General features: G+C 43.9%; 1 protein-coding gene, 1 long non-coding RNA gene and 5 pseudogenes across 2 annotated transcripts; 3 read left to right on the forward strand and 4 right to left on the reverse strand.

Annotated features, from left to right (window-relative positions):
• Positions 1-832: 832 nt before the first annotated feature.
• Positions 833-28,510, forward strand: LOC126035526 (uncharacterized). The gene is made up of 2 exons (XR_007504969.1): positions 833-1,124; positions 26,293-28,510. It is a non-coding gene; the product is annotated as an uncharacterized LOC126035526 (long non-coding RNA).
• Positions 28,511-30,495: 1,985 nt separating this feature from the next.
• On the forward strand, positions 30,496-33,629 carry LOC126035586 (NADH-ubiquinone oxidoreductase chain 2-like; annotated as a pseudogene).
• A 1,049-nt stretch (positions 33,630-34,678) lies between these two features.
• Positions 34,679-36,082, forward strand: LOC126035488 (uncharacterized; annotated as a pseudogene).
• Positions 36,083-45,370: 9,288 nt separating this feature from the next.
• Positions 45,371-46,425, reverse strand: LOC126035508 (cytochrome b-like; annotated as a pseudogene).
• Positions 46,426-50,105: 3,680 nt separating this feature from the next.
• Positions 50,106-51,577, reverse strand: LOC126035468 (cytochrome c oxidase subunit 3-like; annotated as a pseudogene).
• An 875-nt stretch (positions 51,578-52,452) lies between these two features.
• On the reverse strand, positions 52,453-55,586 carry LOC126035587 (NADH-ubiquinone oxidoreductase chain 2-like; annotated as a pseudogene).
• A 30,287-nt stretch (positions 55,587-85,873) lies between these two features.
• LOC126035588 (neuronal regeneration-related protein-like) lies at positions 85,874-117,302 on the reverse strand. The gene is made up of 3 exons (XM_049794232.1): positions 114,128-117,302; positions 89,330-89,407; positions 85,874-86,002 (listed from the first exon to the last, which is right to left on the reverse strand). The coding sequence occupies exons 1-3, from the start codon at positions 114,128-114,130 to the stop codon at positions 85,874-85,876; spliced, it is 210 nt and encodes a 69-aa protein (XP_049650189.1). The 5' UTR covers positions 114,131-117,302.
• Between the last annotated feature and the right edge of the window lie 26,877 nt (positions 117,303-144,179).

Consider the following 144,179-nt stretch of genomic DNA (forward strand, 5'->3'; position numbering starts at 1 on the left):
AGTATTTGGGATGGCACATAGATGCTAGCAATGTTAAACCTCAGAAGGTTCAAATAACATGAGAAATTTCAACGGTGCATGATGTCCAAAAGCTTCTGGGAGATATCCAGTGGGTGCAGAATCTTTGCGGTATCACTAATGACGATATGGCCCCTTTGGTAGAACTCTAGGGTTTGAGCGCATGTGCAGATGAGAAACGGGAAATGACAGGAGAACAGCAAAAAGCCTCAGAATATATATCAAAGAAAATTGCATCTAGCTTTGTATCCAGATGCAATGAGGATTCACCGATCATGTTGATGATCATTAATACAGGGGACTCTCAGAGACAACACCCTTATGCGGTAATTTGTCAGTGGGACACAAAGCGCTCAGATCCCTTGAGAATTCTCGAATGGGTCTTCTTGGCCATACGGCCAGACAAATCTATTGTAACCCGATTGCAATTATTTGCACAACTGATCATTAGGGGAAGAACGAGGATTGTAAAGATTGCAGGGATGGAACCAGAAATGATACTGATACCTCTGGTAAAATGGTATTTGGAATGGGGAATTCGACATTCTGTAGCACTACAAGTGGCATTAGTGGGGTTTGGAGGTACAGCCAGTAATCAATATCCAAAGCATAAGTTGTGGTCACTATTGGAACAGCAAACCTTTGAGCAAAAACCATGGAGGTCGGAAATACCTGTACATGGTGTAACAGTGTTTACTGATGCTGAGAAAAAGACAGGTACGGCCGCCTGTATGTGGAAAGATGCTAATTATCAGTGGTGTGACCATGTTTAAAAAGGAGAGCCTGGGGATTCTTTACAAATGCTAGAATTAAAAGCTGTGATTTGGGCACTGCAGCATTGGGCAAAGGAGCCGCTGAATTGTTTTTGTCATTACTACGCTGCTTGAACTCTCGGAGTGTAGAGTATTTTATAACGCATATAAGAAGTCATCAAAAGCTACCAGGTTTGTCAGAGGGAAATGACAGAGCTGACCAATTGGTTGCAGCGCCATGGGAGCCTCCTCCAGGGAATCGTTTTCAACAAGCACAGCAATCACATGCGTTCTTGCACCAACCCGCTAGGATGTTAGCAAAGCAATTTGACTTACCACTTACTGATGCCCAAGGTATTGTTAAAGCATGACCTGACTGTCAAAAGGAAGGGCTGGTCTTGGGCTGTGGGGTTAACCCACGAGGTCTTTTGCCATTGCAGTTGTGGCAAATGGATGTCACCCATGTCACGTGGTTTGGTGCAAAGCGTTCTGTGCATGTGTGTATTGATACCTATCCTGCCCCCATGTGGGCCACGGCACAAACTGCAGAAAAGGCCTTACATGTTGAATGACATCTTCACGCTTCTTTTGCAGTGCTGGGTGTGCCTAAAGAAATTAAGATGGATAATGGCCCAGCCTATGGTTCTACACGATTTGCTCGATTTTGTAATTTGTGGGGAATTCACCATGGTACCGGTATTCCACATCTTCCCACAGGACAGGCTATTGTCGAACGGGCCAACCAGACCCTAAAGAACAAGCTGCAAAAACAAAAGGGGGGAACTCAGGGCTTACTCCCAGAGGAACGATTGGCCAAAGCCTTATTTGTGCTAAATTATCTTAGATTGACAGGTGATCACAAAGACCCACCAATGGTAGTGCATCATGTTCTTTTACAGGCAGAAAGGACGCAACAAAGTACGGGAATCATGGTAATGTATAAGGACCCAGAATCTGGGAAATGGTGCGGATCAGGAGAAGTAAAACTTACTGGGAGATCCCGGCTAAGTGGGTCAAGCCATGGCTTCGCACTGATGCTGGACCCGGAGTTGTCCCAATGGCAAGTGGCACGGCACCGGCGGGTGCTGGAGCCACTGATCTGACAGATTCTGACTAATAGAGTATTACACTTTAGAGGACTAGTGGACATTGAGTCCTTCAGAGAGGTTTTTAGAACAGCGTGCCTTATTGTATATAGAACTTGCTTTATGTAAAAAGTGTGTTAAGCATAATTTGATTAAACATAGTGTGATTACGGGAAGACAATGTGGGGTAAACATAAAAGTTAGCTAAAGCCAAAATTAGGGGTAAGGACTATTTCCATTAATAACCTGGGAACGAGGTTATGATTGTGTTTCCACAGATACAGGCCCATGATGGACTCCTGTTTGATTTGCACGACCATCATCACCTGGAGCATCATAGATGATGTGGGAAAATGAATACCACCTCAGCCAAAAACTAACATGTAGGTCACCTTGGCTAACATAACAGGTCAAGATTCTCCGTGCATTGCAACCGCATCATAAAGCCCATGAACCAATAGACAAGATGGCTATGACTCATGCAGCCTGCCTGGCCAGCGAGCGCATGCGTCATAGGTTGCAACCGAGGCGGACTTTTGGCACCTGCTGGCCACGTGTGCTAAAACCCGTTCCTCTGCAAATGTATAAATACCTGGATTTTCTGAAGAGCATCGGGCTGGTGTACGGTGAGGCCATCGTTGCCTCTGTGGGAACGCCCATGGAAAGCTGTGTCCTGGTTTCAGCTGGGATAGAGTTAACTGTCTTCCTAGTAGCTGGTACAGTGCTATGTTTTGAGTTCAGTATGCAAAGAATGTTGATAACACTGATGTTTTCAGTTGTTGCTCAGTATTGCTTAGACTATAGTGAAGGATTTTTCAGCTTCTCATGCCCAGCCAGGGCACAAGAAGTTGGCACAGGACACAACCAGGGCACCTGACCCAAACTGGCCAACGGTGTGTTCCATACCATGGGACGTCCCATCTAGTATAGGAACTGGGAAGTGGGTGCAGGGAATCGCCGCTCGGGGACTGGCGGGGTGTCGGTCAGCGGGTGGTGAGCAATTGCCCTGCGCATCATTTGTACATTCCAATCCTTTTATTACTACTGTTGTCATTTTATTATCGTTATCATTATCATTATTAGTTTCTTATTTTCTGTTCTGTTAAACCATTCTTATCTCAACCCACGAGTTTTACTTCTTTTTCCCGATTTTCTCCCCCATCCCACTGGATGGGGGTAGTGAGTGAGCGGCTGCGTGGTGCTTAGTTGCTGCCTGGGTTTAAACCACGACAAGCTGGCACCTACCGATTGCTGGGCTGAGTTCACAGAGCAAGATGACACAAGAATGTATGGATGGTTCATCTTCCTCATAGTCCTCATGCTTCGGGTCATTAGGGGTAACGGGTTGGCTTAAAGAGTTATGGGCATTGTTATAGTTATTGTGATTTCAGCTATTGTAATAATTTTACCTTGTTTAGCTTTTTAAGAAAAAATGGCATCCCAAGTTATTACGCAAGCCTGGATTGCTCAAAAACAAAAAGGGGGAATTGTTGAGGATTTCTTGGCTGGGCGAGGGCATGTGAGCAACCCAGCTGTTAGGTGGGAACTAAGCATAAGTTTACAAAGTGCTAGAGTGCACAAGGACGCTGTGTCCTTGTACGCTGGGAAAAAGGAAGATAAGAAGAGCCTGACAAGCAACTCCTGGATGCCGAAGAATGAGATAAGTAACTGCTGGACACCTCATGAAGAAGCTTGCACAGCCAATAGAGGATAAAATAGTGTTGCGTGAACCGGGGTATTGGACCAATTAGAGTATTGTATAAGGCGCGTGCAGAAGTGCATAAGGTATATAACTGTGTTAAAAGTTGTAGTAAATGGACTTCACTTGATCACATTGGTCTGTGTGTGATGTCCCCTGTGGATCCTCCACAACAATTAGCCAGAAGCAGAAAAGGAATGTGAACGAATGGGGGGAAATATCCCCCCCCGACTTCCCCATGGATTGAGTGGGATTACCAATAAATTCCAATAGAAGGAGCCCGAAGTATGGAAATGATATCACTGCTGCATACAGATACCAGCTTAATCTCGTGAGCAGTGATGGATTCATTTCATAAATCGACATTGCCCAGTACAGAAAAATGATAATCCCAATCCCTCTCCCAGAGGCGATAAACATAACCGCAGGGAATACATAGAGCATATAAGAATTTACACAACGCCACCATGTAAACAAATGAACCAACATTGTGACTAGCATCTATTTAACTAATATAAGAAATGCGTATAACAAATTTGTTTCAACACGCTCTGGCCATATCTGTCATTATCTCAACCCTTCGTGCTCCACGTTGTGCGCCAAGAAGGACTGTTGTGGTTTCAACCCAGCTGGTAACAAAGGACCATGCAGCTGCTCACTCACTCCTCCCGCCCCCCTCCGGTGGGATGGAGAGGGGAATCAGAAAGGAGAAAAGAAAAAAACCCCAGAACCTCGAGGGTTGAGATAAGGACAATTTACTGGGATAACACAGAAAGAGAAGTTACAACAACAACAACGGTACTAATAAAAGAATATACAAAACGAGTGATGCACAGTGCAACTGCTCACCACCCAGAACCCGACACTCCACCACTTCCCCCATCAAAAGCCGAGAACACCTCCCAGCCCTCTCCCCATTTATATACTGAGCATGATGCCGCATGGTATGGAATAGCTCCTTGGCTAGTTTAGGTCAGCTGTCCTGGCTGTGCCTCCTCCCAGGTTCCTGTGAAAATTAACTCTATCCCAGCTGAACCCAGGACAACTTGCTAGGACAGCACTTTGAAACATCTGAAAGAAACAATGGGAGTCCTTAAAAGATATCTTTCAAGCAATTTCTCTGCGGGATCAAGTCCCAGATGAATACAACAAACTAGCTGAAAATAGTTCTTCTCAATTTCCTACTATTTTAACAGTATTTTACAGTCAAATTTTACATGCTCACTAAAAATTCATTTCCTCCTCCATCTTTTTCTGGATTGCAATTCTAACTGAAATATTACTTATAGAGATGATATAGTCTGTGTAAAAAATCAGTCATACACAGGGTTCAACAACAGAGTTTTTTTAAGATATTACTTATTTTACAGAAAAATTCTTAAACAAGCAAAATTTAGTCATTACAATTTTAATTATGATGTTCTGTAGCTTGTACTTAATTATAAAAATGTTACATTGCCTGGGTCAGAGAGAGGGAGGGAGATGGTGCAGGGTTTTTTTCTGGACCTCAGTAAGAAAGGTCTGACAACAAAAGGCTTAGGAATATAGATAGCAAGTAAATCTTATGTCCCTTCAAATGCTGGGAACCCTGCATTTGTGCATCATCGGACAGACCCTAGATGGATTTATCTCACTGTATGCTGTATAGATCCTATCTGTGGAAGGGTTAACCAATTTTGGTCATTTGAGCTTTTATAGGATTTTCTTACAAGAAAACAACTCTATTCATAATTTCTATTGTCAAACAGAATGGATGTTCGCATTAGAAATTCTTGTTGTGCTTTTAAAGGCAAGGCCATGCAGGTGGTGTAATCGCTGGTACCAAGTGGGAGCTGCTTGCAGGATCCTCTGTTACAATCAACCAGCTAAGTTTATCCTGTGGCCAAGGAATATGAACAATACAACACAGGTCTGGAGGACAACCTGTATGTTCAGCATAGTGCAGCATGGCAGAAGGTTAGGCCTACTCACAATGAATGTTATGTGGATCACTGACTCCTTGAGGTACAATGGTCTCCTGGTCAAGTTAACTACACTCCTACACTATCTAATACATTCTCTTTAACCACCAACCCCCTTTCTGTCCTTTGACATATACACAAATATCATTCCCTTAGTCTATGGGCCACCCCCATCAATTATCTATCAAATGTCCATAAAAGTCCATTGAGTTCATTTAGTCCATGACTTGGGTTTCTTCCATTATGGTGGCTGCTCAGGACATGAGAGGCAGCATGTTGTATTGAGTTATTGGGCACCAAAGCCAGCTCAGGTTCAATCACTGCTGCTCTTGCCTGGTTTCTTGTGAGTCTCCTCCTCTATTGGTTCTGGTGGTTCCTGCTATAGTACTTCCTATAACATACAATTCATATCATCAGTTAGAAAAGTTTAAACATATACCCATTACAACTGCTACCCCTTGTCTCCTTAGACCAGACTATAGAGTTTAACACTGCAATAAACTCCACTCCTTGCCCCTGCTCCAGCAGGGGTCTTCCACAGGCTACAGTCCCTTTGGGGTTGTCCCTGCTCCATTGTGGGCATATCCATAGGCCATTGTCCCATTGGGGAATTACCTCTTCCAGCATGGGCTTATGCAGAGTCTCCAGTCCCTTCAACTCCAATTCATATTTGAGTTCTATCATATTTGGTATGGCAGCACAGGAACATCAGCCATATGCCAGCCTAGCTGCAAGGCCATTGTTATCAAAATCATAGAATCATAGAATTGTTTTGGTTGGAAAAGACCTTTAAGATCATCGAGTCCAATCGTTAACCTAACACTACCAAGTCCATGACTAAACCATGTCCTAAAGTGCCACATGTACATGTCTTCAAAATACTTCCAGGGATGGTGACTCAACCACTTCCCTGAGCAGCATGTTCCAATGCTTGACAGCCCTTTTGGTGAAGAAATTTTTCCTAATATCCAATCTAAACCTCCCCTGGCGCACCTTGAGGCTGTTTCCTCTCATCCTATCCCATTACTTGGGAAAAGAGACCGACATCTATCTCCCTACAACCCCCTTTCAGGTAGTTGTAGAGAGCGATAAGGTCTCCCCTGAGCCTCCTTTTCTCCAGACTAAACAACCCCAGTTCCCTCAGCTGCTCCTTATAAGACTTGTTCTTCAGACCATTCACCAGCTTCATTACCCTTCTTTGGATGCGCTCCAGCACCTCAATGTCTTTCTTGTAGTGAGGGGTCCCAAAATGAACACAGTATTTGAGGTATGGCCTCACCAGTGCCAAGTACAGGGGGATGATAACATCCTTAATCCTGCTGGCCACACAGTTTCTGATACAAGCCAGGATGCTATTGGCCTTCTTAGCCACCTGGGCACACTGCCAGCTCATATTTAGATGTCTGTCAACCAACACACCCAGGTCCTTTTCTGCCAGGCTGCTTTCCAGCCACTCTTTCCCAAGCCTGTAGCATTGCCTGGGATTGTGTGGTGGGTTGACCATGGCTGGACACCAGGTGCCCACCAAAGCCACTCTATCACTCCCCCTCCTCAGCTGGACAGGGGAGAGAAAATATGACAAAGGGCTCGTGGGTTGAGATAAGGACAGGGAGACACCACTCAACCAAATACCATCATGGGCAAGACAGACTTGACTTAGGGAAAATTAAGTTAATTTATTGCCAATCAAAATAGAGTAGGGTAATGAAAAATAAAACCAAATTTTAAAACACCTTCCCCCCACCCCTCCCTTCTTCCTGGGCACAGCTTCACTCCCAAATTCTCTACCTCCTCCCCCACAGTGGCACAGGGGGACAGTAATGGGGGTTGTAGTCAGTTCATCACACGTTGTCTTGATACCGGTCAAAGAAACTCTCTAAGACTCGTTTTGGAGTTTTAGAAAGCAGGCATTCTTTATTGCAGTGCTGGATGCATGGGGGATAATTCCACCAAGTGTGCATGACACAGCTTTAGCACAAACAGGTTCTATAGAATAACTAATTACATATTAATCAGATTAGTATACATATACATAAAAATGATTATAACTGATTATCATAGCACTGCCTTGTATTGGTTTTGTGTGGCAAGGTATTGGTAGTGGGGGGGGTTTACAGGGGTGGCTTCTGTAAGAAGCTGCTGGAAGCTTCCCCTGTGTTCAAGAAAGCCCATACAGCCGACTCTAAGATGGACCCGCCGCAGGCCAAGGCTGAGCCAATCAAAGGTAGTGGTAATGCCTCAGTGATAACATTTTTAAGAAGGAAAAAAGTTGAGACAGAGAGAGAAACAGCCACTGGAGAGAGGAATGAGAACATGTAAGAGAAACAACCCTGCAGACACCAAGGTCAGTGAAGAAGGGGGAGGAAGAGATGCTCCAGGCGCCAGAGCAGAGATTCCCCTGCAGCCCATGGTGAAGACCATGGTGAGGCAGGCTGTCCCCCTGCAGTCCATGGACGTCCACGGTGGAGCAGATATCCACCTGCAGCCCGTGGAGGACCCCACGCTGGAGCAGGTGGGTTCCCGAAGGAGGTTGTGACCCCGTGGGAACCCCGCGCTGGAGCAGGGTCCTGTCAGGACCTGCGGATCTGTGGAGAGAGGAGCCCACGCTAGAGCAGGTTTTCTGGCAGGACTTGTGACCCCTTGGGGGACCCACACTGGAGCAGTGTGCTCCTGAAGGACTGCACGCTGTGTAAGGGACCCACACTGGAGCAGTTTGTGAAGAACTGTATAGCCTGTGGGAAGGACCCATGGTTGGAGAAGTTCGTGGAGGACTGTCTCCCGTGGGTGGGACCCCACGCTGGAGCAGGGGAAGAGTGTGATGAGCCCTGCCCCTGAGGAGGATGAAGCGACAGAAAATAACGTGTGATGACCGTAAACCCCATCCCTGTCCCCCTGTGCCGCTGGGGGGGGTAGGTAGAGAAATCCGGGAGTGAAGTTGTGCCCGGGAAGAAGGGAGGGGTGGAGGGAAGGTGTTTTGAGATTTGTTTTTATTTCTCATTACCTTACTCTGGTTGATTTGTAATAAATTGAGTTAATTTTCCCCAAACTGAGTCTGTTTTGCCCGTGACAGTAACTGGAGAATGATCTCTCCTGTCCTTATTTCAACCCACAAGCTCTTTGTTATAATTTTCTCTCCCCTGTCCAGCTGAGGAGGGGGAGTGATAGAATGGCTTTGGTGGGCACCTGGCATCCAGCCAGGGTCAACCCATCACATGCCTACATCCGATCATGCGCAATGAAGGATCCATTTGAGTCGAAGGGCTGCTTTTATGACCACCAACTCATTTGAAGTTCTTGTTGGCTGTCCTTGAAGTCTTTGTTCTTGTTCTAGTTCTTTGATCTTGAAGCTTAATGCAGTTTCAATCACATGCGGTCAGTTTTAACATTGTTCTCATCTAGCGTACAGGAACATCTAGTCATAAGAGCAAAGAACTGCAAAACTTATGAATAATTACTAGTTAATCACTTGACTACACTTTTGTAATTACCTGCCCAGCTACCCATTGTGTATTGTCTCAACCATAATGTTAATATATGATCATATATCAAATCTCACTTGCACAGTTATATAGCAGCAAACCAGTTTTTATAGAAGGTACAAAATATTAAAATCATAAAAATTTGAGCAAACCACATGAAACGTATGGACATATGCTATTAGTCTCTGCCACTCCTTCCTCCTCAGTGGGAGGAGTCATCACACTCTTCACCTTCTCCAGTGTGGGCTCTCTCCCACAGGAGAGAGTTCTCCATGAACTTCTTCAATGTGAGTCCTTCCCATGGGCTGCAGTTCTTCACGAACTGCTCCAGCATGGGTCCCTTCCACAGAGTGAAGTCCTTCAGGAGCACACTGCTCCAGTGTGGGCCCCCTGTGGGGTCACAAGTCCTGCCAGAAAACCTGCTCCAACGTAGGCTCCTCTCTCCATTGGTCCACAAGTCCTGCCAGGAACCTGCTCCAGCGTGGGGTCCTCCACGGGCTGCAGGTGGATATCTGCTCCACTGTGGACCTCCACAGTGGCGTGTGGAAAACAGACTCCACAATCAGTGAGATTGTAAAGTAGATATGTTCATTCAGCGCTGGGCGGCACAGGGGGTAGTCCCACCAAAGTCGTGCGCGCCCGACTCGGCAGTTCGCCTCAAGTTTATACAGTCAGGTATTACATATTCACAATACGCCTATACATATGCATGACCTATCCCCGCTTCATATTAAAATTAGCTTCGAGAGGTCATTTCCATAGTCTTCTCCCAACTGTGCCTGTGCAGTGCCTCTTTATGGTGGTTGTCTGGTGGTCACAGAGATGAAGATAGATGACTCCTCTTCGTCACCGCTAGTAACCTCTTTCCTTGCGTAGGCTCAGTGATTTCTTGGTATTCACCCAAGCCGCAAGACCAGTCTTAGCTGGCTCTTGGGGCCTGCTCCTGCTTCTTATCAAGGACTGTCTTTTCCTCATTGGCTGGTTCTTGGCACCAGCTCTTCTTATCAAGGACTGCCTCTACCTCAGCTAATTTCAACAATGTAAGCGCTAAACATCATCTTTTACCCCCCCTTTATTATGTCTACTGAGATTTTTTTGACTCCCCTTGTCTCAGTAGGCTGCAGGGGGACAGCCTGCTCACCATGGTCTTCCCCACGGGCTTCAGGGGAATCTCTGCTCTGGTGCCTGGAGCATCTCCTCCCCCTCCTTCTTCACTGACCTTGGAGTCTGCAGGGTTGTTTCTCTTACATTTTCTCACTCCTCTCTCCAGCTGCAATTGCTGTTGTGCAGCAACTTTTTTTTCCTTCTTAAATATGTTATCACAGAGGTGCTACCACTGTCCCTGATTGGCTTGGCCTTGGCCAGCAGCAGGTCCGTCTTGGATATGGGGGGCATTGGCTCTGTCGGACATGGGGAAGCTTCCAGCAGCATCCAACTGAAGCCACCCCTGTAACCCCCTCCCTATCAAAATCTTGCCACACGAATCCAATACAGGTTGTTGTGACTCAAGTGCAGGACATGGCACTTTAGCCTTGTTGAACCTCGATACAATTGGCCTCAGCCCATCGATCCAGCCTGTCCAGATCCCTCTGCAGAACCTGTTCCCAGGCACAGCAAATTAAGTTGATTAGCAGTAGAACAAACAGCAGAAGACGAAAGCAGCCATTAACCATCCCTAGACTGATATACATCTGTGAGAGACCGAATTGTTATCTCAAGCTATTTGTCTCAAAGGTTGTTTGTTGTGAGAAACTGGACTATCTTCTCAAGCCATTCCTCTCAAGGATTGTTTGCTGTTAGACGAAACCTGCAGTGTGTGAACAGTGCATGAACAGTACGTATGTGCATGCATCATCGAACTATGCACTATAAAAAACCGTGGAGACAAGCTGTGGTGTGCACCCACCACCGAAGAATTGAAGACTGAGGACCAACAGGACACCACTGGATCCATGGTGGTGACTATCTTTGCAATGTATTCCGACTGCTTGCTTGATTTCTACCTTTTCTTCCATTCTATCCTATCGCTACTATTTTCTACTTTTGATACTTTTGATAATAAAAGCTCTTTTGGGTATATGGCATTTGACCTCGTTTGTGTCTTAATCTTGCTCTTGGGACCATATGGAAACCTTCCCCGACATTGAATCAGGACAACAGCAAAGTAAAAAAGTGCTGTGGCAAGCACAGGAACCTTCCAATTAACAGCTAAACAGCTATAAAAGCTACAAATTCCGTCTAGCACAGTCTGATCAAATCTGCTTTTATCTCAAACCCCTTGAGTCCCTGTTTGGGCACCAAAAAGGACTGTGGTGCATTTACCCCAGCCAGCAGCCAAGCACCCACACAGCTGCTTGCTCAGTTCCCTCTCCCACAGGACAGGGAGAAAATAGAAGGAAGGCGCATAAACTTGTGGATTGAGATAATTACAGTTTAATAGGTAAAGCAAAAGCTGTATGCGCAAGCAAAGCAAAAAGAACAATTTATTCACTACTTCCCATTGGCAGGTAGATGTTTAGGTACTTCCTGAAAGCAGGGCCTCAGCATGCGTAATGGTTATTTGGGAAGACAAAGACCATAATGTCACAAATGGTGTGATGCACTTTACTGTCAAGAGCGAAGCAACAATATATTTTATTGATATGAGACAATGAGTTAAGAAAGTTCAATGGTAAATGCGACAGTTGTTTAATGAGTTTTGATGGCATGGTATGCTTGAGTATTTACTGCATAGAGGACAGGGTCAGACAAAACTGTCAGGGAGACCCTCCCGTTGAGTCATGAGGTTCAGAAAGGACCCCCGAGCATTCTAAACTCCTTTTCTGAGGGGAGCTTAGGTGTATGTGGATCCAGACTTAGTCCCAGACTTGGTCAATGGTTTATGTCTAAAGGATTATATATGCACAATCAGTCCTTTATATCACTTAGCTAAGATTTCAAAGTTTCAGTGCTCTTATTCCCAATTCACTTAGCAAGTATCTGAGGCAACAAGGATTCTCTCAAGCTTGAGGAGTAATTTTGAGCAGCATCCCTACTGAAGGGGAGATCCTGGTGTGCAGCCCACTGCCATGCAGGAGAGCTCAATGGGCCCTGGGCTGTTGACTATTTATGGAGTAAGATGATTGACTCATAGTCATATTTGCATACCAGCCATATTTTGGTTGGCGCATGTTCAACTAGCCCTTGGCTACTGTGTTGGTATCTGTCTTCCCTGAATCCACTTTGAGCCAGATGCAGCAGCCATCATGACCAGACGCATCCATTATGACTGCCACTGGTGGTTATCACCTCAGCAGGGAAATAAAGGTCAGGTTGCGGGGAGGGAGCACATCATCACATATAACCACAACTGCCACTGCATCCTCCCCCTTTCCTTTAACTTTTATTGCTGAGCACATCATATGGTATGGAATATCCATTTGGCCAATTTGGGTCAGCTATCCTGGCTATGTCCCCTCCCAGCTTCTTGCTCACCCCCAGCCTACTCTTGGGGGCAGGAGAGTGAGAAACAGAGGCAGCCTTGACGCTGTGCAAGCACTGTTCAGCAATAACTAAACCACTGTTGTGTTATCAACACCGTTTTGGTCACAAATCTAAAACACAGCACCATATGGGTTGCTATGAAGAGAATTAACTCCATTCTAGCTAGACCCAGCACAACAGGCCATGCCACGTCTTTGTCCACATAAAATCATGCATCAGGAGTGGCAGATTCTACCTCATGAAGATAAACTGGGCCAGGGCTAACAGACTTTCTAGTAGTGACTCCTGAGTCTGAATCTGTTGCTTGGCAATACATTTGCTTGTTATTAGATCATTTAGTAGAGTCCCAGGAAATCCTAGATGAAGGTCAAATGAAGATTCCATTTGCTTAGCAGGATTAGAGTTATAATAATAGCTTTCTAAGTACTAACAACTGCAAAATGTAGAGCTCGTGAACAGATGATAAGGTGTTCATCCTCATAGTGCACATTGTTCTCAGAAGCTGTAATTGGTGTAAAGTACTATCATTTTTATATATATTTTTACTATGCTGTGATGATGTCCTAGAGGACAATCTTCTCTCCATTCTTCATCCATATTCATCCATATTATTCATCCATCATATTCATCCATATTCCTCATACAATTCTTCATCCACATCTTAGGGAACATGTAGACTGCCATGAATTACTGCCCTTTAAAAATATTTCCATTGCAGGATTACAGCACAAGGAGTAACTGACAAGCATGGAAAACCCCTTCTGGAGCACATCACACCTTGTAGATTCAGGTGGTCAGCTGTCGTGGTTTAACCCCAGCCAGCAACTAAGCACCACGCAGCTCCTTGCTTGCTCCCACCCAGTGGGATGGGGGAGACAATCGGGGGAAAAAAAGTAAAACTTGTGGGTTGAGATAAGAACGGTTTAATAGGACAGAAAGGAAGATAATAATAATAATAACAATGATAAAATGACAATAATAAAAATAATAAAATTGGAATATACAAATGATGCACAATGCAATTGCTCACCCCTCACCAGCTGATGCCCAGTTAGTTCCCAGGCAGTGATCCACCTCCCAAGCCAACTGTCCCCAGTTTATATACTAGACATGACATCACATGGTATGGATATCCCTTTGGCCACTTTGGGTCAGCTGCTCTGGCTGTGTCTCCTCCCAACTTCTTGTGCCCCTCCAGCCTTCTTGCTGGCTGGGCATGAGAAGCTGAAAAATCCTTGACTTAGTAGAAATGTGTCCTGGTTTCAGCTGGGATAGAGTTAATTGTCTTCCTAGTAGCTGGTACAGTGCTATGTTTTTGAGTTCAGTATGAGAAGAATGTTGATAACACTGATGTTTTCAGTTGTTGCTAAGTAATGTTTAGTCTAAAGTCAAAGATTTTTCAGCTTCTCATGCCCAGCCAGTGAGAAAGCTGGAGGGGCACAAGAAGTTGGGAGGGGACACAGCCAGGGCAGCTGACCCAAACTGGCCATCAGGGTATTCCGTATCATGTGACGTCACATCTAGTATATAAACTGGGGGGACTGGGGGTGGGGGGATCGCCCCTCGGGGACTAATTGGGCGTCAATCAGTGGGTGGTAAGCAATTGCACTGTGCGTCACTTGCATATTCTAATCCTTTTATTATTACTATTGTCATTTTATTAGTGTTGCCATTATTATTAGTTTCTTCTTTTCTGTTCTATTAAACCGTTCTTATCTCAACCCACGAGTTTTACTTCTTTTCCCAATTTTCTCCCAAATCCCACTGGGTGGGGGGAGTGAGTGAGCGGCTGCGTGGTGCTTAGTTGCTGGCTGGGGTTAAACCACGACAAAATGCTACTTAGCAACAACTGAAAACATCAGTGTGCTATCAACATTCTTCTCATACTAAATCCAAAATATAACACTATACCAGCTACTAGAACACACACACACACACACACACCCCCATCCCAGCCATAACCAGGACATCAGCTGAGAAGTTTCAGGATGGACAGGAGTTCAGGATGTTGGGCACATATTGGGGAAAGTTATGCTGTGACCAGATGGAGAAGCAGAAAGAGTGGAGGCTTGGTGACAAATCAAAAAATGGTCAAATCTCCCTCACCTTTGAGATGCTGGTGCTGTTGCTCTCTTGGTAGAAAGAAGCTTCTCCTTACCTGCCCCAGTTGTATTATGACAGCAGTGATTTATGTTTTAGATTCATCAACATGCTACACTCAGACATTTGTACTGTTGCTCTCCTCAGAAGCAAAAAGGCTGACAGCCTCCTTTATGCAGTTCTGGGTTAAATTTCTGTTTACCATTTTCCCTGGACTAGATGGAGAGAATGAGATGGGAGCGGGGTACTGCAGAGACATGGGGAGGAAGATTTTTTTTTCCCAGGGTATTTGGACCATGAGCCTACAATCATCTCTGACCTTTGAATAAATAGAGGATTCCACTTTGAAGTGCTTGCACAGTCCTTCAGTGTTCACAAGCATAAATAAGATTAATTTTAAAAAAGGGAAATCCCTGTGTAAGGATAATTAAACAGTGACTAGTAACCCCACCATAACAAAGCTCCTCAATGCAAAATGAACTTTGCCACCTTTGTGTCTGTGTGTGTATGGCTGTGGATAAATATTAATCATAAAACACATTGACAAATTTACTCTTTATTCACCTTTGTTAATTTTAATCTTTCACAGTAAGGTAGTACAATTGTGTCCTGGGTTCAGCTGGGATAGAGTTAATTTTTACAGGAACCTGGGAGGTGGGGGCATAGCCGGGGCAGCTGACCTGAACTAGCCAAGGAGCTATTCCATACCATGTGACATCCTGCCCAGTATATAAATGGGGAGCGGGCCGGGGGGTGCTCTCTGTTTTCGGTGGGGGAAGTGGCGGAGCGTCGGGTCCCAGGTGGTGAGCAGTTGCACTGTGCATCACTCTTTTTGTATACTTTTTTTTCATTAGTGCCGTTGTTGTTGTTGTAATCTCTTTGTGTTTGTCCCAGTAAACTGCCTTTATCTCAACCCTCGAGGTTCCAGTTTCTTTTTCCTTTTCTCTCCTCCGTCTCCTCCCCATCCCACCGGAGGGGGGCGGAGGAGTGAGCGAGCGGCTGCGTGGTCCTTTGTTACCGGCCGGGCTGAAACCACGACAAATTGTCTTCCTGAAACTCAATATCCCTCTCTTCCACCCCTTTTTTTTCCCTAGAAGGTAATTTTAAAATCTCTTCTGACACTTCTGATTGATCTTATAAATCATCTAATACACACATGCGCACACAGAGCAGCTAATCAGGACGTTGCTGGCTCATTTAGCCCTCCTGCTTTGATATGGGGCTACATCTGACTGGCGACCAGTCACCAGCGGTATTCCTCAGGGCTCAATCCTAGGGCCAGTTCTGCTCAATATTTTTATCAATGATCTGGATGCAGGTGTTGAATGCACCATTAGCAAGTTTGCTGAGGATACCAAACTGGGAGGTGCTGTTGACTCTCTTGAGGGACAAGAGGCCTTGCAGAGGAATCTAGATAGATTGGAGGATTGGGCAGTCATCAGTGGCATGAAATTCAGCAAGAACAAGTGCTGGATTCTGCACCTGGGACAAAGTAACGCCAGGCACAAGTATAGATTGAGAGAGGAGTGGCTGGAGAGTAGCCCTGCAGAAAGAGACCTGGGGGTGCTGGTTGACAGCAGGCTCAGTAGGACTCAGCAGTGTGCCCTGGCAGCCAAGAGGGCAAACCACATCCTGGGGTGCATCAAACAAAGCATAACCAGCCAATCAAAAGAGGTGATCATCCCTCTGTATTTAGTGCTGGTGCAGCCTCACCTTGAGTACTGCGTGCAGTTCTGGGCCCCACAATTTAAGAAAGATGTGAAGTTTATTGAATGCGTCCAGAGGAGGGCAACAAAGCTGGTGAAAGGGCTGGAAGGAATGTCCTATGAGGAGTGGCTAAGGACTTTGGGTTTGTCTAGTTTAGAGAAAAGGAGGCTGAGGGGCAACCTCATTGCTCCCTACAGCTTTCTGAGGAGGGGAATTGGAGAGGGAGGTGCTGATCTCTTCTCCCTGGTATCCAGTGATAGGATATGTGGGAATGGTTCAAAGCTGCACCAGGGGAGGTTTAGACTGGACATTAGGAAGCATTTCTTTACCTAGAGGGTGGTCAAACACTGGAACAGGCTTCCTAGAGAGGTGGTCAGTGCCCCATGCTTGTCAATGTTTAAGAGGCATTTGGACAATGCCCCTAATAACATGCTTTAACTTTAGGTCAGCCCCAAATTGGTCAGACAGTTGGACTTGATGATCTTTGTAGGTCCCTTCTAACTATTCTATTCCATAACTGGATAGAATTTTATCGTACTCTGTTGGAGCAGCAGAGGAATGCACATAAGTCCACCCAATATGAGTGATAGAAGTGATTCAACTTTATTTGCACAGATAGCTCATATTTATACAGTTTGCGATAATTATGCCTACTAGTCCTAATATGATTGGTACATTGCTAATGTTTATTCATTACTAAAACACACCCACTTGTGATTTGCAGCTATGCGTGTTCAGTAACTTTCTCATGGGAACTTCTTCAAAAGTTGCTTATGAAACTATGCCAAGGTCACACCGTCCCTGTCTTTCTCCTGATATCAGCGAGACCAGCTGTTGTTTTTCTCCTGATATCAGCAAGGCCAGCAGTCTTCGGCCAAGGCCTAGTCTTGCTGCCCACGCTGACATTCCTTCACACACAACTCTGCTCGCACAACTTTTCTATAGACCCATGTCCTTTTTCATCAAGCCAATTCCCAACAATAGTCTGTGACTTTAAATATGTCTGCTCTCATTCACATCCTGAGAAGGCTAGAGGGCCATTACATCTTAATTGGTTAATTTTGAATCTCTGTAGGCTGGATTGCTGCTTCTGCAGCAGCCTGGGACAGGGTGTAGATCTCATGTATTGTGTGGTTGCAGAAAATTCTTGCAATATGTCTCCCACTCATTTCTGGCATTTTGATTTTAAGGGCATCAAAAGGCTCTAATTGGCGTTTTTGGAATATACAACGTGGAAGTGGGGAGAGCAGTCTGGAAACCTGTGACATTCATATTTAGATAGAAAAGGCCTGCAACTGGGCCTTGAGGGCTGAGGTATTTGGGTGGACTGAGCAGTCTAGGTGGGGAAATTCATGGAGAATGCAAACCTGCCAGTGAAAGACAGTTTGAGTTTATCTTCACATTTTCTGATTACTAGACCTTAAAAAGACATTGAGCTTGGCTTTCTGTAGTGGAAGGAGGTCAGCAGTTATTGACCTACATGCCTCTAAAACAGTTATATTGCCTTTGGAGATATACATAAAAGAAAATTATCTGGGTATTTATATATATGTATATGTGTACATGCCCATATATGCATATACTTTCACATATATATTTTTCTTTTCTTTTCTTTTTGGCTGCATTTAACAAATGTTTACCCAGAAAAGAATAGAGGAAGCCAAAGATTTATCACAGTTGCTATGTCTCAGGTCACTTTTGCAGAAATTGTTTTGGTGACATTTCCATGCTGAACATGGGCTATGTAAAATAATTTTTTACTGTAAGTATGATCAAGAAATGGCAGGATGGTTAGTGACGAAATACATAATATGGCTTCTTTAATTCATACACTTCCAGATTAAATCTATGCCAGGTTACCAGTGTTGTCCTAAAAGTGGATTCGTTACCTGGTGTGCAATAGACCAATCTCACATACTCAGGAGACATATTGCTTTTTATTCAGGCCTGGGTGCTCGGTGGACTTTCCACAAATCAAGCACACCAGATTCATCAGGTGTGTCTCTTTTATACAGTAACAATTGCATATAATTTATTAAACTACTCCTACATAGTACATATTCAAACTATCTAATGCATATGCATAGGATTATATAACCATGACACAACAAATGTCTTCTCCACATGCGCGGGGGTTTTGTGTGGTCTTTGTTGGTCGTTTGAGGATGTATCCCCTCCTCACTTTGACCACTAAGTCGGTCTGTGTCAGGTCAATGGTTTGTTTTCCTGCCAAGAGGGACGTATCATCAATCAGGAAGAACAGAAAGGGTCAGAATGATCTTGGCTACTTCTCTAGGTATTATTAAAATTGTTTGAAGTTGAAAATTATTAACTAACTTAATTTTAAACAGGATTTTCTAATCTACAACAGGATTTTCTATATCTGACATCAATTTTTTCCCCCTCTGAGACTTATGATGGTATTTAATATCCATCCTCAGTCTCACACCATTCCTTTGTAAATTCCTGGTCTACATAATGGCATGCACTGTATCATACAACAAGTTATCAAAATCAGAGCTACAAACAACACGATAAACACAAACAATTGTCTTAACTAACTCATATTTGGGAGCCATGAAGTCAACCACAAAAAGTCCAGTCCTTCTCATTCTGAAAAATCAGAGGCTAATTCTTTCAGTTGCTGTATCTTTTTCTCCACCAATTTTGAATTATCAGAAAGATTAAAACAGCACATTCCCTTAAATTCCTCACAACCATGATTATGTCTTAATAATAGATAATCTATAGCTGCCTGGTTCTCTAGGGTCGCCTCTCTAATCTGGGTCATTTCTGTTCCAAGAGCTGTCAGAGCTTGTGATGTATAATTAATGTTTTTGACCAAAGCACAAACAATTCTTTTTAAGGTATGATAATTCATGGCAACTCCTACTCCGGGTGTTAATATTGCTGCAGCTGTTATTTCACTTGTGCTATAAAGAGTAACTTGGGAGTCACAATCTTCAGGCAATTGATGAATTGTTCCTTTTTGCCTTTCTTCAGTTCTTAAATCCTCCCTGTTTAGGAGCAATGGGGCTAATCTCCCAATTGAGCAAGGGCCTCCACTGATGTTGGCTGGGACATAAGTATAAGCTAATTGCCTGCAAAGTAAAAACCATTCCAGAGGTAGTTGAGTGTGGGTCCAAGCATAACTTACATTTTCTGTTTCATTACATGCTAAAAGGGGTTACAACTGTGTTAGATTGTCACACTTTGAGGATCAATTCACAAAAGTAGTGCAATGTTTTGCAGGTAGAGTTCCTCGTACTTTTACTCTCAGCATTCTCCTTTCTTTAATTTTAGTAGTTTTCCCATATTGTACAAATTACTATATGTCATTTTGAATGCAAATGCTCTTAACATAGTATCATTTTTCAATATTTCTAATGGGGTTGGAATCCCGATTAGGCAAGAACCATACATTTCCCCAACTGAATTTTCTGATCCCAAACGGAAGGTGGACATAGAATCATAGAATCATTTAGGTTGGAAAAGACCTTCAAGATCATCAAGTCTAACCATCATCCATGCCCACTAAACCATATTATGGAGTACCTCGTCTACGTGCTTTTTGAATACCTCCAGGGATGGTGACTCAACCACTTCCCTGGGCAGCCTATTCCAATGTCTGACAACCCTCTCAGTAAAGAAATTTTTCCTAATATCCAACCTAAACCTTCCTTGCCACAACTTGAGGCCATGTCTTCTTGTCCTATCTCCAGCCACCTGACAGAAGAGACCAGCACCCACCTCACTACAACCCCCCTTCAGGTAGTTGTAGAGTGTGATAAGGTCTCCCCTCAGCCTCCTTTTCTCCAGACTAAACAGCCCCAGCTCCCTCAGCCACTCCTCATAAGACTTATGCTCCAGGCCCCTCACCAACTTGGTTGCCCTTCTAGACATGTTGGTGACTTCTCTGGCGAAGAGTTCCAAAATATTGCGATTTCTACCCCACTGTGGCAACAGAAATTGAGGATTATTATTCACCCAAATTATTAAAATATTTACAACTAGCAACTTCATTATTATTTCTGCAAGAATACTATACTGTAACTTAATATTGGGTTTTCTTTAGTTTTAATTTCAAAGGTCCCTTTGGTGTGGAAGTCAATAAGGGGATGGTATCTTCTTTATTCTAGTATAGTGAATCCAGGATTCAACTCCCTGGAGCTTCGCTACAGTGTTTGTAGTCAGTAGCACTTGATAGGGTCCTCTCCACTTCTCTGCGAGTGGTTCGTCTTTCCATGTCTGCAGATATACTGAGTCTCCCAGCTTGAAGGGGTGTACTGGCGTGTCGTGGTTTAACCCCAGCCAGCAACTAAGCACCACACAGCCGCTCACTGACTCCTCCCGATCCAGTGGGATGGGGGAGAAAATCGGGAAAAAATAAGTAAAACTCCTGGGTTGAGATAAGAACGGTTTAATAGAACAGAAAAGAAGAAACTAATAATGATAATGATAACACTAATAAAATGACAACAGTAGTAATAAAAGGATTGGAATGTACAAATGATGCGCAGGGCAATTGCTCACCACCCGCTGACCGACACCCAGCTAGTCCTCGAGTGGCAATTCCCTGCCCCCCACCTCCCAGTTCCTATACTAGATGGGATGTCACATGGTATGGAATACACCGTTGGCCAGTTTGGGTCAGGTGCCCTGGTTGTGTCCTGTGCCAACTTCTTGTGCCCTGGATGGGCATGAGAAGCTGAAAAATCCTTGACTATAGTCTAAACACTACTGAGCAACAACTGAAAACATCAGTGTTATCAACATTCTTCTCATCCCTAACTCAAAAACATAGCACTGTACCAGCTACTAGGAAGACAGTTAACTCTATCCCAGCTGAAACCAGGACATGGCGAATCCAAAGGCACAGGAGCTTTAACCTGGATATATCTATGAAGAGAGTTAATTACTCTGCCCAAAGATATTAAATAATGCCCCAAGAGTTGTTCTCCTTTCAGGTGCATCTGACTATCTTTTCCTGTCAAATTTGTAACATAAGGCCTTCCATGCAATATTTCAAATGGACTAATCTTGTCTTTTGTCCTAGGTGTTATTCTGATTCTAAGTAATGCCAGAGGCAAGACTGCAATCCATTTCATCTGAGTTTCCTGACATAATTTCCTAATTTGTTGTTTAATTGTTTGATTCATTCTTTCCACTTTCCCACTAGACTGTGGTCTCCATGGAGTGTTTAAATCCCATTTTATCTGTAAGAATTTAGAAATTTCCTGTATGATTTCTGCTACAAAATGGGGTCCCCTATCTGAAGAAAATCCTTTGGGAACTCCAAACCTAGGTATTATTTCTTTCAAAAGCACTTTTACCACCTCTCTGGCTTTGTTGGTGCTACACGGCAAAGCTGGCCAACCTGAGAAGGTATCAACAATTACTAATAAATATTTATATGCTTTACACTTTCATAATTCAGAGAAATCAATTTGCCAGTAATTCCCAGGTATAAAACCTCTTCTTATCTCTCGTTGTAAGGGTCCTTTTTTGAATTTTGGAATTATTCTTGAAACAGATTTCACAATCTTGTGTTATACCTTTAGCAATTTTCAGCATGTTAATGCCTATTGCATGTGTTCTCACCATTTCTACCAGGGCCTCAGCTCCCATATGCGTGGTACCATGTGTTCCTTTCATAAGTTCCCTCATTATTTGAGGGGTAACTATACATTGTCCATCTGGAGTTTTCCACCATCCTTCAGAAGTTTTAATACATTTTAGAAACTCAGGCAATTTATCTTCTTTCTCTGTATATTCAGGGACATTAACATTAAAAGCACTTTCAGGAACTAAGGCTGCAATTTTTGTAAATGAAACAGCTTTTTTGCGGTCTCATTGGCCTTTCGATTTCCTTTGATTATATCAGTCTGTCCAGATTGGTGTGCTCTGCAATGTATTACTGTTGCTTCCTTTGGTTTATTGACTACTTTGAGTAATCTCAAAATTTCTTTGCTGTATTTTATAGGATTTCCTTGTGGTAATAATAATCCTCTCTCCTTCCAAATTGCACCATGTGCATGTATTATTACAAAGGCATACCTTGAGTCAGTGTAGATGTTGGCCCGCTTTCCTTCTGAAATCTCTAAAGCTCAGGTCAATGCAATTAGTTTGGCCTTCTGAGCAGAAGTGTTCACTGGCAGCGACGTTGTGTCTCTCTTCTTCCAGCAGCTGTGTCTGCCCCCATCAGTATGTTGTCTACATAATGTAACATGTTGAGGATTTCTTGGCTGGGCGAGGGCATGTGAGCAATCCAGCCATTAGGTGGGAACGAAGCATAAGTTTACAAAGTGCTGGAGCAGACAAGGATGCTGTGTCCTTGTACGCTGGGAAAAAGGAAGATAAGAAGAGCCTGACAAGCAACTCCTGGGTGCCGAAGAATGAGATAAGTAACTGCTGGACACCTCGTGAAGAAGCTTGCACAGCCAACAGAGGATAAGATAGTGTTGCATGAACCGGGGTATTGGACCAATTAGAGTATTGTATAAGGCACGTGCACAAGCACATAAGGTATATAACTGTGTTAAACGTTGTAGTAAATGGACTTCACTTGATCACATTGGTCTGTGCGTGATTTCCCCTGTGGATCCTGTGCAACATTTGGCGCCTGAACAGGGACCCTCATATCAGCACTTTATCATCTCTATGGGAATTTCTGGTGCAGCTGAACCGACGAGGAAGCGGAGGAGCCGGCCGAGAGTGTTCCTGCTGCCCCAGCAGGACGGCAAAAGCTTCAGCCAAGCTGGGAAGCACGACATGAGCTTCAGCTGAGCTGGGACACGCGTAAGTTTGAATCTCGCCCTGAGCTGGGAAAACGAGGAGACACGCGGAAGCTTGAATCTCGCCCTGATTAGGTGAGCGGTCGGAGAAGGAGATGGAGTTGGACAAAAGGCAGGAAGCAGTCCTAAAGCTCCTTCATAATTTTCTCTCTGAGAGAGGACTTAAATTCGATAATTCTGTGTTAAAGGGGTTACTTTTATGGGCCTGGGAGAAAGAACTTGTCCCGAATGTAAATGTTGCATTTGAAGAAGCAACCTGGGATAATATAGGCAAGGCGCTGTGGGACGCTGCTAACTGCAAGGGGGGTAAGGTGAAGGAGATGAAAAAATACGCAGCACTCGGGAAAGTAATTCGAGACATGCTGGAGGCAATGAGGGCGGACCGGGAGGTAGCCGCCGCTGCCCGCGCAGCCGTTACCTCCTCTGCTGCCTCCACGGCTGCCGCGTCAGCCTACCCTGCTGGAGTTGGGGGGACATTCTCTACACAACTATCTCCACCCCCCCGACATCCATTTCCGTTAACGCTGAGATGCCTGCACAGACGCAGCCTTTGCCTATACCCAGCCAGGCCGTTGGTGCCAAAAAAATTCCCCCCTCTGTTACTCCACAAGAAAGAGGGGAATTAGGGGGGGCCGATTGTTGCCCGACAGATCCGGAGCCGACAGATTCGGGGGTGACTAATGCAGATAAACAGATTGTGGGGGTGAGGGAAACATCTCCATCGGGTAGTGCGATGGAAGAGCTGAGGGAGGTGGTGCACCAATTACAAAAAATGACAGTACGGTCGGGAGAGCCAGAAGTGAGGGAGAAAAGGATCCTCCCGAAAGGACAAACTGAGAAGGCAAGAGAATGAAGATTCAGGCGGTATACCAGTCCCGCTCCCTCTTCCCCCCTTCTCGCCACCCCCTCCGCCCCCTCCCCTCCCGCCCCTCCCCTCTACGCCCCGCCCCCCGTTTGCAGCGGCGTGTGTCAGCCGGACATGGAGTGGCGGCCGCCCGCCGCGGCCGGCCCCCGGGCAGAACCGTCCGCACCCCCGCTAACGCCGCCCGTTCATCCATCCCGCCTCTCGGGGGCACAGATGGTGACACCAAACGCGCCCGCGATAGACGCGGAGCCGCTTGTAATAGCCGCTGCAGAAGAAAGGTAGAGACATTGGAGGGGAGTAATAAAAGATGCCATTATAGAAGGGACTATGCTCCAAGCATTCCCAGTTATTGCATCAAATGGACAGAAAAAATGGGAGGCGTTTGACTGGAAGGTCATTGAGAGATTAAGGAATGCTGTGAGTCAGTATGGAATCAAATCTGCGTCAACTCACCAAATACTGCAATTCATTTTTTCTGCTGATACGCTGATACCTCAAGATATTAAACAGCTAGCACAGTTGATTTTGACACCCGCCCAAATGTTAGTGGTTTTCCGGCAGTGGGAGACCTTCTGTGATAGGGAACAAGCAACACCACGACAACAAACAGATCCCTTATGGGGAGTAACCACGCAGATGCTGATGGGTACTGGACCCTTCGCATCAGGGAACGCTCAGTTACAGTGTGTCACTGAGGTTCATCATCTATCACAGATCTTGGCGTATCAAGCTTTTCTTACCATACCAGACAACATGCGCAGCCATGCTTTTACCCAGGTGAAACGAGCCTAACGAACCTTTTGCACAGCTTATTAATAGACTGCATAGGGAAATCTATGACCACCCTGACATGAACGAGGGCATGAAAGAAAACATGTTCAAAATACTCGCTTTTGAAAATGCTACTGAAAAGACACGCAAAGCATTGTGTCATTTGCCGAAAAATGCAGATGTCGTTGATATGATAGAATACATGGATCGATCAGTGGACTCACAGAAAGTAGCCTATGCTGCCACAGTTCTACAAGGAGCTACAAAGAAGCACAAGGCCAGTAAGACACCCTTGGTCAAGTGTTTTAACTGTGGCAAACGTGGACACATTAGGAGCAAATGCACAGTTACTGCTAACAGTAAGTGCTGCAAGAAGTGTAAGAAAGATAACCATACCACCAACAATACAGGAAGCAGGGAAAATTCACACCGACCGCGAAGGCCCCTCACGCAACGACACGAATGCAAGGGGCTTGGGCTGCCAGCCCTCAGGCAGCCTCGCAACCACCAGATCCGCCACCGCAGGAAGCTCCGGAGTGGATGTGGAAACCGCAGTACACATCCAACATAAAGGGACCGTTGGGGTTTGGGCTTAGTGCATTTTTAATGGGGCGATCTTCAACAGCTCTAGAAGGAATTCTGGTAGTCCCAGGGCTTATTGATGCAGATTATTGTGGGACTGTGAAAAATTATGATTCATGTTTTAATCCCTCCTGTTTCTATTCCTAAAGGTACCAGAATAGCACAATTAGTTCCATTCAGGTCGTGTGTTCCGAACCCAGGTGAAGTACAACATGGAGATGGTGAATTCGGCTCCACAGGGAAACCGCAGGTATACTTCGCCATGGACACAACAAGAGGTAAACCAGAAAAGGTAGTGCAATTGGAAGGGCCTGATGGAGTTGTCGTCAAGAAACCGATGACAAATTAATACAGGAGCTGATGTTACATTTGGCCTCCATCATGGCCATTGATCAATTCAAATTTTGGTATTGCAGGGATAGGGGGCACACAAGCCACCTTAGTAAGTCAGCTACTGATTACATTTGTGTTTCCCGATGGTGAACACATTACGATGTGTTTGTATGTCATGACTACCCCAACTGAATTGTTTGGCCTCATAGGCCGTGATTTATTGAGCCAAATGAAGGCAATGTTAGTGACCCATCCTTTTTAGGAGCAGTCACTGAGGGGCAGCCAATTCTGAAAATTAACTGGAAAACAGATGAGCCAGTTTGGATTGATCAGTAGCTGCTAAATTCTGAAAGGCTGCTACAAATACAAGGGTTAGTTAAGGACCAATTGAGAGCGGGACATGTTGTTCCTTCTACTAGTCCATGGAATACATCAATATTTACCATTCCCAAGAAAAGTGGGAAATGGAGACTGTTATATGATCTCAGAACTGCGAATGCGGTGATACAAAGTATAGGAGCCCTGCAGCCAGGTTTGCCGTCTCCAGTTATGCTTCCAGAAGAATGGGATTTGTTAATTATAGATCTCAATCATATGCGTTCTTGCACCAACCCGCTAGGATGTTATCAAAGCAATTTGACTTACCACTTAGTGATGCCCAAGGTATCGTTAAAGCATGCCCCGATTGTCAAAAGGAAGGGCTGGGCTTGCGCTGTGGGGTTAACCCACGAGGTCTCTTGCCATTGCAGTTGTGGCAAATGGATGTCACCCATGTCATGTGGTTTGGTGCAAAGCGTTCTGTGCGTGTGTGTATTGATACCTATCCTGCTGCCATGTGGGCCACGGCACGAACTGCAGAAAAGGCCTTACATATTGAATGACATCTTCATGCTTCTTTTGCAGTGCTGGGTGTGCCTAAAGAAATTAAGATGGACAACGGCCCAGCCTATGGTTCTACACGATTTGCTCGATTTTGTAATTTGTGGGGAATTCACCATGGTACCGGTATTCCACATCTTCCCACAGGACAGGCTATTGTCGAATGGGCCAACCAAACCCTAAAAGAACATGCTGCAAAAACAAAAGGGGGGAACCCTGGGCTTACTCCCAGAGGAACGATTGGCCAAAGCCTTATTTGTGCTAAATTATCTTAGATTGACAGGTGATCACAAAGACCCACCAATGGTAGTGCATCATGTTCTTTTACAGGCAGAAAGGACGCAACAAAGTACGGGAATCATGGTAATGTATAAGGACCCAGAATCCGGGAAATGGTGCGGATCACCTGAAGTAAAACTTACTGGGAGATCCCGGCTAAGTGGGTCAAGCCATGGCTTCGCACTGATGCTGGACCCGGAATTGTCCCAATGGCGACTGGCATGGCACCGGTGGGTGCTGGAGCCACTGATCCAACAGATTCTAACTAATAGAGTGTTACTAGTGGACACCGAGTCCTTCAGACAGGTTTTTAGAACAGCATGCCTTATTGTATATAGAACTTGCTTTAGGTAAAAAGTGTGTTAAGCATAATTTGATTAAACATAGTGTGATTACGGGAAGACAGTGTGGGGTAAATGTAAAAGTTAGTTAAAGCCAAAATTAGGGGTAAGGTCTATTTCCATTAATAACCTGGGAACGAGGTTGATTGTGTTTCCACAGATACAGGCCCACAACGGACTCCTGTTCGATTTACACGACCATCATCACCTGGAGCATCATAGATGATGTGGGAAAATGAATACCACCTCAGCCAAAAACTAATGTATAGGTCACCTTGGCTAACATAACAGGTCAAGATTCTCTGCGCATCGCAACTGTATCGTAAAGCCCACGAACCAATAGACAAGATGGCTATGACTCGTGCAGCGCGCCTGGCCAGCGAGCACATGCGTCATAGGTTGCAACCGAGGCGGACTTTTGGCACCTGCTGGCCACGTGTGCTAAAACCCGTTCCTCTGCAAATGTATAAATACCGGGATTTTCCGAAGAGCATTGGGCTGGTGTATGGTGAGGCCATCGTTGCCTCTGTGGGGACGCCCACGGAAAGCTGGCACCTACCGATTGCTGGGCTGAGTTCGTGGAGCAAGATGGCACAAGAATGTATGGATGGTTCATTTTCCTCATAGTCTTCATGGTCTGGGTATTTTCTATTGCTGGCACAAGGACATGGGTGTAAAGATGTTGATGGGATGTGTTGCTTTAATTTAAGTGATCATTCTCAAACTATATACAAACAAATAGATTGGCTGAAGAAACATGCACAAAGATCCAGCAAGAAACTAGTTGGTTTGATGGAGTGTTACAGTCAGTATTCGGCGGGATAACACCATGGCTAATGTCATTGATTAAGGAAGCCTTACGATGGTTAGGTATATTGATATTAATCTGTGTAATAGTTAGGATTGCGTATGGGTACATGATGAGAGGAGTCTCAAAGCTGACCCACCAAGCTCTACTCGCACAAAAAGAAAAAGGGGGAATTGTTGGGAATTGGCTTGATGAGAAAGGACATGGGTCTATGGAAAAGTTGTGCGAGCAGAGTTGTGTGTGAAGGAATGTCAGCGTGGACAGCAAGACTAGGCCTTGGCTGAAGACTGCTGGCCTTGCTGATATCAGGAGAAAAACAACAGCTGGTCTCGCTGATATCAGGAGAAAGACAGGGACGGTGTGACCTTGGCATAGTTTCATAAGCAACTTTTGAAGAAGTTCCCATGAGAAAGTTACGGAACACGCATAGCTGCAAATCACAAGTGGGTGTGTCTTAGTAATGAATAAACATTAGCAATGTACCAATCATATTAGGACTAGTAGGCGTAATTATCGCAAACTGTATAAATATGAGCTATCCGTGCAAATAAAGTTGAATCACTTCTATCACTCATATTGGGTCGACTTATGTGCATTCCTCCGCCACTCCAACATCATAAGACACCCAATTGATCTCATCGAGATAGTTTTTAACAACTATCAGGATTATTAACAGATCAGCACAAGTATGACATCATTAACCAATAATTCTTCAAACTGTATATTTATAAGATCCCTGATGCTAACTTCTTAACCTCGGAATTACCTCCAATAGAGTGATTCAGAGGCAGATGATCTGATGAAGGAAGCTACATTTTTAAAAGTGCTGTCAGAGATAATATATGCAGTCTTGACCTGATTCAATTAGAGCTTTACCTTTATGTTACCCATGGGCATATTATCCAGCATTTATAAAGATATTGGCTTGGATAAATGAAAGAGAAAAAAGCACTATTGTTTACTCAGCAGGAGACAGTCTTTGGAAATGGTTAGATTACTCTCTCATACTGACACACAACCTTATATACACACACACACACACAGAGACACATACATGCATAAAACCCATACAAAATCTCCTCAAAGTCCTGCCTGTTACCATAACGACATATTTTAAATACAAGAAATAAAGTTGGGCAATTTTGATTGTGGGTTTGTTTTTTTAATGCAAATAACTGGTGCCATTTTCAGTGGTCATATACATGTAATTAGCAGTTTAATTCCTCCGAGGTAAATTAGCCCAATGCTTTTATTTAATAAAAAGCAAAATTTACTCCCATCACTTAGGCTACAGTCAGCCTTAGCTCTGTACTGCTCTCTGCTGTCTCCTGAACCATCACTGTCCATTTCAACCTTAAGAACCACAATTGCAAACTATAATCTGGCTACAGAGAAACTGTCTGAAAGAAGGGGTGAGGGAACATTATCTACCTTAAAAACATACTTAAGGAGTATTTTTCCTCTCCCTTTTTTATCCTCCAGCCACCAAAAATGCAAGAAATATTCCTATACCATTTTTCCAACAAACTCCTAGATTATACTCATTACCATATTAGCCTTGTAACAAAACCTTTCACATGTGTCCTGGTTTCGGCTGGCATAGAGTTAATTTTCTTCCTAGTAGCTGGTACGGTGTTATGTTTTGGATTTAGTATGAGAAGAATGTTGATAACACACTGATGTTTTCAGGTGTTGCTAAGTAGTGTTTAGACTAAGTCAAGGTTTTTTCAGCTTCTCGTGCCCAGCCAGCAAGAAGGCTGGAGGGGCACAGGAAGTTGGGAGGGGACACAGCCAGGGCAGCTGACCCAAACTGGCCAAAGGGGTATTCCATACCATGTGACATCATGCCTAGTATATAAACTGGGGGGAGTGGGGCAGGGAGGGATTGCTGCTCAGGAACTAACTGGGCGTCGGTTGTCAGGTGGTGAGCATTTGCATTGTGCATCACTTGTTTTGTATATTCCAATCCTTTTGTTATTTTTATTGTCATTTTATTATTATTATCATTATTAGTTTCTTCCTTTCTCTTCTATTAAACTGTTCTTATCTCAACCCACAAGTCTACTTTTTTTCCCCCCCGATTCTTTCCCCCATCCCACTGGGTGGGGGGGAAGTGAGTGAGTGGCTGCGTGGTGCTTAATTACCGGCTGGGGTTAAACCACGACAACACGGTTTAGTTCAATTATAGATTACATTGTGTTCTTGTACACAGCATGTGAAGCTGAAGAAAATAATGTTGAATGAAGCAGTATCCATTATGTCTGAAGCAATACGATTACTCATGGTGTGCCTCACTCTTGTAAAATCTAATTCAGGCATTATATCATATTTTACTTTAAAATATCTTTTAATAGAGGGAAACAGATGCATCTATTGCAAGGGAGGTATATCTTCTCTTGGGACATACCGTACTGACCACCAGATCTTGTCAGAGAAGCTAATTTGTCAAAAGATTAATTTAAAAGGCTCACTCTTCTAGATATTTCAGACATCCACCTCCAGAAGTATCTTTTGTATCTGATGACATTTAGAAAAGACCTTTCATCTAAGCAGTACAAAATGTGGGGTAGATCTTATAAACTGATTATACATAGACGATAAAAGCCTGGGTCTACTACCATCAATGTCAAAACTCAAAATGTTTTCAAAAACACTACAGGTCCCCACAGAATACAGAAAACTGTTGCTGAAATGCAGCCACTTCTGGTGTGGAAGGTAACACACACAGCACAGTACAAGGAGGATAAAAAAACCCAAATAATTTTATCCAGTATAATTGCAGAAGGAATTTAAAAAGGCAGAAGGTAATGAGCCTACTGGAATTTAGCTAGAAATAATAGCCCTTTGTTTTTGATATACTTAAGGAACTACAGCCTCCACACTCCTCCTATTCTCAAGCATAACAAACGCATGATCTACAGGTCAGTGAGATATCACCCAACTAACCCACCCCACCTCATCCATACTGCTAACAGTAGCAATTGCAATAAAACTCGGACTAGTACCCTTCCACTTCTGATTCCCAGAAGTATTACAAGGCTCACCTCTAATCACCGCCCTACTCCTCTCCACAATAATAAAATTCCCCCCAACTACCCTACTCCTCATAACCTCCCATTCACTTGACCCAACACTACTAACCATCCTAGCCATTGCCTCCGTAGCCCTCGGAGGATGAATGGGCCTAAACCAAACACAACTCCGAAAAGTCTTAGCTTTCTCATCCATCGCACACCTAGGATGAATAGCCATAGTAATCATTTACAACCCCAAACTCGCCCTACTAACCTTTTACCTATACACCCTAATAACCACTGCCGTATTTCTCACCCTCAACTCAACTAAAGCCCTAAAAATAACAACACTAATGACATCATGAACAAAATCCCCCACACTAAACGCAACCCTCATGCTAGCCCTACTCTCCCTAGCAGGACTCCCTCCACTTACAGGCTTCCTACCCAAATGACTAATCATTCAAGAACTAACTAAGCAAGAAATAACCACAACAGCTACAATCCTAGCCATCCTCTCCCTCCTAGGACTATTTTTCTACCTCCGCCTCGCATATCACTCAACAATCACACTACCCCCTAATTCCACAAACCACATAAAACACTGGCACTTCACTAAAACAACAAATATTACAACTGCCATCTTCACTACCCTATCCACACTAATCCTGCCACTATCCCCTCTAATCCTAGCCACCACTTAGAAACTTAGGATAACTACCAAACCGAAGGCCTTCAAAGCCTTAAATAAGAGTTAAACCCTCTTAGTTTCTGCTAGGACCCGCAGGACATTACCCTGCATCCCCTGAATGCAACTCAGATGCTTTAACTAAGCTAGAGCCTTACCTAGATAGATGGGCCTTGATCCCATAAAACCCTAGTTAACAGCTAGGTGCCCCAACCAGCGAGCTTCTACCTAATAGACCCTGGCACATCCTTAATGCACATCAATGAGCTTGCAACTCAACATGAACTTCACTACAGGGCCGATAAGAAGAGGAATCAAACCCCTGTAAAAAGGACTACAGCCTAACGCTTAAACACTCAGCCATCTTACCTGTGACATTTATTAATCGATGAATATTCTCAACCAACCACAAAGACATTGGTACCCTATACCTAATCTTCGGCGCTTGAGCTGGCATAGTAGGCACTGCCCTTAGCCTCCTCATCCGCGCAGAACTCGGCCAACCAGGCACACTACTAGGCGATGACCAAATCTACAATGTAATCGTCACCGCACATGCCTTCGTAATAATCTTCTTCATAGTCATACCAATCATAATCGGAGGCTTCGGAAACTGACTCGTCCCACTCATAATCGGCGCCCCCGACATAGCCTTCCCACGCATAAACAACATAAGCTTCTGACTACTCCCCCCATCCTTCCTCCTCCTCCTAGCCTCCTCAACAGTAGAAGCAGGAGCTGGTACTGGATGAACTGTTTACCCCCCATTAGCTGGCAATATAGCCCACGCTGGAGCCTCAGTAGACCGAGCTATCTTCTCCCTACACCTAGCCGGAGTCTCATCCATTCTAGGAGCAATTAACTTCATCACAACCGCCATTAACATAAAACCCCCAGCCCTCTCCCAATACCAAACACCCCTATTCGTATGATCCGTCCTCATCACCGCCGTCCTACTATTGCTCTCACTTCCAGTCCTAGCTGCCGGCATTACTATACTGCTAACAGATCGAAACCTCAGCACAACATTCTTCGACCCTGCCGGTGGAGGTGACCCCATCCTATACCAACATCTCTTCTGATTCTTCGGCCACCCAGAAGTCTACATCCTAATTCTACCAGGCTTTGGAATTATTTCTCATGTAGTAACATATTACGCAGGCAAAAAAGAACCCTTCGGCTATATAGGAATAGTATGAGCTATACTATCAATCGGATTCCTAGGCTTCATCGTATGAGCCCACCATATATTTACAGTAGGAATAGACGTAGACACCCGAGCATACTTCACATCCGCCACTATAATCATTGCTATCCCAACTGGCATTAAAGTTTTCAGCTGACTAGCAACACTCCACGGAGGAACCATTAAATGGGACCCCCCAATACTATGAGCCCTAGGCTTCATCTTCCTATTCACTATTGGAGGCCTAACAGGAATTGTCCTAGCAAACTCCTCACTAGACATTGCCCTACACGACACATACTACGTAGTTGCTCACTTCCACTATGTACTTTCAATAGGAGCCGTCTTTGCCATTCTAGCAGGGTTTACCCACTGATTCCCCCTACTAACAGGATTCACCCTCCACCCCACATGATCCAAGGCACACTTCGGAGTCATGTTTACAGGAGTAAACCTAACCTTCTTCCCACAGCATTTCCTAGGCCTCGCCGGAATACCTCGACGATACTCAGATTACCCAGACGCCTATACCCTATGAAACACTATATCCTCCATCGGCTCATTAATCTCAATAGTAGCCGTAATTATACTAATATTCATCATCTGAGAAGCCTTCGCCTCAAAACGAAAAGTTCTACAACCAGAACTAACCACAACCAATGTTGAATGAGTCCACGGCTGCCCACCCCCATACCACACCTTCGAGCAACCAGCCTTTGTCCAAGTACAAGAAAGGAAGGAATCGAACCCCCGTACACTGGTTTCAAGCCAGCCGCATCTAACCATCTATGCTTCTTTCTCCCATGAGGTGTTAGTAAAACAATTACATAGCCTTGTCAAGACTAAATTACAGGTGAAACCCCCGTACACCTCACCATGGCCAACCACTCACAATTCGGTTTCCAAGACGCCTCATCCCCTATCATAGAAGAACTCGTTGAATTCCATGACCACGCCCTAATAGTCGCACTAGCAATCTGCAGCCTAGTCCTGTATCTCCTAGCACTAATACTAATAGAAAACCTATCCTCAAACACCGTAGATGCCCAAGAAATTGAACTAATTTGAACAATCCTACCAGCAATCGTGCTAATTATACTAGCCCTCCCATCCCTACAAATCCTCTACACAATAGATGAAATCAACGAACCAGACCTCACACTGAAAGCCATTGGCCATCAATGATACTGAACCTACGAGTACACAGACTTCAAAGACCTAACATTCGACTCCTACATAACACCAACAACCGACTTACCACTAGGACACTTCCGACTACTAGAAGTTGACCACCGCGTAGTCATCCCAATAGAATCACCCATCCGCATTATCGTTACCGCTAATGATGTACTCCACGCTTGAGCAGTCCCCGCACTAGGCGTAAAAACTGATGCAATCCCAGGACGACTAAACCAAACATCATTCATTACCACTCGACCTGGGATCTTTTACAGCCAATGCTCAGAAATCTGCGGGGCTAACCACAGCTACATGCCAATCGTAGTAGAGTCAACCCCTCTAACCCACTTCGAACACTGATCCACACTTATATCTTCCTAATCATTAAGAAGCTATGCAACAGCACTAGCCTTTTAAGCTAGAGAAAGAGGACCACTCATCCCTCCTTAATGATATGCCACAACTCAATCCAACTCCATGATTCCCCATTATACTATTATCATGACTAACCTTTACACTAATCATTCAACCTAAAATCCTCCCCTTCATTTCTACTAACACCCCCTCCAACAAACTCACCTCACCTACCCACACCTCTTCCTGAAACTGACCATGAACCTAAGCTTCTTCGACCAATTCACAAGCCCCCAACTCGTAGGCATCCCACTTATCCTAATCGCAATAACATTCCCTACCCTATTATTCCCCTCACCCACCAACCGCTGAATTACCAACCGTCTCTCTACCCTCCAATTATGATTTATCCACCTAACCACAAAACAACTAATATCACCCCTAAATAAAGGAGGACATAAATGAGCCCTAGTCCTAACATCATTAATAATACTACTACTCATAATCAACCTTCTAGGACTACTACCATATACATTTACCCCAACCACCCAACTATCAATAAACATAGGCCTTGCCTTCCCCCTCTGACTAGCTACACTCCTCACAGGCTTACGAAATCAACCCACAATATCCCTAGGCCACCTCCTACCCGAGGGAACCCCAACACCACTAATCCCAGCCCTAATCCTAATCGAAACTGCCAGCCTACTCATTCGTCCCCTAGCCCTAGGAGTCCGCCTCACAGCAAACCTAACAGCAGGACACCTACTAATCCAACTCATCTCCACTGCTACTATTGCACTACTCCCAATCCTCCCAACAGTATCTGCCTTAACCTCATTAATCCTACTATTACTAACTATCCTAGAAATTGCAGTAGCCATAATCCAAGCCTACGTCTTCGTCCTACTCCTAAGCTTATATCTACAAGAAAACATCTAATGGCACACCAAGCACACTCCTACCACATAGTAGACCCTAGCCCCTGGCCCATCTTTGGCACAGCAGCTGCCCTACTCACCACCTCCGGACTTATCATATGATTCCACTACAACTCTTCTCAACTCCTATTCATAGGTATACTCTCCATACTCCTAGTGATACTACAATGATGACGAGATATCGTACGAGAAAGCACATTCCAAGGCCATCACACTCCCACCGTCCAAAAAGGCCTGCGATACGGAATAATCCTATTTATTACATCCGAAGCATTCTTCTTCCTAGGTTTCTTCTGAGCATTCTTCCACTCCAGCCTAGCCCCAACCCCAGAACTAGGCGGGCAATGACCCCCAGCAGGAATTAACCCCCTTAACCCCCTAGAAGTGCCCCTACTAAACACAGCAATCCTCCTTGCCTCAGGCGTTACTGTAACATGAGCACACCACAGCATCATAGAAAGCAACCGAAAACAAGCAATCCATGCACTCACTACAACTATTCTCCTAGGCTTCTATTTTACAGCACTACAAGCAACAGAATACTACGAAGCACCTTTCTCAATTGCTGATGGTGTATACGGTTCAACCTTCTTCGTTGCCACAGGCTTCCACGGACTACACGTAATCATCGGATCCTCCTTTCTATTTGTCTGCCTCCTACGCCTAATTAACTTCCACTTTACATCCAACCACCATTTCGGATTCGAAGCAGCCGCCTGATACTGACACTTCGTAGACGTTATCTGACTATTCCTCTACATAACCATCTACTGATGAGGATCCTGCTCTTCTAGTATACTAATTACAATTGACTTCCAATCTATAAAATCTGGTGCAACCCCAGAGAAGAGCAATTAACACAATCACTTTTATACTCATACTATCCCTCACCCTAAGCATTATCCTAGTCACGTTAAACCTCTGACTCGCCCAAACAAACCCCGACTCAGAAAAACTCTCACCATACGAATGCGGCTTCGACCCCCTAGGATCCGCCCGACTACCATTCTCAATCCGATTCTTCCTCAGTAGCCATCCTATTCCTACTATTTGACCTAGAAATCGCACTCTTATTACCACTACCATGGGCCATCCAACTCCAATCACCCACTACCACCCTAACCTGAGCTTTCATCATAATTTATCTTCTCACACTAGGACTGATCTATGAATGAATTCAAGGAGCCTTAGAATGAGCTGAATAAACCCAGAAAGGTAGTCTAAGACAGTTGATTTCGACTCAACAAACCATAGATCGACCCTATGCCTCTCTCCATGTCACTCCTACACCTAAGTTTCTACTCTGCCTTCACCCTAAGTTGCCTAGGACTAGCCTTTCACCGAACCCACCTAATCTCTGCCCTATTATGCTTAGAAAGCATAATACTCTCCATATACATTGCCCTATCAATCTGACCAGTCGAAACCCAAACACCATCCATCACCCTAGCTCCAGTATTTATACTAGCATTCTCAGCCTGCGAAGCAGGAACCGGCCTAGCCATACTAGTTGCCTCCACACGAACCCACGGATCTGACCACCTCCATAACCTAAACCTCTTACAATGCTAAAAATCCTCCTCCCAACAATTATACTACTCCCCACTGCCATACTATCTCCTCAAAACCTCTTATGAACCAATACCACCGCCCACAGCCTTCTAATCGCTACCATCAGCCTTCACTGACTACTCCCCACACACTATCCCCATAAAAACCTCACCCAATGAACAAGCATCGACCAAATCTCATCCCCCCTACTAGTACTATCTTGCTGATTACTCCCACTCATAATCCTAGCAAGCCAAAACCACTTACAACAAGAACCACCAACCCGCAAACGAGTCTTCATCACAACCCTAATCACAATCCAACCCCTCCTTCTCCTAGCATTCTCAGCCACCGAACTAATACTATTCTACATTACATTCGAAGCAACCTTAATCCCCACCCTAATCCTAATCACACGCTGAGGAAACCAACCAGAACGTCTAAGCGCAGGCATCTACCTGCTATTCTATACCCTCATCAGCTCACTACCCCTACTAGTTACCATTCTATATCTACACACACATATCGGCACTCTACACCTCACAATACTCAAATTATTCCACCCAACACTCACCAACTCATGAACCGACCTCCTACTAAGCCTAGCCCTACTAATAGCATTCATAGTAAAAGCCCCCCTCTATGGCCTCCACCTATGACTACCTAAAGCCCACGTAGAAGCCCCAATCGCAGGATCCATACTACTTGCAGCCCTACTCTTAAAATTAGGAGGCTATGGCATTATACGCCTAACCCTCCTAACTGGCCCCCTCTCCCCACACTTACACTACCCATTCCTAACACTAGCCCTCTGAGGAGCATTAATAACTAGCTCAATCTGCCTACGCCAAACTGACCTAAAATCTCTCATCGCCTACTCCTCCGTAAGCCACATAGGACTAGTCATCGCCGCATGTATCCTCCAAACCCACTGATCATTTTCAGGAGCAATACTCCTAATAATCTCACATGGCCTCACCTCCTCAATACTATTCTGCCTAGCAAACACAACCTATGAGCGCGCTCACAGCCGAATCCTCCTCCTAACACGAGGCCTACAACCCCTCCTACCACTTATAGCCACCTGATGACTTCTAGCAAACCTCACAAACATAGCCCTTCCACAAACTACAAACCTGATAGCAGAACTAACCATCATAACCTCACTATTCAACTGATCTACTCTCACTATCATTCTAACAGGAGCCACAACCCTACTAACCGCCTCCTACACCTTATCCATACTACTAACAACCCAACGAGGCACACTACCAACTCATATCACCTCCATACAAAACTCAAGCACACGAGAGCACCTCCTAATGACCCTTCACATTACCCCCCTCCTACTCCTAATCCTCAAACCAGAAATAATCTCAGGAATACCCTTATGCAAGTATAGTTTTAACCCAAACATTAGACTGTGATTCTAAAAATAGAAGTTAGACTCTTCTTACCTGCCGAGGGGAAGTTCAACCAGCAAGAACTGCTAATTCGATAAACGGGATGATGGCAAGGGTGTTAAGTTCTAGTCCAGCTCAGGCTATTATTCAATGAGTACTTGAGATTGTGATAGTCGTTCCTAGAATTAGGCTTAGGGAGGAGATTAGTTTTGTGTGGGGGTTCATTAGCAGAGGAAGGAGTTAAACCATCATTTTCGGGGTATGGGCCCAATAGTTTTGTTAGCTGACCCTGCTAGAAAATAATATAGAGGAAGTATGGAGGGGTTTCATCTCTTCTGTGTAGGTTCGATTCCTACTTTTCTAAGGTTTGGTGGAGATGTTAGGAAATGAGAGGGTTAGTGTACCTCTATGTTCACTTTATCATAGTGACCCTTTACATTCAGGCACATTTCCTTAAGCAGGGGGGTACTCCTGCGTAAGAGATTGGTATGCTAATGTGCCAGAGGCATAATGATAGTGTTAGGGGTAGGAAGCTTTTTCAGAGGAGGTGTATGAGCTGGTCATAGCAGAAGCGTGGGTAGGAGGCGCGGATTCATAAAAATCTGGAGGATAAGAGTAGGATTTTTGTTGCGAGGGTTATTGTCAATAGTTGTGGGGGTAGGTTTAGTGAGCTAGGGTTTAGGAATAGGATTGCGGTTAGTGTATTTATTAATATAATGTTTGCATACTCAGCTAGGAAGAATAGGGCAAATGGTCCTGCAGCATATTCTACGTTAAAGCCTGAGACTAGTTCGGATTCTCCTTCTGTGAGGTCGAAGGGGGCTCGGTTTGTTTCAGATAGGGTAGAAATATATCATATTATTGTAAGGGGTCAGGAAGAGAAGATGAGGTAGAGAGGTTCTTGGGCAATGGTAAGTGTGTGTAGGGTGTAGTTGCCACTTAGGAGGATTACAGATAAGAGAATAATAGCTAGTGTGACCTCGTATGAGATAGTTTGTGCTACTGCTCGGAGGGCTCCAGTTAGTGCATATTTTGAGTTTGAGGCTCATCCAGACCATAGGATTGAGTATACTGCCAGGCTTGACATGGCTAGGAGGAAAAGTAAGCCGAGGTTTAGGTCGGCAAGGGAAAATGGGAGGGGGAGGGGGATTCAAATAGTCAGTGCTAGGAGGAGGGCTAGTATGGGTGTTATAGTGAAGAGGAGGGGGGAGGAGGTAGATGGGCAGATAGGTTCTTTGATAAATAATTTTACACCGTCAGCTACGGGTTGTAATAGCCCGAAGGGTCCTACGATATTTGGACCTTTTCGAGCTTGTATGTAGCTTAAGATTTTTCGTTCTACTAGTGTGAGGAAGGCCACAGCGATTAGGATTGGGATTACATAGGACAGGGTTATGGTAAGGTAAGTTAAGGCATGGAGTTGGATCATCGATTGTGGGGCTAGGGAGAGGACTTGAACCTCTGGGTAAAGGGCTTAAGCCTTTTGCATTTGCCGGACTCTGCCACGCTAGCGGCCCTTCTCTGGGGCTTGGGGTTATGTGGGGGTTCCTTTTATAATTTAGTTGGAGTCACTATTTAGGGAGAAGGCGTGCTTGTAGTATCAGCCTTACTTTTCCGGTCCTTTCGTACTAGGAAAAGTGTAGCATAGATAGAAACCGACCTGGATTGCTCCGGTCTGAACTCAGATCATGTAGGACTGTTAATCGTTGAACAAACGAACCCTTAATAGTGGCTGCACCATTAGGATGTCCTGATCCAACATCGAGGTCGTAAACCTCTCTGTCGATAGGGGCTCTTAGGAGAGATTGCGCTGTTATCCCTGGGGTAGCTTGGTCCATTGATCAATTTTTATTGGGTCTGGTCACTGTTAGTACTTTGAGAGGTTGCTCTTAGTTAAGAGGTGTGGTCTTGTTTTTGGAGTTTTTTTTCTTCTCCAAGGTCGCCCCAACCAAAAAATGTGAGCCAGTACTTGGATTTGTAATTGTAGACCTGGTAGGTGGGTGTTTATGCATGGTGGCTGCTGGTTTTTAAGTTCCACAGGGTCTTCTCGTCTTATGTGCTTATTCCTGCTTTTGCACAGGGAGATCAATTTCACTATCTGTGAGAGACAGTTAAGGCCTCGTTTAGCCATTCATACAAGTCCCGATTTATGGGACAATTGATTGTGCTACCTTCGCACGGTTAGGATACTGTGGCCGTTGAACCGAAGTCACTGGGCAGGCATCACCTTCAATACTAGGTTTGCTGAAGGCTATGTTTTTGGTAAACAGTCGGGTCTTAGGTTTGCCTAGTTCCTTTTACAGATTTTAGTCTTTCTAGTGGGCGCTTCTGGGTTGGGTTAACAGGGTGGTTTTAATGTGTAGGCTTGTTGGGGTTGTAGTATTAATTAGGTGCTGTTAATAATGTAATGATGTAAGTTTGCGCTTTAGAGGAGATACTCCTAGTTACTCATTCTAGCATTGGTTCTCCTATTGTAATAGGTTGGCCCGTTAGTGTAGAGGGAGTCATGTTGTTTTTATATTTTTGGGGAGAGAGCTTTGACGCACTCTTTGCTGGTGGCTGCTTAAGGGCCTACAAGTTAGGGGGATGGAGTATATATCCGCTGCAGGAGATTGTACTCTCTTTCAAAGGGGCTGTACCTCCTTTGAATTACTCTTAATTCGTTACGTGGGGGTTGGTTGATAATCCTTGGAGAAGAATTAAGGATGAACTTAAATTCATTTCACAGGCAACCAGCTATCACCCAGCTCGATTGGCTTTTCACCTCTACTGGTAGGTCATCCCACTCTTTTGCAACAGAGACGGGTTCGCTCGGATGTAGCTGCCTACAAGTAGCTCGCTTGGGTTTCGGGAGGGCAAGCTTTAATTCGTTTTGCTTGGTTGTTCTTGCTAGATCATGATGCAAGAGGTACAAGGGTTTATCTTTGCTGTATGTTGCTTAAGTTTTCATTATTATTTCATCTTTCCCTTACGGTACGAATCTCTAATGCGCCAGGAGGAAACTTTTCTATCGCCTATACTAAGTTAGGAGAATGTTTTAGTTTGTGGGTAAAGGTAGGTTCTGGCTGTTATTTGATGACGTGGTTGGGCTAGAGTTTAGCTTCAGGATGACCTAAGAGGTAGTAGGTATCTTTCAGGTGTAAGCTGAATGCTTTGCGTTATAGCTACGTCCTGGTATGCTAAGTGCACCTTCTGGTACACTTACCTTGTTACGACTTACCTCATCTTTGGCAGTATAGGCTATTAGTTATGGGGATTATGGTCTACGAGGAGGGTCACGGGCGGTATGTACGTGCCTCAGGGCCAGCTTAAATAGGGCTTTATTATCCCATTTTACTGCTAAATCCGCCTTCCGGAGGCTGGTTTCATGCCCCCTTCCGTATGGTCTTCTACTTTAGAAAATGTAGCCCATTTCTTCCACTCCGTGGGCTATACCTTGACCTGTCTTTTTAGCGGGTGAGGCTATTGGGCCCACTGTTGAGCTCTCAGAGGAGGTAGGCTGGCAACGGCGGTATGTAGGCTGCTTGGGCGAGGGGTGGTTGGGTGTAGTGTGGATTATCGATTATAGAACAGGCTCCTCTAGGTGGGTTTGGGGCACTGCCAAGTCCTTAGAGTTTTAAGCGTTTGTGCTCGTAGTTCTCAGGCGGATACTTTTGTAAAGTAAGTATCAAGATTTAGGGCCAGGCATAGTGGGGTATCTAATCCCAGTTTGAGCCCTGGCTTTCGCGGGGTTTAATTGATCGCGGGTGTTGGGATCATTTTGAGGGTGGTTTTAGGCGCATCTTAGGCGTATGACAGCTTAGTTGCGATTTAATCCTAACTATCTGGATAGGTAAGGACCCGCTCTTTACGCCGTGTGCTGTTAGCTTGGGTCTCTTGTATGACCGCGGTGGCTGGCACAAGATTTACTAACCCTGGGTGGGTGCTATAACTAAGTCAAGTTTACACTTATTGCTTAATGTTAATTACTGCTGAGTACCCGTGGGGGTGTGGCTAAGCAAGGCGTCTTGGGCTACATTGAATGGGTGTGCCTGATGCCTGCTCCTGTCATCTTAGTAAGAAATTAAGGGCATTTACACTGGAGCGGGGATACTTGCATGTATATGTTTAGCACTAGTTAACAGCAAGGTTAGGACTAAGTCTTTTGTCCATGGGCTATGTGTAGTGGCCATCTTGGCATCTTCAGTGCCATGCTTTGTTATAAGCTACTGGGACCTGTGGGAGAGAAGTCGTGATATGTGAATTATTTATTTTTTGGTTTTGATATAAGGCTGTCGTGAATGTGAATTATTTATTTTTTGGTTTTGATATAAGGCTGTTGTAGGTTTGTGTTGGTGGTTGTTTGTTTGTGCGGTTGATTGTAGTTGGTGAGGGAATGACGGATGAGATGTTTGATGTGTTTGAGCAAGGGAGTTTCTTTAATACTTATGTGTAGATAATATAATGTTGTTTGGGGTTATTAATGGAATTCCAGTGCTTTTGTTATGTGGTAATGTGGGAAGGTGTAAGTAGGATGTGGGAAGACATGGTTTGTGTTGTTGGTTATAGAGAAATTGATGTTGTTTGGGGTGGAGGAAGGGTAGTGGGGTAGGCTCGGGTATATGTTGGATATTGTTTGTAGGTAGGGTTTAGGAGGTATTTGGTGGTTGGGGGTTGTGTGGTTGTTTTTGTGGGATGGCAGTTTTAGTTGTGGTAGTTATTGTTGTAGTGGTATTTGGGTTGGATGGGGATTATTAGGTTTGTAGTTTAGGTTAATGTTACAGGGAAATGGTGGGGTGGGTTGAGTTGTTGTTTTAGGCGGGGGTTGGGGGAAGGTTTAGGGGTAGGTAGTTTGTTGTGGGCGTAGTGTATGTTGGATGGGTTGTGTGGTATATGGTTGTTTGGGTTGAGGGAGGAGGGGGAAGTCTGGCTGGGTTTCTGTAGTTGAAGTTTACAACGGCGATTTTTCAGGTCGTAGGTTTTGGAGAAAGGCCAAGCAGAAATTATAATGGCATATTTTGTTCTTCTTTTGGGGGTAGGGTTTGTTTTAGGGGGGTTGGCAGTGGCGTCTAATCCCTCACCTTATTATGGGGTGGTTGGATTAGTGTTGGGGTCTGTTGTAGGGTGTGGGTGATTGGTAAGTTTGGGGGTGCCGTTTGTGGCTTTGGTGTTGTTTATGGTGTATTTGGGTGGGATGTTAGTGGTTTTTGTTTATTCGGTATGTATGGCAGAAGATCCTTTTCCTGAGTCTTGGGGGGACTGGCGGGTTCTGGGGTATGGGGCGGGGATAGTTTTGGTGCTGGTTGTGGGGGTGATTGTTGGTGGGGTTGAATGTTGGAAGACGGGGGTAGTTACTGTTGATGGTGGTGGTATTTTTGTAGGGCGTTTGGATTTTAGTGGTGTTGCTATGTTTTATTCGTGTGGCGCAGGTATGTTCTTGGCAGCAGGGTGGGGGTTATTGTTGACATTATTTGTTGTGTTGGAACTTGTGCGAGGGTTATCTTGTGGGGCGATTCGGGTGGTTTGGGGGGGGGGGGGTCAGAGAATAGTTTAATGAAAAATACCAGCTTTGGGAGTTGGTGATAGAGGTTTAAGTCCTTTTTTTCTGAGGTTTATATTGGTGGGGGGAAGGAATATAGTTTTGGGGGTTGGTTTGTGGGGACAAAGTTGATGGGTGGAGGTGAGGTGGTGAGTGGGGAAGTTTGATTGTTGGTGTGGTTTTAGTGCTTTTAGGGTCTAGAGTGGATGTGGGGGTAATAAATGGTGGGTGGTGGGTTCAGTTATTTAATGAAATTCCAGTGCTTTTGACATCTGAATGATGTGAAAAAAGTAATAAATAATGGATGATAAAGTTCCGTTATTAATGAAATTCCAGTGCTTTTGACATCTGAATGATGTGGAAAAAAAGTGATAAATAATGGATGATAAAATTCTGTTATTTGATGGAATTTCAGTGCTTTTGACATTTGAATGATGTGAAAAGTTTGTATGATAACATGATGTATGTTTTGGTTGTTAAATGGTTAGTGTTGTTTAAAAAAAGGGAAAAAATGATAATATAATATGTCCAGCAAGCATTCACTAAATAACACCTATAATAGGGTTTGTGGATATCCCATAACCAAGTGCTCGTGACCAGTGCATCAATGCTAGACAACAGCTCCATAGTGCTCCAACCATCTCACCGGACATTTCCTGAGGTCAAGGAATAGCGCGGGGGCCAGATGCTCCTGACCAGTGCATCAGTGCCAGATAACAATCTCGATCGCACGCCGACCATATCATTAAGTAGCGCTTGAAGTACCCTGAAATAGACCGAGGACCATTAAGCCCACGTCTTAGACCAATCTCTCCTGAACACATATGTGAGGGCCACCTGTGAGGTTACCCAAAAAGAGAGGGAACCAATAGAGAAAACCCACTTGAGTGATACAATTCAAGCGGCCAAGTAGTACCTGAAATAGCTTAGCATCACTGAAAGGCAATACTAAGGGATTAATCAAGTTACGGCCCTGAGGTAAGAACCAGAGGCTCCAAAGAGCAAGTAGTGCTAGGGGTTTAGGGGGAAAGAATGATCCTGAAGCTGGGAATGTAAAGTCTCTACGTGCACCGGGTTGATGATCTCTCTGGGACAGAACGATTAATAGATAACCTAGCCGCTCTTGGTTAGCTAACGAGAGAGGTAATGGAGAGGCATGGATATTGGCAGAGATCATGCATGGCTTATGACTTATAATCACCGCAGTCTCACTGTTACGTAATGAGTATTCGTATGGAAGATCAAGTTATGTATAATAAGTTCACCTTCGGCATGGGCTTAGTCTTGTTGGAGTGGTATTAGTCCGAGAGTGCATGAAGTGATAACCTATCCTTGAAGGTAGGATGTGGAAGATAATTATATGTTTACATAGTATGATATATGTACATAATACATACATTATATATGTCCTTCATGAAGTGAATATAATGTAATAGTATATTGGATATATAACTCAATGTACAATAATACATAGTGGGGGGGGGGGGGGGGGTTTGGTAGGGGACTTCGTAGTTAAAATTTGGCAATAATGACCCTTTCGGGTCAGGAACTCTAAGAAGGGGGTAGTCTTCAGTCTTTGGTTTACAAGACCAATGTTTTTTATAAACTATTAGAGTATTTAGTGGTTGAGGAGTTTGTTTTCTAGGGCTTCAGTTAGTGGGAAAAGGGCTAAGAGGATGAGGAAGTATGTAACAGAGGCTAGTTGGCCAATAATAATGAAGGGGTGTTCTACTGGTTGGCTGCCGATTCATGTGAGGATTAGGAGATTAGCAATTAGGGTTCAGAATAGAATTTGAGAGAAGGGTCGGAAGGTTATTGTGCGCTGTTTGGATTTGTGTAGGAAGGGGATTAGGAATAGGATTAATACGGAGGCAGCTAGGGCCAGTACCCCTCCTAGTTTATTTGGGATTGAGTGTAGGATAGCGTATGCGAATAGGAAGTATCATTCTGGCTTGATATGTGGGGGTGTAGTTAGGGGGTTTGCTGGGGTGAAGTTTTCTGGGTCTCCTAGCAGGTTGGGGGAGAATAGTGCTAGGGTTGCTAGCGGGAGTAGTATTAATAGGAAGCCTAGGATGTCTTTTAAGGAGAAGTAAGGGTGGAAGGGGATTTTGTCGCAGTTTGAGATGATGCCTAGAGGGTTGTTTGAGCCGGATTCGTGGAGGAAGGTAAGGTGAGGCTTGCGATTAGGAATGGGAGTAAAAAGTGTAGGGCGAAGAATCGGGTGAGGGTAGGGTTGTCTACAGAGAATCCTCCTCAGGCTCATTCTACGATGGTCTGTCCAATGTATGGGATGGCAGAGAATAGATTGGTGATAACTGTAGCCCCTCAGAAGGATATTTGGCCTCATGGGAGAACATAGCCTACGAAGGCAGTTGCTATGAGGGTTAGTAGAAGAATGATACCTGTGTTTCAGGTTTCTTTGTACAGGTATGAACCGTAGTAGAGTCCTCGGCCAATATGGAGGTAGATGCAAATAAAGAAGAAGGATGCTCCATTGGCATGTAGGTTGCAGATTAGTCAACCGTATTGTACGTTCCGGCATGTGTGAGCTACGGATGAGAAGGCTAGGCTGGTGTCTGCGGTGTAGTGTGTTGCCAGTAGTAGGCCGGTTAGGATTTGTGTTAGTAGGCAGATTCCTAGTAGGGATCCGAAGTTTCATCAAATGGAGATGTTTGGTGGGGTAGGTAGGTCGATTAGGGAGTTGTTGATTATTTTGAGTAATGGGTGGGATTTGGGGAGGTTAGTGTGTTGACAGGAGAATGATGAGGGTAGATAGGGCGAAGGTTCCTAGGTAGGCTTTAAGTAGTCCGGTGTGTAGGGGGGTTGAGGTTTTGACTGCTGTAAATTGGAGGTTAGCAAGCCCTTCAGGGCCTATTTTTTTGTATCAGGATAGGTCGATTAGGTGGGAGGCAATTTTTTGTCCGCTGTTTAGAAGGGTTAGGGAGCTAAGGCGATGTGTTAGGGGATTAAAGTATCCTAGTATGGAAGAGAAGTTTAGGTATGGGGTTTGTTTTGGTTGAGTTAGGGTGTGTGTGATGGTTGATAGTTCTAGGGCTAGGATGATGCCTAGGACTGTAACGATAATTGCAGCGGTTTTTGTGAGGGTTGGTATGGTTAGTGGGAGGGTTTTTGTGGGGGTGATGTAGGATGTGGTGAGTAGACCTGCTGTGATGCTTCCTAGGGCGAGGCGGGTGATTGGGTTGATGAGTGTAGGGGTGTTTTCATTTATGGGTGTGATTGTGGGTGTTCGTGGGGACCCTGTTTGGACTAGTAGGGTCATGCATAGGCTATATGCTGCGGTGAATGATGTTGCTAGGAGTGTTAGAAGTAAAGCTCAGGCATTTAAGTAGGATGTGTTTAGGCTTTCGATGATTGGGTTTTTTGAGTAAAATCCTGCTAGGAATGGTGTTCCTATTAGGGCGAGGTTTCCGATAGTTAGACAGGTGGTGGTTGTTGGAAGTATTTTTTGTAGGCCTCCTATTTTTCGGATGTCTTGTCCTCCATTGAGGGCGTGAATGATTGATCCTGAGCAGAGAAATAGTATAGCTTTGAAGAAGGCGTGGGTTGAGATGTGTAGGAAGGCTAGTTGGGGGAGGTTTAGTCCGATGGTAACTATTATTAGTCCGAGTTGGCTGGATGTGGAAAAGGCGATGATTTTTTTGATGTCATTTTGTGTCAGGGCATAGGTGGCGGCGAATAGTGTTGATAGTGCTCCTAAGCAGAGGCATAGGGTAAGGGCGGTTTGATTAGTAGAGAGTAAGGGGTGGGTGCGGATTAGTAGGAAAATTCCAGCTACTACTATAGTGCTGGAGTGGAGTAGGGTGGAGACTGGGGTTGGGCCTTCTATGGCAGCGGGTAATCATGGGTGGAGGCCAAATTGAGCAGATTTTCCTGTGGCTGCTAGGATGAGGCCTAGTAATGGGAGGGTTGGGATTTGGTTAGGGGAGAGGGCTTGTTGGATTTCTCAGGTGTTTATTGTTGAGGCTAGGTATGCTATGCTTAGGATAAGACCAATGTCTCCGATTTGGTTGTAGAGAACGGCTTGGAGGGCAGCAGTGTTGGCTTCTGCGCGGCCCTGTCATCAGCCGATTAGTAGGAAAGATATGATCCCGACTCCTTCTCAGCCGATGAATAGGAGGAATAAGTTATTGGCGATTGTTAGGGTTAGTATGGCGATTAGGAATGTTAGGAGGAAGGAGAAGAATTTTGTGGTGTATGATTCTGATGCTATGTACCATGAGGTGAATTGGAGAATAGATCATGTCACAAATAGTGCAATGGGGAAAAATGTTATGGAGTATTGGTCGATTTTGAAGCTGAGGGGGGTTTTAAAGTTTGTGATGAATTTTCATTCTCAGTGGGAGATGATGCTTTCTGATCCTGAGTATATGAATAGTGATATTGGGATGAGGCTGGTTAGGAAAGCAATTTTAATGGTGCATGTGATGGTGGTTGGGGAGGGTAGGAAGGGGGTTGGGAGGAGGGGAAGGAGGATTGGTAGGAGGGGTTGTAGGCCTCGTGTTAGGAGGAGGATTCGGCTGTGAGCGCGCTCATAGGTTGTGTTTGCTAGGCAGAATAGTATTGAGGAGGTGAGGCCATGTGAGATTATTAGGAGTATTGCTCCTGAAAATGATCAGTGGGTTTGGAGGATACATGCGGCGATGACTAGTCCTATGTGGCTTACGGAGGAGTAGGCGATGAGAGATTTTAGGTCAGTTTGGCGTAGGCAGATTGAGCTAGTTATTAATGCTCCTCAGAGGGCTAGTGTTAGGAATGGGTAGTGTAAGTGTGGGGAGAGGGGGCCAGTTAGGAGGGTTAGGCGTATAATGCCATAGCCTCCTAATTTTAAGAGTAGGGCTGCAAGTAGTATGGATCCTGCGATTGGGGCTTCTACGTGGGCTTTAGGTAGTCATAGGTGGAGGCCATAGAGGGGGGCTTTTACTATGAATGCTATTAGTAGGGCTAGGCTTAGTAGGAGGTCGGTTCATGAGTTGGTGAGTGTTGGGTGGAATAATTTGAGTATTGTGAGGTGTAGAGTGCCGATATGTGTGTGTAGATATAGAATGGTAACTAGTAGGGGTAGTGAGATGATGAGGGTATAGAATAGCAGGTAGATGCCTGCGCTTAGACGTTCTGGTTGGTTTCCTCAGCGTGTGATTAGGATTAGGGTGGGGATTAAGGTTGCTTCGAATGTAATGTAGAATAGTATTAGTTCGGTGGCTGAGAATGCTAGGAGAAGGAGGGGTTGGATTGTGATTAGGGTTGTGATGAAGACTCGTTTGCGGGTTGGTGGTTCTTGTTGTAAGTGGTTTTGGCTTGCTAGGATTATGAGTGGGAGTAATCAGCAAGATAGTACTAGTAGGGGGGATGAGATTTGGTCGATGCTTGTTCATTGGGTGAGGTTTTTATGGGGATAGTGTGTGGGGAGTAGTCAGTGAAGGCTGATGGTAGCGATTAGAAGGCTGTGGGCGGTGGTATTGGTTCATAAGAGGTTTTGAGGAGATAGTATGGCAGTGGGGAGTAGTATAATTGTTGGGAGGAGGATTTTTAGCATTGTAAGAGGTTTAGGTTATGGAGGTGGTCAGATCCGTGGGTTCGTGTGGAGGCAACTAGTATGGCTAGGCCGGTTCCTGCTTCGCAGGCTGAGAATGCTAGTATAAATACTGGAGCTAGGGTGATGGATGGTGTTTGGGTTTCGACTGGTCAGATTGATAGGGCAATGTATATGGAGAGTATTATGCTTTCTAAGCATAATAGGGCAGAGATTAGGTGGGTTCGGTGAAAGGCTAGTCCTAGGCAACTTAGGGTGAAGGCAGAGTAGAAACTTAGGTGTAGGAGTGACATGGAGAGAGGCATAGGGTCGATCTATGGTTTGTTGAGTCGAAATCAACTGTCTTAGACTACCTTTCTGGGTTTATTCAGCTCATTCTAAGGCTCCTTGAATTCATTCATAGATCAGTCCTAGTGTGAGAAGATAAATTATGATGAAAGCTCAGGTTAGGGTGGTAGTGGGTGATTGGAGTTGGATGGCCCATGGTAGTGGTAATAAGAGTGCGATTTCTAGGTCAAATAGTAGGAATAGGATGGCTACTGAGGAAGAATCGGATTGAGAATGGTAGTCGGGCGGATCCTAGGGGGTCGAAGCCGCATTCGTATGGTGAGAGTTTTTCTGAGTCGGGGTTTGTTTGGGCGAGTCAGAGGTTTAACGTGACTAGGATAATGCTTAGGGTGAGGGATAGTATGAGTATAAAAGTGATTGTGTTAATTGCTCTTCTCTGGGGTTGCACCAGATTTTATAGATTGGAAGTCAATTGTAATTAGTATACTAGAAGAGCAGGATCCTCATCAGTAGATGGTTATGTAGAGGAATAGTCAGATAACGTCTACGAAGTGTCAGTATCAGGCGGCTGCTTCGAATCCGAAATGGTGGTTGGATGTAAAGTGGAAGTTAATTAGGCGTAGGAGGCAGACAAATAGAAAGGAGGATCCGATGATTACGTGTAGTCCGTGGAAGCCTGTGGCAACGAAGAAGGTTGAACCGTATACACCATCAGCAATTGAGAAAGGTGCTTCGTAGTATTCTGTTGCTTGTAGTGCTGTAAAATAGAAGCCTAGGAGAATAGTTGTAGTGAGTGCAGGTTAAGGGGGTTAATTCCTGCTGGGGGTCATTGCCCGCCTAGTTCTGGGGTTGGGGCTAGGCTGGAGTGGAAGAATGCTCAGAAGAAACCTAGGAAGAAGAATGCTTCGGATGTAATAAATAGGATTATTCCGTATCGCAGGCCTTTTTGGACGGTGGGAGTGTGATGGCCTTGGAATGTGCTTTCTCGTACGATATCTCGTCATCATTGTAGTATCACTAGGAGTATGGAGAGTATACCTATGAATAGGAGTTGAGAAGAGTTGTAGTGGAATCATATGATAAGTCCGGAGGTGGTGAGTAGGGCAGCTGCTGTGCCAAAGATGGGCCAGGGGCTAGGGTCTACTATGTGGTAGGAGTGTGCTTGGTGTGCCATTAGATGTTTTCTTGTAGATATAAGCTTAGGAGTAGGACGAAGACGTAGGCTTGGATTATGGCTACTGCAATTTCTAGGATAGTTAGTAATAGTAGGATTAATGAGGTTAAGGCAGATACTGTTGGGAGGATTGGGAGTAGTGCAATAGTAGCAGTGGAGATGAGTTGGATTAGTAGGTGTCCTGCTGTTAGGTTTGCTGTGAGGCGGACTCCTAGGGCTAGGGGACGAATGAGTAGGCTGGCAGTTTCGATTAGGATTAGGGCTGGGATTAGTGGTGTTGGGGTTCCCTCGGGTAGGAGGTGGCCTAGGGATATTGTGGGTTGATTTCGTAAGCCTGTGAGGAGTGTAGCTAGTCAGAGGGGGAAGGCAAGGCCTATGTTTATTGATAGTTGGGTGGTTGGGGTAAATGTATATGGTAGTAGTCCTAGAAGGTTGATTATGAGTAGTAGTATTATTAATGATGTTAGGACTAGGGCTCATTTATGTCCTCCTTTATTTAGGGGTGATATTAGTTGTTTTGTGGTTAGGTGGATAAATCATAATTGGAGGGTAGAGAGACGGTTGGTAATTCAGCGGTTGGTGGGTGAGGGGAATAATAGGGTAGGGAATGTTATTGCGATTAGGATAAGTGGGATGCCTAGGAGTTGGGGGCTTGTGAATTGGTCGAAGAAGCTTAGGTTCATGGTCAGTTTCAGGAAGAGGTGTGGGTAGGTGAGGTGAGTTTGTTGGAGGGGGTGTTAGTAGAAATGAAGGGGAGGATTTTAGGTTGAATGATTAGTGTAAAGGTTAGTCATGATAATAGTATAATGGGGAATCATGGAGTTGGATTGAGTTGTGGCATATCATTAAGGAGGGATGAGTGGTCCTCTTTCTCTAGCTTAAAAGGCTAGTGCTGTTGCATAGCTTCTTAATGATTAGGAAGATATAAGTGTGGATCAGTGTTCGAAGTGGGTTAGAGGGGTTGACTCTACTACGATTGGCATGTAGCTGTGGTTAGCCCCGCAGATTTCTGAGCATTGGCTGTAAAAGATCCCAGGTCGAGTGGTAATGAATGATGTTTGGTTTAGTCGTCCTGGGATTGCATCAGTTTTTACGCCTAGTGCGGGGACTGCTCAAGCGTGGAGTACATCATTAGCGGTAACGATAATGCGGATGGGTGATTCTATTGGGATGACTACGCGGTGGTCAACTTCTAGTAGTCGGAAGTGTCCTAGTGGTAAGTCGGTTGTTGGTGTTATGTAGGAGTCGAATGTTAGGTCTTTGAAGTCTGTGTACTCGTAGGTTCAGTATCATTGATGGCCAATGGCTTTCAGTGTGAGGTCTGGTTCGTTGATTTCATCTATTGTGTAGAGGATTTGTAGGGATGGGAGGGCTAGTATAATTAGCACGATTGCTGGTAGGATTGTTCAAATTAGTTCAATTTCTTGGGCATCTACGGTGTTTGAGGATAGGTTTTCTATTAGTATTAGTGCTAGGAGATACAGGACTAGGCTGCAGATTGCTAGTGCGACTATTAGGGCGTGGTCATGGAATTCAACGAGTTCTTCTATGATAGGGGATGAGGCGTCTTGGAAACCGAATTGTGAGTGGTTGGCCATGGTGAGGTGTACGGGGGTTTCACCTGTAATTTAGTCTTGACAAGGCTATGTAATTGTTTTACTAACACCTCATGGGAGAAAGAAGCATAGATGGTTAGATGCGGCTGGCTTGAAACCAGTGTACGGGGGTTCGATTCCTTCCTTTCTTGTACTTGGACAAAGGCTGGTTGCTCGAAGGTGTGGTATGGGGGTGGGCAGCCGTGGACTCATTCAACATTGGTTGTGGTTAGTTCTGGTTGTAGAACTTTTCGTTTTGAGGCGAAGGCTTCTCAGATGATGAATATTAGTATAATTACGGCTACTATTGAGATTAATGAGCCGATGGAGGATATAGTGTTTCATAGGGTATAGGCGTCTGGGTAATCTGAGTATCGTCGAGGTATTCCGGCGAGGCCTAGGAAATGCTGTGGGAAGAAGGTTAGGTTTACTCCTGTAAACATGACTCCGAAGTGTGCCTTGGATCATGTGGGGTGGAGGGTGAATCCTGTTAGTAGGGGGAATCAGTGGGTAAACCCTGCTAGAATGGCAAAGACGGCTCCTATTGAAAGTACATAGTGGAAGTGAGCAACTACGTAGTATGTGTCGTGTAGGGCAATGTCTAGTGAGGAGTTTGCTAGGACAATTCCTGTTAGGCCTCCAATAGTGAATAGGAAGATGAAGCCTAGGGCTCATAGTATTGGGGGGTCCCATTTAATGGTTCCTCCGTGGAGTGTTGCTAGTCAGCTGAAAACTTTAATGCCAGTTGGGATAGCAATGATTATAGTGGCGGATGTGAAGTATGCTCGGGTGTCTACGTCTATTCCTACTGTAAATATATGGTGGGCTCATACGATGAAGCCTAGGAATCCGATTGATAGTATAGCTCATACTATTCCTATATAGCCGAAGGGTTCTTTTTTGCCTGCGTAATATGTTACTACATGAGAAATAATTCCAAAGCCTGGTAGAATTAGGATGTAGACTTCTGGGTGGCCGAAGAATCAGAAGAGATGTTGGTATAGGATGGGGTCACCTCCACCGGCAGGGTCGAAGAATGTTGTGCTGAGGTTTCGATCTGTTAGCAGTATAGTAATGCCGGCAGCTAGGACTGGAAGTGAGAGCAATAGTAGGACGGCGGTGATGAGGACGGATCATACGAATAGGGGTGTTTGGTATTGGGAGAGGGCTGGGGGTTTTATGTTAATGGCGGTTGTGATGAAGTTAATTGCTCCTAGAATGGATGAGACTCCGGCTAGGTGTAGGGAGAAGATAGCTCGGTCTACTGAGGCTCCAGCGTGGGCTATATTGCCAGCTAATGGGGGGTAAACAGTTCATCCAGTACCAGCTCCTGCTTCTACTGTTGAGGAGGCTAGGAGGAGGAGGAAGGATGGGGGGAGTAGTCAGAAGCTTATGTTGTTTATGCGTGGGAAGGCTATGTCGGGGGCGCCGATTATGAGTGGGACGAGTCAGTTTCCGAAGCCTCCGATTATGATTGGTATGACTATGAAGAAGATTATTACGAAGGCATGTGCGGTGACGATTACATTGTAGATTTGGTCATCGCCTAGTAGTGTGCCTGGTTGGCCGAGTTCTGCGCGGATGAGGAGGCTAAGGGCAGTGCCTACTATGCCAGCTCAAGCGCCGAAGATTAGGTATAGGGTACCAATGTCTTTGTGGTTGGTTGAGAATATTCATCGATTAATAAATGTCACAGGTAAGATGGCTGAGTGTTTAAGCGTTAGGCTGTAGTCCTTTTTACAGGGGTTTGATTCCTCTTCTTATCGGCCCTGTAGTGAAGTTCATGTTGAGTTGCAAGCTCATTGATGTGCATTAAGGATGTGCCAGGGTCTATTAGGTAGAAGCTCGCTGGTTGGGGCACCTAGCTGTTAACTAGGGTTTTATGGGATCAAGGCCCATCTATCTAGGTAAGGCTCTAGCTTAGTTAAAGCATCTGAGTTGCATTCAGGGGATGCAGGGTAATGTCCTGCGGGTCCTAGCAGAAACTAAGAGGGTTTAACTCTTATTTAAGGCTTTGAAGGCCTTCGGTTTGGTAGTTATCCTAAGTTTCTAAGTGGTGGCTAGGATTAGAGGGGATAGTGGCAGGATTAGTGTGGATAGGGTAGTGAAGATGGCAGTTGTAATATTTGTTGTTTTAGTGAAGTGCCAGTGTTTTATGTGGTTTGTGGAATTAGGGGGTAGTGTGATTGTTGAGTGATATGCGAGGCGGAGGTAGAAAAATAGTCCTAGGAGGGAGAGGATGGCTAGGATTGTAGCTGTTGTGGTTATTTCTTGCTTAGTTAGTTCTTGAATGATTAGTCATTTGGGTAGGAAGCCTGTAAGTGGAGGGAGTCCTGCTAGGGAGAGTAGGGCTAGCATGAGGGTTGCGTTTAGTGTGGGGGATTTTGTTCATGATGTCATTAGTGTTGTTATTTTTAGGGCTTTAGTTGAGTTGAGGGTGAGAAATACGGCAGTGGTTATTAGGGTGTATAGGTAAAAGGTTAGTAGGGCGAGTTTGGGGTTGTAAATGATTACTATGGCTATTCATCCTAGGTGTGCGATGGATGAGAAAGCTAAGACTTTTCGGAGTTGTGTTTGGTTTAGGCCCATTCATCCTCCGAGGGCTACGGAGGCAATGGCTAGGATGGTTAGTAGTGTTGGGTCAAGTGAATGGGAGGTTATGAGGAGTAGGGTAGTTGGGGGGAATTTTATTATTGTGGAGAGGAGTAGGGCGGTGATTAGAGGTGAGCCTTGTAATACTTCTGGGAATCAGAAGTGGAAGGGTACTAGTCCGAGTTTTATTGCAATTGCTACTGTTAGCAGTATGGATGAGGTGGGGTGGGTTAGTTGGGTGATATCTCACTGACCTGTAGATCATGCGTTTGTTATGCTTGAGAATAGGAGGAGTGTGGAGGCTGTAGTTCCTTAAGTATATCAAAAACAAAGGGCTATTATTTCTAGCTAAATTCCAGTAGGCTCATTACCTTCTGCCTTTTTAAATTCCTTCTGCAATTATACTGGATAAAATTATTTGGGTTTTTTTATCCTCCTTGTACTGTGCTGTGTGTGTTACCTTCCACACCAGAAGTGGCTGCATTTCAGCAACAGTTTTCTGTATTCTGTGGGGACCTGTAGTGTTTTTGAAAACATTTTGAGTTTTGACATTGATGGTAGTAGACCCAGGCTTTTATCGTCTATGTATAATCAGTTTATAAGATCTACCCCACATTTTGTACTGCTTAGATGAAAGGTCTTTTCTAAATGTCATCAGATACAAAAGATACTTCTGGAGGTGGATGTCTGAAATATCTAGAAGAGTGAGCCTTTTAAATTAATCTTTTGACAAATTAGCTTCTCTGACAAGATCTGGTGGTCAGTACGGTATGTCCCAAGAGAAGATATACCTCCCTTGCAATAGATGCATCTGTTTCCCTCTATTAAAAGATATTTTAAAGTAAAATATGATATAATGCCTGAATTAGATTTTACAAGAGTGAGGCACACCATGAGTAATCGTATTGCTTCAGACATAATGGATACTGCTTCATTCAACATTATTTTCTTCAGCTTCACATGCTGTGTACAAGAACACAATGTAATCTATAATTGAACTAAACCGTGTTGTCGTGGTTTAACCCCAGCCGGTAATTAAGCACCACGCAGCCACTCACTCACTTCCCCCCCACCCAGTGGGATGGGGGAAAGAATCGGGGGGGAAAAAAAGTAGACTTGTGGGTTGAGATAAGAACAGTTTAATAGAAGAGAAAGGAAGAAACTAATAATGATAATAATAATAAAATGACAATAAAAATAACAAAAGGATTGGAATATACAAAACAAGTGATGCACAATGCAAATGCTCACCACCTGACAACCGACGCCCAGTTAGTTCCTGAGCAGCAATCCCTCCCTGCCCCACTCCCCCCAGTTTATATACTAGGCATGATGTCACATGGTATGGAATACCCCTTTGGCCAGTTTGGGTCAGCTGCCCTGGCTGTGTCCCCTCCCAACTTCCTGTGCCCCTCCAGCCTTCTTGCTGGCTGGGCACGAGAAGCTGAAAAAACCTTGACTTAGTCTAAACACTACTTAGCAACACCTGAAAACATCAGTGTGTTATCAACATTCTTCTCATACTAAATCCAAAACATAACACCGTACCAGCTACTAGGAAGAAAATTAACTCTATGCCAGCCGAAACCAGGACACATGTGAAAGGTTTTGTTACAAGGCTAATATGGTAATGAGTATAATCTAGGAGTTTGTTGGAAAAATGGTATAGGAATATTTCTTGCATTTTTGGTGGCTGGAGGATAAAAAAGGGAGAGGAAAAATACTCCTTAAGTATGTTTTTAAGGTAGATAATGTTCCCTCACCCCTTCTTTCAGACAGTTTCTCTGTAGCCAGATTATAGTTTGCAATTGTGGTTCTTAAGGTTGAAATGGACAGTGATGGTTCAGGAGACAGCAGAGAGCAGTACAGAGCTAAGGCTGACTGTAGCCTAAGTGATGGGAGTAAATTTTGCTTTTTATTAAATAAAAGCATTGGGCTAATTTACCTCGGAGGAATTAAACTGCTAATTACATGTATATGACCACTGAAAATGGCACCAGTTATTTGCATTAAAAAAACAAACCCACAATCAAAATTGCCCAACTTTATTTCTTGTATTTAAAATATGTCGTTATGGTAACAGGCAGGACTTTGAGGAGATTTTGTATGGGTTTTATGCATGTATGTGTCTCTGTGTGTGTGTGTGTGTATATAAGGTTGTGTGTCAGTATGAGAGAGTAATCTAACCATTTCCAAAGACTGTCTCCTGCTGAGTAAACAATAGTGCTTTTTTCTCTTTCATTTATCCAAGCCAATATCTTTATAAATGCTGGATAATATGCCCATGGGTAACATAAAGGTAAAGCTCTAATTGAATCAGGTCAAGACTGCATATATTATCTCTGACAGCACTTTTAAAAATGTAGCTTCCTTCATCAGATCATCTGCCTCTGAATCACTCTATTGGAGGTAATTCCGAGGTTAAGAAGTTAGCATCAGGGATCTTATAAATATACAGTTTGAAGAATTATTGGTTAATGATGTCATACTTGTGCTGATCTGTTAATAATCCTGATAGTTGTTAAAAACTATCTCGATGAGATCAATTGGGTGTCTTATGATGTTGGAGTGGCGGAGGAATGCACATAAGTCGACCCAATATGAGTGATAGAAGTGATTCAACTTTATTTGCACGGATAGCTCATATTTATACAGTTTGCGATAATTACGCCTACTAGTCCTAATATGATTGGTACATTGCTAATGTTTATTCATTACTAAGACACACCCACTTGTGATTTGCAGCTATGCGTGTTCCGTAACTTTCTCATGGGAACTTCTTCAAAAGTTGCTTATGAAACTATGCCAAGGTCACACCGTCCCTGTCTTTCTCCTGATATCAGCGAGACCAGCTGTTGTTTTTCTCCTGATATCAGCAAGGCCAGCAGTCTTCAGCCAAGGCCTAGTCTTGCTGTCCACGCTGACATTCCTTCACACACAACTCTGCTCGCACAACTTTTCCATAGACCCATGTCCTTTCTCATCAAGCCAATTCCCAACAATTCCCCCTTTTTCTTTTTGTGCGAGTAGAGCTTGGTGGGTCAGCTTTGAGACTCCTCTCATCATGTACCCATACGCAATCCTAACTATTACACAGATTAATATCAATATACCTAACCATCGTAAGGCTTCCTTAATCAATGACATTAGCCATGGTGTTATCCCGCCGAATACTGACTGTAACACTCCATCAAACCAACTAGTTTCTTGCTGGATCTTTGTGCATGTTTCTTCAGCCAATCTATTTGTTTGTATATAGTTTGAGAATGATCACTTAAATTAAAGCAACACATCCCATCAACATCTTTACACCCATGTCCTTGTGCCAGCAATAGAAAATACCCAGACCATGAAGACTATGAGGAAAATGAACCATCCATACATTCTTGTGCCATCTTGCTCCACGAACTCAGCCCAGCAATCGGTAGGTGCCAGCTTTCCGTGGGCGTCCCCACAGAGGCAACGATGGCCTCACCGTACACCAGCCCAATGCTCTTCGGAAAATCCCGGTATTTATACATTTGCAGAGGAACGGGTTTTAGCACACGTGGCCAGCAGGTGCCAAAAGTCCGCCTCGGTTGCAACCTATGACGCATGTGCTCGCTGGCCAGGCGCGCTGCACGAGTCATAGCCATCTTGTCTATTGGTTCGTGGGCTTTACGATACAGTTGCGATGCGCAGAGAATCTTGACCTGTTATGTTAGCCAAGGTGACCTATACATTAGTTTTTGGCTGAGGTGGTATTCATTTTCCCACATCATCTATGATGCTCCAGGTGATGATGGTCGTGTAAATCGAACAGGAGTCCGTTGTGGGCCTGTATCTGTGGAAACACAATCAACCTCGTTCCCAGGTTATTAATGGAAATAGACCTTACCCCTAATTTTGGCTTTAACTAACTTTTACATTTACCCCACACTGTCTTCCCGTAATCACACTATGTTTAATCAAATTATGCTTAACACACTTTTTACCTAAAGCAAGTTCTATATACAATAAGGCATGCTGTTCTAAAAACCTGTCTGAAGGACTCGGTGTCCACTAGTAACACTCTATTAGTTAGAATCTGTTGGATCAGTGGCTCCAGCACCCACCGGTGCCATGCCAGTCGCCATTGGGACAATTCCGGGTCCAGCATCAGTGCGAAGCCATGGCTTGACCCACTTAGCCGGGATCTCCCAGTAAGTTTTACTTCAGGTGATCCGCACCATTTCCCGGATTCTGGGTCCTTATACATTACCATGATTCCCGTACTTTGTTGCGTCCTTTCTGCCTGTAAAAGAACATGATGCACTACCATTGGTGGGTCTTTGTGATCACCTGTCAATCTAAGATAATTTAGCACAAATAAGGCTTTGGCCAATCGTTCCTCTGGGAGTAAGCCCAGGGTTCCCCCCTTTTGTTTTTGCAGCATGTTCTTTTAGGGTTTGGTTGGCCCATTCGACAATAGCCTGTCCTGTGGGAAGATGTGGAATACCGGTACCATGGTGAATTCCCCACAAATTACAAAATCGAGCAAATCGTGTAGAACCATAGGCTGGGCCGTTGTCCATCTTAATTTCTTTAGGCACACCCAGCACTGCAAAAGAAGCATGAAGATGTCATTCAATATGTAAGGCCTTTTCTGCAGTTCGTGCCGTGGCCCACATGGCAGCAGGATAGGTATCAATACACACACGCACAGAACGCTTTGCACCAAACCACATGACATGGGTGACATCCATTTGCCACAACTGCAATGGCAAGAGACCTCGTGGGTTAACCCCACAGCGCAAGCCCAGCCCTTCCTTTTGACAATCGGGGCATGCTTTAACGATACCTTGGGCATCACTAAGTGGTAAGTCAAATTGCTTTGATAACATCCTAGCGGGTTGGTGCAAGAACGCATATGATTGAGATCTATAATTAACAAATCCCATTCTTCTGGAAGCATAACTGGAGACGGCAAACCTGGCTGCAGGGCTCCTATACTTTGTATCACCGCATTCGCAGTTCTGAGATCATATAACAGTCTCCATTTCCCACTTTTCTTGGGAATGGTAAATATTGATGTATTCCATGGACTAGTAGAAGGAACAACATGTCCCGCTCTCAATTGGTCCTTAACTAACCCTTGTATTTGTAGCAGCCTTTCAGAATTTAGCAGCTACTGATCAATCCAAACTGGCTCATCTGTTTTCCAGTTAATTTTCAGAATTGGCTGCCCCTCAGTGACTGCTCCTAAAAAGGATGGGTCACTAACATTGCCTTCATTTGGCTAATAAATCACGGCCTATGAGGCCAAACAATTCAGTTGGGGTAGTCATGACATACAAACACATCGTAATGTGTTCACCATCGGGAAACACAAATGTAATCAGTAGCTGACTTACTAAGGTGGCTTGTGTGCCCCCTATCCCTGCAATACCAAAATTTGAATTGATCAATGGCCATGATGGAGGCCAAATGTAACATCAGCTCCTGTATTAATTTGTCATCGGTTTCTTGACGACAACTCCATCAGGCCCTTCCAATTGCACTACCTTTTCTGGTTTACCTCTTGTTGTGTCCATGGCGAAGTATACCTGCGGTTTCCCTGTGGAGCCGAATTCACCATCTCCATGTTGTACTTCACCTGGGTTCGGAACACACGACCTGAATGGAACTAATTGTGCTATTCTGGTACCTTTAGGAATAGAAACAGGAGGGATTAAAACATGAATCATAATTTTTCACAGTCCCACAATAATCTGCATCAATAAGCCCTGGGACTACCAGAATTCCTTCTAGAGCTGTTGAAGATCGCCCCATTAAAAATGCACTAAGCCCAAACCCCAACGGTCCCTTTATGTTGGATGTGTACTGCGGTTTCCACATCCACTCCGGAGCTTCCTGCGGTGGCGGATCTGGTGGTTGCGAGGCTGCCTGAGGGCTGGCAGCCCAAGCCCCTTGCATTCGTGTCGTTGCGTGAGGGGCCTTCGCGGTCGGTGTGAATTTTCCCTGCTTCCTGTATTGTTGGTGGTATGGTTATCTTTCTTACACTTCTTGCAGCACTTACTGTTAGCAGTAACTGTGCATTTGCTCCTAATGTGTCCACGTTTGCCACAGTTAAAACACTTGACCAAGGGTGTCTTACTGGCCTTGTGCTTCTTTGTAGCTCCTTGTAGAACTGTGGCAGCATAGGCTACTTTCTGTGAGTCCACTGATCGATCCATGTATTCTATCATATCAACGACATCTGCATTTTTCGGCAAATGACACAATGCTTTGCGTGTCTTTTCAGTAGCATTTTCAAAAGCGAGTATTTTGAACATGTTTTCTTTCATGCTCTCGTTCATGTCAGGGTGGTCATAGATTTCCCTATGCAGTCTATTAATAAGCTGTGCAAAAGGTTCGTTAGGCTCGTTTCACCTGGGTAAAAGCATGGCTGCGCATGTTGTCTGGTATGGTAAGAAAAGCTTGATACGCCAAGATCTGTGATAGATGATGAACCTCAGTGACACACTGTAACTGAGCGTTCCCTGATGCGAAGGGTCCAGTACCCATCAGCATCTGCGTGGTTACTCCCCATAAGGGATCTGTTTGTTGTCGTGGTGTTGCTTGTTCCCTATCACAGAAGGTCTCCCACTGCCGGAAAACCACTAACATTTGGGCGGGTGTCAAAATCAACTGTGCTAGCTGTTTAATATCTTGAGGTATCAGCGTATCAGCAGAAAAAATGAATTGCAGTATTTGGTGAGTTGACGCAGATTTGATTCCGTACTGACTCACAGCATTCCTTAATCTCTCAATGACCTTCCAGTCAAACGCCTCCCATTTTTTCTGTCCATTTGATGCAATAACTGGGAATGCTTGGAGCATAGTCCCTTCTATAATGGCATCTTTTATTACTCCCCTCCAATGTCTCTACCTTTCTTCTGCAGCGGCTATTACAAGCGGCTCCGCGTCTATCGCGGGCGCGGTTGGTTTCCCCGTCTCTTTTTCGCATTTCCTTTAACAATTCTAACATTGTCTCTTTTTGTTCTATTATTAGAGTAGCCAAGTCCTTGTTTGCAGTATTTGAATCAGGGTATATGCTAGGTATAATTTGTTCATGTTGAAACGTGGTATCTGGGGGCTGTTTTTTCGTAGGCAGATTTTTACTCACTCCCTGATTCTGTAGGGTTTCCTTTAATCGTACGGATAGGGAGGCTTGGGAACTGTCAGATGGTTGATTAATATTGGCAGTCCCAGGGAGTGGAGCAGAAGTCAAGGGCACAAGAGCAGACGAACAAGCTCCAAAAAGTCTCTCTCGCTGCATTATGTTTTTCTCCCCGCCTTTCCCTTTTGCTTGCGGTTGGAGAGAGAGAGCAGCAAAAGCAGACGCAGACGCTTTACGATCTGCTTTCATTTCTTACGGAGTTGTCTTAATCAATTTCCATAAAGTTGCAAGACCTTTAACTTCTTTAGACCCGTCACTAATTTCATCCCATAGGGACGTTCCGATAGCTTCCCAGGTACTAAGATCAAAAGCTGTACCCACACTAATTGAGAGGTTTCTGTCCTTGCTTCATTAGTTTTTTAGCTGATTTATCATAGTCAATTACCATATCCCATAATACGTCTTCTAATCTACGCCATTCACTCTCCTCAAATAATAGATCCGCTTTTTAAAGCATCCCTTAACACGACCTAAAGCAACTAATCCCGAAACTTGCTTAACGCAATTTACCCCCCGCTTTTCTAAAAAGCACTGTAATAATTTTAGGGCTACCTCTTGATCCATTGCCGGCCGGCTTCTTTATGCTCCTTGATGCTCCTTGATTAAGGCACCTCGATTAAAAAGTCTTTGCAGCCTTTTTCCAGTAGCCCTCACTGACGGCGAACCCCTTTTGGACTGTCCAGGCACGAGAGTTAACACACCAACCAAGACGGTCAGCGTTCGGTTAATCTTTTGCCCCCCGGTCGCTGCTACCGGTGCTTCTCAGTGTCCGTCGCTCCTATTCCCCTTTCTTCGGTCCCTGTTCGGGAGCCATTTGTTGGAGCGGCGGAGGAATGCACATAAGTCGACCCAATATGAGTGATAGAAGTGATTCAACTTTATTTGCACGGATAGCTCATATTTATACAGTTTGCGATAATTATGCCTACTAGTCCTAATATGATTGGTACATTGCTAATGTTTATTCATTACTAAAACACACCCACTTGTGATTTGCAGCTATGCGTGTTCCGTAACTTTCTCATGGGAACTTCTTCAAAAGTCGCTTATGAAACTATGCCAAGGTCACACCGTCCCTGTCTTTCTCCTGATATCAGCGAGACCAGCTGTTGTTTTTCTCCTGATATCAGCAAGGCCAGCAGTCTTCGGCCAAGGCCTAGTCTTGCTGCCCATGCTGACATTCCTTCACACACAACTCTGCTCGCACAACTTTTCCATAGACCCATGTCCTTTCTCATCAAGCCAATTCCCAACATTATGACTTATAAATGTGTCTAAGCCATAAAGAATAAATATGTAGTGGTTTAGATCAATGGAATGATCTAAAAGTCCTTAGTACCGTGAAATGACTATTCCTTTCATATGTCTGTTTCTTTAAGGTAATTGAAAACTGATCCCAAACCACCACCCAAAGGACCAAAACAGATAATGTTGTTATTGTGGCCCACAGATTTAGCAGCCTGCATGTCTAAAAGGTTTGGCATTAAAACACAAGTGGGTGCTTGCCCTCATATCGATATTGCAAAACTTTGATGATCTGTTTGGAATCACCTGCTTCGAAACAAAATGACTGAGGGCATCCTTCTGTCTTTACAGCAGCAGAGGATTTCTGGCACTGATGTTCTTGTTTTCCTATATGTCACCATTAATGCCTCTTAACAGTTCCATGTCTGGAAAGATCTGCAGTTTGTGTCTACAAGCAGAACTGGAGAGTCACACTAAAAATGTTGAAATGTGTGGAAATACATCAGGTTTTGGTAGACTAACCAAGGTATTCCTCTGAGTCAGTCAGCAGTGCAGTCAAGCTAGTAGCAAGAGACAAAAAGAAGAGTAGCAAGAGCACCAAAAGAATGTCAGGGTTATTTCTTAGATTAAAAGATTAGCATTTAAGAATGTTTTGATCTCAGGTTGAGAAATTCTATCATCTGAAAAAACCAAAAATTTGATATATGTTTAGACCAAATTCTGAAGGTACATCTCTCATATATTTCCCAGTTTATTCTACTAAATCTTTTAAAGGTTTTTTGAACAGATAATAATGATCTGTTTTACTTATTTGTCAAGAGCTTTGAACTGAAGGCTTCTTTCTTGAGTACATAGTTAGAACAGCCAATCAGAGTAATGAGTCTCCACTGCTTGGGAAAGCAAGAGTAATCTAAATCAAATACTTTCCAGTATGGCAAATTTAACTAATTCCCTCATGAAGGCCAATATAAACCTCCTGGTAGGGCTAGACAGATAATAACTTTTAAGCTTGTTATTTTCTTATCCTGCTGGTTTCTACAACTTACTCAAAGACTGAGTACTTCTCAACCTGTCATTACAGAGGAAAGCAACTTTCAGTATGGAGATGGAAAGGGCAATGCTGTGATTTATATACCATAGCTTGCATTATGACACTGCAATGACTGCTGTTGTCTGGACTGATGTAATTAATGCCCTTCTTAGTTTTCCCAATACATTTACAATATTTAGACAGAAATAATCAGAGAGAAAATTCTCTCAGAAATAAAGGTTTATTTATTTATTCATCATTCAGTCAAAGGTTTCTCTTGAAATTCTTTAGGCTTAAGATGGGGAGAGCACTTCACAAAGGGGCCTATAGGCACACCTGGTCTGCAGAGTAACAAGTGATTTATGGGATGAAGATGGAAGTGTTACCTTGCAAGCTGAGGTAGCTTAGTTGCAGCTCCTTCTAAGTTTTGCTGGAAGAGTAATTGCTGTGACAAAAATTGCATTGTTTTCACAATTGTAGTATTTTATCAGTTCTATGTACCAAAGACTCAGCAATCGTACAACAGCAAAAGTGGAGCTATAGTGATTTACATCAGCTGAAATGTAAATCACATCAATATTTCCCTCTTAGGGTCCTCTAATCAGTGTTAAATACTCATATAAAACCCCCTATATTATTAATGCATTGAAAAGTCCTTGCAAATCTGAACATTATGAATGGAGGCACAGGAGAGAAGAAAAGTTAAAAAAATATATTTGGAATCATGTAGCCAGCAAAATTAAGAGCATATCTTTGATCTCCTGATTCTCCCTATTCCAGAAAAATTAAATCAGGATGCCTGTCCAAAAGAGAAGCAGCACAGAGGATCTGACAAACACCAAAGGTGCTGCTTTCCCCCAGGTAGAAATTTCTCACATCCTCTTTATGATTTGCAGTTGCTTCTTTGGTTTGCCTCCAGTCCCACCGCAACAGAGCCGCTCCCTGGTGGCCATGACTCGCTGATGCTACCAATGGGTCCCTCCTACTAATAAAAGCTGCTGGGGCAATATATAAAAGCCACCAAAAAAGTGCACAAATGCTGGCTTACATTTTATTTCTTATTGCTTTGGGTTTAAAAGGGAAAATATGCTTAGATGAGAACTGAAATACTTTCTCCTATTAGCAAACAATGATGTTAGCCCCAGGTTTTCTAATTATGTTTCTATGACACAAAAGCAATTCGAGTAGAGCTTTATGGAATTTTTGTTGGTTTTCTTACTGTTTTTGTTAGAGACAATGTCTTGTGCTCTAAAAGAAACTTCTGTGCTAAAAGAAAAGGTATTAAGCACCTAGCAATTTATCATGGTAAACTCTCAACTACTGGATATTGTATTAGTGTTTTGCAGAAGAGAAGATTTAGCAATGAAATTTTGAGAGATTTTTTTTTTTTTGTCTCTATCAACCAGCCTGATGCTTGCAAAGGTGTAAAATAAATAGCTCGTTGATTCTTGGAGGATATCACTAGACAATATATACAGTGGGATAATTTTAAAATTTTAACCTACTGATATATATATATATTCCAACACTATTAAGAATTCATACTTTTTCCCTTCTTACTGAGTGTATTGGGTCTGGCTGAGATGGAGTTAATTTTCTCCATAGCAGCCCTCATAGTGCTGTGATTTGTATTGGTAGCTAGAAAGGTGTTGATAACACACCAGTGTTTTGGCTACTGCTGAGCAGTGCTCACACAGCATCAAGGCTGTGTCTCCAACATTCCCCCCCCTCACAGGCAGGCTAGGAGTAGGCAAGATCTTGGGAGGGGACGTAGCCAGGACAACTGACTCAAATTGAACAAACAGATATTCCATACCATGTGATAGCTGCTCAGCAATAAAAGCTAACAGAAAGTAGGAGGAGGGGGGACATTTGTTATTACAACATTTGTCTTTTGGAGCAACCGTGATGTATAGTGAAACCCTACTTCCTGGGAAGTGGCTGGACATTGCCTGCTGATGGGAAGGAGAGAATAAATCTTTTGTTTTCCTTTGCTTCCTCACTTGGCTTTGCTTTTCTTTATTAAACTGCCTTTATCTTGAACCATGAGGGTTTTTTCCATGTTATTTTCTCCCTTCTCTGTCCTGGTGAGGAGGGGGAGTGATAGAGCAGCTTGGTGGGCACCTGGCGTCCAGCCAAGGTTAACCCACCACAGTCCTTTTTGGTGCCCAATGTGGGGCTCGAGACAAGGGCAATTTTGTATTAAGCATGCTATAGCTATAGTAGTTATTAAGTGGCAAGCTCCTGTGCAGGTCACGGACCTTGTTGGCTGCACTACTTATCTCTTTATTTTGCTGAGCTTGAGAACATGTTAAAACAAATAATGGCTATATGCTTTGCCCTGGCATTGATGGCCTTGCTGTGCTGGGGGAGCTATCTTGTGGAGGAGATAAGGGAATACATCTCCGTCTCCCTACCTGAGATTAGTGTGGATGGTTTTATTATGCAGGATCCCCAGGTCCTTGTTCACCCTTATGTGAGCTGTTTAATACTACTAATTAATATTGGTGGCATATTATGGGTTTTGTGGAATCTGGTCTCATCCTGGTGTAAGAGAAGACAACTTTTGTGTGAAGCAATATTGAAATGTGCCCTCAAGCGACCGTTCCCTGGGTGGCAGCGTGTATGGAAGGATTTGGGCAGATTCCTAGGATGGTTATCACCTCCCATAACCTGGGACGTTACACCTTAACAAGTAAGCGACCCTGGCAAAGTAACACACCATCTGATAGAGGGGTGCCTTGCCTTTCCCAATGAAAACCAGCAGCTTCTCACACTGTACTGGGGCCTGGCCTATGCCTACCGAACCACAGTACAGTACTCTCAGAGGACTGTGGGTGAGGCAGGGACCCAAACTACATCTGAGGACACCATGCTTGAGATAGGGACCCAAACAACAACAACTACAGTAATTGACCCAGTAGTGAAAAAGAAAGAATGGACAAGATCAATGGGTCCATATCATCAATTAGTAAGGGAAGAATAAGAAGAGGAAAGGCTTGATCAAGAAGCTAGTCCTTCAACAAAGAAATTGGAGGAAGGAGTGAGGGAAATTAGACAGGAAGTGGAAACTACCCAGTCCCTGACCTCCTCGGAACTTCAGGACATGTGGACAGACTACAGCCACCAGCCAGGTGAGCAGATTGCTGCCTGGCTGCTCCAATGCTGGGATAATGGGGCTGACGCTGAGCAACTGGAAGGCAAGGAAGCCCAACAGCTGCGATCCCTTGCTAGAAACCGGGGAATTGAAAGAGGAATTGCAAAAGAGGCAGCAGTTTGCAGTCTCTGGAGACAGCTCCTCTCAAGTGTGAGGGCAAGATATCCATTCAAGGAAGATCTTGTCAGTTCCTCAGGAAACTGGACTTGCACAGATGAAGGCATCCAGTACCCGAGAGAATTAGCAGTGCTGGAAGTCATCTACAGTGATCTAGCTGATGAGGAGGTCTCCAAAGATCCAGAGGATGTCCTGTGCACATGGGCCATGTGGAGGAAGGTAATTTAAAGTGCCCCAGCGACATATTCTAACAGCTTGGCAGCGATGTATTGCCCAGATATGGAAACACCAACTGTGGAGAAAGTGTCGTTTTAGCTCCAAAACTTTGAGGAAAAACTCTGTGTCTCCTCATCCCTACAGGACAGTGCCTTGGTTGTTAGGGACGCTCCAAGAAATCAGTCCTCTCCTGCCCCAGTCAGAGGGAAAGGGAGCCCAAGGCGTATGCTGTGTGGTACACTCTGGTTCTTCCTGCGTGACCAAGGGGAGGACATGAGGATGTGGGATGGTGAACCCACCTTTAAGCTGGAAGCCCGCGTACGTGAACTGAGAGGGAAGACAGCTGTTAAGAAGGGGTCACCCAAGAAGAAGGCTGTCAGCGTAGTTGCTGTAGAGGCCCAAGAAAGCAATCAGCGATCCTCCAGGCATAGAAGACCTGAAACCACCTCCCTTGATTCTGGTGAGGGGACTTTTGGTCTGGCACTGCAAGGGTCATACAGTGAATACTGTGATGAGGAACAGCAATAGAGGGTCCCTGCCTTTGGCCAGGAGGAGGAAAGGGATGACCAGATATACTGGACTGTGTGGATTCAATGGCCTGGCACATCAGACCCACAGAAGTATAAGGCTTTGGTAGACACTGGTGCCATCAGGGTACAGGGGCACAGAACCCATCTGGATCTCTGGAGTGACAGAGTGTTATGGATTTGTGTGGCGTGGGTTTTTTTGGTAGTGGGGGAGGGCCTGCAGAGGTGGCTCCTGTGAGAAGCTGCTAGAAGCTCCCCTGGCTCCAAGTCAGACCCGCCTCTGGCCCAGGCCGACCCAATCAGTGACAGTGGTAGTGCCTCTGGGATAACATATTTAAGAATGGGAAGAGGTAGAGAGTAGGGGGATTGGAACATGAAAGGAACACCTATGCAGATACCAAGGTCAGGGAAGAAGGAGGGGGAGGAGGGGCACCTGAGGAGGTTGATGCCCCTGCAGCCTGTGGTGAGACGGCAGGCTGTCCCCCTGCAGCCCATGGAGGTGAACAGTGGAGTAGAGGCCCCTGAAGATGGCCGTGACTCCATGGGAAAGCCCGCGCTGGAGCAGTGTGTGAATGAAGATCGGCCCGCGGAAAGGACCCACGCCAGGGAAGTTTGTGAGGAACTGCATCCTGTGGAAAGGACTCATGTTGGAGAAGTTCCTGAAGGATTGTCTCCTGTGTGAGTGACCCCGTGGTGGAGCAGGGGACAAGTGAGGAGTCCTCCCCCTGAGGAGGAAGGAGAGGCAGAGACAATGTGTGGTGACCTGACCCCAACCCCCATCCCCTGTTCCCCTGTGCTGCAGGAGGGAGGAGGTAGAGAGAACCGGGAATGCAGTTGAGTGGGGAAGGAAGGACGGGTGTGGGGAGAGTGTTCTAAGGTTTGGTTTTACTTCCTAATATCCTTGTTTTGTGTTGATTTGTAGTAAATTAAATTGATTTTGTTTCTTCCCCAAGTTGAGTCTGTCTTTTTGCCCGTGACCATAAGTGGTGAGTGATCCCTCCCAGTCCTTATCTTGACTGACGAGCCTGCCTTTATATTTTCTCCTCATCCCACCATGGCTGGGGGGGCATGGGGGGGAGTGAGCGAGTGGCTGCATGGTGCTTTGTTACCGGCTGGGCTTAAACCACGACACAGAGGGATGCCAAGAATTGTCTGTATTGGAGGCTGAGGTGAGCTTGACAGGGGACAAGTGGAAAAAGCACCCCATTGTGACCGGCCCAGAGGCCCCTTGCGTCCTTGACATAGACTACCTCAGGAGAGGGTACTTCAAGGACCCAAAGCTTTACTGATGGGCTTTTGTTGTAGCCACTGTAAATGCAGAGAAGATCAAACAGCTATCTACCCTGCCTGGCCTCTCAGAAGATCCCTTCATTGTGGGATTGCTGCAAGTTGAAGAACAGCAGGTGCCATTCGCTACCAGGACAGTGCACCGGCAGCAATTTCACACAAACCGAGACTCCCAGGCTCCCATCCATGAGCTGATTCATCACCTAGAGAGCCAAGGAGTCATCAGCAAGACTCATTCACCTTTTAATAGTCCTATATGGCCAGTGCAAAAGTCTGATGGAGGGTGGAGGTTAACAGTAGACTATCGTGGCCTGAACCAAGTGACACCACCAATGAGTGCTGCTGTACCAGACACGTTAGAGCTCCAATATGAACTGGCATCAGAGGCAGCCACATGGTATGCTACAACTGACATTGCCAATGCGTTTTTCTCCATTCCTTTGGCAGCAGAGTGCAGGCCACAGTTTGCTTACATGTGGAGAGGTGTCCAATACACCTGGAATCAACTGCCCCAGGGATGGAAGCACAGCCCTACCATTTGTCATGGACTAATCCAAATGGCACTGGAACAGGGCGATGCCCCTGAACATTTACAATACATTGATGACATCATCGTGTGGGGCAACAAGGCAGAAGAAGTGTTTGAGAAGGGAAAAAGAATAATTCAGATTCTTCTGAAAGCTGGTTTCGCCATAAAGAAAAGCAAGGTCAAGGAACCTGCACAGGAGATTCAGTTCCTGCGAATAAAATGGCAGTATGGACACCGTCATGTCCCTATGGATGTGGTTAACGAGATAGCAACTATGTCTCCACCAGCTTACAAGAAAGAAACACAAGCTTTCCTAGGCCTTGTGGGGTTCTGGAGAATGCATATTCCAGGTTATAGTCAGCTTGTGAGCCCTCTCTATCGAGTAACGCAGAAAAAGAACTATTTTGAATGGGGCCCTGAACAACAACAAGCTTTTGAGCATATCAGACAGGAAATAGCTCAGGCAGTACCACTTGGGCCTGTCTGGACAGGACCAGATGTACAAAATGTACTCTACACTGCAGCTGGGGAGCATGGTCTCACCTGGAGCCTGTGTCAGAAAACAGCAGGAGAAACCCGAGGTTGACCATTAGGGTTTTGGAGCCAGGGGTACCGAGGATCAGAAGCCCACTACACCCTGACTGAAAAAGAGATACTAGCAGCATATGAGGGGGTTCAAGCCGCTTCAGAAGTTGTTGGTACAGAAACATATCTCCTCTTGGCACCACGATTGCCCGTGCTGCACTGGATGTTCAAAGGAAAAATCCCCTCTACACATCATGCAACCAGCGCTATATGGAGTAAGTGGATTGTATTGATCACGCAACAGGCTTGACTGGGGAAATCTAACCACCCAGGAATTGTGGAAGAGATCATGGACTGGCTGGAAGGCAGAGATTTTGGAGCATCGCCTGAGGAGGTGGCTCGTGCCCAAGAGGCACCACCATATAATGAGTTATCAGAAGACAAAAGGCGTTATGCTTTGTTTACTGATGGATCCTGTTGTGTGGTAGGGAACCATCGGAAGTGGAAAGCTGCTGTGTGGAGTCCCACACGACAAGTCATTGAGGCCACTGAAGGAGAAGGCGAGTCAAGTCAGTTTGCAGAAGTGAAAGCCATCCAGCTAGCCCTAGACATTGCTGAACGAGAAAAGTGGCCAGTACTCTACCTCTATAACGATTCCTGGATGGTGGCTAATGCCCTAGCGGGGTGGCTACAGCAGTGGAAGAAGACCAATTGGCAACACAGGGGTAAACCCATCTGGGCAGCAGCATTGTGGCAGGACATTGCTGCCCGTGTAGAACACATGACTCTAAAGGTACGTCCTGTAGATGCTCACATGCCCAAAAGCCGTGCCACTGAAGAACATCGAAATAATGAACAGGTACACAAGGCTGCCAAAATAAAAGTAGCTCAGATGGACCTGGACTGGGAGCATAAGGGTGAGCTATTTGTAGCTCGATGGGCCCATGAGACATCGGGACATCTAGGGAGAGATGCAACATATAGGTGGGCTCGTGATCGAGGGGTGGACTTGACCATGGAGGCCATCACACAGGTCACTCATGAATGTGAAACATGTGCTGCAATCAAACAAGCCACCAGAGTAAAGTCTCCCTGGAACAGAGGGTGGTGGCTGGGCTTTCGATATGGCGAGGCCTGGCAAATTGACTACATTGGACCACTGCCACGAACAGGCCAAGGCAAGCGCTACGTACTCACGATGGTGGAAGCAACTACTGGTTGTCTAGAGACATATCCTGTAAACAATGCTACTGCCCAAAACACCATCTTAGGCCTCGAAAGGCAAATTTTATGGCTACACGGTACCCCAGAAAGAATTGAATCAGACAATGGGACTCATTTCTGAAATAACCTCATAAGCTCCTGGGCAAAGAAACATGGCATTGAGTGGGTGTACCACATCCCCTATCACCCGCAAGCATCTGGAAAAATTGAGAGATATAATGGACTGTTGAAGACTATGTTGAGAGCGCTAGCCAATGGGACATGGAAGCATTGGGATACAAATTTAGCAGAAGCCACTTGGCTAGTTAACACCAGAGGATCTGCTAACTGTCCTGGCCCTGCCCAAACAAAGCCCCTACATACTGTGGGAGGAGATAAGGCCCCCGTAGTGCACATGGGGAAGTGGCTGGGGAAGGCAGTGTGGATTTCTCCTCCCATGGGAAAAGGCAAACCCATTTGTGGGATTGTCTTTGCTCAAGGACCTAGGTGTATTTGGTGGATAATGCAGAAGGATCGGGAGACCTTGGGGGAAAAATAATGTGTGATGTGAGTTGTATGTTGTAGGAAGTAATGTAGCAGGAATGACCTGAACCGCAAAAGAATGAACTTTGCAAGGAACCAGAGAAGTGCATCGGTAACCCAAACCAAGCCGGTGTTGGTGCCCAACAATCGAACATACTGCTTCTCCTGTCCTGACCACTCATCTTGATGGATGGGGCCCAAGTCAGAACCTGTTTGTGAACATCTGGAGGAGTGGAAGAAGCCCATGGAATATCTATCTCTTAAAGGACAGGGTATAGTAGTTAATAAGAATGTATAAATCTGTTTGTTGGGTATAAAGCTTGTTTAAGTATGTAGTTTCAGTTGTAAGTGTTGGTAAGAAGGGATTTCAGTAATGAGAATGAAATACAGTGGCATGGTTAGAAGATATGTGTATTAAATTATGTGGGACCTGAGCAGGACGCAAATGGTATGGAATAAGGGGTGGAAATTATATTGGGTCTGGCTGAGATGGAGTTAATACTCCCCATAGCAGCCCTCATAGCGCTGTGCTCTACATAAGTAACTAGAAAGGTGTTGACAGCACACCAGTGTTTTGGCTACTGCTGAGCAGTGCTGGCACAGCATCAAAGCTGTCTCTCCAATGTTTTTGCCCTCCCCTCAATGGCAGGCTGGGGCAGGGCAAGATCTTGGGAGGGCACATAGCCAGGACAGCTGACCCAAAGTAACCAAACAGATATTCCATACCATATGACGTCATCTCAGCTATAAAAGCTAAGTAAAGGGAGATGGAAGGGGGGGGCATTTTTTTTGTCTTCCAGAGCAACCACTATGCATACTGAAGCCCTGCTTCCCAGGAAGTGGCCAGACATCGCCTGATGATGGGAAGTAGAGAGTAACATCATTTGTTTTTCTTGGCTGTCGCGCGCGACCTTTGCTATCACTTTATTAAACTGTCCTTATCTTGACCCATGAGTCTTTTGTTATATTTTCTCCCCCCTGTCCAGCTGAGAAGGGAGAGTGATAGAGCGGCTTTGGTGGGCACCAAAGTATCAGAGACTTTTTCTTCAGGAGGATGCAAACTACAGTATGTCTGTTCTAGAAGTAAAGGCACAGTGTCATACAGTGGCTGGCCATTGTGTGAATGTTGCCAGCCAGGTACATCTGTGGCCACAGGCAAAGACAGCATCATGAGGCCCAATCTGGTGTAAGCAAGCACAGCTAAGGCAAGGTGTGCCCTTCCTCTTTCACACACAGTTAGTGAAAAGTCTCATGCTACACCTTCTGCCGGTGGGACTGCAGTACTCCTGGTTACCTCCCCTCCTGCAGCTTCCTGCTCCCCAGGAGAAAACCTATCAGTGACTGTCCTCTAAGGTCAAATTTGCTTTCTGGGTGTTTTCAGCAAGGTATTTCAAAGATCAGTGTCCAAAAAGGAAAACATCTATTGCAAATTGCAGGGTAATACACTTTGGCTGTGTTTCTGTCTCTACAAACCTTCCCTCTCTTGAGCTCTAGCTCAGACAGGCACAATGTCTTGTGAATTCCCTATTTCCCCTTGTTTCCTACATTCTTTTCTCTTTCTTTTTTTTCCTCCTGGTCTTTCCTTTCTCTCAACTGGAGTGTAAGTTCCATGTTGTTTCATAGCTGTAGCAGCAAAGCCCATCTAAGTTTCTATATTGCTTTCTTTTACTTCACCAAAACTTGAATGAATCTTAGAAAATAAGGATGTGAGGGAATATCAGAAGGGGTCTAGTGCTTTAGCACGTAACTCGCAGCCCACCTAGACTCAGTCTATGGAATTTGCCAAAGATGAGTGGGGAAAGTAAGTCTTGTGTGGATGAGCTTAGGTATGTATGGGGCCACACATAAGGATAATTTTTAGGAAGCCATAAAAAGGCAGACATTCCTACTTCTAGTCTATTATTACTTCGTGATAGGATGTTAATACTTCAAGACATGGCTCTGAGTAAAAGGTAATACAAATAACATATATTTGCTAATCTGTTCTGAAAGATCTCAAAAGATCAACATGCCACAGTCTCTCCCTTAGCAATCCTTTTCCCTTAGAAAGTGTTTCCCAAATTTCTAAGTATTACCTAAATCACTTTCCTGATGCTGTAGTCTACTTTATCTTGTTCTACCTCCATAAAGAGCAGCTCATTTTCTTCACTGAACAACCTCAATTCCTTCAGTCATTCCCTACCAAACATTTTTTCTACAGTCATCATTTGCATCACACTTGTTACGTTCTCCTGGATCCTCGCCACTGGGCATGTATCTTTTTTGAACTGGGATACCCAAATAGAATGTCTTACACCAGCCTTGCCAATTCTGAGTATCACTAAACTATGCTTCCTGGCAATACTCCAGATTATTATGATATCATGTTTACCCCCCCCACCCCAGAACATCATGCTGTTGAGATAGATATGGGCTCATCTTCATTCTATTTAAATTAGCTTTTTGAGTTTGAACTTCTGATCTGGAGTATTGATTTTTTTTCTTTTTGTTGCCATTGACCAATTTGATAACTTTCTATGGTTAAATGACTGGCTTGGTAGATGAGGGGAGACCAGTGGCTATTGTCTACCTAGAGTTCAGTAAGGATGTTGACACTGTCTCCCATAAGATCCTCATAGAGAAGCTGTTGAAGTACGGGCTGGATGAGCAGACAGCGAGGAGAACTGAAAACTGGCTGAACAGCCAGGCCCAAAGGCTGGTGATCAGTAGCATGAAGTCTAGTTGCAGGCCAGTAACTAGCAGTGTACCCCAGGGGTCAATACCGGGTCCAATCCTGTTCAGCATCTTCATTAATGGTCTGGATAATGGGGCAGAGTGTATCTTCAGCAAGTTTGCTGATGACACAAAATGGGGAAGAGTGACTGAAATGCCAGAAGGTCATGCTGCCATCCAGGGGACCTCGATGGGCTGGAGAAATGAGCTGACAGGAACCTTATGCAGTTCAACAAGGGGGAGTGCAAAACCCTGCACATCTGGGGAGGAACAACCCCATGCACCAATATATTCTGGGGGCTGACTGGCTGTGTACTGGTTTAGGCTGGGATAGAGTTAATTTTCTTCAGAGTAGCTTGTATGGTGCTATATTTTGGATTTATGATTAAAACAGTGTTGATAACACACTGATATTTTAGTTACTGCTGAACAGTGCTTACACAGCATCAAGGCCTTCTTTGCTTCTCAGACCGCCCTACAAATGAATAGGCTGGGGGTGCATGAGAAGTTGGGATGCTAACAATAAATAGTTCCTAATTAGTGATTTTATCTGCCTAGTGCCCTCTAGGGTTAGTGACTCCTAGGGTTGGGGTCTTAGGGTTAGTCTCTGAGGTCTTTAAGTTTAGGGGTGTAGGAAGTGTGTAGAAGGGCACTTCCAGTGTCACTGTGGGAGTTCTGGTATGGAGATAGAAAATTCTGGTTGGCAGAAGAATACTTCTGGTGTCAGACAGCAACTTCTGGTGTCAGGGAGGTCACTTCTGGTGGTCAGGGAGCAACTTCCAGTCATGTAATCTTTGATCTTTTAAATTTGCTTTGATGAGGGACAAAGACTGATTTGCCAGATCCTACATGAGATGTTATTAGAAGGTTTGTGAGATAGAGCCAAGGTTTCCTGAACTAATCTACTTGATAATAATGCCTTAAAAATACTCTCGCTAGTCTTTCTATTGCACAAATAATTATTTAACAAGGGGGTTAACAGGGGAGTTTGTCATGCTGTACTGCATCAACTAACTGAGACACATTCACTGCTTTTTTTTCAGTTGTTTTCATCAGTTTTCCACCCACAGGAAGCCTCCTTGACAATCAGAGGAGCACTAATCTGCTCTGTTCCCCTCCCTTGCCCTACCACCACCTCCCTAGATCAACTTTTATACTGTTGATTCTCAGATCCAGCTCAAGGTCTCTTTTTGGCATATGGAAAAATAAATGTTACTATCCAAAGGATGAGAATATAACTTCTTTTGCCCTCATTCTTGATGCCACAGAGTTCAGTTGTGCTGTAGCTGCATTGGGCATACAGCTGGGAGAGATCAGTGGCATTTTGGGTTGGGGGAGGGGGGAGATGACTGGGGAAGGCTTTTAGGAAAGCTGTGAGAGTTTTGCATATGGAGATCTTCCTTCTTCACTAAACCTCCAAGCCCCGAACCCATCTGATTTTATTCAACAGTAAGGGCCTGTCCCTTGGGACTTCATTTGCAATGGCTGCAAAGAAGGTGCCATTGGCCCAGGCCCCATGTCAGAGCACAGACTACATGCCCCCTGCAAAAAAGGGCAGCTAGGACTTCAGGATGATTTTGAGCCCAGAGTCAGTTTTGTACAACAGACAGGAGCAAACATGATTCATGTAGATAATATCCCAGACAGTCCAAACTGGACAGTTTCTTTGCAACCATGTCTAATAATTATTTCATAGATCATTACAAGGAAGAAAACATATATGAAATCCTACGTGCATTCCTTTAAATAACCATACTGTAGGGGATTTTTAAAGGTATGGTCACTCTGTAAGCCTTTCCCCCCTCCCCCCCCCCCCAAATCTTACAAAGCTGATGGTTCATACATGGTACAGTCACTATTGGTGATGCAGTAGTATAGGTGACCTTTGAATGGTTAGGAAGCCTCTATCAATCATAATCAATCATCCTTGGCAAATTTCAGTCTCTATAATTGTTGTGGTTTAACCCCAGCCAGCAACTAAGCACCACACAGCTGCTCGCTCGCTTCCCCCATGGTGGGATGAGGAAGAGAATCAGAAGGGTAAAAGTGAGAAAACTCATGGGTTGTGATAAAGAAAGATTAATAGGTAAAGCAAAAGCCACGCATGCAAGCAAAGCAAAACAAGGAATTCATTCACTACTTCCCATTGGCAGGCAGGTGTTTAGAGCCATCTCCAGAAAAGCAGGGCTCCATCACGTGTAACGGTTACATGGGAAGACAAATGCCATCACTCTGAACGTCCCCCCTTCCTTCTTCTTCCCCCAGCATTTATATGCTGAGCATGATATCATATGGTCTGTAATATCCCCTTGGTCAGTTGGGGTCAGCTGTCCCAGCTGTGTCCCCTCCCAACTTCTTGTGCACCCCCAGCCTCCTCGCTGGTGGGGTGGGGTGAGAAGCAGAAAAGGCCTTGACTCTGTGTAAGCACTGTTCAGCAATAACTAAAACATCCCTGTATTATCAACACTATTTTCAGCACAAATCCAAAACACAGCCCCATACCAGCTACTATGAAGAAATGTATCTCTATCCCAGCCAAAACCAGCACAATAATGTTGTAAAAGGGTAAAAGTGAGAAAACTTGTGGGTTGATATAAACACAGCTTAATAATTTTAAAAAGAGAAAAAAACAAAGTAAAAAATCGAGGGGGGGGGAAAACAAAACCAAGAAAAATATAAGTGATGCAAAAACCCCCACCGCAATACCTCAAATCAATGCCCAGCCAGTCCCCAAGCAACAGCAGTCCCTACCAACCTCCATTCCCCCAGTTTTATTTCCTGAGCATGATGTCATATGGTATGGAATATCCCTTTGGTCATTTGGGGTCAGCTGTCCCAGCTGTGTCCTCTCCCAACTTCTTGTGCACCCCCAGCCTACTCGCTGGTGGGGCAGTCTGAGAAACAAAAGGCCTTGACACTGTGTAAGCACTGTTCAGCAGTAACTAAAACACCAGTGTATTATCAACACAATTTTCATCACAAATCCAAAATATAGCACGATACAAGGTACTATGAAGAAATTTAACTCTATCCCAGCCAAAACCAGTACAGACTCAAAGTCATCAATCTGAACTCAATCCCCGTGTAAATTCACTTAGTGAGATAAACACTCATGGCATATGTAATTGCATTCATTTGGTCTCATGACTGGAAAACTTCAGGGGGAGACCTGCATCTGCTGTTAATTGGTAGATCTCTGCTTGTGTTTTAAAAAAATGCTGCTAAATTTGTGTTCTATGTTAAATGAAACCAATAAACATTCTAAACCAAATGCAGATATTACTGATAAAACTGGTTTTGCATATATCAATGTTCTCTAAAACTAACTTATATATAATAGAAAAAAGGCCTTTTAATTCAGTTTTGTTTATCAGGGATGGAAAATGAAATGTATTGTACTTACCATGCATACAACCCCACAGTCTCTTCCTAGGATTACTAAAAATGGCATCAACTATCACATCTGACCCAGCTACTAACAATTCTTAAAAAAGATAGCTCTGGCAGCTATCATTTCCCAGATCCAGATCTGGTATTTAGGTTATCTTAATAGCTATTGTTTAGCAGACAACAATTCAAAAGGAATTACCTTTTACATTACCATATATTTATGAAATAAACTCAGAAGTCATGTAAAGAACAGGTGCAAAGATATAGTAAAGGAGCCCTCCCTTTACAGTAAGAAAACAGAGACATCATGGCTACCTTTAGAGCTTGCATATTTATTGAACAAATCCTACTAAAATAGCTAAATTACATTGGGTACTTGTAGTGCATTATTAAAGACTACGTTGTTACAAAAGCCTGCATTTTCAGCAGTACACAACTGCAACTATACATAAATGGTACAAAAAATGAATATTGTTTCTTGTTCTATTGTCCTGGGTTCAGCTGGGATAGAGTTAATTTTTACAGGAACGTGGGAGGTGGGGGCATAGCCGGGGCAGCTGACCCGGACTAGCCAAGGAGCTATTCCATACCATGTGACATCATGCTCAGTATATAAATGGGGAGCAGGCCGAGGGGTGCTCTCTGTTTTCGGTGGGGGAAGTGGCGGAGCGTCGGGTCCCGGGTGGTGAGCAGTTGCACTGTGCATCACTCTTTTTGTATACTTTTTTTCATTACTGCCGTTGTTGTTGTTGTTGTAATCTCTGTGTTTGTCCCAGTAAACTGCCTTTATCTCAACCCTCGAGGTTCCAGTTTCTTTTTCTTTTCTCTCCTCCGTCTCCTCCCCATCCCACCGGAGGGGGGCGGAGGAGTGAGCGAGCGGCTGCGTGGTCCTTTGTTACCGGCTGGGCTGAAACCACGACAGTCCTTTTTGGCACCCAACGTGGGGCAGAAGGGTTGAGATAACGACAGAGCTGGCCAGAGCGTGTTGAAACAAATTTGCCAAACGCATTTCTTAGATAAATAGATGTTAGTCACAATGTTGTTTCATTTGTTTACATGGTGGCATTTTGTAAGCTCTTATATGCTCTATGTATTGCCTGTAGTTGCGTATCTCATCTCTGGGAGAGTGATTGGGATTATCATTTTGCTGTACTGGGCGATGTCGACTTGTGAAATGATTACATCACTGGTCATGAGGTTAGGCTGGTATCTGTATGAGGCAGTGATAACATTTCCATACTTTGGGCGCCTTCTGTCGGATTTTATTGGTAATTACACCCAATCCATGGGGAAATTGGGGGGGGGGGGGGATACCTCCGCCCGTCCGTTCACCTCCCTTTTCTCCTTCCAACTAATTACAACAGCTTTCGAGAATTTTGAATATCCTTGGGATGCACAAGCCAGTGTGCTGTTAGTGCTATGCCTCCTGAATATGTTTCAGGTCTTCTTTAGGGCTACAAAAAGGCTCTTTAAGAGTACCACTCAGAGATCTGCCCCAAAGCTGGATACTCACGGGTGGCACGGCATGTGGGAGGATATGGGCAGGTATCTAGAGAACTTCTCACCTCGAGTGACTTGGAAATTCACTCCCGAACAACTACAGAACCCTCATGAAGTGACAGAATATTTGAAAGAAAAATGCTGTGGCTATCCCAGAGACACACAACTCACTACATTGTGCTGGGCCCTGGCCAGTATCTACCAAACACTGCTTGATACTAGGCAGCACCCTCAGGGAGAAAAGATGGAAAACAGGACAACAGGCACTGTGGCTACCCCAACCCTGACAACAGGCACTGTGGCTGCCCCTACCTTGGTGACAGACACTTCATCTAAACCAGAGAACCAGCCTGTGCCAGTATCAGTCGCCCCTGTACAGAAAAAGAAACACACAAAGAAATCAGTTCGCTTAGTGAGAGATGAAGATGAACCAGGGTCAACGCGAGAACAGGAGGTAGAGGCAGAACCTGAAATAATTACCCGATCTCTATCCATGAGTGAGTTGCGTGACATGCGAAAAGATTTTAGCCGCCACCCAGGTGAGCACATTGTTACCTGGCTGCTCCGATGCTGGGATAGCGGGGCTAGTAGTGTGGAATTAGAGGGTAAGGAAGCCAAGCAGTTGGGATCTCTGTCTAGGGAAGGGGGCATCGACAAGGCGATTGGGAGAAAAACACAAGTCCTCAGGCTCTGGAGGCGACTTCTGTTAGGTGTGAAGGAAAGATACCCCTTCAGGGATGAAGTTACATGTCACCAAGGCAAGTGGACCACCATGGAGAGAGGTATCCAGTACCTGAGAGAATTAGCCGTGCTGGAGGTGATTTATAATGATCCAGAAAATGCGCAGTCACCCACAGATCCAGATGAAGTCCAATGCACACAACCCATGTGGCGGAAGTTTCTACGAAGTGCACCACCAACCTATGCCAACTCATTGGCAGTAATGTCCTGGAGAGAAGGCAATGGACAAATGGTGGATGAATTGGCTGTCCAACTCCGGCAATACGAAGGAAGTCTCTCTTCCTCCCTACGGGCCTGTGTCTCAGCTGTAGAGGAGTTGTCCCGAGAGTTCCAGCAATTCAAAGTGGATCTGTCCTCCTCCCCACCTGTACAGGCCCGTATCGCAGTTATTGGGAGTAAGCGTTCCTCTGCCCAAGAGAGAGGAGAGAGAAAGTACACTCGACGGGCTAACCTGTGGTTTTACCTGCGTGACCATGGAGAGGACATGAGGAAGTGGGATGGAAAACCTACCTCAGTCTTGGATGCACGGGTACAGGAGTTGCGAGAAAAAGCAACCAGAAAAGAGAATTCTTCTTGGAAAACTGCTGCTCCAGTTTCCCGTGAGCAGTCCCCCAGATGCAGTAGATGGGCTGATCTCATTTCTGATCCCCTTGAAGGGACTTCTGATTCACGTGTGCAGAAAGTGAGTAACGGATATTCTAACCAGGATTAGAGGGGCCATGCCTCCAGCCAGGTGGAGGAGAGGGACAACTGAGTCTACTGGACAGTGTGGATTCGATGGCCTGGCACATCAGACCCACAGGAATATAGGGCTCTAGTGGACACTGGTGCACAATGTACCCTAATGCCATCAAGTTATAAAGGGGCAGAACTCATCTGTATCTCTGGTGTGACAGGGGGATCCCAAGAGCTAACCGTATTGGAAGCTGAAATGCGTCTAACCGGGAATGAGTGGCATAAACACCCCATTGCGACTGGCCCAGAGGCCCCGTGCATCCTTGGTATAGATTATCACAGGAGGGGGTATTTCAAGGACCCAAAGGGGTACCGGTGGGCCTTTGGTGTAGCTGCATTGGAGACGGAGGAGATTGAACAGCTGTCTACCCTGCCTGGTCTCTCTAAAGACCCTTCGGTTGTGGGGTTGCTGAAGGTTGAAGAACAACAGGTGCCAATTGCTACCACAACGGTGCACCGGCGACAATATCGCACCAACCGAGACTCTCTGATTCCCATCCACAAGTTGATTCGCCAACTGGAGAGCCAAGGAGTGATCAGCAAAACTCGCTCACCCTTTAATAGTCCCATATGGCCAGTGCGGAAGTCTAATGGGGAATGGAGATTAACAGTTGACTATCACTGAATGAAGTTATGCCACCGCTGAGTGCTGCCGTTCCAGATATGCTAGAACTTCAATACAAACTAGAGTCAAAGGCAGCCAAGTGGTATGCCACCATTGACATTGCTAATGCGTTTTTCTCAATCCCTCTGGCAGCAGAGTGTCGTCCACGATTTGCCTTTACTTGGAGGGGTGTTCAGTACAGTTGGAATCAATTGCCCCAGGGGTGGAAACACAGCCCCACCATTTGCCATGGACTAATCCAGACTGCACTGGAAAAAGGTGAAGCTCCGGAGCACCTGCAATACATTGATGACATCATCGTATGGGGCAACATGGCAGAAGAAGTCTGTGAGAAAGGGAAGAAAATAATCCAAATCCTTCTGAAAGCTGGTTTTACCATAAAAGAAAGTAAGCTCAAGGGACATGCACAGGACATCCAGTTTTTAGGAATAAACTGGCAAGATGGATGTCGTCAGATCCCAATGGACGTGATCAACAAAATAGCAGCTATGTCTCCACCGACTAATAAAAAGGAAACACAGGCCTTCTTAGTTGTCGTGGGGTTTTGCAGAATGCATATTCCAAATTACAGTTTGATTGTAAGCCCTCTCTATCAAGTGACCAGGAAGAAGAATGATTTTAAATGGGGCCCTGAGCAACGACAAGCCTTTGAACAGATTAAGCAGGAGATTGTTCACGCAGTAGCTCTTGGGCCAGTCCAGACAGGAGAAGATATTAAAAATATGCTCTACACTACAGCTGGGGAGAATGGCCCTACCTGGAGCCTTTGGCAGAAAGCACCTGGGGAGACCCGTGGCCGACCTCTGGGGTTTTGGAGTCGGGGATATCGAGGATCCGAGGCTTGCTATACTCCAACTGAAAAAGAGATCTTGGCAGCATATGAAGGAGTTCGAGCCGCCTCAGAAGTGGTTGGTACTGAAACACAGCTCTTCTTAGCACCCCGACTGCCAGTGCTGGGCTGGATGTTCAAAGGGGAAGTTTCCTCTACGCATCACGCGACTGACGCCACGTGGAGTAAGTGGATCGCACTGATCACACAGTGAGCTCGCATAGGAAACCCCAGTCGCCCAGGAATGTTAGAAGTGATCACGGACTGGCCAGAAGGCAAAGATTTTGGAATGTCACCAGAGGAAGAGGTGACACGGGCTGAAGAAACCCCTTTGTATAATAAACTGCCAGAAAATGAGAGGCAATATGCCCTGTTCACTGATGGGTCCTGTCGCATTGTGGGGAAATATCGAAGGTGGAAGGCTGCTGTATGGAGTCCTACACGACTAGTTGCAGAAACTGCTGAAGGAGAAGGTGAATCGAGTCAGTTTGCAGAGGTGAAAGCCATCCAGCTAGCGTTAGACATTGCTGAAAAAGTGGCCAGTGCTCTATCTCTATACTGACTCATGGATGGTGGCAAATGCCCTATGGGGGTGGCTACAGCAATGGAAGAAGGGCACTTGGCAGCACAGAGGTAAACCCATCTGGGCTGCCACACTGTGGCAAGATATCGCTGTTCGGATAGAGAAGCTAGTGGTAAAAGTACGTCACGTAGATGCTCATGTACCCAGGAGTCGAGCCACTGAAGAACATCAAAACAACCAGCAGGCGGATCAGGCTGCCAAGATTGAAGTGTCTCAGGTGGACTTGGACTGGTAACGTAGGGGTGAGCTATTTATGGCTCAGTGGGCTCACGATACCTCAGGCCATCAGGGAAGAGATGCAACATATAGATGGGCTCGAGATCGGGGGGTGGAGTCCATATACTTATATATAAGACAAGGAAAGTAGTAGTGGTTGATTGGGAAAAAATGTAAGATCTGGGCATGATGTAGATGGTATAGAATAAGGGGTGGATAATGTCCTGGGTTCAGCTGGGATAGAGTTAATTTTTACAGGAACGTGGGAGGTGGGGGCATAGCCGGGGCAGCTGACCTGGACTAGCCAAGGAGCTATTCCATACCATGTGACATCCTGCCCAGTATATAAATGGGGAGCAGGCCGAGGGGTGCTCTCTGTTTTTGGTGGGGGAAGTGGCGGAGCGTCAGGTCCCGGGTGGTGAGCAGTTGCACTGTGCATCACTCTTTTTGTATACTTTTTCATTAGTACCGTTGTTGTTGTTGTAATTTTTTTTTCTTTGTGTTTGTCCCAGTAAAATGCCTTTATCCCAACCCTCGAGGTTCCAGTTTCTTTTTCTTTTCTCTCCTCCGTCTCCTCCCCATCCCACCGGAGGGGGGCGGAGGAGTGAGCGAGCGGCTGCATGGTCCTTTGTTACCGGCTGGGCTGAAACCACGACATCTATATACAGCACAGTAGATGTATCTAAACTATTGGAAAATAAAACATAGAAGAAGAGGGATATAGAAAGTGGGGAAAGGAAAGAAATCTACGAAGTGCAGTGCATGCATTGGTATTTAACAGTCAGAAGCGAAACCAGAAAAAGCTTGCCCTTTAAAAGGAAGAGATAAAAGACAAGAGTTATCTAAAAAATTAAGGTGGGCTTTCAGACTGTGTCTAGCACAACAACATTCCATGAGTAGATGATACTATTTAGCTTTGTGTTTTGTATTGTTAGGTCTCTGGGAGCAAGAACAAAAAAGTAAAATCCACATGCTGACAGTACTTTGGAAATGTACCCTTTCCCCCTATTATCCTCTATTTTATGGATTTGAAGAAGACATTAAGACTTGTCCTTTCTTTCAAAAAGGCTTTAAAAAAAGACAAAAAAACCTAAAAGAAATTTTGAAAGTGATGAAAAATTATTGCTTGTCTTTCTCCAAGTTAGGTGGCTAGGAATCAGAAAGGAAATTTTAAGTAAATTACAGTTTTGTGATTGCTCCCACTATAACTGCATGTTTGAGTGTACCCTGATAGGGAATCAGTTCCTTGCTTGTACACTTTAAGTAGTTACTCAGCTACAGCACTGAATAAGAAAGCCGCACTGAATAAGAAAGCCACACTGAATACACAAGTAAATAAATCAGTGCAGTCTAAAGAACAACATTCAGAAAAACAAAGTACCAACACCTTCTCAGAACAAGGAAATAAAAACCCAATACCATCAGAGCTACCTTGCCAAGGAGCATATTTAAAGTCCAAAATAGCACCATTCATCAGTGTCTCAAATCCTGTGGCAGCATCACAATCACTTACCACAAGGAAACCATGAGTTTCATGCTACTTCTATGCATCAAAAGAGTACATGGATAAAATATAGAGATATACAGACAATTGATGAAAATAAACTACTACGATTGTTGCATCTAAATGAAAAAAAAAAGGGGGGGGGGACTCAGCCTCTGCAAGAAGCAATTAGGGATGGTGGAAACAGAGAGGGTGAGCAGTTTACCAGTTGCATGTGAGCTGTGGAGTTTGAGTAGTGGAAGACTTTGCTGTGGCAGAACCAGGCCTGAAGGCCCACTTGTAATGTTTGTAAACATGGATTCACAGTGTGAAATTCTGAGAGCTTTCACTTGAGTCAGAATGTTAAAAACTAATTTTATGATATACTTTTTTTCCACTATTATTCTCTAAAGCAAGGCTCAGAGTCCCATAGTTTCTTCTTACACTTGATTTACACAGAAACAATTCCTGATACATGACACCATGACCTCATCAAACCCATAGAACAATATGTAATACAAATGGAAGAGTTATGACTGAAAAGAGTAGGGATAATTGATTTTGATGAAATCATGTCCATAGCCATTTACTGGAGTCAGGAATGCCACTTCAGCCTCACTTTTCTTGCGATTTACTTCCTTTGAGATAGGAAGATATCCCTGCAGAGAGGAAAAACGATATCAGCTGTGCTTCTACAAAAACTGTCTGATGGGATCTTCCTTTTTCACATCCTAAGGTTTTTATAGTCCTCTAAGTGTAGTTTAGAAGTAAACACATACTAAACATAGCTTTATCAACTGTAAATATTAGCAGCACAGGGAGGAAAAGATTGTTTAAAAAATAGGCAAGCCTTGGAACATCTGAGGAAATGTCTTGTCTTTGAACTGAACAAGTGTGCCCTGGCAGCTGAAATACAAAAGACTTAAGACAACAAGCCCCCTCCTCAGATGAGCTGGGGAATTTGGCCATTTGTTGCAGCTGGGGAAGACCCCAACAATCCTATCAAAGCTACAGGGGAAGAAGCTATGGAGTGACAACCCTTTCCACAGCTCAACATCAGTTGTACATGCTATACTATTCCTCAAAATTATATTTCTTGCTACCACCAAATCAAGCAATTTCTGTGCCCTTCACAAGAGCTAGAACAGCTCAGGCCTAAAACTGCACCTGCACATGTTGCATGTGCAGTTATTTAGGCATACAAATATGGATGTTAACTAGCAATTATCCATTTTCCACACATGAAGCACAAAACACAGTCACAGTGTCTCAATATCATAAATGCAAAACTCATGGCCACAAATCTACAGATGGCATTGAGCCCTTTAAAAATATAACTCAGTACTAATGTGAATAACCAAAAAATTAATGTTAATGGTATTATCTACCAATGAATTACATTGCTTAATTGCTTTTTTTATATCCCAAGGTCCATTTTATGACTCCACTTGGCCTCCAACATGGAAAGTGTGTCTTAGTTGTGAAAGATTGCCTCATTAAGAGAACCTTTCAGAGCTTAGACCTCTCATCTTTTAAACGCTTTACATCTTAAGCAGCTAGCATACACTAATAAGTGACTTTCCTATAATGCTTCATTGAAAAGAGCATTTATTCTTTTCTTATTGGCACTCTAAAGGTACTGCAGTGTATTATCATGGTCTCTGGACAAGTAAAGAAATGGTGCCATGTTAGTTAGCTATCTCAGTTTTTTGTTAACCATACTTAAACATTCTGCCCCACTGGCTCAAGTCTATGCTTATTTAGCAAAGCACTTAAATATACATTTCAGTTTAAGCATTAGTAGGAGGACTAAAGGCTGTGTGATTAAAATACTTTGCTGATGATATGTCACAATGGGACCCTAAAAAAATTGTGTTTAACTAGTAATATATTGTAAGTTATTGAAAAATTTTTAGTGACTGCACAAAGCATGTTTCCTCAGAACTTTAGAAAATTCCATCCTTGTGATAATATTTTTTGCTTTTTTGTTGACTAAATTTGCTACTTGTGTACCATTACAGAATATGAGAAAAAAACTAGAAACTTACACATGCAAACAGGAACACCACACAGACCAAAGATCTGGGCAAATTTCCATAAGCAGTGTTGGGCAGTTCATTTTCAGCTGTGAAAACAATCTCAGTCCTGAAATTCTGCCATACAATCATAAGATAAAAAGTCCTATATGACCCTTCTAGGTCTGGAAATAAGTTGTCTTTAATAAATATATCATTTTATACTTGTTGATTGCATCTTTTATATGAAATTAAGAGTTTTTAAAAATCTATTCTTTTATTTTATTCTTTCAGTAGTTCAACCTGTTTAGATTAACAATGAGTACATAAAACCGTCAAACTGAAGGACTGGGTACTTTCTGAAGTCTTCTTCAGCAGTTTACCCCGATTAATTTTATAAGCTTGGTGAAAAAACAGACACTCAGTTTCTGTTAAAGCTGGAAGCTGGATTGTATGCAACTAGTATTCAAGTTGCTTTTGAAACTCAATTATGAAAGAAAATTTGGAGCTAGTTCTAAAGAACAGTCATCCTAAGCATATGCCAAATATCTTTTGAAAACTTACATAAAACCTAGAACAAATGCATGGAATTTAAAAAGCAGGAATCCAATCACTTTAAAGAAAAATGTATAATATTTTTCTGACTAGTTCAGAAACCATTATCTCTTTTGATATACTTTTTCAAACCTATGTACAACACTAAAAACATGGCTATTCATAAATCCAGTATAATGCAGTATTGTTACTAACTATGCTGCACATAGTTCATAGCTTTATAGGAATAAATGTTTCAGGAGCAACTGTGTATAATGATGAATGACAACTCAGGAAAAACTGCTAACTTAAAAAGCGTGAATGAAAATCAACTAGTTAACACACAGCTGATTATGAAATCCATTAATATAAGTGTGACTGTATATAGCACATTCATCTTAATCTAGCATTGCTATCAGCCTATTTAGCTGAACTTCTGAAATATTTTAAATGTTAAGAATGACAGTACTGTCATATATGTTAATTTAAAACAAAGCATGCTCACACAAGTCTGCAGATCTGATACACACAAATGTAGCCTAGCTATGAATTTTAGGACTTTGTTTATAAAGAAAAAGTGTGGAAATTATAGTGTTATCCAGATTGAATAGCAAAATTTTGTTAACAGGGATCTGCAGTCTAGATAGCAAATGGAATTTAATCAAAACAATTTTCCAGGTACTCTTTCCTTTGCTTACCTGCCATTTTTTTTGCCAGATTTTGAGTCATTAATCAACAAGAATATGAGAATAAAACACACATGTTCTGTGGTTCTGAGTAATGGTTTTATTTTCCTATTCAAATTTCATGTCCAATTTGGGGTTTATGAAACCAGTTATGGTAACAGAACAAAACCTTATCAGTCTTATATAATATGCCACATCTGCATTTATGTTAACAGGGTACTTACTCCTTGTCAAACTCAAATGAAGACTGACATCTTTGTATGCTTGCTACTCAAGCAGAAACAAAAAACTTAACAAATGAAAAAGAAAATAAAGAACAAATCACCCCTCCACTCCTCCTGCATTATCATTTACTTTTTCCTCTATATTGCTACGTGAGAATTACTAAAATCAGGCATTCAAAACTCAGATGTCAAGCTGTTTAAAATCACGAGACAGGCTTAAGAAACATGAGCTTTTGAAAATTAGTATGTTTTCTTTGTGGTATGTAAGCCAGAAAGAGTCCATGTTTTATGCAAGACTGAAGGCTAAAAACATAATTTTAAAATAAAAGCTGAAATCCTCACTTAACTGTCAAGGCCTTAAGAAACAATATAATATCATGAAAGTCATGATGAAATCATGAGAGCTGGCTACTCTCTTGAAGCAGTTATAAAATAAAATCTAATGAACTTTCACAGTGGTTTTTTTTTAGAGAAAACTTTAGTCTTAATAAGCTCTTAGATGAAAGAAATTACATAAATAACTTTACCTTTGGAAATTCCCCATTCCCTGGGCTGGTTGGAAAGAGTTTCTGGCTAACCCAAATCGTTAACCTTGGTTGATAAACCTGTAGTGACATAAATACATATAATTTCTTACTAACAAAAAGATATCTATTAAATGCAATCAAATGGTGTTCATGTGACAGATCACATTACTAGAACCGAAAGTCTAATGTCCGTTGAGTTTGGCCCAGAGACCTAGAGCTGCGTTTTATGCTCAGTATACATTTTTTGAGTAGCCATGACAAGAAGATCTGTCCCTAGAGTATTTTAACTATCTTGTATATGGCAATCTGCATTCAACGGGCTTCTTTTAAAGAGTAAAGGATGTATCTTTTTGTAATATGGCTTTTAGAATCTCTTTAAGAAAATCTGTAATATGGCAGGATTTACACATATAAAAGGATGTCTGTTACTACTAAGCTTATTTAGGATTTTGTGAGACCACATAGATGTCTACTCTTTTTTGCCTCCAACTCCTATTATATGATATCCTTGGTAAAGGACATTACAGACTACTTTCTTATTGAGGGTCTGGAGGAAGAAAAACCAGGATGAACAACTTCCACAATACACTCCTGAATTACAGCTGTGCATAGCACCACTAGCAGCCATAATTCACTGGCAAGACTAATGAAGATTATTAACTTTGCTGAAGACTGCAGGAGAGAAGGGGAACATGCCTTTAATAATCCTTTCACGGTGAAGTACGAACTGGAACTTACTACTTTTTGAGGTCATTGGACATAGTTATAATCCTGTGTTAGTACCTTATTTTTTTAAACATTAAAGGAATTCCAAAACATTATAAAGGACATGATAAAATAGCTGACAGCAGGATTTAATGGTTATGGTACTGGCCTACAACTGCTCTGTGACAAAATGTACTATGCAACCACAGGACAGATGATCTGGGCTGATACATTCTACCTGAGACACTAAGGAAAGAGTCCACTTTCCCTAGGTCTGCTCTGCAATCAAGAGACACTCACCCATCAGAAAAATGGGAAAGATCCGAAGCAGGCCACTGACTACAGTGAGAACCTAGAGTGAATAAAAGCCAATTATGATGAATTTGAGCTGCAGACCTCCTGTGCTTCAGTTTCTCAGCTTCAGGATGGGGACTGGAGCATTTCTCCATCTCGCTCTCATTAAACACTGAAGTGCTCAGGTATAAGTTGCATATGACACCGAAGATTTTAAATTTGTTTTCCTGATGGGTCTGCCTACTGGGGCTTTGGTTTGTGAATTAAACTCTTTCTGTGCAGTGGCTGAATGCCAAACCGTTTCAAGCTGAACTACTTTATAAGTTACACCCTTCAAACTTGTTTGTACTTTGGGACTCAAAATTTACCTCGTCACTTAAATTCCTGGTGAACTGGCTTTTATTCACCTGCTTGCCATTGTATCTACATTTAAACCAGAGAAATGTTTCCATTTTTGTGGAGTTGCATGTTGACAATTACTATTCACAACTGGACTAGATACATCTTGGAGAAATTATTAGAGGATTATGCAAATCATCTTTCCAAAGAAAATTCTGAACTCTACTGTAAAGTGGGAAAGAGAGTAGAGAAATTTAAAACACAGAGCCTAAGGTAGTGCCTATTCTGATAAACTCTCCTATGGTTTTCCACAGTCCAAAATGCAGCACTGTCTACTGATTAAAGCATCAAATTTTATTTTATATTTTAGCTTACTATATGATCTCAGGGAAGTCAGTTAAGCTCTCTGGGTATGGCTGACATAGGGATAACTACTACACAGCACAGGGTACTCTGTGAATTCATCAGTTAATGTTCACATTGAATCTTTGAGACACTCAAATGAAAGATACCAAGTAACTCCTAAGCTCTTCTGTTATTTATAATCACTGATTACCCATCCTGCAATTATGCCTTGATTTTGTTGCTTAGTCATACCCTTTGTATGAAAATGCATTATATGGATCAGCAATAATGGTTCAGCTCTACCACAGGACATGCTCAAACCTGCAAGTATACAAAAATGCATATTTTCCTATAGAAGGAATGAATTAGCAACAGAATACAGTATTACTCATTATAATGAATAGGAGCTTCTATATTTTCTGTGAAGTCTGAGATGGATTCAAGTTAACCTATAGACGTTGTTACCCCTATTAATAATTCAGTAGGAATAAAATACACACCTGCAGTTAAATGACAAAAAGGACCATCTAGACTTGAATTCATAAGAACTCAGAGGGACTACAGTCTGAGAATGGGGTTTTGGGGTAGGGTAAGGAAAAGGCGTAAACTGTAAGATATACTAACAACTATGCTCCAGGGTTAAACAAAACAAACAAAAGAAAAAAACCCAAATTATCTTTCACATTAATTTCCTCTATGGACAAAATATTCAGTTCATGTCCTACTTTTTTAATACCTTCTTCAAAAACATCTACTGTGGCCACCATTGGGAGATAATAATCATGTGGACCTACTCCATGTGTAGTAACTGCTGTGCTATAACTGTATCAAAGTCCTTAACTGGGAAGCCAAAGGACTGTAATTACCTGCCTTTTGTACAACACTGAAAGGCTGGGTAATCATAGCTTGGATTTTGGCTAAATGAAGGAAGATTCTGGAATGGAAAAAAGATGCCAGTGTAGAAAAGTCCACTCAGGACTTACTACAGTCCACAAGGAAAAATAAAAAAAAGACACATCTTGCCATGCTACATCCTCTTTAAAATGCAGAAACTACTTAAATGTTCAGATATGGTGGTTACTAGGGTGTTATAAAGACAGAGTGAGAACTTTCAGTCAATTACAGCAGCTCAAAACAACTGATATTAATGTTTCAAGATGAGCCATATGGAGCAAAAAATTGCAAAGCAATGTTCCATTACAGAGTAGGATGTAAGTTTTAAAATATTCCAGCTGTTAGTATGAAGCAAACACTTCTAGATAAATACTTTCATTTCTTAGAACGTCCTGTATGATTACTATGAGTGTACAGGCTTGGAAAATAACAATTAACAAAAATAACAATATTGGAAAATAACAATAAATAACAAAAATAATCAGGATTCAAAAAAGAATTGGACAGATGGACTGAAAACTAAAGTACCTGCAAGTCTAGATAATGTATAAGAGCAGTATGTTGACTCAAACAGCCTCAATGTTTGATAATCATTAGTAAAAAAACAAGTTAGTAAACTTCATCCATAAGCTATTGGAGTGGATCACTCCTAAACATCTGACTAATAACATTATATGCCTTGAAAGCATTATTTTCTGGCAGAATATGTGATACACAAAAACATTCACTCCCATTTTAATGTCAGGGGAAAAGAAACCCACTGATCTGGTAAGTGCTCTGTGAGACTGTTCTGCAACAACAAAGTAGTTCTGCCTGAGAAATTGAGGCCAACTTCAAATAGGGAAGATGGTTTTAACTTTTTTAGCCTCTGTTTTCTTAAAAGTCCAAAAATAAAATCAAAATTAAGAAAAAAAATCAGAAAAAGCAAAGGTAGAGGAAAATAAAAGCTTAATTGTGATAGGTTAACCCTGGCTAGATGCCAGGTGCCCACCAAAGCTGTTCTATCACTCCCCCTCCTCAGCTGGACAGGAGAGAGAAAAATATAACAAAGAGCTTGCGGGTCGAGATAAGGACAGGAGACATCACTCACCAATTACCATCATGGGCAAAACAGACTCAGTTTGGGGAAAATTAACTCAATTTATTACAAATCGACCAGAGTAGGGTAATGAGAAATAAAACCAAATCTCAGAACACCGTCCCTCCACCCCTCCCTTCTTCCCGGGCACAACTTCACTCCCAGATTCTCTACGAAACACCCCCAGCAGCACAGGGGGACCTGGATGGGGTTTACGGTCATCACACGTTATTTTCTGCCGCTTCATCCTCCTCAGGGGGAGGGCTCATCACACTCTTCCCCTGCTCCAGCGTGGGGTCCCACCCACGGGAGACAGTCCTCCATGAACTTCTCCAACATGGGTCCTTCCCACGGGATGCAGTTCTTCACGAACTGCTCCAGCATGGGTCCATTCCACGGTGTGCAGTCCTTCAGGAGCACACTGCTCCAGTGTGGGTCCCCCACAGGGTCACAAGTCCTGCCAGAAAACCTGCTCCGTGGGCTCCTCTCTCCACAGATCCGCAGGTCCTGCCAGGAGCCTGCTCCAGTGCAGGGTTCCCACGGGGTGACAGCCTCCTTTGGGCACCCACCTGCTCCAGCGTGGGGTCCTCCACAGGCTGCAGGTGGATATCTGCTCCACCGTGGACGTCCATGGACTGCAGGGGGACAGCCTACCTCACCATGGTCTTCACCACGGGCTGCAGGGGAATCTCTGCTCCAGCACCTGGAGCATGTCCTCCCCCTCCTTCTTCACTGACCTTGGGGTCTGCAGGGTTGTTTCTCTTACATGTTCTCACTCCTCTCTCCAGCTGCCGTTTCCATCTGTCCTAACTTTTTTCCTTCTTAAAAATGTTATCACAGAGGCGTTACCACTATTGCTGATTGTCTCAGCCTTGGCTGGTGGCGGGTCTGTCTTAGAGCCGGCTGGTATGGGCTCTCTCTCGAACACAGTCTGTTTATGTTCAGACTGAAGCTCCTGTATTTCAGTTTGTGCCCATTGCCTCTTGTTCTGTCAGCAGACACCGCTGAAAAGAGCTTGGCTCCGTCATCTTTGTACCCTCCTTTCAGGTATTTATATACATTGATGAGATGCCCCCGAGCATTCTCTTCTCTAGGCTAAACAGTCCCAGCTCTCTCAGCCTTTCCTCATAGGAGAGATGCTCCAGTCCCTTAATCATTTTCGTGGTCCTTTATTGGTCTCTCTCCAGTATGTCCCTGTATTTCTTGTACTGGGGAGCCCAGAACTGGACAAAGTACTCCCTTTGACTTCTGTGCATCAGCATGATTTGTTGGTTCTGCCTTTTCATGGGCGAGATATTACTGCTGCTTTTTATTCCTCCCCATCTGATGACCCAAATTCACAACCACATAAACATGAAAAAGCCTAAATGAGACAAGTAAGCTTTTTCTTGCATTCCCCTCTCTGCACTCTAGATGAATTAGCAAGTTTATTCATTAGGGTTTTTTGCAGTCCTTGTTCATCACATCCTCAATTTCTGTCAATTTCACAGAAATGGATGCCATCTGCTTCTTCTCTACATGACATAAGGAAGTAACTTTAGAAGTAATTTTCCTAGGTTTAAAATACAAATTGTTTCATATAAATCCATCTTCTTCCGTGTTTTTGTTTTTTTTTTCTCCCTTCTTAAAGCTTGTATTCTTCAGGTGAAATTGAAGTGTCTGCTTCCATACAGTCACCTACCTTGGCTCATGTACATCAACCTCTTCAAAGTACTCACTTCTGTTTTCATCCATAATATAATTTATACTTTACATATTTTATATATGTATTTACAGCTTCCTATGACATGTATAAGAATGTTATCCGAGTAACTGTACAAAATTGACTAAAAATATGGTTTTAAGACATGCACTTAATGTTGCAGAGCCCCTTGCTGCAGGAAAGGATACTGGTAGAGACTAAGTGCTCAGAGTAGGCATGTTTTTCCACCAAGAGGTGTCTTAAGTGACCACTGGCATCCAAAAGTGAGCAAGTATGGTATTGAGGATGGCAAATACACAACCTAATCTAGCTTGAGTATAGTCAGCACATTCCTGCCAATTCTTCAGCTGGTAAGAACTCCCCAACAGAAACTTCAGCTGTCTTCTGGCATACATGACTGAATGAGGCTAGTTATAGTTAACACTTGGTCGTGGTTTAACCCCAGCCAGCAACTAAGCACCACGCAACTGCTCACTCACTCCCCCCCATTCAGTCGGATGGGGGAGAAAATTGGGAAAAAAAAAAGTAAAACTCGCGGGTTGAGATAAGAACGGTTTAATAGAACAGAGAAGAAGAAACTAATAATGATAATGATAACACTAATAAAATGACAATAATAATAATAATAATAGGATTGGAATATACAAGTGATGCACAATGCAATTGCTCACCATCCACCGATCAACGCCCCATTAGTCCCCGAGCGGCTATCCCCCCCGCACCCACTCTCCCCGGATTATATACTAGATGTGATGTCACATGATATGGAATACCCCGTTGGCCACTTTGGGTCAGCTGCCCTGGCTGTGTCCCCTCCCAACTTCTTGTGCCCCTCCAGCCTTCTTGCTGGCTGGGCAGGAGAAGCTGAAAAATCCTTGACTTTAGACTAAACATTACTTCACAACAACTGAAAACATCAGTGTTATCAACATTCTTCTCATACCTAACTCAAAAACATAGCACTATACCAGCTACTAGGAAGACAATTAACTCTATCCCAGCTGAAACCAGGACAATGGCACTGCAGGTCTATCAAAACAATGAGCAATAGCATTGTGTAAGGAAGACTGGCCAGCACTTAGAGGAGCAGGGTATGGCCCCACAAAAGATCCTTCGAATTTAAAAAAGCAGCTACACTCTGGAAAATTTTGGAAAATGAAAAACCTCAGCAAATGGATTATTGTTATGTATGGGATAATAAAATGACAACAGTAGTAATAAAAGGACTGGAATGTACAAATGATGTGCAGGGCAATTGCTCACCACCCGCCGACTGACACCCCACCAGCCCCCGAGCGGCGATTCCCTGCCCCCCCACTTCCCAGTTCCTACACTAGATGGGACGTCACATGGTATGTGTTGGAGCGGCGGAGGAATGCACATAAGTCGACCCAATATGAGCGATAGAAGTGATTCAACTTTATTTGCACGGATAGCTCATATTTATACAGTTTGCGATAATTATGCCTACTAGTCCTAATATGATTGGTACATTGCTAATGTTTATTCATTACTAAAACACACCCACTTGTGATTTGCAGCTATGCGTGTTCAGTAACTTTCTCATGAGAACTTCTTCAAAAGTTACTTGTGAAGTTATGCCAAGGTCACACCGTCCCTGTCTTTCTCCTGATAACAGCGAGACCAGCTGTTGTTTTTCTCCTGATATCAGTAAAGACAGCTATTTTCAGCCAAGGCCTAGTCTTGTTGCTCAAACTGACATTCTTTCACACAGAACTCTGCTCGCACAACTTTTCCATAGACCCATGTCCTTTCTCATCAAGCCACTTCCCAACAATTCCCCCTTTTTCTTTTTGTGCGAGTAGAGCTTGGTGTGTCAGCTTTGAGACTCCTTTTATCATGCACCCATAAGCAATTTTAACTATTACACAGATTAATATCAATATACCCAACCATCGTAAGGCTTCCTTAATCAATGACATTAGCCATGGTGTTATCCCGCCGAATATTGACTGTAACACCCCATCAAACCAATTAGTTTCTTGCTGGATCTTTGTGTATGTTTCTTCAGCCAATTTATCTGTTTGTGTATAGATTGAGGTAAAATTTTAACACCTGCTGTATTGCCCTTTGCAAAGATCTATGAACACATTTAATTAAGCACAGTAAAAACAACATTATACCTAATAAAATACATAAGCAGACAAAAAGAGGTTTGATTAATAGGTTTAGCTAGTGACACCCAAACATTCTTACTGTCCCATGGCGTTAACCGATGTGGATCAATCACCGGTGTCACTGTCATGCTGCTTACTACAGTCAGTGTGTTCCATATCAATCTCAGCATAAGGTTTCAAATTTATGGGTAAATCAGGAACGTATCTGCCAGACATGGAGGATGTGATTTTTTGTCCAATTGCTGTCAAGGCTTGCCGTCCCGGTGCACTTAGTTGTCTTGTAGAAGTTAAGCTATTGCTGCCCCGCAATAAATCCAGCAGCGGCTGTAAGTCTGTATTTGTAATACTACAACAAGGTCGAATCCACTGTAGGTCTCTGTTTAAATCTTTCTCCCTCTTTTTGTTTTTGAGCAATCCAGGCTTGCTTAATCCAATGTCTCTGCCTTTCTTCTGCAGCGGCTATTACAAGCGGCTCCGCATCTATCACGGGTGCGGTTGGTTTCCCCGTCTCTTTTTCGCATTTCCTTTAACAATTCTAACATTGTCTCTTTTTGTTCTATTATTAGAGTAGCCAAGTCCTTGTTTGCATTATTTGAATCAGGGTGTATGCTAGGTATAATTTGTTCATGTTGAACGGTGGTATCTGGGGGCTGTTTTCTCGTAGGCAGATTTTTACTCACTCCCTGATTCTGTAGGGTTTCCTTTAATCATACCAACATGTATGGAATACACCGTTGGCCAGTTTGGGTCAGGTGCCCTGGTTGTGTCCAACTTCTTGTGCCCTGGCTGGGCATGAGAAGCTGAAAAATCCTTGACTATAGTCTAAATACTACTGAGCAACAACTGAAAACATCAGTGTTATCAACATTCTTCGCATGCTGAACTCAAAACATAGCACTGTACCAGCTACTAGGAAGACAGTTAACTCTATCCCAGCTGAAACCAGGACACACTTCTTCCCTGGAGTTTCTTTCTTTCTGTTCCATTAAGCTGTTCTTATCTCAACCCACGAGTTTTACTTTTTTTTTTCTGATTCTCTCCCCCATCCCACTTTGTTGTTAAACCAAAACACCCGAGTATAATGCAATTTTCTGGCAGAGATCAATTTGCATTTTTCTGTACCAGTCAGGATGAATATAGCTTGTGTGCTACAAGTAGTCTCAAGCTGCTCATTTTCTACATCAAGCATGCAAAAACCATTGCAAAGCATTGTTAATATTTAACATGCATATGAAGAAAAAGAAATCAAGTAGTACATTGTGAACACTGTCATAAATGCTCATCCAACTTCTGACTGAATTAATGAATTTAACAAAAATACCCATTACTAGAATATCACACTCCTTGGAAGGAAAATAATTGCAAATATTTTTCCAAAATAATAAGAAGATAGAAATGTATATTATATGAAAAGTTCCATTAACCAATGAAACAGAATCACAGAATCGCAGAATCGCAGAATCACAGAATAGATGAGGTTGGAAGGGACTTCTTGAAGTCATCTTGACAAACCCCTCTGCTGAAGCAGTGCCACCTAGAGCCACTTGCCCAGGACCATGTCTAGACATTTTTTTAATGTCTCCAAGGAGGGAGACTCCACAATCTCCCTGGGCAACCTGTTCTAGTGCTCAGTCATCTTCACAGTAAAAAAGGGTTTCCTGATGCTAAGATGGAACCTCCTGTGTTTCAGTTTGTGCCTGTTGCCTCTTGTTCTGTCAGCAGACACCACTGAAAAGAGCCTGGCTCCGTCATCTTTGTACCCTCCTTTCAGGTATTTATATACATTGATGAGATGCCCCCTGAGCTTTCTCTTCTCTAGGCTAAACAGTCCCAGCTCTCTCAGCCTTTCCTCATATGTGAGGTGCTCCAGCCCTTAATCATCTTTGTGGCCCTTTGCTGGACTCCCTCCAGTATGTCCATTTGTCTCTTGCACTGAGGAGCCCAGAACTGGACACAGGACTTCAGGTGTGGCCTCACCAGTGCTGAATAAAGGGGAAAGATCACCTCCCTTGACCTGCTGGCAATAATTTGTCTAATGCAGCCAACTGTCTAATGCAAACAACTGTGAACTACTTTTTTCCACCAATAAATTTCAGTGTATGGACTCTGAAAATATAAAACATTACAAAAATCAAAATACAAACAAGCCAAACTCAAAAACCAGTGCAATCCAACACCATTTTGTCTTAATTTTGTTTGCCTGTGTACTACAATAGCAGCTTCTCTTAGTTTACTTAAGATATTAATATACACACACAGAAAAACAATTATAACAGGCCTGAATATTAAAACAATATGTCGCGGTTTAACCCCAGCCAGCAACTAAGCACCACGCAGCCACTCACTCACTCCCCCCCATCCAGTGGGATGGGGGAGAAAATCGGGTGAAAAAAAGTAAAACTTGTGGGTTGAGATAAGAACGGTTTAATAGCACAGAAAAGACGAAACTAATAATGATAATAATAACAACATTAAAATGACAATAATAATAATAAAAGGATTGGTATATACAAGTGATGCACAACGCAATTGCTCAGCACCCGCTGACCGATGCCCAGTTAGTTCCCAAGTGGCAGTCCCCCCAGCCCCACTCCCCTCAATTTATATACTAGATGGGACGTCAAATGGTATGGAATACCCCGTTGGCCACTTTGGGTCAGCTGCCCTGGCTGTGTCCTGTGCCAACTTCTTGTGCCCCTCCAGCTTTCTTGCTGGCTGGGCATCAGAAGCTGAAAACCCCTTGACTTTAGACTAAACATTACTTAGCAACAACTGAAAACATCAGTGTGTTATCAACATTCTTCTCATACTGAACACAAAACATAGCACTATACCAGCTACTATGAAGGCAATTAATTCCATCCCAGCCAAAACAATATTAAGGTTTTCAGTCAATTACTTGTGAGTTCATCATTCACTCTTCAAGCACAATCAGGTAATGAAATGTTTAATTAGTAACTATTTGTATTTACACTTAATGGTAACTGTGGAAGCAGATGCAAAACCAAGTCTCTTGTTACTAAGTTAGGTGAACACAGAGTATAGCACCAAAATTCAGGACCAAAGGCTGCATCCTCAACTTCTTAGGTAGTTTCATACTCAAGACTAGCAAATTACTGGGTGCAACACAGGAGGAAGAAAAAGCACTGTCAGAGTAACCATAGGCTGACCAAAAGTCTATTTAGCTCAGTTTTCTCACTCCATTAAGTTTTGTTCCTAAGGGAAAGAACAGCAAGAACAATGGCCAGTAGTTGAATCCCAAAGAAAGAGTAAGAACAGAGAAAACCCAGACTAACACTTCTCCTGTATGCTCTCCCAATTCCCTACTTCCAATCCTGGGGTATACAAAACATATACAACAAGCCAAATCCCAAAGTATGTTTCATTTTTTTCCTGTTTTATTTCCTATAAATTTCCTAAATTAATAGCCTGAATATTGTAACTTACAGAAGAATTAATACACTGTTTTTGATTAAAACTTTTGTGTTGTTTTTTTTTAAATTTTGTTTAAATTTTTCACACATACCAAAGATGACTAGAAATCCACACTGATGATGTTCTCCAAGTGGCAGCAAGCACACTGCCTCTAATGATTACTTTCCTGCAGAGCCCAGCAGTTAGTCTTACCCCTCATGGGATACCAACCTCTTGCCCAATCAGCATATTTCAGGCAAGTATTAAAGGCCCCAGTGGTGTGGGACAGGATTTGTCTGGTGTCAGTAAAACCCCCAGCACTGCTAAATTGATAGAAGGAGGTGTGCTAGAACTTGTCGGCCATAGGCCCTGGGAAAGATAAGATAAGAACTTTTATTAGAAGAGACAAAGACTGCTCACTCTATGTTTGTACAGAGGATTGTGAGCTGGTGAGACTTTAAAACAATCACCCTGTAGAAGAGGAACTATTGTTCTTGCTCAAGATAGATTGCTGTAAATAGAAGAAGTAAATGTTTAAAAAATTCCTTTAGCATTAGCCAATCTGTGAATGCTTAATGTATCTGTAAATGCTTAACGTAGAATTTGGACCAATCAGCTTAGAACACGCTAGCCTGAACTAGTATAAATTTATGTGAAGAATCATAATAAAATCGACTTTTTGCTTGCATCAAGCTGTGTCCCGTCTCTCAATCGTGGCAAATTGGTGACCCTGGTGTGATACCAGGGCTCAGAAACCACCTATCTGCGTGGCATGCTGCGAGTCCCACAGAACGTTGAATGAGGTGCTGAAAGGAAGCAGGAGCTGGCCGGCCTGAAATCCCTCCAGAGTAGAGAAGTGAGCTGTGGGAAACTTGGGGAATGAAGCGTCTTCCCCGGAAAGAGATGTATATGAGCTTATGAAACCTCTTCTTCAAAAGCATGGAAAGAATATTTCTGGGCATGATCTTAAAGCAATGCTTAAATGTGTACAAGTGAAAATACCCACTGTAACTGCATCTACTATTTTTACGCGGGAACTTTGGGATGGTGTGGGGGTGAAACTATGGGATGCGGCGACTATGGGGAATGCCGAAGCACAGCACATGCTTCCGTGGTGGAGAGGTATGTTTGAGACTTTAAAAGCCCAGGAAAAAAGTCACAAAGACAAAGCAGAGAGAGAGGAAGACTCTCCTGCAATACCTCTGTTACCATCAGAGGGTCAAAAATCCATTGCACCGCTAGAGGTGTGTGCCGTGGGGTACCCCCCAGAAGAGGATCCCTTTGATCCGGGACCAGTGGACTCTGAAAAGGAGCCAGACCTCTACCCCCCCAACCCACATAACGTGTGGGCTAACATAAGGCGCCAAGCCTTAAAGGAAGGAGAGCTGGAAATTGCTAAAACAATAGTAGCCCCCCTGTGATCTATCAAGGTCGGGGGGCACGTTGGGAAGCTCTGTCTTTTCCAGTGATTAAGGAGTTGCACCGTACTGTCACTGAACATGGACTTTCCTCCCTGTGTTTTGCAAGCTTATTATCCTCTGGTTTTGATACCTATGTAATGACTCCGCATGATTTTAAAACCTTAGCACAATTGTTACTGACACCAACACAATATACTTTGTGGGAGGCACATTGGAGGGGGGGACTCCAAGCACTCCTCTTAACTTACATAGGTCACGGCAATGCAGCTATAGCTGCGCTGACTATAGAGCACCTCACAGGCACAGGTCAGCACACCAGTCCTGTGGATCAGGCTCGAATTCCACAGGAAGCCCTTGAGGCAATTTGTGAAGAAGCAAAAAAAGCCTTTTTTAAGGTTCCTGACTCACAGAAGCCGCAAAAGGCTTTTACTACTATTACCCAGGAACCCCGAGAGTCTTATATGCAGTTTATCGATAGACTGAAACAAGCTTTGGAGCACCAAATAGATAATACGGAGGCACGGGAAATTTTGTTGTTAAAATTAGCCGTCGAGAATGCTAATGTGGATTGTAAAAAGTTGTTAAAGTCTCTCCCGAATCCGAATCCTACATTGGTTGAAATGGTAGAGGCTTGTAATAGAATTGGTACTGTGGATCATAAATTTGAGGCCATGGCTGCTACCTTTGCAGCCATGCGCGGTCCGTCACATTTGGGGAATTGCTACGGCTGTGGTAAACCAGGGCATTTAAAAAAGAACTGCCTGTCTATGAATACGGGAGCCAGGCACCAAGCTCCTGGGGTTTGCCCTAGATGCCGAAAAGGGTGTCATTATGCTAATCAATGTCGGTCTAAGTATGATTTCCAGGGACAACCGATACAGGGAAACCAATCACGGAGCGCGGAGCAGCGACGCGTGCAGACACAAATACCACAGCCGACATCTCAACCCCCACGGAGGGAAGCAGCAGTGCCTCAAGTCTCCGTCCAGCAACAGCCGGGAGTGCTGGATTGGACCTGGCAACAGCCCACACAGTAACGTTACTTGATTGTTCAGTTCACTTGCTGTCGACAAATATTTCGGGACCCTTGCACCCCAAAACACAAGTGCTGTTGTTAGGAAGATCATCTACCACATTGTCGGGGCTTTTTGTGTTACCTGGGGTTGTTGATTCTGATAGTACTGATGAAATTAAAATTATGGCATGGACCCCGTTTCCTCCCTGCACTGTACCGAAAGGTAGCCATATAGTGCAATTGATACTAATTCCCATGGGAACGGACTCCCCGGTTCCTAGTCAGCCCCAACAAAGGCGGGGAGGGTTCGGATCTACGGGGAACCCACAAATTTTATGGGTACAGTCTATCTCTCAGAAACAACCTATATGTCAATGCACCCTTATTCGTGGGGGACAGCAAGTAGTGCTAAATGGGATTATTGATACCGGGACTGATGTTACAGTAATATCTTTGGCTAAGTGGCCCCCACAGTGGCCTCTGGCCAATGTTTCCCAAACATTGGCAGGAATCGGCGGAACTGGCAGCAGCCACCAAAGTGTGGAATTAATCCAAATTCAAGGTCCGGAGGGGCATATAGCCTCCGTTAAGCCTTTTGTGCTGCCTGTTCCCATGATTTTATGGGGGTGTGATGTACTGTCCCAGTGGGGAATGTCCATTCGGACCCATTTTTAGGTGGGGCCATTGAAGTGCGCGACACCCTAAGATTAACCTGGAAAACCAATACCCCTATTTGGGTAGATCAATGGCCCCTACCACTGGAAAAGCTTCGCGCCCTCCAAGAATTAGTCACGGAACAGTTAATGAAAGGACACATTGTGCCTTCTACTAACCCCTGGAATTCACCTATTTTTGTTATTAAGAAACAAACTGGCAAGTGGCGCTTGCTCCATGACCTTAGAAAAATTAATGACGCTATGGAAGACATGGGAGCCCTACAACCAGGACTCCCGTCCCCCACTATGATTCCTCGAGATTGGCATTTAACTGTTATTGACCTCAAAGACTGTTTTTTTAATATCCCCCTGCATCCAAATGATGCTCCTAAATTTGCTTTTTCAGTTCCAAGCGTCAACATGCAAGCCCTGTTACAAAGATACCAGTGGGTTGTGCTGCCACAAGGAATGAAAAATAGCCCCATGATATGTCAATGGTATGTAGCTAAAGTGCTTAGTCCTGTTAGGACCACAATGTCCAGTGTCTTACTGTACCACTATATGGATGACATCCTGGTGGCTGCACAACATCACGAGGTCATGGAGAAAGCTGTAGCCCTTGTCACGGCTGCCGTTAGTTCGGCAGGCCTCTGTATCGCGCTGGAAAAAAATCAGAAAATACCACCGTGGAAATATTTGGGCTGGCGCATAAGGGCTCAAACTATAGTTCCTCAAGCTTTACAGATACAGACAGATATAAAAAACTTGCATGATGTGCAAAAATTGCTGGGAACAATCAATTGGGTCCGATCGCTGTTGGGAATTTCTAATGCGGACTTAGGTCCTCTATTTGAACTGTTAAAAGGAAGCACTGACTTGAGTTCCCCCCGCAGCCTTGGCCCGGAGGCTATCGACTCTTTGCAAAAAATTGCCACAGCAATTGCTCATAGGCAAGTACATCGCTGGGCTCCTGAGTTACCTTTTTATCTAATTATTTTGAACCCTGCTTGACAGCCTCATGCCCTAATGTTTCAATGGGATCCTCAGAAACCAGACCCACTGTTAATTATCGAATGGGTTTTCCTGTCAAACCAACCTACAAAAACTATCTTGACACAGCATGAGATGTTTTCCTTTTTGATCATTAAAGCTAGGCAACGCTTGTTAACATTATGAGGAGTAGATTTTGTATATATTTGTTTACCAGTGACAAACATATACTTACAGTGGCTTTATCAGCAATCAGATGCCTTTAGTATGGCATTGGCAGGCTATACGGGTCAACTTACATCTCACCCACCTCCACATAAGCTGTTTAATAGTGATTTTTCCCTGATACCCAAACCAAAAAGGAATGATTTGCCATTACAACCTCTCACTGTATTTATGGACGGGTCCGGGAAATCACATAAATCAGTCATCTTATGGTGGGATGACCAGCAAAGGCAATGGGACTCAGACATAGAAACCGTCCCCAGTTCTCCTCAGATAGTAGAATTGACTGCGGTCGTTCGAGCTTTCCGGAGATGGTCTATACCGCTTAATATAATTACTGATTCTGCTTATGTTGCAGGAATTGTTGAACGAGCTGAAACATCTGTACTGCGTGATATCTCGCATTCTGACTTATTTGCTTTATTACAAGAGCTCATTTTTCTTTTAGATTCGCGCCCTCATCCCTATTTTATCATGCATGTCAGGGCACATACTTCTTTGCCTGGTTTTATTCCAGAAGGGAATCGACGAGCTGATTTGCTGACGTTACCAGTACAAATACTGCCGGATCGTATAGCACAGGTGAAACTCAGCCATTCCTTTTTTCACCAGAATGCTGGAGGTCTCAAACAGCAGTTTGGGCTTACCTCCCAACAAGCATCTAATATTATTGCTGTATGTCCTGACTGTCAAAGACATTCTTTCCCGTCAATAGCAGGAGGAGTCAATCCCAGAGGACTGCAGAGCCTGCAACTGTGGCAAACAGACATTACGCATTATCCGGAGTTTGGTAAATTGAAATATGTCCATTCCTCTATTGACACCTTTTCAAGCGCTTTGTTTGCTTCTTGCCACACAGGGGAGAAATCGCGTGATGTTCAAAAACATTTGATGCGTGCTTTTGCCACCCTGGGCATACCCTCTCAAATAAAAACGGACAATGGCCCTGCATATGTCTCAGCCGCAACAAAAACATTTTTTGACTCTTGGGGGGTGACCCACATTACTGGCATCCCTCATTCCCCTACAGGTCAATCCCTGATTGAACACTCTCACCAATCTTTGAAACGTTTGTTACAACAACAAAAAGGGGGAGTAGGGACTGCCACTCCTGAGGAACGTCTACAGAAAGCTTTGTATGTTTTTAATTTTTTGAATTGCTCTTTATTAGATAGCAACCCTCTGATAGTCCGACATTTTAACACGAATGCTTCACTCAAGACGCGAATTAAGGTCCCAGTGTTGGTTTGTGATCCGGAAACAGGTAAAGTCATGGGACCGTATCCCCTTATCACATGGGGCGGAGGCTATGCTTGTGTCTCCACGGAGAAAGGCCCCCGATAGATCCCGGCAAAGAGTGTACGACCTTTCCATGAATCCCTACCACAATCATCCGGTGAAAACTCCAATCACCCTCCGGACCAGTCTTTCGAGCAACAGACTGGTGAATCTCCTGAGGAGGACCAGGACAACAGGGACTGAACGCCGTAAGTGAGAAAGAACTGCATGAACGAGAGGCAAGGTGTGGCGTCCATACATATACCCCCAATTGTGATGACAATGTGGAGTTTTGGTCTTTTAGCCAACGCTTTGTTACCTCTCTCTTATTACCCGGGGCTGCTGCTGCAAGAGCATTAGTGACTTTGGATAAGCTTGGCTGCTGGCTTGCTAAACAAACGAATGCTACTAGTAATGCGCTATCTGGTCTTTTATTAGATGTAGATAGTGTGCGCCATGCTACCTTGCAAAATAGAGCTGCTATAGATTTTTTGCTTTTGGCACAAGGACATGGCTGTGAGGATTTTGAGGGTATGTGTTGTATGAATCTCTCAGACCATTCGGAATCTATTCATGCTAGCATCCAGCAGCTTAAAGCTGGAGTCTCTAAGCTTTGACAAAGCGACAGTTGGGATTGGTTAGACAAACTTTTTGAAGGATAGGGATTGTCGGGGTGGTTAAGGAGTTTTGTGAAAATAATTGTGTATGCTTTGGCTGTCTTTGTTCTCTTGGTTTTTTGCCGTGTTTGTTACAATGCTTACAAGGATTGATAGCACGCTCCACAAAAAGAGTTCTTATTGTGCAACAGGAAGGCCCCAGTGGTGTGGGACAGGATTTGTCTGGTGTCAGTAAAACCCCCAGCACTGCTAAATTGATAGAAGGAGGTGTGCTAGAACTTGTTGGCCATAGGCCCTGGGAAAGATAAGATAAGAACTTTGATTAGAAGAGACAAAGACTGCTCACTCTATGTTTGTACAGAGGATTGTGAGCTGGTGAGACTTTAAAACAATCACCCTGTAGAAGAGGAACTATTGTTCTTGCTCAAGATAGATTGCTGTAAATAGAAGAAGTAAATGTTTAAAAAATTCCTTTAGCATTAGCCAATCTGTGAATGCTTAATGTATCTGTAAATGCTTAACGTAGAATTTGGACCAATCAGCTTAGAACACGCTAGCCTGAACTAGTATAAATGTATGTGAAGAATCATAATAAAATCGACTTTTTGCTTGCATCAAGCTGTGTCCCGTCTCTCAATCGTGGCACAGTGGTACTCTTGGAAATGAGATATGGAACTACAGCCAGTAGTTACCACATTAAGAGAGATGTAATGGCCACAGCTGATGATATTGTAACAGGTGCTTGAAAGCATTATGGCACATTTACCTGCACAGTCACCATATTACCATCATCTACCATCATTTAATGCATACTGCTTTACTGTTACTTAAAATATAAAAGCACAATCTAAACAGTATCATAATATATTATGCATGTTGTAAATAATAAAATACTTATGGATTCTGGAATTTATCTAATCAGGTGGCATAAAGGAAAAGAACTTTGCCTAGCAAGTATTATTTTGTTTCTGTTCTTGTTGCTTTATTTATTAACTTATCTGAGAAATTAAGGGTAAGAAAATTTACCAATATTTCCAGAGGATTTTTTTCTGCCAGTGGTAATAGAGTTATTTACTTGTACCCTTTAATGTTGGAAGATTTGTCACAGAGATATTCTTCTCAAAATAAAGAAAGAGTTGTTCCTCTCTAACTTAATCTTTTTGAGTAGCTGTATGATGGCAATATGTGCTTTCTAAACATCAACATTTTAAGAATTTAAGAATTCTTTCTGATACTGTGTATATTAAGTCAAGGCTTATACTACTTTCAGTGAGAACATACAAATTTCTTTGAACTTTTTTTAAACATATATCTCACAAAGGTGGTCTATGCAAGTAGACAGACAAGAAGGTTACAGTTAACAAAATTAATCCAGAAACATTTCTTCTTGTTGGATGAAAAAATGTTACATATTTTGAAGGTGTTTTTTTAATGCAGTATTTACAGAAGGAAACATCAACAACCCACAGAGGAACATCTACATAGGGATTCATTTAGTAGTGCTACAGTGAATTTGCCAGATCAGAAGCCTAAATTGAATTTCATGTAATATTCAAACAATGATTCATAGTATCATTCCACATTAAACATTTGAAAATAACATTTTTGCACCTTTACAGATTGTACCCTCAACCAATATGGTTTAATAAAGCATCAGAGTGAAAAAATCTTTGAAACAAAAGGAAAATACAAACGTTTTAAAATATTTTATTGAAATATCCTGTCTCAGTCAATGATGCTAACTGAATTATTTTTATGAAGTTGTTCTAGGACTGTTAGGTGTAGTCTCTCTCTCTTTAGGCATACGCACAATGCTCAGAGCTCAGGTGTGGGTCAGCAGTATTATGATGAAAAAAAATTGTTTATTGGTGAAAGCTTTTGCTCCCAACACTTGAAAAGCAGTGTCATGACTGCATACTATTACAAGTTGTACATGAATTCTTATTTCTGATTTTTCAAGATTTCAGCCTTTGTGAAAAAAGTTCAATAAAGATTTGTCCTGGAAAAAACCAAAGTATTATTTAAACCTCCAATTCCATGTGTCAACATTGTCCTGTTCAGATACAGTATGCTGGTGCACAATTATAAAATGTTAGCATCTGGAGTGTGCATGTTTGTGACTGTGTAGACTCCCATATATATAGCTACTTTGCTTTTAAATGTGCATATGAATTCTACCGCAGAAATACCCACAGTATCTGCTTTGGACAATGACATTGTTTTAAACTCTACTTCAAATTGTTCTAACCATAATCAAGTAAAGGTGCTTTTTCTATACAATTGAACAGCTAAATCAGCAGAAGTATTGAAAAAAATGAGCTTTTATTTCTGCTTATTTATTTTGTAAGTTGGGAAGGCCTTAATTCTCAGTAAGATTTCAGCAATCAAGTATTGTAGGACAAATGGCATCAAATGTATTCTTCATGTACAATACATAAGCACACTAAAAAAAGCGCAATATACACATTCAGATGACCAAAACTGCTTAACTATCACCTCTCAGTAACTTCTTATCATGGTTTAAGCCCAGCCAGCAACAAAGCACCACAAAGCTGCTCGCTCACTCCTCCCCCCCAGCCCCAGTGGGATGATGATGAGAAAATATAAAGAAACACTTGTGGGTCAAGACAAGGACAGGGAGGGATCACTCCCCACTTATGGTCACGGGCAAGACAGGCTCAACTTGGGGAAGAAACAAAATCAATTTAATTTACTACAAATCAAATCAAAACAAGGATATTAGGAAGTAAACCCAAATCTTAAAACACCTTCCCCCCACCCCTCCCTCCTTCCCAGGCTCAACTCCACTCACGGTTTTCTCTATCTCCTCCCCCCAGTGGCACGAGGACAGGGAATGGGGGTTGTGGTCAGTTCATCACACCTTGTCTCTGCTGCTCCTTCCACCTCAGGGGGAGGACTCCTCACTCTTCCCCTGCTCCAGCGTGGGGTCCCTCCCATGGGAGACACTTCTCCACGAACTTCTCTGGCATGGGTCCTTTCCACGGGCCACAGATCTTCAGGCACAGGCTGCTCCAGCATGTACTTTCCCATGGAGTCACAGCCATCTTCAGGGACATCCAACTGCTCCAGCATGAGGTCCTCTTCACGGGCTGCAGGGGGACAGCCTGCCATCTCACCACGGGCTGCAGGGGCATCACCTCCTCTGGCGCACCTCCTCCCCCTCCTTCTTCCCTGACCTTGGTATCTGCATAGGTGTTCCTCTCACATTCCAATCTCCTCCTCCACTGTAGGTTCCCCTTCTTAAATATGTTATCACAGAGGTGCTACCACCGTCGCTGATTGGGTCAGCCTTGGTCAGAGGTGGGTCCGACTTGGAGCCAGGGAAGCTTCTAGCAGCTTCTCACAGGAGCCACCCCTATGGCCCCCTCCCCCACTACCCAAACCCCACCACACAAACCCAAAACACTTTTCTTGACCAAATTCTGCCCATGGCTACATATAAAGAGAAAAGGATCTGATATATTCCTAAAGTTCCTATGCAGTTCTGAACTACCATAAAGGAGAATTCAATTCCAGTTCCAGACTCAGTAATAATCAACAAAGTAGTATAAGTTTTCTCATGCCAGAACCAGGAGTTACATTTGTCCAGTGTTTATCTAGTATCAGGTTGAACTTAACACCTCATCCTAGTATCACATTCTTCTTATTCCTCAGAGCATATAAAAGTTACATAACAATGTTTGCCTCTGTCAGAAAAATCCCAGGCTCCAGTTTCCATAGATTATCCTAAAGCTATGAACAGTTGTTCCAACTAAAATGAAATCATATTATAGACACAGAAAATTACAGAATGTGTAAAAGTATCTGCAGATAACCCAGTGGAAAAGGGTTCTTAAATAGGTAAGTTGGAATGAAATCTTAAATATAAGCTTTCTCATATATATATCTTCAATTAACTTAAATGATGTTATACATTTCCTTATGAACTGAAAAAAAAAAAAAAAAAAGATGATTTTTTACCTTTATCCAAATGCAGGTTATCATTTCTTTCTCCGACTTAATGAAAAAAAAAAAAGCTTTCCCCCAATTGTCTTTCTCTCCAAGAGGCCACCATCCCATTTTTCTCTTTTTTTTCCAAGTAAGATTATAAAATGCAGAGAATGCAAATGATAAAATAACCTCATAAGTGATCCAGTTCAGACAAGGATATACTACAGGAAATGTTCAACCCAAATGACCTTCCTTTAGGGTCTTTTGCTTTGGGATGATGTAGCTATACTGTACAATACCTAGCCTCTGAGATTCCACAGTGCTAGTGCTTTAGAAGAAAGCCATCTAATCATGGTAAGTCAGAAGTAAAATAATGAGCTGCTCTAGAATTTTTTTTTTCTTTATTTTCAGGTAGGTCAAAATTAAATTATAAGGGATGTATCTGTTTACTGATACATGCTTTTATTAGTTAGTGATAAACCTGCCATTTAAATTCCTTAGCACCTGCACTGCAAACTCTCAATGTTAAACTTGAAACCCAGAAATGAACTGCAACAGGAACGGGGGGAAAGGGCACACTGGAGTGCTTTAAAAAAAACAACCAGATCACTTTGTTTTTAAAGAAATAAATCAAACAGGCCTTTTATACAGTTCACAAAGTGTTTACCTTAAAAAACATCTTTCCTGGTTTTGCTAAAAGTCTTCTTGGAGGTCACAGAAAACTGGACAGAAACTGACTGGAGATCACAAATAACTTTGTACTATTATGACATAGAGCAATTTCCAGGAAGGTGGTATACTGAAATTCTAGCATTTTAAATTTAAAAAAAAAAAAAAAGTTTTAAAATAACCATCTCAGGACTTTATAGATTGCAAAGAAATATAAAAGGTTCCTTCTTTCGTCAGGGGTCCCTTTGTAAGCAAATAAATTTTACACAATTAAGGACAGATCCTTAAATGTCAGATCTTCTTATGTAAGATTGCTCAAAACATCCATGAGTTAAAATTGTCAGAACAATACAAAGTACACTCTTTTGCCTTTTTATTTGTCTTTAAATTATTGATTATGTTAATATTATACAGCTCCAAGAAAGTTTTATTAACCAGGCATGAGGAAATCATAATTCTAAGTCTAGGAAAAAGAGAAGCAGCATTAAAAACTAACCTTCTACAGTGCTCATTTTTACTTGTAAGGAGTTTAAGAAATACTTTATGGAATAAAAACATTAAGAAACTGAGAAGTTAAAACAGTGAAGTTAATCCAAGTATTAATTTGTTCTCACTCAACAAGCTTATTCTAGCCACTTTTAATTTTACTGTAAGTGTAACTAAATAATTAATGTACCTTCAGTTTAGCAAAGGAAATAGTTTGATTAGTTTGATTTTTTTCCCTTTATAAAGTTTAGTTCAGCCTGGTGAAACATAACAGCTAAATTCTCAATGACCAGTGAAAGCAGAATACAGCCTTTGCATATGTTGTTATATTTTAAAAAAGTAAAAACTTTGACAATTATATATTTCAGTGTAGAAAGTGTTGATTACTTAAATATGCAAAGAAGAATTTTTCCTGCAAATTAGAATGGCTAAGGAGACATTTGGAATAAATACAAGAACTATGCCAAAGACAAGTGCGTCTACTACTGCAAAGAAAGTATGTCAGTGGTCTGACTTCATTATATTTTGTATTATTGTGCCCAAAAATGGTGGTAGGGGAAGAGAGTCTGCCAAGTTTCATATTTTAAGCAACCTTGTAAACTGGGGCAAAATCTAGTCTTAGATTGAAATTCTGATCAACAATCATACTTGGATAGTTTTAAATTGTATTTTACGTTCTGGCCTGGAGGCTGGCTTTACAAAAACTGATTTCACTGACTGCTACAGGAACCTTGCTTTTGTAAAGCCAGCCTCCAGGCCAGAACGTATAATACAACTTAAAACTATCCAAATGCAGAAAAATCAAATGTAATTACCCATTTATTTAGTTTTCCTATTGTTAATTCTGCAGTGTAACATAAATTAAAATTTCATTTGGCTGTTTTTGAAAAGTTTTCTATTTGTTGTGAAAATCCCTGATTCCACTTTTTTTTTTTTGATTGTTGATCAGATTTTCAATCTAAGAACCATCTGCTGGTAAAAATCAATGTCTATTTTATGCCTAACAAAACCTGAAATAATATTTAATTCCATAGATTGTCATATATTGCACATAGCAGCCTGCATACCATCTCAAAATGTGGGCTCATTGTCACTTTGGTGTTGGTAGGGAAAGTTTCCTTATCCAATATTCCACAGTTGTGTTAAGAGAATATATTTTAACATGATTTTTATTCACAGTGAAGAGAAAATCAGAATCAGAAAATTGGAACAGAAAATTTAAGGGAATCTTTTCCTTTTTAATTCCCTACCCTCAACTATTCATTTATATATGAATGAGCAAAGCATTTTGGTAAAAGTAGATTCCAAAATAGACTAAAACTCCAGAATTTGCAAGTTTGTTTTTGCAGATAGGAATGCTATAAAACAAGGAGCCAAACAGAAAAAAGCTATATAATAGATTTCATATTTTTTATTTTAAACATTCTTTGCTTCATCCCCCTCCCCAAGTCAAAACAACTCCAAAGACTGAGACAATTATAATAATTTATGCAATTAATTTAACCCCACCTTTATAAGATTATGCCCTTGAGAGCCTCACACTTTGGAAAATATTTTGTGCTAATGCACACCCTATGCAATGCTACTTCAGACAAACTATTGCCCCTGTAGAAATTCGCAGATTTTTGACTATGAAAGTAGTATGATGTAGCACCCAAAATATATCACATTTATGTCAATATATGTATTCAGACATACTTCAGTAATAGTTGCATCTTCAATCAAGAACGTTATATGACTACAGAGCATCTAATCTACCTAGTTCTGCTTACCTTACATACCTTTTTTGTGAAAAAATATTTTCTTTGTTCTGCTGACCGAGACATATAACCATTCTTGGAGAATACCATATATAGAGAATGTTTAGATGTATAATGTGTTTCATCATTAAAATTAGGTATTCAGCAGCAGTAGTAGCTCACAGTATAAAAAATGGGCCAGCAAACCAGTAAAAATATAAATATAATTAGTAGCGAAGGAAATGAATAACTGCTGCAATTCTGTTCAATAAATACATTCCAACTAAGTGTTTATAAGTTCAGTTAGGCTGAGGCCTATCCTTTTTTTCTGGAACAGATTCCTACCACAAAGAAAGGCTATCCTTCTGGAAAATTTATTAAATAATAAGAACAATTAGTTGGCATCTTATTTAATTCCCTGACAGAATAACATTGTTTCATTCACTAAATGTAATGACTTATTTCTTCTTTTTTTTTTTTTTTTTTTTTTTTTGGGGGGGGGAGTGGTGGTGATATTATTGGATATTGCTTTGTCTATATGTATTCCTACATGTTATGTGTATTTTTCATACTCTGCTAAACACTTTTCACTTTTTAAATAAGTAATTAAATAAGCCTTACTGCACAAAGAAGGATTTCAGTTTTTTATTCAAAAAACTCATGAACCTCCAACATAAGGAGGTTTCCAGAGTACATCAATCATTGTATGGCAAATCCCAGTAATGTAAAAAAGTAAGTCTTATGTGGGTCATATTTATAAATGGGTGTTGGGAATGGGGAAAGAAGGTTTGTATTTATATAAAAAAAAATACTGATTCTTTGCTAAAGCAACTAACTCTTACCATTTTTAGATTCTGTTAAGTCTTTGGATTGCAGTTTCTCTCAAGTAGCACAAGGAGAACAATCTGAAAATAAATAAAAAAAAGAAAAATGTTATTCTGTCACAACATTTTAAAGGTTTTTTGCCAGTATAACAGTGAATGAACCAAGTATAAGCTTCAGTGATTAAGATTAAAGACATTTATGCTAACTAGATCTTCTATTAAGCTTCTCTGCATTTCAGTGGTCTGTAGGCTTAAATATAGGACAAAGGAATCCCTGATACCTGGATTTGCAAACCCCTATGCTATTCTTAGCAGTTCATACCTCTCTAAAGAGCACTATACCTGATGGTTAACACACTTAAAAATCACCCAAGTAGACAAAAATCCATCATCCTATGCTTACTGTAAAGGTGGTCCATTGTTCCCAGGCATACTACAAAGTGTTGGGGGTTTTGCAATTAAGAAACTAGTATAATAGTGTCAGGCTTTCACAATGCAATGGCCCAGAGTATGCATTTTTGGAAATGACACTACATTACATAACCTACAGTTTTCTCTCCCTTTACTCCACACATACACACTCCTACTTTAAATGGGGGGGGGAGGGGAAGATGTAGACATTCGTCTGATCACCCCGTGGGACTCGGCACAGGGTCCACCATACCCTGGGCCACAGAGCACTGACACCAATATGAGGATGCTGCAAATGGCGTTTATTCAACTGCGTCACGCCCTTATATACTGTCTGTCGGTCATCCCGCCTCCTTTAACCCTTCTCTTTCTGTACATCGCGAGATCTTCCGAGCGCCAATCCCTACAAGTCCCCCCTCACTATGGCGGATGACCGACGGTACAAACTGGCGTTACAGCTATAAGCGATCCCACCACCTCATGGTAATTCGTGTACTGGTGGGTACCCGCACTCTGTATAAAGAGTTTCCGCACGCAAACAGTCAGTGCTGGTATCCCACAACAAACCATAATAACCACCACCACCAAAAGGATTCCAAATAGGGTCAACGTTTTTCAGTCAATCAAAGACAGGAGCCATCGCCAGGTTGACGAGAGGAGATTGTCAAGCCACTGTCACCTGCCTCCTGTAATTGATTGGCTTTGTCTAAAAGCATATCATAGTCCCCTGCTTATGGGGTACACACAGCGGTTGCTGTAAAGTGGATCTGCGGTGTTCAAAACATCGGTCACACCATTTTGATGCTCGGTTGGTGCGTCTCCAGAGTTGTTGTCCACAGCGGTCGTACTTGACAAGTACCCAAAGGTCACAGCGACCACAGTGCAGGTACTTAGACGATCTTTTGAATGGCATCCTGCAAAATAACTCACAATAAATCGTTATTGACTGAGGCCTGGTTTCAACCACCGTGCCGGCACCCAGCGCACACGTGAGTCTGGGTGCTCTGATGATTGTACTGCAGCATACCCTCTTCCCTGTGTCACCAAGCGCCTCCCACCTTCCCACTTTCCTGTTTCTGGGTCTTTCTTGTTGGGCCTCAACTAGTGCTGCTTGTAATCTGTTTGTCCAAGCTTCTTTCTAAATCAAGAAAAAGGTGTGAGTCAAAATCATACTGCAAAACTGTCGCGAATCCCAGGGAGTCAGTGAACCTGAAAAAACCACATCTAAAAGAGAGCCTGTCATGGGATGTCCTAAGCCGTAATCATCCACGGCCTTCTTCACTTGTTGCAAAAGCTTGCTATCTAACGGAGACCACTCCACCCCTACACCACCTGGACCAGCTCGGACTGGGCAAACTAAAGGGGGTCCTTCAAAACGTATGCCGTCCATAACACATTCCTTTGCTACAATTTTCCAGTCTGGCAACGTGACCTTCGGTGAATTGGGAACTCCTTTCTGTTCCCCAGCTGCTTGTAGCAGCTCCCGCTGTTGCTTCACCTGCTCCTGCAACTCCTCTACTACTCGCTGCAGCATCTGCAGCGGATCTGTAGCTGGGTCGGGCGCAGGTGTTAAAGGCATAGGTGTTGCCTTTTCACTGGCTGCTGCCGACTGCGCCTTACAGCAGGAAATAGCCTTTTGTTTTATCGCTGCATGTGGCGGACGACAGCGGTTTCCGCCCACCAGCTGCCACGCCTCCTCTAACCGTTGAGCCGACCCCTCGATTGAGTCCGGCCCACTCTCTTCCTCTTCCGCTACGCGCGGAAGAGGGAGTGTCCTGACTTTCCTTCCTCCTTCCTTTGGCCGTGCTCCGCCTCTCCCGACTTCCTGAGAGACATCCGGGGAGAAAGCGGATGTCGGCGCCATCTTAGGGTGCGCTTGTGGCGCGGTTCGCAAAACACGTCCCGGCACCCAGTCCTCCGGATCATACAGGGGAACCGCTCCCTCCTCTACCTGTTCCTTTTCTGATCCCTTCATCACAGCCCTCTCCGCCTCCTCTAGTCTCTGCCTCTCCTTCTCCCGTCTCCTTTGCTCAGCCACGGGTTCCTCTGCCTCCTGAATTAACTGTCGCTCTTTCTCCCGCTCCTCCTCTCTCGCCCGTTCACGCTCCCGTTCCAACTCCTCCCAAGGGTATCCCGGTGGTTCGGCCGGTGCTGACGGCTGCACTGGGAGCACCAGAGGCGTCTGCTCCGCTACCTCCGTCAGCCCTTCTGTCCGCGCCTCCCCATCCGCCTGCACGCCCCGATCCACCTGCGCGTGCATCAATCTCTTTGCTTCCTTCCATGTTAAGCCCTCCTCCCGCACTTTCCTGAAAATCGCCCTAATCCGCCCCCACGTCTTTAACTCCGGACCATGCTGCGTCGCCATAGCCCGTTCCGCTAAAGCCGCGGTGCATTTCGGCCAGCACTCAGGAGACAATATGTCCCCCGGGCGCTCTATCGCTCCCTCTTTCAGGAGCCGCTCTAGGCAAGCTTTCGCTTCTTTTTGTCCCATAGGGATTTTTACCTCTCTAGAGCATGAGTCCAACACCTTCAGGACTGCTTCCATGCCTGGCCAGGCCTTCGATTACGCCCCGCGTAATCCGCCGATGTCCAATCACGTCAGGGTCACCACTTGTAGACATTCGTCTGATCACCCCGTGGGACTCGGCACAGGGTCCACCATACCCTGGGCCACAGAGCACTGACACCAATATGAGGATGCTGCAAATGGCGTTTATTCAACTGCGTCACGCCCTTATATACTGTCTGTCGGTCATCCCGCCTCCTTTAACCCTTCTCTTTCCGTACATCGCAAGATCTTCCGAGCGCCAATCCCTACAGGAAGAGTAGGTGCCATCTCATTTAAATGACACCTTAAGTTACTACTCTTAATTGACTGTATTTGTAGCATAACTCCTGTATCAGTTTTCATATAGTGACAAAAATTTAAGTTCTCTTCTATTGATTATATATTTCTTATCTATAGTGTGTATGTATGAAATGTAATTAGGTATGAGTCATATATTTACGTACAAACACATACATACAGATTGGATATAAAATTACAAACATATCTATAGGTGTACACAGAAATATTTGGAAGAAAGTACATCACTAAATGTACACCAAAATGCATTTGTTTTGTTGGTTTGTTGTGGTTGGATTTTTTTTCCAAAAGAACCACCCAAAATTTAACTGCTGCATATACAAAAATGCAGAAGGCTGTTGCAAGAATGACTGCTTTCTAAAAATAAGCCCCAGCAGCCTGAGAGGATTCCAGTGACAGGGCGGAGGAGAGATTCATTTTACAAGGGAGAAAAAGAGAGACAGAAACCCAAACTGAGAGCCTTTCACGCATGCTAAAAAAGCAAAGTGCATTATGTTCAAAAATGCATTTTGGTGTTTTTGAAGTGCAGGAGCAGACAAAAAAAAAAATCCCAACAGATTTAGAAAACCACTTCACATCTTCCCTTGAATGCGTGCAGAAAAATCCCCAGCATAGAAATCCAGCCTTAAAGGATAAAGACAAACAGTTAAATATATATACTGCACATTTCTCATCTTCTTTAAGAAAGCCTATTTGAAAACATGCACTGAAGGGGGGGGGGGGGGGAAGTCAAGCTACAGCAAAGTCCAGCTAAGGGCAAAAGGAAAGGAAAAGAAACAAAGAGAGAATTAAAAACAAAACAAAACAACAACAACAAAACACAAACACAAACAAAAAAAACCTCCAAACACAACTGTGGATTGAAATTGCATATACTTACAGACAAAAGCCCCAGCTCCCTGCTCACTTTCTGTTTTTTTCTACATAATCTGAAACACAAATGTGGATTAAAAAAGGGCAGCATGCTACAGAACGGAATTTATAGTTGGAGGAATGGAGAGAGGGTAGGGGGTGTGGGAATAATGACTGCACCTCTTCCAAAGTGCAGCCTTCAAGAAAAAAAGAAAGGGGTGGGGATGATTGGGGGAAAGTCTCTATCCCTCTCTCTCAGGATGGGTTTTGGCTGCCAGTGCTGGTTATATTGAACAATGAGCTAATTCTGATGGTAGCTGGCTGTCAGCTCACCCCTGTAATGAATGGGTTAACTTTGTTCATGAAATCGGTAAGGGAAAAGAGACATATTGAGAGTTAGCAGATGCCTTGTGTAAATAACAAAACTTTCTTAATTGGTGCGTAAAGGTCACGGGAAGAGGGCAACGGCTATAACTTACTAGCTAAGGAGGGAAAAGAACAACTATAATTTACCAGATAACGGGATGGGCTCCACCAAGACTGCATTTTTCTATATCAAAGGACATTCTATATCAAAAAGATACTCGTCCTTGAGAAGATAGACCGAATCTGCCTAGTGACAGACCTGCACGAATGAAGAAAGAAGAAGCAAGACAAGGCGGAGACTTGCAAGAAAGAGATACATGGAATGTATATAAGGAATGTAACTATAACCTAAAGTTGCGAGCTTGTGGCGGAGCACTGCCTTCCTGGCCGCCCAGCGCTGTTTTGCTCTTTTATCGCTTGCTAATAAATTCGACTTTTTTTTCACTACAAATTGGTTCCTCCAATTTGTCACGAGCGTCTATAACAAATTTGGTGCCGTGACTCGGATCCAGGTTCTTTGGTGTGGACCCTCCAAGCGGGGAGGCGCCCTATCCTTGGATAGCCCCGTCTTGAGGAGGTGCCCCCGCCATACCCTGGACCCGCGAACCCCTTTAAATTACGATAACTGAGCAAAAGAACCTGCAGGACCCCTTAAATTTTGTGCACGAAGACCAAGCGAAGACCCCAGGAGCGGGTGAGTATATAAGTTGTGAGCCATTTGGTTGGGGTGGTTATCCCGAGGTGCGACTGTGTGAGAGGTCTCTCTGAGATCACACGAGTGCGGACCCTCCAGTAGTGCAGTTCTCGTAGCCCGCGAGGGAGCGAGTCACGACCGAGGGGAAGTGAGTGTGTGTGTGTGGAAAAGGGCGCCTCGGAAGATGGGACAGAGGAAAAGCAAGCCCTCTGGATCCATGGGGATGGGGATGAAAGATAAGTTACCGGACATACCCCCTGATAGTCCCTTAGGCCTGATGATAAGATATTGGGACAGTTCACCAAAGAGAAAGGAAAAATCTAAGGAAAAGATGATTAATTATTGTATTGAGATTTGGGGTGGGAAACCTCTCAATAATCCTCATCTACTCTGGCCCGTGTTCGGGTCCTCCGAAGACTGGGTGTGTCAACAATTAAATATATGGGTAAATAATAAAAGACCACCAGTCAGCCCAGAGGAGAGCGAATATGCCACCCTATGGATTCCCCAATCCTGGGAGCCGTCATTCCTCTTTGCCTTAAGGAAAAACAGACCAGATAAACCTCGAAAAGATGATGAGGACCCCCTTTGGCCCCCTCCCTATGCCCCTCATGCCCTTCCGATCCAGGACCCACCCCAAGGCCAGGAAATAGCCCAGGCCCGGGAAGGGATAGATTCGAAACCTGATTCCCCGACCCCGGCACCCCCTCCCAGAAGGTCTGTACGTAATAAAATAAGGCGATGAAGGGAGGGATTGTTTCCTCTTCGGGAAATGTTAGTGCCTGGTGGGGACGGACAGGGGGGGCTGGGAACGGGGTATGTGGCAGTTCCCCTTAATACAGGGGATGTAAGAGAATTTAAGAAGGAAATGGGGGGTCTGTTAGATGATCCCCTGGGGGTAGCCGAGAGGCTGGATCAATTCTTGGGACCGAATTTGTACACGTGGGATGAATTACAGTCTATCCTGGGCATATTATTCACCGTAGAGGAAAGAGAAATGATTAGAGGGGCTGGGATGAGAGTGTGGGACCAGCAACATCAGGCTGGTCCGGCAGCGGATCAAAAATGGCCCCTAAATCGGCCAAATTGGAATAATCAAGATCTGGCTCATAGGAATAATATGTCAGACTTGAGAATAATTATAATTCAGGGGATACGGGAATCCGTTCCCAGAGGGCAGAATATTAATAAAGCCTTTCGTGAACAGCAGAAAAAAGATGGCTTGAAATGGCTTGAATGGTTAAGGAGAAGTTTCCAGTTATATTCTGGGGTAGATCCTGCTACTCCTGTAGGACAAGCGTTGTTGAAAACTCAGTTTGTGGCCAAGTCGTGGGGAGATATTAGGAAGAAGTTGGAAAAAATTGAGGACTGGCAGGAACGGGGGTTGGATGAATTACTCAGGGAAGCTCAGAAGGTGTATGTGAGGCGAGAAGAGGAAACGGAAAAGCGGCAGACTAGGCTGCTGGTTGCAGCGGTAAGAGAAGGACAGAAAGGTGTGATAATGAGACCCGGTAGATCTGGTAGGGGAGATAAGGCCGTGGAATGTTTTTATTGCAGGAAAAGAGGACACATGAAGAGAGAATGTAGAAAAAGGATTCAGGATGAAAAAGCGTTCCGGGAGGATTAGCGGGGTCAGGGGCTCTATTTGCTGAGGACCCCTGGTAAGAAACAGCCCTTGATAACTTTAAAAGTGGGTCCTCAGCGCCAGGAGGTGATCTTTCTTGTAGATACCGGGGCCGAAAGGTCTACTGTGCAATCATTACCTCCGGGATGTAAACTATCCGGAGATGAAGTTAATGTAATTGGGGCAAAAGGGGAACCTTTTAGGGTCCCTGTTATAAAAGATGTGGCGATGGAATCAAGTTGCAGATATGGAATCGGAACGCTGTTGTTGGTACCTGAAGCGGAATATAACCTATTAGGTAGGGATTTAATCGTAGAAATGGGGATTCGGGTGGATGTGGAGAAGGAAGAGTTAAAAATCAGGCTTTGTCCCCTTACAGAGGAGGACGAGAAGCAAATTAACCCCGAAGTATGGTATACTCCCGAAACAGTTGGAAAACTGGATATTGAACCGTTTGAGGTGGTTATTAAGAACCCTGAGATTCCAGTAAGAGTTAAACAATATCCTTTATCTAATGAAGGGAGAAGGGGACTAAAACCTGAGATTGAGAGACTATTGGGAAAGGGGGTACTCGAACCCTGCATGTCCCCTTTTAATACCCCGATTTTACCAGTAAAAAAATCCGATGGTGGCTATCAGCTGGTGCATGACCTAAGAGAAATCAATAAACGGACTGTCAGCCGGTTCCCGGTAGTGGCAAACCCACACACCCTGCTGAGTCAACTGGGGCCGGAGAACCAATGGTATAGTGTAATAGATCTTAAGGATGCATTCTGGTCATGCCCTCTAAAGGAGGAAAGTAGAGATTATTTTGCCTTTGAGTGGGAAGACCCAGACACTCATAAGAAACAGCAGTTAAGGTGGACTGTACTTCCCCAAGGGTTCACGGAATCCCCAAACTTATTTGAACAAGCCCTAGAACGAATTCTACGGGAATACCGGTTGCAAGATGGGGTTGTGCTAGTACAGTATGTAGATGACTTATTGTTGGCAGGAGAGAATCGGGAGACAGTCAGAAAAGAAAGCATACGATTGTTAAATTTCTTGAGCCTTCAAGGCCTCAAGATATCACGGTCAAAACTACAGTTTGTGGAAGAGGAGGTAAAATATTTAGGACACTGGATAAGCAAGGGGACTAAGAAGTTGGACCCTGAACGAGTAAATGGGATTTTATCACTGAAAGCCTGGAGGAGTAAACGACAGATTAGACAACTGTTGGGGCTATTTGGGTATTGTAGGCACTGGATAGAGATCTTTAGTGCAAAAGTGCGATTTTTGTATCAAAAGCTAACTGTGGATGGACTGCTTAAATGGACTCAGGAGGATGAAGAACGATTAGAGATTCTCAAGGCTGATCTAGTTAATGCCCCTGTCTTGAGTCTGTCTGATGTGAAGAGACCCTTTTATTTATTTGTGGCCACCGAAGAGGGGACAGCATACGGGGTTTTGACTCAGGAGTGGGCAGGAAAAAAGAAACCCGTAGGATACATTTCCAAATTATTAGATCCCGTCAGTAGAGGGTGGCCCACCTGTTTACAGGCAGTCGCTGCTGTAGCCCTGATAGTGGAAGAAGCGAATAAGATAACGTTTGGAAGTGAATTAAGGGTGTTCTCCCCCCATAATATTCGAGGAGTTCTACACCAAAAAGCTGAAAAATGGATCACTGATGCTAGGCTTTTAAAATATGAGGGGATCCTAATCCATTCCCCTAAATTGGAAATCGGAACAACGAGCTTGCAGAACCCGGCACAATTTTGTATGGGAGTCCTGAGGAGGAGTTAACACATAATTGCCTCCAAACCATTGAAGAACAAATGAAAATTAGGCCAGATCTGGAAGAGGTAGAATTGCAAAAGGGAGAAAAGTTATTCGCTGATGGGTCATCTCAAGTAATAGCAGGGAAAAGGAAGTCAGGATATGCAATTGTGGATGGAGAGAGCCTAGAAGTAAAAGAATCCGGACCCCTCAGTCCTAGTTGGTTGGCGCAGGCATGTGAGTTATATGCAGTACTTAGAGCATTGGAACTTTTAAATGACAAAGAAGGGACTGTGTACACGGATTCAAAATATGCGTATGGAGTGGTACACACTTTCAGAAAAATTTGGGAAGAGCGGGGACTTATTAACTCTCAAGGAAAGGGTTTGGTCCACGAGGAACTAATTGTCAAAACTCTACAAGCAATAAGAGGGCCCAAGCGAATAGCTGTGGTACGTGTTAGGGGACACCAAAGCGGAACGACCCCTGAAATTCGAGGGAATAATCTCGCTGACCAAGAGGCCAAGGCGGCAGCACTACTTGCTGTGACTATCACCCCGCCAGCGGGTGAAACTCCGGCAAAAACCCTAAGCCCACAGTTTAGTAAACCCGAAATGGATAAATTGAGGGGAATGGGAGTAGTGGAAAAAGAGGGTAAGTGGGAACTACCTGATGGGAGACAGGTGTTACCAAAAGCACTAACATGGAAAATAATGAGAGGTATGCACTCAAAGACTCATTGGGGTGTCCAAGCACTGGTCAATCAGTTTGCAATAAAATACATGTGTATTGGGGTTTATAATGTAGCCAAGGGAATCGTACAAGGGTGCCTAACGTGTCAGAGGATCAATAAACAGCATCTTAGAGAAAAAGTACAAGGGGGACGGGAATTAGCACACCGACCATTTGCCAAAATACAGATTGATTTTACTGATCTCCCTAAAGTAGGGCGATATAAACATTTACTTGTATTGGTAGACCACCTCACTCATTATGTCGAGGCGTTCCCTACTGCTAGGGCAACTGCCAATACGGTGGTAAAAGTACTTTTAGAACATATCATACCACAATATGGAAATATTGAAACTATTGATTCAGATAGAGGCCCACATTTCGTTTCCAAAGTAGTAAAAGAAGCTTTAGCCCCCTTTGGAACTAAATGGGAGTTCCATACCCCCTGGCACCCCCAAAGCTCTGGGAAAGTGGAACGAATGAATGAAGAAATAAAGAAACAATTAACTAAGTTAATGATAGAAACCAAAATGTCATGGGTAAAATGTTTGCCAATTGCTTTATTAAATATTCGGACTCAGCCCCGAGCGGATACTGGAATTTCCCCATTTGAAATGTTATATGGCATGCCCTATGATATGGAATGCCCAGTTAATTACCCTACTTTAGATGAAGACAGTATTAACCCTTATATTGTTCAGCTGATGAAAAGAAGAGAGTGATTGCGAAGGAAGGGAATGGTGGTACAGAGGCCACCCCTAGATATATATATGCATTCAGTGAAGCCAGGTGATATGGTATTAATCAGAGTCTGGAGAGAATCCTCTCTCACTCCTAGGTGGGAGGGGCCCTTTCTTGTTTTACTTACCACAGAAACTGCTGTCCGGACTGCAGAACGAGGATGGACTCATGCAAGCAGAATCAAAAGACCAATTCAGAGCTCTCAGTGAAAGGCAACCAGAGACCCTGATGGTTTGAAGATTAAGTTCCGAAGAAAAGTGGATGAGTGAGACTATCTTTTGTAAAAATCCTCACTGTATATGTCATCCCTTTGTATGCTACAGGTGTAAACTCTGTAAAGGAAAGTGGTGGACACATTACTCCTATAGGTATTCCGGTATTCCCCTAGTGGTATTTGCCACAAAAATTATACTTGCAAACAGGTAAACATTACGTGTGGGTGTATCAACCGGGAAAAATTATAAAGGACTCTAAAGAGTGGTGAGGATATTTTTGCTAAAGGCATAAACCCTGAGAGGTGTTGTCTTTATGTAAACGAGACACGTACAACAAAGGCTGAAATAGTGCAGATGAACAGTGGCCAGAGTGGGGTGGGGAGCTCAAGGATAAAAAAATTGGGACGCATATAAGTCAGAGCAAACCGAATATAAAGGAGGTTCCCCTGAAGAATACGACTGCTGCCGAGAAGATGGTACACCTCGCTGCTCTAAGCAACAGAATAGGCAGAGAAGAAGGCAGAGATGTACTGTTGTGGGGATCAAGGTTGATGAACCACCTCCAAAGGAGGCTCACGGAGCCTCCTGACTTATTACTCCCAAACAAAATATCCTCAGAGCTTCCCCGAAGTCTCCCATCTCTCACCAGGGATAAAGAGAAAAATCAAAATGATTGTCAACATCCTCGGAATACCTGTCACAAGGGTAAGGGTACACCACTTTTCTCAAACTTAAGATTAAGCACTTGGATGATAAGACTGTCCCTAATGCTAATAGGGATAACCCAAGGGAATGGGAACCCCCACCAACCTTATAAATGGACGCTCTATAGGTGGGAGGATCAAATGATGCTACAACAAGTAATTGCTACCGGGGCCCCAAGTTTTAATCAATCTCTGTGTCGACTCATACCTAGGGACCCATGTCTACATAACTTAGGCTTTTATTTTTGCCCCAGTTCTAACCCTGGAAAGGGGTATTGCAACCATCCCAACTCTTACTATTGTTCTTATTGGAGTTGCGAGACTATAGCTTCTGACTGGACCCCTGGGGGAGGTCCAGATAAATTCCTATCCGTAGGATGGGGACCTCATAGATGTACACCTGCTTCACATGGCTGGGATGGAAGCCAAATAGGACCATGGAGTGGAAATTGCCCATATATTTATATTAATGTAACTAACCCAACAAATCCTGCTTGGCTAACAGGGAGAACATGGGGAATCAGACTTTGGGAACCAGGCGCAGACTCAGGGGGAATAATTACAATAAGGAAGGAGCTGGCGCCAAATGAACCCTCTGGTGTGGGACCAAATCCGGTCATAGCAGAGGAAGAGGATAGCAACAGTATTGTACATACTGTTACAATCCTTCCTAGCATAGGCGTCGCTGAAAATAATATCCCGGGAATATCAACAAGAATCAACCCATTGTGGGATATGCTCCAAGCCAGCTATCAGGTACTGAATGCCACCTACCCCAATATAACTGAGCATTGTTGGTTATGTTATGACATTCGACCACCCTTTTATGAAGCTATTGGGGTAGACAGTAGATTTAAAAAGGCCAACGGAGCAAATCCAGTTCAATGTATGTGGAATAAGGAATCTGGACGTAAGCAAGGGATAACAATGTCCCAAGTATCAGGAAAAGGAAGATGTATAGGAAATGTCCCAAAAGACAAACGACACCTGTGTAACACAACTCGTAAATCAAGAGGACTAAAAGCTGAGTGGTTAATTCCTGCAAATAATACTAAGTGGATTTGTTCCCAAACTGGGGTTACACCTTGTATATCCCTAAAGGTCTTTGATTGGACAACTGAGTATTGTATACAAGTAGCTGTGATACCTAGGCTTATTTACCATCCTGAAGATTTTGTGTATGACTATCAAACTACTCAGGCCCATCACATACAAAAACATGAACCCTTTACAGCCCTCACGGTGACAACCCTCATGGCAATCGGAGCTGCTGGAGCTGGTACAGGAATAACTTCCCTCGTACAACAGAATCAAAAATTTCAATCCCTAAGGGTAGCGGTCGACGAGGATTTGACTAGGATAGAAGAAGCCATGACAGCCCTAGAACAGTCTGTTAGGTCTTTATCGGAAGTGGTATTACAAAACAGACGGGGTTTAGACTTAATGTTCATGCAGCAGGGGGGGTTATGTGGAGCCATACGAGAGGACTGTTGTGTATATGTTGACCATACTGGAGTAGTGAGAGATACAATGGCCAAGCTACGGGAGGGGTTAGAAAAACGGAAAAAGGACTGGGAAGTACAACAGAGCTGGTATGAGTCCATGTTTAATTATTCACCCTGGTTGACCACCCTATTATCAACTATTTCAGGACCTCTTATTTTGTTGATCTTATTCTTGACGTTTGAGCCATGCATTTTTAATAAGTTGATCGCTATTGTTAAAGGGCGCTTGGAAGCTGCACATTTAATGCTGCTACGAAAGCAATATGAACAAATCGGGGATAGAAGAATTACTCCTATCCTTGGGCGGGCAAAAGAAGCATTGGAGCGATTTAATGAACAAAATCAGGATCAAATAGAAAAGGGGGGATTGTAATGAACGGGTTAACTTTGTTCATGAAATCGGTAAGGGAAAAGTGACATATTGAGAGTTAGCAGATGCCTTGTGTAAATAACAAAACTTTCTTAATTGGTGCATAAAGGTCACAGGAAGAGGGCAACAGCTATAACTTACTAGCTAAGGAGGGAAAAGAACAACTATAATTTACCAGATAACGGGATGGGCTCCACCAAGACTGCATTTTTCTATATCAAAGGACATTCTATATCAAAAAGATACTCGTCCTTGAGAAGATAGACCGAATCTGCCTAGTGACAGACCTGCACGAATGAAGAAAGAAGAAGCAAGACAAGGCGGAGACTTGCAAGAAAGAGATACATGGAATGTATATAAGGAATATAACTATAACCTAAAGTTGCGTGCTTGTGGCGGAACACTGCCTCCCCGGCCGCCCAGCGCTGTTTTGCTCTTTTATCGCTTGCTAATAAATTCGACTTTTTTTTCACTACAAATTGGTTCCTCCAATTTGTCACGAGCGTCTATAACAACCCCCCTCTCCTCCTTACACATACACGCTCCCCTACTTGCCCGCCCGCCTGCTTCCCCCCGCTGCTACCGCTGAGCCAGACTGCTTAGTCTGCAATAATCCGCAGCGCCACGTTCCCCAGCTGTCTGGGAGCCAGGGCAGCGCCCACCCCGCCGTGGGCCGTGTTCCACCGGTCGCCACAGCCGCGGGCAGGGCAGGGCCGGGGCCGGGCAGCATTAGGCGCTGAGGAGCGGAGCGGAAGTCATTGGCGCGCCCGTCTGTTGGTGTGCCGGCCGTTAGTGTCCCCCCGCGCGAGCGGGGCCTGGTGCTCCCCTCACAGCAGGGACTTGGGCGGTGGGCCGGCGCAGAACGGGGCCAAGACGCTGCACAGCTGCGGAGCAGTGAGCGGCGCGAGGGGGAGGTAGCAACCATATACTAGAATAATAACCCTGCAGCAGCGGGAGCAAAGGGTGTCTGAGGAGAAAGGGAGGGAGACAGAGGCAGCTGCCTGCTGCTTTGCCTCACAGCTCTTAGCCTCATCTCACCTGAGAGGAGAGAAAATGGTGGGCGGAAAGGATGGGATGCCATGCCATGGCACAGACATGTGGGAGGTGCAGCGGGGACCAGCCTCCTAGACCCTCAGCAGCATGGGCAGATGCTGAGGAGGCTGCCCAGGGAATCGGAGTAGAGGGGTGGGCAGGGTGCTGGGTCCCCTGGCAAGCTGCTCCCTGGGGAGGTGGGTGCCACAGGGGACCTGAGACCACTGGGCACAGTCAGCCTGGAAGGGAAGGTGCGCACCGAGGGAAAAAGCCTGGTTGTGATACCAGCTAGGGAAAGACACACATCCAGGTGCAGAGAAGTTCAACAAAACCAGGGAGAGATACCAGAGAGGCCTGTGGCCACCCAAAAGTGCAGGTGCAGTGCACACAGAGGTGAGCAGAAAGTGCCCATGCAGCAGTGCCTGCAGACCCAAAGAGCTCAGAGGGATGCACAGCACAATCACACAGGTACACTGAGCCCCGGGCAAAATGGCCTAAAAGCTGGGGACTGGGAGAGACATCTGGGGGCCTGATGGGATCCACTTGTCCCAATGGGGGAAATACTTCTTTGCTCATAAACTGGCAGGACTGATTGAGAGGACTTTAAACTAGGATTGATGGGGGGAGGGGATACCATCAGAAGAGCTGAAGGTAAGCCAAGGGTTGGCATGGCACCACCTGAAGGTGGCAAAGCATTTATGCTACTCCAGGGAGCACAGAAGGTTTAGGAGTACATCGGAAATGCTTGTACACTAACGCATGCAGTATGAGAAACAAACAGGATGAACTGGAAGCGTTGGTCAGTTCCCAGAGCTATGATGTCTTTGGTATTGAGACTTGGTAGAATGTCCCACGACCGGAGTGCTGGGATGGAGGGCTATAGGCTGTTCAGGAGGGATAGGTAGGGCAGGCGAGGTGGAGAATTTGCACTATTGTGGTGGTGCATTTCTTTCCCCCTCTCTAGACTGATTTACAAACTCGAACTCAGGAAGTCTCGCTAGGCCTTAGCATAAGTGTAATGAGTTGGGCAGTTAAGCGTCCCTTGACGGTACTAGAGACTCTTACATGGCTAAGACATGGAGTCATGCAGACTGTCTCAAAGACTCCTGTTGCCCGGTGAAAACAAAACCAAAACGAAAGTAGAGATAATTTGTTCTCTCCTGACAACCTTGAGACATATCCCAGTCCTCCCCTGACAACCTTGGAGCATCCCGTATCTGAATCTTAAGTCATTCTCCAACAGCCCTGGAGTCTTCCTTCTCTGAATTGTAACTCATGTGAAACGGTACCAGCGCAGCTGGAATCCCAGTAATTTGCTAATGACTAAAGCCAATCATCTCCCAAACCTATAAACAGCGGTACTAAGTGAGACCCTTTGAGATCTCCTTGACCGCAGCAGGCTGAGACCAGCATCTCCCTCTGAGTGGGATGCCTCTCAGAGCTCACAATCTTTTCTGTTTGCAAACATCGGAGGTCTGTCACTGAAAGCCAACAAGACTTCGGCTGATACTCTCCGCTCCTTGAGACTTGACCCTTTGCCCATTGAGAAACATGCTGAAGCATTCGATGTGAATATTTTCACTGAACTTGAGGGGAATTTTTAACAGGTATACCTCTTTAATTGCTTATGTATATCTCTTAGTGCCTTTATGCATGTGTGTGTATACTAACCTGAATATTTTATAGCAAGTATATTACAAGTTATTGCTTTTCAAATCTATACTTAAATTACTGTCATGAACTTTATTCAACTGTGAATGAGTCTCAGGCTGTTATTATACTCATAATCCCTTTAGATATAAACCATCGACCAAGTCTGGGACTAGGAGTCAATCCAGCCACACCTAGACTCTGACAGGAGTTTAGAAAGCAAGGGGGTCTTCTCTGAACCTTGTGACTCAACAGGAGGGTCTCCCTTACCCTTTTTACATTCCCAATCTCTGTACAAATTATGAGAAATCAATTCTAACTCAATTTTTCTTTGTATATTTCTCTTTTTTAACTTATTGTATTTTCAGTCTCTATATACTTAATTTTAGTCTGATTCTAACTTAATTTTCCTTTGTGCATTTCATTCATGTACTAAGTAATAGAGTGAACCTTGCCATCAAATTCTGTGAAGTCACGTTTTTATATAAATTCCTATTAAATCATTTTTCTTTTGCTAATGCCATTGGAAGTGATTCTTTAAGCAGTCCAAACCACTCCATTTTGCGACAACTATATGTAAGAGGAAGGTTAGACCGTACAGCCCTGTCCTGGTTTCAGCTGGGATAGAATTAATTGTCTACCTAGTAGCTGGTATGATGCTATGTTTTGAGTTCAGTATGAGAAGAATGTTGATAACATGTGGACACATATTTAGCCAACGGTCACAAGAGCATTCCAGACGCCTTTAGAAGGCCTTGAACAGAATAAACAAGAAGACAAAAAAAGAAAGATGCCTGTCGCAATAGAGACGGACACGACAAGTAATAGATCACGCAAAATGGCTACTTTATTGTTCTAACACACCTTTTTATCCCCTTCTTCAGAGTATGTGTTAGTATATGATTGGCTTAGTTAGTAACTAACAATTCATGATTGGTGAGTTTGTCAGGACGGTTCTTCTTATCACTATCTTGTTTTCGTACTGGTCTTCTCGGATCTTTCCAGACTTCTCAAGGATATACTACAAGCTGCTCAAGGTCGCGCTGTTCTCGAACTGTCAGGAATTCCATAGACTTGTTGCATCCCCCGACAATTCCCCCTTTTTTTATTTGTGCTAAAAATATCATCCCGGCTGCCCTCTGCAGGGCCCTTTGCAGAAGGCTGAAAAGACAGGGCAACATTAGAAGCATAGTTATCACAATCAAGATCACTACCCCCACAGTCTTGAGCAGAGATATCAACCATCCAGACAATCCCCAACCCTCAAATATCTTTGTCCTTGCGCTAAAAGCAAGAAATCAATTGCAGCTCTATTTTATAGTGTAGTATGTCTGACACTATCAATGTCTAGCAGTAAATCTGATAATACTACACCAGTCTGTATTCAGGGACCCCAGAATTTGTGATTCCTGGGGTGGCAATGAGGGTTAATGCCCGATCCGTGAAAACCAGGCATTCCCATCCATTGAGTCCATGACCTGCTGCACAGGGGTCTCCATCAATAAGTTCTTAAACTTTGTCGATGTCAGTGTAACCCCCTATTAAACCTGTGAAAAAGGGATAGCTTGGTGTTGTTGTACTAAGGTATAAGAAATCTTGTCCGGTCACGTCAGCCAGGGTCATCCAGATGTTTTCTTTGGTTTGCGGTGGTATCCATGCCTACGTCCATCTGAGGACTGTGAGGTAGATGAACCATCTGTACATTCTTATGCTGTCTTGCTCCGCAAATTCAGCCCAGCAATCGTTAGGTGCCAGCTTTATGTGGGCGTCCCCACGGAGGCAACGATGGCCTTGCCGTACACCAGTCCGATGCTCTTCGGAAAATCCCGGTATTTATACATTTGTAGAGGAACGGATTTCAGCACACGTGGCCAGCGGGTGCCAAAAATCCGCCTCATTTGCAACCTATGACGCATGCGCTCGCTGGCCAAGCGCGCTGCATGAGTCATAGTCATCCTGTCTATTGGTTCATGGACTTTGTGATGCGGTTGCAATGCACAGAGAATCTTGGCCTGTTATATTGGTCAAGGTGACCTACACTTAGTTTTTGGTTGAGATGGTATTCATATTGCCGCACCCTCTGGGATGTTCCAGATGATGATGGTCGTACAAATCAAGTGGGAGTCCATTGTGGGCCTGTATCTGTAGAAACACAAGCATAACCTCGCCCCCAGGTTAACAGCTCACATGGTCCACTCCACTGACCAGTAACTAAATCTTTAATGTGTACTTTGATGCCTCTTTGTAAATTCTGTGTTAAAAAAAGAGAAGTGTTGAAAAAAGGAGGTAGAGAAGAATTATCCCCATAATGGAGAAAGCTAAGAACATAAACCACGTTATCTAAACATGCCTGTGGTAGTTCCCCAATCATTCCCCCTTTTTGTTTTTGAAGCAGCTGCTTCAGTGTGCCATGTGCACGCAGCTCTACTATTTGTGGAGAACCATTTTGATACACTACTTTGCTGTTCCAGTTGTTGTTTTCATACCATACTACTGCTGCTTTACCTGTTTTTCCAGAACCATCTGTGAAGACAGTAGGGCCTTTCACAGGTTCCGGCTGGCTTAAGCTTTACTGACCAAATGGTATTTCTCGAGCAAATTTCAGGAGTGGGTGCGAAAGTAGATGATACGAGATCTGTCCTTGAAAACCCGCCATAGCCACTTGCAGCTTGTAATTGTGTGCCAGACACCATTCAAAGTACCAATTTTGAACAGGTAAAACAATAGTAGCTGGATCACGTCCTGTTAGTTCTACACATCGTTTTCTGGCTTTTATGATTACATCAGCAATAAGTTCAAACAAGCCAGGAGCAGTTTTTTGTGGCCAGAAATAACAAAAACATCCATTCTAAAATATGTAATGGGTCATCCCACTCAGAATTCCACTGCACCAAGGCACCAAATGGCACGGTTTTGTCAATTAGTACAAAGAATTGTACCAATTGAGACAGATCAATTTGAGAAACAAATTTCTTGTGTATACATTGTTCCACCCTGTGAATTACATTTAACGCTTCCTTATTCAATATTCTGGGTTCTGTTGGATCATTGGAATTTTTTAATAAGTCTAATAGAGGTTGTAACTGTGAATTGGTCAGTCCAAGATAGGGCCTGATCCAGTTCAAGGATCCCATTAATTTCCGTACATCACTGAGTGTCTTAACTGCAGGGTTAAGTTTCACAGGTTGGGGCACAACCTGCTTATTTGTAATTGTCATTCCCAAATATTTCCAGGGTGCTATTTTTTGCTCTTTTTCAGGGGCAATAACTAACTCATATTGTTGTAGCAAATTCGTGGCCAAATTGTTCATGCCATTCAACTGCTCCTTGTTGTCTGACGCTAACAGAATGTCATCCATATAGTGATAACTATAACTAGTAGGGAATCTTTCCTGTACAGGTGACAGAGCTTGTGCAACAAACGATTGACAAGTGGTTGGTGAATTTTTCATGCCCTGCGGCAGAACTCTCCATTGATATCTTTTTGCCGGTTCTGCATGATTGATAGAAGGCACAGAGAATGCAAAAATTTTTTTTTTTTTTTTTTTTTTTTTTTTTTTTTTTTTTGGTCTTGGGAAGCTAGTGGAATTGTAAAAAAAAACAACCCTTAAGGTCCATGACAATGATTTCCCAATCTTGAGGGATCATGGCAGGTGAAGGCATGCCTGGTTGCAGAGCCCCCATTGTGGCCATGATAGCATTGACTTGCCACAGGTCATGCAAAAATCAAAAATCGCCATTTTCCTGATTTTTTTTTTTTCCCACAAACACTGGAGCATTCCACAGACTGTGAGATGGTTCAATATGTCCGGCAGCTAGTTGTTCTGCTACCAATTCTTGCAGGGCCTTTAATTTTTCAATTGGTAGGGGCCACTGATCCACCCACACAGGGTTATTTGTTAACCAAGTTAAAACAAGCATGGGTTGTCTAACACCCTGCAGCACAGTGGCCCCCGTTAAAAATCTGTGATAATTCTCACCCCCCACTGCGACAAGCAATCCCTCCCCCATAAATTGAGGGGAGCTGCCGTCACATATGGTTTAATAACTGCTTGTTGGCCCTCAGGATTGGTAATCAGAACTGCTGTAGCTGCTGTCTTTGCTCGCGCAGATCCTCCCAGCCCCACTACTCCCATACCAGCCTCCTCTGTTGGCCAGGTAGACGGCCACAGATAATCGGCAATAATAGTCACATCAGCTCCAGTGTCCAGGAGCCCTGCAAGCCTTACTGTAGTCGGAGATCTTCCGTGATTCGACAGTGTGCACGTCATATGTGGTCGGGATGATGAGACAGTCTGAGACCAGCAGACCTGAGGGGGTCCCGTGGAGCCGAAGCCTCCATCGCATCTCAGTCGCTGTTCTGCTTTTGAAATAGAACTCGAAAAAGGAACAAGTTGAGCAATGCAAGTACCTTTAGGGATTGTTACTGGTGGGTAGGGGGTCGAAATCATTGCACAAATTTGACCTGTTAAAGCAGCATCAATAACTCCCACATGCACGATTATTCCATTCAACGTGCTACCTGATCTTCCCGGTAGCAATGCACTCAGTCCCCGTCCTATAGGACCCCTTGCATTAAGAGGGACCTTAACGATGTCTTTCGTGGTTAGAGTTGCTGTGTCGGCGGCGGATACATCCAACCCTGCTGAGCCAGCTGTTGCAGCTGACAATTGTTCGCAGAGAGGAATTGGCCGGCTGTCGGAAGGGGATTTGTTCTCCTCGCGCGCCCTCTCGCACTCGTTTTGTGGTTTTCCTGTAGCGGCTGTCCAGTAGCATGAAATTTGGAATGACACTGTTTTGCAAAGTGTCCTAATTTCCCACATTTCTTGCAAGTAATCTCCGGTGAGTGGTGCACCGGTTGTTTACCTGGTGATGTTTTGTGTGGAGAAGTTACCGTGATGTGCCCTTCACTGCCACACCCAGAGCACTTTCCAGAATTTCTCATAGCATTGGCTATGGTGGTCACTGTGTGTGCCAGTGTCCCAACTTTAGAACATGCAGCTACCATGTCAGAGACAGAAGGATCTCCTGGCAGAGCCTGTATGATCTTTTGACAGTCCTCATTATCATTATCTTTTACCAACTGTTTGCATAGCATTTGTCTTAAGACCTCATCTTCTACCTGTTTTTTCAGGGCAGCAGATATTTTTTCTACAAATTGTAAAAAGGGTTCTGTGGGGCCTTGGCGGATAGCGATGTATTTTTGCTTCGGAGCTGCCATATCCATGGTTCGCTTTGTTGCCATAAGGCCTATATTTCGTGCTTGTTCGAGAGCCAGCGGAGGCCATGTAGCCTCTAGCTGAGGGTTACTATACTGCCCTTCACCAAGCAAAGCATCCTCTCCAAGGCCTAATCTCGGGTCACCCTGTGGCAGTCGTGAATTATGCAGTGCCGCCGCGCGTGCCATCTGCCTCCAGGTGGATTGAAATACTTGCAATTGTACGGGCTGAAACAGCACTTGTGCAAGTTGCATAATATCATATGGACACAGCAGATCTGTGCTAATTATACGAATAAGCTGCATTACCTCAGGAGAATTGATTCCAAATTTTTGTACTTTATTCTGCAAATCCTGCACTACTCTCCAGCCTATGGGATTGTGCTCATCGTGCCGGTTTGTGCCTGCAGCAGCTTTGAAAACAGGAAATGTAACAGGAGCCTCTGCTGCGTTATCTAGAGGCTTTAGAAATGCAGGTGTTAGAGAGCACAGGCTGAGGCATTCTACTAGATCCCAGTTGCCGGAGTCGGCAGCATATCTTCTAACTCCCTCCCAAAATTGATCAGGGGATCTCGGGACCACAGTTACTGTGGACGGAGGGAGAGTCCATGGCAGGGGTTCTTTTGGTATGGTTTTATCTGCGAGTTGCAGAGATCGCATAGCGTCAATTAGAGATTTTTCTGCCTCAGCTTCATTTTTGCTCTCATTTTCCGTGCGGCCCTCGCATTCGGTTTGAGTCTCACCATCCTTTCGGCCCTCACTTTCGGTACGGCCCTGGCCTTCGTTACGGCCCTGGCTTTCCGGCTCAGTGTTAATCGCCACATTTTTCTCTTCGGGGGGGGCTGATGGAGTCACCCCTTCCACTGCCACACCAGTAGGTGGGGAGGGCCCCTCATCGCCCGGTAAAGTAATTAATGGCATAGGAGGAGGAGGTGAATAAGGGTATGATCTGATTTTGCTCGTGAGGGGTTTTCTGCCCGCAACTGCTGATATTGCAGCATCGGCCGCAGCTGTTACTTGAGCAGAAACTTTTTCATTACTAACATTTTCTGATTTCTCATCTTTCTTTTGTTGATCTTTCGCATCACATTCTGCTTTCCATTCCTTCAGGGTCTCACGTAATAGACGCCATACGATCGCCAACTTACAGAGCTCTTTCTGTCCTTTAGAGATCTCATCAAACATTTTCCAGCCCACTGCTTGCCATGCATCCACACTGAATGCAGTAACTGTTGTGGCTGTAAAGCCTTGCACCTTACACCGTATTAAAATCCGTTTCAGGCTTTGTTCTGGGGTTTTAACCCCTTTTCTTTTTAATAGGGCTTTCCAGGTAGACAAAATCGTCTCCTTTTCTTTTGTTAATTTCTGCCCCATTCTAACAGTTTAGTCCCTGGTGGCTCACCTTATTAGGTGTCTAGGCTCAGGTCCGGACCAGGCAGATTCCACTGCTCTCAGCTTCACCGGGCTCCATCTCCGCAGCTTTTCTCGCTGCGGGATATACTCTTTCGCAGCTCTTGTCGCCGCTGGTATACGTCTCTCTAGTGCTGGATTTATCGCCGTTAGATGATCTGTTCGCTCAGGCGCATCGGGGTCACCATTTGTCGCGATAGAGACGGACACGACAAGTAATAGATCACGGAAAATGGCTACTTTATTGTTCTAACACACCTTTTTATCCCCTTCTTCAGAGTATGTGTTAGTATATGATTGGCTTAGTTAGTAACTAACAATTCATGATTGGTGAGTTTGTCAGGACAGTTCTTCTTATCACTATCTTGTTTTCGTACTGGTCTTCTCGGATCTTTCCAGACTTCTCAAGGATATACTACAAGCTGCTCAAGGTCGCGCTGTTCTCGAACTGTCAGGAATTCCGTAGACTTGTTGCATCCCCCGACAGATGCCAATTAGAAGAACACAGGTGCGCATTCCACAATAAAGGGAACTTGGCACAAACAACCTCAATTCAGCAGTTTATCTTGACCAATTAGACTGAGACAAGTTTCGCATGTTTTAGTTAGTATAACCAATTATGTCTTATGTTTATGCGCGTGTACAGTGTTGATATAACCAATCATTAAGTGTAACTAGGCACGTGGACAGTGCGTGAATAATGTGTGTAACCAATAGTAAAACAGCTAAGCGCATGTACAGATGTAACCAATGTATAAAATGATGTCTGATGCTCTAGTAAAGGGTCTTCAACTATGATCATATTGATCTGCTGTTGAGTCCATGATTATGCTCCTGCAATAACACTGATGTTTTCAGTTGTTGCTAAGTAATGTTTAGTCTAAAGTCAAGGATTTTTCAGCTTCTGATGCCCAGCCAGTGAGAAAGCTGGAGGGGCACAAGAAGTTGGCACAGGACACAGCCGGGGCAGCTGACCCAAACTGGCCAACGGGGTATTCCATACCATGTGATGCCACATCTAGTATATAAACTGGGGGAAGTGAGGGCGGGGGGAATCACGGCTCGGGGACTAGCTGGGTGTCAATTGGCAGGTGGTAAGCAATTGCATTGCGCATCATTTGTACATTCCAATCCTTTTATTAGTAGTGTTGTCATTTTATTAGTGTTATCATTATCATTATTAGTTTCTTCTTTTCTGTTCTATTAAACTGTTCTTATCTTAACCCACGAGTTTTACTTCTATTCCAGATTTTCTCCCCCATCCCACTGGATGGGGGGGAGTGAGTGAGCGGCTGCATAGTGCTTAGTTGCTGGCTGGGGTTAAACCACGACAAGCCCTTACAGTTAGGGATGATGTGGTTGAGAGCCTCTGGGTGAGTATTAGGGGGATGGAAAACAAAGGAGATGTCGTAATGGGTGTCTACTATCAATTGCCAAGCCAGGATGATAGCACTGATGAGTTAGTCTATAGGCAATTTGGAGAAAAGTCTCTAGATTGGTAGCCCTTGCCCTTATGGGAGATTTCAACTTCCTAGACATCAGTCATTTTAGTAAGGCTTTTGATACTGTCCCTTACAGTATCCTTCCGGACAAGTTGTCCAATGTGAGATGAGTAGGTACACAGTGCACTGGGTAAAGAACTGGCTGAAGGGCAGAGCTCAAAGGGTTGTAGTGAATGGGGCTACATCTGGCTGGCAGCCAGTCAGTAGCAGTGTTCCTCAGGGCTCAATTATAGGGCCAGTTCTGCTCAATATTTTTATCAATGATCTGGATGCAGGAGTTGAATGCACCATTAGCAAGTTTGCTGAGGATACCAAACTGGGAGGTGCTGTTGACTCTCTTGAGGCACAAGAGGCCTCACAGAGGGATCTGTATAGACTGGAGCATTGGGCAATCATCAGTGGCATGAAATTTAACAAGAACAAATGCCAGATTCTGCACCTGGGACAGAGTAATGCCAGGCACAAGTATAGATTGGGAGAGGAGTTGCTGGAGGGCAACCCTGCAGAAAGGGATCTGGGGGTGCTGCTTGACAGTAAGCTCAATAGGAGTAAGCAGTGTGCCCTGGTAGCCAGGAGGGCAAACTGCATTTTGGGGTGAGACAAATTTGTAGAAATACTCTTGTAACAAAAGCTGCCACCCTTTCACTTCCACTCTGAATCTACAGTGCAGATATTTAAATGAGCCTTTGTGTGGCTCATTGTGTGGGAAAACACAGCAGAGGAAGAGTTTGAGAAGGGGAGAATAATCCAGATTCTTTTGAAAGCTGATTTTGCTATAAAACAATGTAAGGTCAAAGGACCTGCACAGGAGATCCAGTTTTTAGGAATAAAATGGCAAGATGGGCATCATCATATCCCAATGGCTGTGATCAATAAAATTACAGCTATGTCTCCATCAACCAACAAAAAAAAACCCACAAGCTTTCTTAGATGTCGTGGGGTTTTGGAGAATGCATATTCCATGTTACAATCTGATCGTAAGCCCTCTCTATCAAGTGACCCTGAAGAAGAACAATTTTGAATAGGATCTTGAGCAGCAGCAAGCCTTTGAACAAATTAAACGGGAGATAGTTCATGCAGTAGCCCTTGGGCCAGTCCCGGCAGGACAAAATGTGAAAAATATGCTTTACACCTCAGCCAGGGGCCATGGCCCCAGCTGGAGCCTCTGGCAGAAAGCACCTGGAGAGACTTATTGTCGACCTCTAAGGTTTTGTAGTAGGGGATACTGAGGATCCGAGGCTCGCTATACTCCAACTGAAAAAGAAATATTAGCACCATATGAAGGAGTTCAAGCCACTTCAGAAGTAGTTGGTACTGAAGCACAGCTCCTTTTGGCACCTTGATTGACTGGGCTGCATGTTCAAAGGCAGGATCCCCTTTACACGTCATGCAATTGATGCCACGTGGAGTAAGTGGGTTTCACTGATAACGCAATAGGCTTGAATGGGAAATCCCGACCACCCAGGAATCTTGGAAGTGATCATGGACTAGCCAGAGGGCTGAAATTTTGGAGTATCGTCAGAGGAGGTGACTCATGCTGAAGAGGCCCCACTGTATAATAAATTTCCAGAAAATGAAAAGCAATATGCCCTTTTTAAAGATGGATCCTGTGATATTGTGGGAAAACATTGAAGGTGGACAGCTTCTGTGTGGAGTCCTACACAACAATTCGCAGAAACCGCTGAAGGAGAAGATGAATCAAGTCAGTTTGCAGAAGTAAAAGCCATCCAGCTAGCGTTAGATATCTCTGAAAGAGGAAAGTGGCCAGTGCTCTATCTCTATACTGGTTCATGGATGGTGGCAAATGCCCTGTGGTGGTGGTTACAGCAATGGAAGCAGAGCAACTGGCAGCACAGAGGGAAACCCATTTGGGCTGTCGCACTGTGGCAAGATATCGCGTCCTGGCTAGAGAATCTGGTTGTAAAGCTATGTCACATCGATGCCCATGTACCCAAGAGTCAGGCCACTGAAGAACATCAAAACAACCAACAGGTGGATCAGGCTGCCAAGATTGAAGTGGCTCAGGTGAATCAGGTCTGGCAACATAAGGGTGAGCTATTTATGGCTCTGTGGGCCCATGACACCTCAGGCCATAAAGGAAGAGATACAACATATAGATGGGCTCATGATCGAGGGGTGGACCTGACCATGGATACTATTGCACAGGTTATCCATGAATGTGAAACACATGCTGCAATTAAGCAAGCCAAGAGGTTAAAGCCCCTGTGGTATGGAGGACTATGGCTGAAATATAAATATGGGGGTGCCTGGAAGATTGACTATATCGTTCCCACAAACTCGCCAAGGCAAGTGCCATGTGCTTGCAATGGTGGAAGCAACCACCAGGTGGCTGGAAACATATCCTGTGCCCCATGCCACTGCCCAGAACACTATCCTGGGCCTTGAAAAGCAAGTCCTATGGCAACACAGCACCCCAGAAAGAATTGAGTCAGACAATGGGACTCATTTCCGAAACAACCTCATAGACACCTGGGCCAAAGATCATGGCATTGGGTGGGTATATCTCATCCCCTATCATGCACCAGCTTCTGGGAAAATTGAGCAATTCCAATGGACTGTTAAAGACTACACTGAGAGCAATGAGGGGTGGAATCTTCAAACACTGGGATACACATTTAGCAAAAGCCACCTGGTTAGTCATTATCAGAGGATCTACTAATCGAGCTGGCCCTGCCCAATCAGAACTTTTACATACTGTAGAAGGGGATAAAGTCCCTGTCATGCACATGAATAATATGCTAGGGAAGACAGTCTGGCTTACTCCTGCCTCAGGCAAAGGTAAACCCATCCGTGGGACTGTTTTTGCTCAAGGACCTGGGTGCACTTGGTGGGTAATGCAGAAGGATGAGGAAGTCCAATGTGTACCTCAAGGGGATTTGATTCTGGGTGAGAATAGCCAATGCTTTGAATTGTATGATGTTAATTTCTATACAATACCATATTTCATCACTACTACAGTTGCTATATGCCATATCAACAGTATTACAGTAAGAATTACCCAGATTAATGAAGAATGAATTGTGATGAAACTGAGCAAAATGCAGTGATGATAGAACCGGACAAGCATAGCAGTGATGGAACCAGAACTGCCTTCAGTATGCAACAATCCAACACCACACACCATCTCTCTTGCCCTGAAAGACTGTTATGACAGATGGAGCCCCAAGTCATGGACTAAATGAACTCAACAGGCATTCTAGAGGCATGGCTCATACACTAAGGGAATGATATCTGTGTGTATATATCAAAAGAGAGGAAAGGTGGTGCTGATTTATTGGGATGTATTGGAAAGTGTGAGGCCTGGGCATGTTGTAGATGGTATAGGATATTGTCTGGTTTTGCCTGGGATAGAGTTAATTTTCTTCCTAGTAGCTGGTATAGTGCCATGTTTTGGACTTAGGATGAAAATAATGTTGATAACACATTGATGTTTTAGTTGTTGCTAAGCAGTGCTTACACTAAGTCAAGGACTTTACAGCTTCTCATACTGCCCTTCCAGCAAGGAGGCTGGGGGTGCACAAGAACACAGCCACGACAGCTGATCCAAACTGGCCAAAGGGATATTCTATATCATATGTTGTCATGATGAACAATGAAACTGGGGGAAATCGTCTGGGGGGCAGTGGCTCACTGCTCAGGGACTGGCTGGGTATCAATCAGTGGGTGGTGAATAATTGCATTTTGCATCACTTGTATATTCTTTTATCATTATTATTATTTTCCCTTATTTTTCTGTCCTATTAAACTGTCTTTATCCCAGCCCATGAGTTTTACCTTATTTCCGATTCTTTCCCCCATCCCACTGGGGGACAGAGAGAGAATGACTGTGTGGTGTTTAGCTGCCTGCTTGGTTAAACCACAACAGATGAGAGGAAATGGCCTCAAACTGTGCCAGGGGAGGTTTAGATTGAATATTAGGAAAAAAATTTTCACCAAAAGGGTTATCAAGCATTGGAACAGGCTGCCCAGGGAAGTGGTTGAGTCATCATCCCTGGAGGTATTTAAAAGGTGTATAGCCATGGCGCTTAGGGACATGGTTTAGTGGTGGACTTGGCAGTGCTAGGTTAATGGTTGGACTCAATGATCATAGAATTGTAGAATCATTTAGGTTGGAAAAGACCTTCAAGATCATCGAGTCCAACCATTAACCTTGCCCACTAAACCATGTCCTGAAGTGCCTTGTCTATGAGCTTTTTGAATACCTCCAGGGATGGTGACTCAACCACTTCCCTGGGCAGCCTATTCCAATGTCTGACAACCCTCTCAGTAAAGAAATTTTTTCTAATATCCTATCTAAACCTCCCCTGGCACAACTTGAGGCCATTTCCTCTCATCCTATCTCCAGCCACCTGACAGAAGAGACCAGCACCCACCTCACTACAACCCCCTTTCAGGTAGTTGTAGAGAGTGATATGGTCTCCCCTCAGCCTCCTTTTCTCCAGACTAAACAACCCCAGTAACCTCAGCCGCTCCTTGTAAGACTTGTGTTCCAGGCCCCTCACCAACTTTGTTGCCCTTCTCTGGACACGCTCCAGCACCTCAATGTCTTTCCTGTAGTGAGGGGCCCAAAAGTGAACACAGTACTCGAGGTGCGGCCTCACCAGTGCCGAATACAGAGAACAATCACTTCCCTGCTCCTGCTGGACACACTATTTCTGATGCAGGCCAGGATGCCCTTGGCCTTCTTGGCCACCTGAGCACACTGCTGGCTCATATTCAGCCGGGTGTCAACCAGCACGCCCAGGTCTTTCTCTGCCAGGCAGCTTTCCAGCCACTCTTCCCCAAGACTGTAGCACTGCATGGCATTGTTGTGACCGAAGTGCAGGACCCAGCACTTGGCCTTGTTGAATCTCATACAATTGGCCTCAGCCCATTGATCCAGCCTGTCCAGATCCCTATGTAGAGCCTTCCTACCCTCAAGCAGATAAACCCTCCCTCCCAACTTGGTGTCTGTTGGAGCGGCGGAGGAATGCACATAAGTCGACCCAATATGAGTGATAGAAGTGATTCAACTTTATTTGCACGGATAGCTCATATTTATACAGTTTGCGATAATTATGCCTACTAGTCCTAATATGATTGGTACATTGCTAATGTTTATTCATTACTAAAACACACCCACTTGTGATTTGCAGCTATGCGTGTTCCGTAACTTTCTCATGGGAACTTCTTCAAAAGCTACTTATGAAGTTATGCCAAGGTCACACCGTCCCTGTCTTTCTCCTGATAACAGCGAGACCAGCTGTTGTTTTTCTCTTGATATCAGCAAGGCCAGCAGTCTTCGGCCAAGGCCTAGTCTTGCTGCCCACGCTGACATTCCTTCACACACAACTCTGCTCGCACAACTTTTCCATAGACCCATGTCCTTTCTCATCAAGCCAATTCCCAACAGGTGTCATCTGCAAACTTGCTGAGGGTGCACTTGATCCCCTCATCCAGATCTTTGATAAAGATATTAAAGAGAACTGGCCCCAGTACTGAGCCCTGGAGAACACCACTTGTGACTGGCCACCAACTGGATTTAACCCCATTCACCACAACCCTCTGGGCTCGGACATCCAGCCAGTTTTTCACCCAGCGAAGAGTACACTTGTCCAAGCCATGAGACACCAGCTTCTCAAGGAATATGACATGAGAGACAGTGTCAAAGGCCTTGATGAAGTCTAGGTAGACAACATCCACAGCCTTTCCCTCATCCACTAGGCAGGTCACCTGGTCATAGAAGGAGATCAAGTTAGTCAAGCAGGACCTGCCTTTCATGAACCCATGCTGGCTGGGCCTGATCCCCTGTTTGTCCTGCACATGCCATGTGAGCACACTCAAGATGAACTGTTCCATAATCTTCCCTGGTACCGAGGTCAAGCTGACAGGCCTGTAGTTCCCTGGATGCTCCCTCCGACCCTTGTAAATGGGCATCACGCTGGCAAGCCTCCAGTCGTCTGGGACCTCCCCTGTTGACCAGGATTGCTGATAGATGATGGAGAGTGGCTTGGCAAGCACCTCCACCAGCTCCTTCAGTACTCTTGGATGGTCCCATGTGGTCCCATAGATTTGTGAGTGTCCACGTGGTGTAGTAGGTCACTGACTATTTCCTCCTGTGTTAAGGGGTGTATATTCTGCTCTTCATCCTTGCCTTCCAGCTCAAGAGGCAGAGTACCCTGAGGATAACTGGTCTCTCTATTAAATGCTGAGGCAAAGAAGGCATTAAGTACCTCAGCCTTTTCCTCATCTCTGGTGTCAATGTTCCCCTCTGCATCCAATAAATGATGGCTAGTCTCCTTGGCTCTCTTTTTGTTGTTAACGTATTTTTAAAATCATTTTTTGTTGTCTCTTACAATAGTGGCCAGATTGAGTTCTAGCTGAGCTTTTGCCTTTCTAATTTCCTCTCTGCATGACCTAACA

Source organism: Accipiter gentilis, chromosome W (assembly GCF_929443795.1).
Source record: "Accipiter gentilis chromosome W, bAccGen1.1, whole genome shotgun sequence".
In the NCBI taxonomy this organism is placed as follows: domain Eukaryota; kingdom Metazoa; phylum Chordata; class Aves; order Accipitriformes; family Accipitridae; genus Astur; species Astur gentilis.

What these genes read in the sequence shown, in the direction of transcription:
- LOC126035588 (XM_049794232.1), bottom strand. An exon ending in GGAATGGGGAATTTCCAAAG is followed by an intron (nt 86,003 to 89,329) that starts GTAAAGTTATTT and finishes TCCTCTCTGCAG; the next exon opens with GGATATCTTCCTATCTCAAA.